The sequence below is a fragment of the Carya illinoinensis genome, chromosome 2, assembly GCF_018687715.1.
Source record: "Carya illinoinensis cultivar Pawnee chromosome 2, C.illinoinensisPawnee_v1, whole genome shotgun sequence".
Lineage (NCBI taxonomy): Eukaryota > Viridiplantae > Streptophyta > Magnoliopsida > Fagales > Juglandaceae > Carya > Carya illinoinensis.
The window spans coordinates 33,098,845-33,241,284 of NC_056753.1; the positions used below are offsets into that span (position 1 = coordinate 33,098,845).

The 142,440-nt window shown below is 35.0% G+C and overlaps 12 protein-coding genes and 2 long non-coding RNA genes across 18 annotated transcripts; 6 read left to right on the forward strand and 8 right to left on the reverse strand.

The window, feature by feature from the left end:
* Positions 1-5,373: 5,373 nt before the first annotated feature.
* LOC122301086 (aromatic aminotransferase ISS1) lies at positions 5,374-12,626 on the forward strand. Of its 2 annotated transcripts, XM_043112170.1 has the most exons (10): positions 5,376-5,584; positions 5,673-5,802; positions 5,971-6,018; positions 7,073-7,201; positions 7,460-7,519; positions 8,266-8,422; positions 9,465-9,571; positions 9,797-9,855; positions 11,088-11,196; positions 11,931-12,626. In XM_043112170.1, exons 2-10 carry the CDS (start codon positions 5,740-5,742, stop codon positions 12,381-12,383), a joined length of 1,185 nt encoding a protein of 394 aa, XP_042968104.1. In that variant the 5' UTR covers positions 5,376-5,584; positions 5,673-5,739; the 3' UTR covers positions 12,384-12,626. The 2 variants fall into 2 exon arrangements, with proteins under 2 accessions (XP_042968105.1, XP_042968104.1); XM_043112171.1 differs by lacking the exon at positions 7,073-7,201 and having other exon boundaries at positions 5,374-5,584.
* Positions 12,627-13,241: 615 nt separating this feature from the next.
* Positions 13,242-18,332, forward strand: LOC122301085 (katanin p60 ATPase-containing subunit A1). Its single transcript, XM_043112169.1, has 7 exons — positions 13,242-13,592; positions 13,900-14,368; positions 15,444-15,641; positions 16,099-16,343; positions 17,012-17,170; positions 17,314-17,401; positions 17,805-18,332. The coding sequence occupies exons 1-7, from the start codon at positions 13,471-13,473 to the stop codon at positions 18,084-18,086; spliced, it is 1,563 nt and encodes a 520-aa protein (XP_042968103.1). The 5' UTR covers positions 13,242-13,470; the 3' UTR covers positions 18,087-18,332.
* Positions 18,333-31,056: 12,724 nt separating this feature from the next.
* On the forward strand, positions 31,057-32,791 carry LOC122301087 (gibberellin 3-beta-dioxygenase 1-like). Its single transcript, XM_043112173.1, has 2 exons — positions 31,057-31,734; positions 32,037-32,791. The coding sequence occupies exons 1-2, from the start codon at positions 31,241-31,243 to the stop codon at positions 32,680-32,682; spliced, it is 1,140 nt and encodes a 379-aa protein (XP_042968107.1). The 5' UTR covers positions 31,057-31,240; the 3' UTR covers positions 32,683-32,791.
* A 4,366-nt stretch (positions 32,792-37,157) lies between these two features.
* Positions 37,158-38,471, reverse strand: LOC122295402 (probable 2-oxoglutarate-dependent dioxygenase AOP1). Its single transcript, XM_043104412.1, has 3 exons — positions 38,049-38,471; positions 37,648-37,972; positions 37,158-37,551 (listed from the first exon to the last, which is right to left on the reverse strand). The coding sequence occupies exons 1-3, from the start codon at positions 38,420-38,422 to the stop codon at positions 37,309-37,311; spliced, it is 942 nt and encodes a 313-aa protein (XP_042960346.1). The 5' UTR covers positions 38,423-38,471; the 3' UTR covers positions 37,158-37,308.
* Positions 38,472-42,046: 3,575 nt separating this feature from the next.
* Positions 42,047-50,377, reverse strand: LOC122301091 (pleiotropic drug resistance protein 1-like). The gene is made up of 24 exons (XM_043112179.1): positions 49,354-50,377; positions 49,135-49,255; positions 48,964-49,052; positions 48,773-48,857; positions 48,494-48,653; positions 48,327-48,403; positions 47,986-48,039; positions 47,813-47,903; positions 47,409-47,710; positions 46,975-47,253; positions 46,572-46,888; positions 46,338-46,498; positions 46,111-46,214; positions 45,868-46,024; positions 45,690-45,788; positions 45,467-45,615; positions 44,872-45,204; positions 43,988-44,278; positions 43,816-43,899; positions 43,582-43,715; positions 43,261-43,488; positions 42,983-43,154; positions 42,637-42,891; positions 42,047-42,515 (listed from the first exon to the last, which is right to left on the reverse strand). The coding sequence occupies exons 1-24, from the start codon at positions 49,677-49,679 to the stop codon at positions 42,258-42,260; spliced, it is 4,326 nt and encodes a 1,441-aa protein (XP_042968113.1). The 5' UTR covers positions 49,680-50,377; the 3' UTR covers positions 42,047-42,257.
* A 1,678-nt stretch (positions 50,378-52,055) lies between these two features.
* On the reverse strand, positions 52,056-60,374 carry LOC122301088 (pleiotropic drug resistance protein 1-like). 2 transcript variants are annotated; one of them, XM_043112175.1, is made up of 23 exons: positions 59,798-60,373; positions 59,527-59,647; positions 59,338-59,426; positions 59,158-59,242; positions 58,291-58,450; positions 58,100-58,176; positions 57,739-57,792; positions 57,524-57,614; positions 57,141-57,442; positions 56,683-56,964; positions 56,268-56,584; positions 56,023-56,183; positions 55,813-55,916; positions 55,571-55,727; positions 55,263-55,492; positions 54,824-55,156; positions 54,013-54,303; positions 53,841-53,924; positions 53,605-53,738; positions 53,226-53,453; positions 52,942-53,113; positions 52,587-52,841; positions 52,056-52,471 (listed from the first exon to the last, which is right to left on the reverse strand). In XM_043112175.1, exons 1-23 carry the CDS (start codon positions 60,136-60,138, stop codon positions 52,199-52,201), a joined length of 4,341 nt encoding a protein of 1,446 aa, XP_042968109.1. In that variant the 5' UTR covers positions 60,139-60,373; the 3' UTR covers positions 52,056-52,198. The 2 variants fall into 2 exon arrangements, with proteins under 2 accessions (XP_042968109.1, XP_042968108.1); XM_043112174.1 differs by having other exon boundaries at positions 57,141-57,614; positions 59,798-60,374.
* Positions 60,375-65,010: 4,636 nt separating this feature from the next.
* Positions 65,011-71,597, forward strand: LOC122301909 (aspartic proteinase-like protein 1). Its single transcript, XM_043113264.1, has 4 exons — positions 65,011-65,273; positions 65,432-65,583; positions 65,917-65,995; positions 71,447-71,597. Exons 1-4 carry the CDS (start codon positions 65,200-65,202, stop codon positions 71,595-71,597), a joined length of 456 nt encoding a protein of 151 aa, XP_042969198.1. The 5' UTR covers positions 65,011-65,199.
* An 11,830-nt stretch (positions 71,598-83,427) lies between these two features.
* Positions 83,428-85,868, reverse strand: LOC122301095. Its single transcript, XR_006240136.1, has 5 exons — positions 84,951-85,868; positions 84,732-84,852; positions 84,561-84,649; positions 84,370-84,454; positions 83,428-84,250 (listed from the first exon to the last, which is right to left on the reverse strand). It is a non-coding gene; the product is annotated as an uncharacterized LOC122301095 (long non-coding RNA).
* Positions 85,869-86,528: 660 nt separating this feature from the next.
* LOC122301094 (monodehydroascorbate reductase, seedling isozyme-like) lies at positions 86,529-87,002 on the forward strand. Of its 2 annotated transcripts, none has more exons than XM_043112182.1 (2): positions 86,529-86,793; positions 86,916-87,002. In XM_043112182.1, exons 1-2 carry the CDS (start codon positions 86,562-86,564, stop codon positions 86,951-86,953), a joined length of 270 nt encoding a protein of 89 aa, XP_042968116.1. In that variant the 5' UTR covers positions 86,529-86,561; the 3' UTR covers positions 86,954-87,002. The 2 variants fall into 2 exon arrangements, with proteins under 2 accessions (XP_042968116.1, XP_042968115.1); XM_043112181.1 differs by having other exon boundaries at positions 86,529-86,802; positions 86,916-86,992.
* A 5,080-nt stretch (positions 87,003-92,082) lies between these two features.
* On the reverse strand, positions 92,083-99,952 carry LOC122301089 (pleiotropic drug resistance protein 1-like). Of its 2 annotated transcripts, XM_043112177.1 has the most exons (23): positions 99,388-99,952; positions 99,089-99,209; positions 98,900-98,988; positions 98,720-98,804; positions 98,336-98,495; positions 98,145-98,221; positions 97,784-97,837; positions 97,578-97,668; positions 97,195-97,496; positions 96,736-97,017; positions 96,329-96,645; positions 96,084-96,244; positions 95,875-95,978; positions 95,633-95,789; positions 95,325-95,554; positions 94,886-95,218; positions 94,061-94,351; positions 93,889-93,972; positions 93,653-93,786; positions 93,273-93,500; positions 92,990-93,161; positions 92,625-92,879; positions 92,083-92,509 (listed from the first exon to the last, which is right to left on the reverse strand). In XM_043112177.1, the coding sequence occupies exons 1-23, from the start codon at positions 99,726-99,728 to the stop codon at positions 92,243-92,245; spliced, it is 4,335 nt and encodes a 1,444-aa protein (XP_042968111.1). In that variant the 5' UTR covers positions 99,729-99,952; the 3' UTR covers positions 92,083-92,242. The 2 variants fall into 2 exon arrangements, with proteins under 2 accessions (XP_042968111.1, XP_042968110.1); XM_043112176.1 differs by having other exon boundaries at positions 97,195-97,668.
* A 3,462-nt stretch (positions 99,953-103,414) lies between these two features.
* On the reverse strand, positions 103,415-106,273 carry LOC122301092 (root phototropism protein 3-like). Its single transcript, XM_043112180.1, has 2 exons — positions 105,366-106,273; positions 103,415-104,106 (listed from the first exon to the last, which is right to left on the reverse strand). Exons 1-2 carry the CDS (start codon positions 106,200-106,202, stop codon positions 103,573-103,575), a joined length of 1,371 nt encoding a protein of 456 aa, XP_042968114.1. The 5' UTR covers positions 106,203-106,273; the 3' UTR covers positions 103,415-103,572.
* Positions 106,274-106,346: 73 nt separating this feature from the next.
* LOC122301096 lies at positions 106,347-108,222 on the forward strand. The gene is made up of 2 exons (XR_006240137.1): positions 106,347-107,490; positions 107,592-108,222. It is a non-coding gene; the product is annotated as an uncharacterized LOC122301096 (long non-coding RNA).
* An 8,953-nt stretch (positions 108,223-117,175) lies between these two features.
* LOC122301090 (pleiotropic drug resistance protein 1-like) lies at positions 117,176-125,044 on the reverse strand. Its single transcript, XM_043112178.1, has 23 exons — positions 124,365-125,044; positions 124,084-124,204; positions 123,895-123,983; positions 123,715-123,799; positions 123,328-123,487; positions 123,137-123,213; positions 122,775-122,828; positions 122,563-122,653; positions 122,179-122,480; positions 121,724-122,005; positions 121,321-121,637; positions 121,084-121,244; positions 120,874-120,977; positions 120,634-120,790; positions 120,326-120,555; positions 119,886-120,218; positions 119,054-119,344; positions 118,882-118,965; positions 118,648-118,781; positions 118,262-118,489; positions 117,980-118,151; positions 117,630-117,884; positions 117,176-117,518 (listed from the first exon to the last, which is right to left on the reverse strand). The coding sequence occupies exons 1-23, from the start codon at positions 124,715-124,717 to the stop codon at positions 117,249-117,251; spliced, it is 4,350 nt and encodes a 1,449-aa protein (XP_042968112.1). The 5' UTR covers positions 124,718-125,044; the 3' UTR covers positions 117,176-117,248.
* Positions 125,045-131,832: 6,788 nt separating this feature from the next.
* On the reverse strand, positions 131,833-136,715 carry LOC122301097 (plastidic ATP/ADP-transporter-like). The gene is made up of 5 exons (XM_043112184.1): positions 135,735-136,715; positions 133,858-134,112; positions 133,273-133,416; positions 132,844-133,191; positions 131,833-132,554 (listed from the first exon to the last, which is right to left on the reverse strand). The coding sequence occupies exons 1-5, from the start codon at positions 136,497-136,499 to the stop codon at positions 132,189-132,191; spliced, it is 1,878 nt and encodes a 625-aa protein (XP_042968118.1). The 5' UTR covers positions 136,500-136,715; the 3' UTR covers positions 131,833-132,188.
* Positions 136,716-142,440: the final 5,725 nt, after the last annotated feature.

The following is a 142,440-nucleotide window of genomic DNA, read 5'->3' on the forward strand; positions in this document are numbered from 1 at the left end:
TCAAAAATATATATATATAATACTTAGGCCTGTTCATCCGGGTTCCGACCCGGGAATCCGGGTCAACCCAAACCGGAACCCGGATTTCAAATCCGGGCCGGAACCCGGACCGGGTTAGTCCGGGTCATAAACGGGCCGGAACCCGGATGAATCCGGATTTTTCAAAACCCGGATTCCGGGTTCCGGATTAAACCCGGTTTTTTTTTTTTTTTTTTTTTTTTTTTAATAACTCCATACAAAAGCCTAAATGTATCCAATATTTTCACATATAACTCAGATTTTTTTTTATAAAAAATAAATAAATTTGATTGTGCACTTTAGAGATTGAAAAATATCACTCCTACATAAAAATTCCACTTAATTTGCCTCCCAATAAAAATGCATGTCAAACCAAAAAAAATTCCAATATCTATCTATGCAAATATGCATGCATTACAATACAATCCACTACATATTATATTATTTGTTATTTATACAATATATTACGAAATACTAAATTACAATATATGAATTACAAAATCAGTGATTTAATTTCCACAACAAATAGCAACTTCAAAGAGATTGGCCTCAAAGTGATCCTGCAAAATATAAAATAGAATGAAAATGGCATTTTAGTCTTCCCAGTTTGTAACTACTCAAACATTCTCATCAAAACAATAAAACAGAGAGTTTCTATCATTGATTACCAGTAATGGAGTGGACAGTGGTCATGGACTCATGAGGCCCTCAACAATACCGAATCTATCGTTGATTACCTGTCATGAGATATATTTCGGAATCAAAATATCTTCATGTTTTATTTATCTCGTTTGTCGATGGTTAATTTCCTTTTTCATAATGGTACAGCAACAACCAAGTACAAAAACTACCTTTGCCACTGGAGCAAGACAGTTGGTGGTGCAGCTAACATTGGAGACAATGTCAAGTTCTGGCTTGTAATCCTTCTCATTGACACCCACAACGAACATGGGAGCATCCTTACTAGGGGCAGAAATGATTACCTTCTATGCACCACCCTAAACTAACGTAGAATTAAACGCAAGTTAGTAGACAAAACATGGGCACAATTTTGAGCAACAGATTAATGAAAGTAAAAAGTATTTATACACAAAATTGTTTAGTGCTCATTAATTTCAATTCCAAAACAGAAATCAAGAACTGATTAGCATCCTAAGTTCCATTTTTCTTCAACACAGAGAACCAAAACTTCATTTTCCACAACAATAAGAGAATAAGAGAGAAGAACTTCAACAAAAAAATAACGAGTAGACAATTAAACAAAAATATAACCACAGATCCAAAGAGCAGTGTATAGTTCAAAATGATGATGCGTGGACTTAAAAGAAGATAACTATTCATCTATATTCAGCTTACCAGTTTATCTCTAATGGAAAAAGTAAAATTGCCCTGAAAGTACAAGACTTTTGGTACTTCAAACTAGTTCTGGTTTTTTACAGGAAAATATATGCAATATGTGATTGATAAAGGTGGTGATCTATGGCCTCCTTCCTCAGAGTCAGACCTGGTTTAGGCTTAGCTAATCTAGAAGCAGCAAAGCTTAGACACCACCCCACTACTCGGGTTTGTTGTGGAGTATGCTATCTTTGAGCAGGGCAGCAGAAAGCCAAAAACGATACCCACGGCTCTAGCATTTTGCAACTAAACAGATCTAAACATCTACATAGCAACAAACCCAATCTTCTAGTGCTTAGAAAAATGTTTATTTTTCGTTTGTTCAACTAAACAGATCTAACCCATAAAAATACTCCTCAAACCTTGAAAAAATTTTCATCGAAACAAACCAAAAATCAACAAAGAGAGAAGAAAGAAAACATACCCAAACCCGATAGCAGAGAGGGAGATAGAGCAGATGAGAGAGATTTCGGTAGGGGTTAGGGCATAGCAGAGCAGAGCAGAGAGAGAGAGAGAGAGAGAGAGAGAGAGAGAGAGAGAGAGAGAGAGAGAGAGAGAGAGAGAGAGAGAGAGAGAGAGAGAGAGAGAGAGCAGATGAGAGAAGGTGAATCGGGCTCCATAGGGCATCGCCGCATCGTAGAGATCGAGAGAGCAGAGAAGATAGGGCATCGCCGCGCGGCCTGGGGGGGGTGCTAGGGCATCACGCGTTAAGGGTTGCTTTTATATTAAACCCGGGTACCGGTTTTAAATCCGGTACCCGGGTTTCAAAACCGTATCCGGGCCGGATAGACCCGGATTTAAAGATGCGGATACCGGCCCAGATTTATTCCGGGCCGAAACCCGTAACCGGAATCCGGTTTTCCCGGGTTCCGGACTGGGCCGGATAAAATCCGGCCCATATGAACAGCCCTAATACTAGTATATATATTAATGTATTAACATATTATAAAAGTTATAGAATAAATTATAATCTATCATATATTTGTAAATTTATAATAGTATTAGTATAGTTAGCTTAATATATAATATGTTAGTATTAAATCACTATAACTACATAGAGTATTAGTAATAAGAGCATTACTATTATTTAATATAGTATTACATATAGTATTACTATCATTACATATAGTTATTAGTTATAGTATTAGTACTAGTATAGTTATTAATACTAGTATAGTTATTAATACTAGTATAGTTATTAGTACTAATAGACTAATAGTATTAGTTATTAGTATTACATATAGTTACATATATAGTTATCACTATTACTATTATTATATATAGTTATTAGTTATAGTATAGTTATTATTACATATATTTATTAGTTATAGTATTATTACTAATAGACTAATAGTATTAGCATATTACTAATATATATATAATAGTATACTATATGTATATATATTAAATATATTACAATATAATTACATAAATATTAAAAAAAATGTCATTGAATATTAGCATATTAAATAAATATATAGTTATCACTATTACTATTATTACATATAGTTATTAGTTATAGTATAGTTATTATTACATATATTTATTAGTTATAGTATTATTACTAATAGACTAATAGTATTAGCATATTACTAATATATATATAATACTATATGTATATATTAAATATATTACAATATAATTACATAAATATTAACAAAAATGTCATTAGATAAAAAAAAAAGTCAACATTGGACCGAATGGACCGACCAGACCGAATAGGACCGGACTGGACCGGACCAATCCTGATGGAGTTCGGTCCGGTCCAGGGTGGGAAAACCTTGGACCGAATAGGTCCGGTCCGGTTCACAAAACCTCCCCAGACCGAATCGGACCGGACCGAACTCACCCCTATTTGAGATCGTTGATCTAAAAAATGTCGCGCAGCAACAAGCACTCCTAGATGCATGAATCGCGCAGCAACAAGCACTCCTAGATGCATGAATCTTACATGCGGTTTGAGATGTGTATGTGACACATGTGTTGCTCCACTTGACATTCTGCTTCAATTGTATGAAAGATCGACAATTGGGAAGTCATGTGGTGAGGATGCATAGGGGGCCAGAAAAACAGTAGATCGACACTTCTCCTTACTATGGGTGGGAAAAAAATGGACTGGACAATTCCTTGACAAGCCAGACGAGAAGAGGCTAGCCCTTCTAAGTTGGGAGCTCTGTTTAAAATGAATTTGATAACGTGTGTTTCAGTACAATATTAAAAAATAATATTGGCTTTTTTAAGCTTTATAAATAGCTCATTTTAAAAAAGAATTTTTTGTGACATTTCAATTTCAATTTTTTGAAAATTGAAAATTAAAACTAAATTATTCACTGCTAATTTACTTCTATACTAATATCTAACTTATTTTTATACTAAACTTGCTATAATGTCTAATTACATATTATCATATTATAGTATTACATATTATTTTTAGTGACTAATTACATGTTATTATACATTAGTATTACATGTTATTATACTAATGTTTAACTTATTTCTAACTTAATTATATACTAAAATTTCGAGTGTCCAATTACATGTTATTATATTTTAATAAATTAGTATATGTGTTATTAATTTATTATACTAGACTTTTAAATATTAGCATCTAATTTAAATCTATACTCGATTATGTATGGTAGTAATATTATGATGTTTACATATACTAAATTATCACTAGCCTATTTATATTATAGTATAAATATATTATTTTATATATTATTTATATATCTATGATAAATACATAGATAAATAAATATTTTTATAACATATGTAAAATATCGGAATTGGATTTACAGTCAGAGTTGAAATCGAAGTCAGATTGATTTGGAATCAAAATTTGACTTCGACTTTGACTAAAAAATTAAAAAAAAAATAAAATCCAACTCCAACTTTGTTTTATCGAAGTCGAATTTTTAAATTTTTGTTCAGCTCTAACCACACACAACATATATTTTTAATTTTTTTCCTTACAAATGTGTGATATATGGATGATGAGTAGAATAATTCACTTAGTTTAAGAGAAATAAAATTTTTTAAAAAATATAATATAATGTGCAGATGATGAATAATAAAATTCTTTCTCAAAATTTCATAAAAATATCTCAATTTAAATTATTTTACTATTATTTATATAACTCATTTTATGTACGAAGCAAAACGAAATATAAAAGATTATTCTCCCCCATGTGATTCCGGGTTTTTTGGTTCTCTCTCTTACGGACTTTCCGATTGAAATTCCTAGAACTTGCCGATCCTGTAAAAATGTCAGAAGTCTTCTTCCACTTTGCGAGGAGAAGGTAAGTCAAACAGCCGCACCAAGAAACGGTACTAGAATTGTTTAGGGACGAATATCTAGCAAAAGAAATGTATTTTAACGAATTTTAAATAGATAAATTTTATATAAATTTTTATAAAAGAATGAATCTCATATTAAAAAAATTAAAAAAAATTCTATTTTACTAGTGAGACTATTTTTTTTATAAAAAATTTATCTAAAATTTATTTATTTACAACTTGTACTTAATATTATTCATCTAATAATATTTGTGAATATTTATTAAATAATTTATAAATAATAATAAAACAGTTTAAATCAAGATATTTTATTAAATTTGAGAAAAGTAGATAGAAAAAATTGAATAAAAATATTATAAAATTAAAAATTATTTAAATATAATTTTTTTTTAAAATTAAAAAATTGTATTATTTTTAATATTTTATTCAAAAATTTAAAAATATTTTTTTAATTTTTTATTTGATTAATGATTAAATAATAATTAAATAAAAAATTTAAAAACTTAAAAATAATATTTTGTATTTAAATAAAATTTGAGAATGAAATATTTAAAAATATACAATAATACCCGGCGTCCGAACGAAAAAAGGCAACTGAAAAAAGGAAAAAAAAAAAAAAAAAAAAGCAAAAGCAAATTGCTTCGTGTTGTTTGGCTTATCTTTTAAAACATTGCGAGTGTAGAGTGTTGTGAAAGTGACGCGTTTATCATTTTTGTTTACGGAGCCACATCGTAATGGATAACCGTGGGTGTTGATGTGTTGTTGAAAGCGTGCCAAACTTGATCTTTGTAGCTAAGAAAGCCGACGAGCTATCCTCTTGCTCCATTAATTTCTCTGAAAGGCACACAAGTTGGATGCTTGTGCTTTTGATCAGGTGGATCTTGATCTTTTAACTCAGATAATTTGTATATTTATTACTTATTTTCCGGGCAAGCTTTAGCATTTTGCTTTGGCACTTTTAGGTAGGCGGGTTGTATAAAAACTTGGCATTTGAAGGATTGTGGCTGGTTGATTTGAGAAAAGGGTAAGATGGGTTCATATGGAAAGCTTGCAAGGAGGGCTTTGGAGACTGATATGCCGGTCATGGTTCAGGTATTCAGGCTAGAATTCCAAATGGTCTTGACTTCTTGTTTTTCTCCTCTTCTTTGAAATTATTTGTATTCAGCTTCAATTTGTATTTGGATTTATGTATCATTTCGGGTGCGGAACAAAGTTTTTGTTTATGGTGGTGATCGAGGTGGGAGTTTTTGGTTTTCGCAGATACAGGAACTGATCCGAGGAGCCAAAAATGCGGTGTCTTTGGCTCAGGTTTGTTTTTCTAATTCCAATGCTATGTTATGTTATTAAGGCGTTACTGTTATCATGAAAGTTTTGAGAATTGAGATGAAGCACAGTATTTTAGTGTTCCAACTTCCAATGTCTACTTGTTACTATATTGGTTTGGTGTTGATTTTGATGACCATGGAGGTACCGAGATCATTTTTGTTTATTCTCGGAAAATTAGGGCGTGTCTGATGCTGGTTTTGAAAGGACTTTCTTTGTTTAGTAAAGTGGAGCCTACGAAAGGGCAAGAACAATTTTCTTGACATTATATATGTAGAAACTGTTTTTCCAAATTGATCTAGAAAATTGGCTCTTTCAGTGACTTCACTTTTGTTTTGGGTTTTCCTCACTAAAGTTTGTTGGATAACCTCGAAGAAAATGGCCTTATTAAGAACGGTTTTTTTTTTTTAACATTTAGTTTTACTTACAAAAAAGAAAATTTATTTTTTTATTTACTTCCCAAATTAGTTTTTATCACGTAAAAAGCAGTCTGTAGAGAATGATAAGAAAAATTGGGAACCTTTTAATTTTTCCTAAACTGAAAACATAAAACAGTAGAAGTGACGTTACCTAAAAACAGGTTGTTTCAAACAAGTTGAAAATTTGAAAAAAGGGTTTCCAAAAACTATTTATAGAATGTATTTCATACGTCCTCTTCTATTATTTAAGGAGAAGAATACCTAACAGGCTCTAACAATGCATATCCCAGTGTGAAACCCCTTCAGAGAACCAAACAACAGAATTCTTTTTTGAACTTGAGAGACAACAGCTGCAAAATCATGTGTGGTGTTTTAAGCCACTCTGTCTCACACAAAAACTTGAGCCACTTCTTGGAACTTTCATATTTAAGGTTCCGATTATGTATGCATATTTGTTCATTAGTTGTGGAGTGTTGTATTTGTTTTTATTTTTTATACATTTAGTTTATTTTATTTTCAGAGTGTATAAAATCTTTTGAGAGCTGTAATTTTCGGTCGATTTTGTCCCTCAGTTGCATCTTTATGTAACTCCTTATGATTTTGGTTAAAATATGCTCTAGGGTGTAGTTTTTTGGCAACCACCCAAAAGGGCATTGGATAAGGTCAAAGAACTTGTATGGGAGCCATCAATTAGTCGATATGGTGCTGATGAAGGTATCCCTGAACTCAGGGAAGCATTAATAAAAAAGGTATCTATCTTCAAGAGTTATATGTGACTTAACCTTTCAGCTAACTCTCCCTTCTTGTCGCAAATGATGCTCCCCGACTTCTTGGAAATGAAATAATTTGAATTCTGTAGCTACTGCCATCTCAAGCAACCCTTCCAACGTTTCAACTTATGGCATTTCTCCCATCTTAAATTTGTTGTCAGAAATGGAAATTGATAAACGGCCAATATGACTGTCCAATTGAAAGTTGTAAGTTAATTCTTTATCTCTGTTTTGCAGTTGCACGATGAAAATAAACTGTACAGATCTTCGGTGATGGTTACTGCTGGTGCAAATCAGGTAGCCACAAATGGTTTCTATTATTTTATTTTCTCTTATTTAAAATTCTATCAGAAAAAACAAAATTATCTGAGTTTTGGAAGATACCAACGTTAAGTTGAGAGTCAATTGTTTCCTTTATTTGTTATTTTATTACTCAGCCAATGGGATGAGGGGTAGTGTCCATTTCATGGAACCCAATTCTTGGTTCCACATAAATGGAAGCCTTCTATTGGTTCCTTGTGGTTACTAGTCTCGGTCGCTTTATTCTTTAGTGTATTAGGTGCTTTGTTTGCTTTCTTTTTACAACCTCATAATCAATGTTGCAATATTTGCTTGTAATTCTCACGTCATTGACTACATCCTGCTTTTGGATATAATTTCGTTGGATTAGTTAACGAAAAAACTTCTTCACATGATGGAAGATGGAAATAGACTAATTAATTCGTCCCTCCAAAGAAACGAGTCAAGAAATTTTCCTCAACAAAAGGTGTGTGCATCTGTGGTTGTGTTTTCCCCTTGATTGGTATATCTGCAGTTTTTTTTTTTTATATCCAATACTGAAGTTCATATGTGTTGAAAGTTATGATCTTTACTCGTTTAACACAGTTTTTCTTTCTAGTATGTTCAGGTGTCAGAAATAGTGTATTGGTATCATTTTTTGTGTTACTCATTCCATTGGCTTAAAACAAAACGATGTGATTTCCAACAGTCCCTTAGTACTCATTTCATGAATCTGAAGCAATTTTCTACCTATTGCAATGCAGGCATTTGTAAATCTTGTTCTTACATTGTGTGATGCTGGAGATTCTGTAGTTATGTTTGCACCATACTATTTCAATGCCTACATGTCCTTCCAGATGACTGGCATCACTAATATACTGGTGGGTCCTGGTAGCCCCCAGACACTTTATCCAGATGTAGGTGAGAAGCTTATGACCTGCTCATGTTAGATTAGATGTGCAACTGTCTACATGATTGGACTTCCTCTTACATGATTGGACTTCCTATTAGATGTGCAACGATTAATGATTGTGCTGCTCATTGTATGAGATTGGATACCATTGATGTTCAGGACTTAATCAGAAAGGGCAATATGGGTATGCAAGTTCTCAAAGAATTATAAGTAGTATAATGGAATCAAGTCTAGACATGTTATTCTCCATTGCCATTACATAACAGACAAGAACCGTTTTCAGGCTCTCAATGCTTTGTTCTAACGTCTCTTGACACACCTTGAGGTTTACTAGGGGTTTAGTTATTTGTTTTACTAATTAGGTTTAGTCGTTGAAAGGGTTGTGGTTTTGCCGTGGAGGATGAGTTTAGGCATTGTTCTTGAAGTAGTGACTATATTTTAGGGGTAGATATTAAATTTCTTAATCGTGACCCAAAACCGAACTTCTAGAAGGGTGGAATGTTGAACTGCCCCATATTAATCTCCATCTTTTCAGTAGTTCCAAGAATTTCCAAATTTCTCAAAAATATACCCTTGAAGTGGCTAGTGGCCAGTGGCTCTTATATGGTGCTTTTATGGTCTCTACTTTATTTATGTGTTTTTTAATTTGCATTTGAGATTAAAATATTTAAAGGAAAATAATTCTGGTAAACTTTCGTTGGCAGGATATATTTGCATGAGATTAAAAAAAAGCATGAGTTGAGCTTAAAGTATTTTTTGGAAAACTACTCCAGTGAAGTTTCATTGGCAGTATCATTATCTTCTTAGAAATGTTGGTTTAAATTTTTATTATTTTCGATTTTATTTTATTTATCTACCACAATGCTTATTAAAGAAATATATAATTCAATGCTTTCTGTGAATTATATCTAGATAAAAAATAGTTTGTTCTTTTAAAAGAAGAATATTGGAGGATTGATGTTTATTTAACTTAAGGCATGCGACAGTTCAGTTTTTTCCCCAATATTATAACTTTGTCTGGACCATTTATCTGACTATATTGATCCTCAGACTGGTTACAAAGAACCTTGCTGGAAACTAAACCAGCTCCAAAGCTTGTTACTGTTGTTAATCCTGGCAACCCAAGTGGGACTTACATTCCGGAGCCTCTTCTTAAGGTCTCTCTCTCTCTCTCTCTCTCTCTCTCTATATATATATATATGTACATAGACACACACGGACTCACACGAGTGGTCATGTATGTTTATGCCTGTATCCTTTTCAGACGTATGTTGCAATGAATACAGTTGATCAAGCCTAAAAAACTTTTTGAAAACAAAATGTTTTCTTGCATTTCATTTGTCCTGAATATTCTTACAATGTGCTTTCTCTTCTTTATGTAGAGGATTTCTGATCTCTGCAGAGATGCTGGATCTTGGCTTGTGGTAGATAATACATACGAGTAAGTTTCTTCATATGTTTTCCCAGTAAATGTATTAGGTATTATGATTATTTCTCAAATCATTATCTCTTTCTGTTTCATATTTTTCTCTTTATTGGGAAGGTGAGAGTTTTTTTTTTGGGGGGGGGGGGGGGGGGGGGTGTGAAATCCTAAAAATTGTCATAGGGGACAAAAATATTGTTGTGACATGAATTATTTGGTTCTCATCTAGAAATGGATCTATAAAAGCAGGCTTCGAGCTATGATATTGTGTGTGTATATATACATATTTATAAATGTGTGTGTATGACAATGGCTATTTTCTTGTATTTCGACAACAAAGAATAAAAACCAGAATTTTATGGAATAGAAAACGTTGAACTTTGAAAGGAATAACTTGCAATGCTTATCATTAAAGAGAAGCATCATACTTTCAGTAGGAACAATGGTATCAATGATACCAAGCTAGTAGTTTTCCTATACTTGTCTGCAGTTCAGCTGATATGGAGCTTTGCCCAAAGGAAGGAAGTTATTTCTAATAAATTGGTTCCCAGGTGTGAGATAATTAAGATATTTGGCTTTTATGGTTAGTTAACGTGTAGAAATTAAAACAAGTTATTACTCCGTTGGCGATAAATGAATTTACCTATGGAGATATAGAAAAAATTGGGATGTACTTTCCTAAAATTTATGCCCTTATGTATATAAACTTAAATATGTAAAGCTCTTTATTGGCTTGGCTTTTGTAGCTGCCATTATGCTTTCTTTAAATATTTTTTCAGTTGTTAGATAATTAGGCCTGTAAACCCATAAATGTTGTCTCAATTCATCATATTTAATTAGATGCAGGATTTGATATGTTTCATAGAATGATCTGGATATGGATGGTTCCAATATAATTTCAATCTTGGACAAAAAAGCCACCTTTTTAACAAAAAAAAAAATATCTAATTCGTTTATTTTGTTACCGGGACAGGGGAATATGCACTATATAGTTTTTCCTATACATATATGTTATATTTCATGTGCACCTATCTTAGACTACCGCATTGATCATTCAACTTGTGCCCCTACATGACGTAAGGTAGGCAATGATGTAGTCGCTTGATATGTTGTTTAGTCTGGGAAATCTTATTGTTTCCTTTTCATAAATTCTTCTCCAATTGTATCTGATCATATCGATTTGTCATTTGAGTATGTTTCAATTTTTTTGGAGTAAACTTACTCATGGTTTGTCTGGATTTTATTCTCAGATACTTCATGTATGATGGTCTAAAACACTCTTGTGTGGAGGGAGATCACATAGTCAACATATTTTCCTTCTCAAAAGCATATGGGATGATGGGATGGCGGGTGGGATATGTAAGTAATGCTATGGTCTCTCCTTTTGCCAAACTTAGAATGGAGCATTAGCATGCCTATCAAAAAAAAAAAAAAAAAAAAAAAAAAAAAAGAAAAAAGAAAGAAAGAAAGAAAGAAAGAAAGAATGGAGCATTAGCTTGTGCAGAACAAATTGTGCATTTACTATAACTATAAAGGGTGAGCAGTTGATGTATCTTTCACTTGATCGGTAGTAGTTACTTTATTTCCTAGTGTCAATTAATTGTCTTTCAAAAAACATTCATCTCAATTTACTTATCATCCTCTCTGGCAACATCTTCTTCCTGTTTAGACAAAAAGCCTTCAAAACTGGGGCTAGTACATTACCTTCATTTTTCTTCATGTGTTATGATTATACTCTTTTAAGCACAGATTAAGCTTGAAACCGTTGAGAGAGAAGCAATATGATATTCCAAAATGAAATCATAATCATTTTATTTTGGCAACTAAACAGTTATGAGACACCAAGCTAACCTCCTTTCATAGGTTTATGCTGGATGTTTTGTTATAAATAAAGATTTTATTAATATCAATAGAGGAATAGGCAAAGTCCAAGTACACGGATGCTATACAAGAGAAAAGACCTAGTTTAGACGAAGAAATAGATACAAGCCAATCATGAACATTGAGCCCATTTATGCTGGATTTTAATTTGTTTTGGTCGATGAATAATGTCTTCCATCTGCTAGTCCGGGCTAATGATTGAATGCATACAGATAGCATACCCATCAGAAGTAGAGGGCTTTGCAGCTCAACTCCTCAAAGTTCAAGACAACATTCCCATCTGTGCTTCAATAATTTCGCAACACCTTGCCCTTTACTCCTTAGAATCGGGACCTGAATGGGTCACTGATCAAGTAAAAGATCTTCTCAAGAACAGAGAGATTGTTTTAGAAGCGTTGTCTCCCCTTGGAAAAGATGCTGTTAAAGGAGGAGAAGGTGCTATTTACCTGTGGGCAAAGCTTCCAGAGAATCATGTCGATGACTTCAAAGTTGTTCGGTGGCTCGCTCATAGGCATGGGGTGGTGGTGATCCCAGGAAGTGCTTGTGGGTGTCCAGGGAATCTTAGGATCTCCTTTGGAGGCTTGATAGAGAGCGATTGTAAAGCTGCAGCAGAGAGGCTGAGGAAAGGGTTAGAAGAATTAAACAGAGATGGAATGGTGGAGTAACCCAAAAATTACAAGGTTAATTAAAAACCTTGAAATTGGAAGTACATTTGCTTTTGAACAATGAGCAATTGAAACCTTCATGATATAAGAGCAGCAGTGCTTCTGGTTACGTATATTCAGAACTGTAATTTCCAAGAAATACATTCCCGTACTTTTCTACAATGATGTCTGATACATGCAAAATGTTTCTTGGTTTAACAAGGTTCCCATCATAGAAATGTATCCGTGAACCATTTTTTCGTATTTGCCCAGAAATTTGAAGTTCTGATGTTGGAATTGAGAAGTATCATCACAATCAAAACCCTCAAAGATGAGAGAGATGAAGGTAGAACATATACGGCCAGCTCTGGTTATGCCAGATGATACATCTTGGTTGTCTCATAAACGATGAATGATGAATCTTAACATGAGTTTCAACCAACTCACTCGATGCCTTTTCACATAGAGTTGATTATGTTTTTTGGTAGGGTGCGGCATCTGTCAAAACTCCAAAAGTTTGATGCATTGGCACTTTATCTTTCTTGCTCCCCATGGTCCACCATCACCGCTGCTGTAATAAGTTTCAGCCCAAAAGGAGCTTCTGCAATTTTTCACAATAAAAGAAAAAGAAAAAGAAAAAGAGAAGGAAATGACTTTAGGCTGAAATGGGTCCACTTATTTTGGGCCAGACTTTAATTGTCAAAATTCAATCTGCAAAATGGGCCCTACATTTCCAACGGCCGCCGACAATCCATCCGAGACACAATCAAAACACCTTAAACGGCCAGACCCGAAAAGAAGCCCACACATAAAAAGCACCCACTTTTGCGGAAAATTAAAATCTTAAAGAGGCAACCCAAGGACAATCTCGTCAATTCGTAACCTCTCTATCCTCTCCGTCCCTCGCCGTTTAAACGTCGCCATCAGGCCCACTGCTCCATCAAGCGACAGAGTCACTGAGTGAGAAACTAGTGAAGAGGGAAAGTTCTAAAGAGTGAAGCTTTCGGACATTCTGAGCTTGCTTCTTCTTCTTCCTCGAAAGGAAACCGTAAGCTCTTCGGATTTGGTTTCTCTGCGGAAACCTAGAGAGAGGGATAGTGAGAGGGAAATGGGAGGGTCTTCACTGTCGGGTTTGCAGGAACACCTGAAACTGGCGAGGGAGTACGCCCTGGAAGGAGTCTATGACACCTCCATTATCTTCTTCGACGGCGCCATTGCTCAGATCAACAAGTGAGTTTTCACTTTTCGAAATTCTGTCATTTTCTAGGGTTTCGGTTTGGCAATCTTTGAGATTTCTGGACCAGTGTTACGAAATCTTGTGCTTATTGGGTTCTGCTGCACTCTCGTTGCTTTTGGGTTATCTTTTTCTTACTCATGGTTTAGTTTGATGCATTTCGATTCGATTTTAGGAATTTTCTTTCTTTTTTTATTTCCTCGAAGGAAAACGTTTTGATAAAAAATTTCCCTTTTTCTTTCTGGTTTGTGTCTGAGTCCACTTTAAAGCTATTGAGTTTTCTATTCTGATTCAAATTTCCAGGCACCTAAACACTCTTGATGACCCTTTAGTTCGTGCAAAATGGATGAATGTCAAAAAAGCCCTTTCCGAGGAAACGGAAGTTGTTAAGCAATTAGATGCAGAGAGGAAGGCATTCAAGGAAAGTCCCGCGGGCCGACGCACTTCTTCACCGCCAATAAATGCTAAATCTTCATTTGTTTTTCAACCGTTGGATGAGTACCCAACTTCCTCAGGCGGTGCTATGGATGATCCTGATGTATGGCAGCCACCTAATCGGGATCCTACGAGTAGAAGACCAGCAAGGGCTGGTCAAGTGGGCATGAGGAAGTCGCCACAAGATGGGACTTGGGCTCGCGGTTCTACTAAAACTAATACAACTGGCCGAGCTCCAAAGGCTGGTGGTTCAAGCAGGGTTAATTCAGGTGTTCGAGCATCAACTACTGGAAAGAAAGGCCCTGGTTCTGGTAAATCTAGTAAGGGAGATGCGGCGGTAAGTTGCGATTGGCAAAATACTTTAGGCAATACTTTTGGTTAACTACGGTTTAGAATTACTATAACTCAGCATATTTTTAGAGGACCCATTGGTTGTTATAAATAGGCGGGTGGAGTTTTATTTTCTGAGCAAGTTTACAATCATATAATTGGTTTTTACAGTCCTTGCATGAAGAAATGCTGATCCCGAGTTATAATACGTCTTACATTTTGTGTGGTACTTTACTCTGTGATTGTTGGTACCAAACTTCGAATTTTAGGTTTTGTATCTGAGTATCCTGGTTTCAAATAAAGTTGAATTCCAAGTATCAAGATTTTACTTGGAAGTTTACCTCTGATGTGGATGTTTTATGGAAGCTTTAGATTCCAAGGCTGGAATTATTGACATTGAAATATGTAACTGTCAAGGTTTTTCTTTGAGATGTGACCATATCAACTTATGAGGTGTTTTGGATCAAAAGTTTGGTTCTGTTTTTCTAAGGAAGCGATTAGCTGGTTTCAATTTGTAATCAGGTTAAAGTGGACAAGGCCATGATTACCAAATTTTACCTTAACAAAGGTTTACTTTCCCATCTAAGTGCATTAAATTGGTTTTACTGTAGTCCAACACTCAGACTATGGTGTTCCTCTGAGATTCTAATCGTTATCTTATCCTTGAGGTTTGTGAAGATATTTGCAAGCCTCATTGTGAGAATAGGTTGTATTCAGGATTTTACTTACCGTATAGGCAAGTTAATGGTGTATGCAGGTATTGTCTTTTTCATTTGTTTTCATATATGATATTAAAACTATGAATGGGATTGATGAATTGACCTATATGTTATTGATATTTTTCCTGTACCTTTTTACTCTTATCATGTGAATTCTTTGGGAATAAAAAAGTCTGTAGATTTCAGAAATTTTTGGCTATATGAGGAAACTGCAGTCCCTACCCTACTCTACTTCAGTTTTTGGTCATAATTAAATTATGCAGTCCCTACTCTACTTCTGACTTGCTTTCCGAACTATGATTAATTAAATAAGACTCAGGTTGTCTATATCATGTTAAATGATGTGTGTCTGTGTGTTATTAGAATGGTGATGCTGAAGATGGAAAGTCAAAGAAGGGACAATATGAGGGGCCTGATCCTGACTTGGCTGCAATGCTTGAAAGGGACGTGTTGGAAACCAGTCCCGGAGTAAGATGGGATGATGTTGCTGGGCTTAGTGAAGCAAAAAGACTGCTAGAAGAAGCTGTTGTGCTTCCTCTATGGATGCCTGAGTATTTCCAGGTACTCTTGGTTGGTTAAAGCTTAGCTAGCATAAAAGTACATCACATCTTCTTTTTAATGAAATTCAGTAGTTCTTACAATCAGAGGTAATTATGGTGTTGAGACATGATATCAGTTCATCTCTCACTTTGAATTATACATAGGCCTATTAAGCCCATAGTATGTGCTGAGAAGCAAATTTCTTTATGCTCTATCACTGTTTTAGCCTTTAACATTTTACATGCTGGGTTAATTTTGAGTCCATTTGAATGAAGGACATCTCAACATAACAGTTGTATTGGATGTGACCACTCAAATTCAATCCTCACACTTCAATTGGGGTGGGAGGCTTATAGTATTTCTCTATCCCACATTGCTGCATCTCCATGAGTTGAGCGATTTTCTCTCATGCAATTATATGTAGTTTTTGCAGGCATAGATCATTGGTTGGGTTAAGCTTTTGCTTCTTTTCTTGTAGGGAATTAGAAGACCCTGGAAAGGTGTCCTCATGTTTGGTCCTCCAGGAACTGGGAAGACACTACTAGCTAAGGCGGTGGCTACAGAGTGTGGCACCACATTTTTCAATGTTTCCTCAGCTACATTAGCTTCTAAGTGGCGTGGGGAGAGTGAGCGCATGGTGCGGTGCTTGTTTGATCTTGCTAGAGCATATGCGCCTAGTACTATTTTCATTGATGAGATTGATTCTCTCTGCAATGCTCGAGGGTAACTCTTTCACCATTACTTGTGGATATTTGAAAAGCCTATTGATTTTTACTTCTTCTTCCACCGTAAGATCTAAGTAAATCTTTTTTATTTTTTATTTTATTTATTTTAATCTCAGAATCATTAGTCTCATGTGTTATCCCATCTTTTATTGTGTTGCTGGTCATATAGTTTTGATCATTTGTAGACATATACTTGGCGCATATATCCTGTTGTTTTTAACCTATTTTTGAAAGGTAAGCAAGAACTTTTATTGATAGCAATATGAATAGCCCATGCATGGTCGTATACAAGAGAAACACCTAGGCATGATTAACAATTGATACAAGAAAGTTATGATGCTCAGCCATTGAATTCTATTACAATTGTCCATTGGAATAAGGTATTGAAAAAGAAAGTTCTAAGCTCATCCATGGTCCACTCGCGATCTTCAGAACTTCAATCATTTATTTTCCTCCAAAACCATGTTGTTTTTAACCTTTCAGTTGAATATTTAAATATGCATCTCTGATTATTGTATGAATTTCTTTTCACTGTACATGTGCAAACTAGAACCAGATTCATGAATATGTTCGTTCTGCTTTAAAATTTATATCAGTTGAAATATTCTTATTGACCATGTTTTGTATTTTTATTGATCCCAAATTCAAATAATTTATTTTCTTCAGGGCATCAGGGGAGCATGAATCATCCAGAAGAGTAAAGTCTGAACTCCTAGTTCAGGTGGATGGCGTAAACAATAGTTCCACAGGAGAAGATGGTGCCCGTAAAATAGTGATGGTTTTGGCAGCTACTAACTTTCCATGGGACATAGATGAGGCGTTGAGGTTGGTCTTCTGTTTGTTGCTTTTTTCTGTTGGTGTTGTTTTCCGGATGAGTTGTCAACTATAATTACTCTCTTTTATATGTAGACGTATTTCAAATATTACCATTTGTAGTTTCTTATCTAATTTGGTGTAATCTAATGCAGGAGGCGGCTGGAAAAGCGTATTTACATTCCTCTTCCAAATTTTGAGAGCCGGAAGGAGCTTATTCGGATCAATTTGAAAACTGTTGAGGTAAATTAGTTTACACCTGTATTTTTGCCATGTACTGGATTACAATGTTATGAAGAATTGAAGATCTTATGTGTTTTTTGTACCATGTTTGATTTTGAATTTGTGTAGTAGTATTACTTATAAAAAAAATTGTGGTGTTATATGAATTTCTTGGCTTATTTCGAACTTCCTGGATTGATAACATCAATGTAACTTGATTGGCATATAATCGTATATGCATGTTTACTAAAGAAGCCAACACTTTTCAATAAGTCTGTCTTCTTGCTTGTGCGTTCACTCTGCATTTATGCTACTGTTATTGGCTGGATAAAGTAGTTCTGTGATGGAAGATAATTATATTTTGAAGCATCAATATATTTTACGGTTTATGTTTTTTCATTGAATCATATTTATCATATACCAGGTCGCTCCTGATGTAAATATTGATGAAGTGGCTCACCGAACAGATGGTTACAGTGGAGATGATCTAACAAATGTTTGTCGGGATGCTTCCTTGAATGGCATGAGGCGAAAAATAGCTGGAAAAACACGTGATGAGATTAAGAACATGCCGAAGGACGAGATTTCAAATGACCCTGTTGCCATGTGCGACTTTGAAGAAGCCTTAGGGAAGGTCCAACGAAGTGTTTCTGCGGCTGACATAGAAAAGCATGAGAAATGGTTTACAGAATTTGGGTCAGCATAAACAGGATCATGCCATACTGAAGGTAATAGATCGTCTTCCTAACCAGTCAGTTTACTTAACTGGCGATTGTCTTCTGAGTGTTCCATGTTGTGTTTCTCCGGCAGCTGATCAATTGTAGTCCCAAGTGTTGGAAATGTATCCAAAATGTATCCAATTGTTGTGTTAATTTTGTGTCTGTAATCTCTCAACCTAATGTAGCGTGAACATTATCGCAGAAGCCTTGTTTATTCACTTGACTTGCGGCAATCTCGAATTCCATCAAATCAGGTTCTGAATCATGTAGCAATCCGTGTGGATGGAATGAATTATTATATTAAAAAGAAATGTCACCCACCAAGATCTCGTTGTTTCCATGGCAATAGGGCCAGATAATTTAACATCTCTCATAAGAGTTCTTCAACATTTTTGTTGTTGATGGTATTCTATTGAGTAGGCCTGCACAGTGACCCGGTCCGATCAGATTTGGGCCTGATCCGATTCGACCCGCAGGCGAGACAGAAACATCTCGACCCGACCCGACCCGTGAACTTGCGGATCGGGTCGAGCCCGTTCTTCTTGCTTTCAATCATTTCACATTCATATTTTGATTTGCAGAAACACGCTTTGCAAACTCTCATCGTCCGTCCCTCATTTTACTCTTCCTCCTACTCCTCCCCTCCCAAACTCACCCTCCCTTTGCAGGTACACCTTGAGGGGCTCCACATAGTCCTCGAACTCGAGGGTGGTCATGGCCCACTGCAGATCGTCACCGTTTATCGTCGTTTCTCCCTCTAGCACTTGTCGGATGCCTCACCTCAGGAGATCTTCGATGACCTTCACCTCAGGAGGAAGTAGAGGCTTTGGGTGGAACCTCGTATCGGTCTTTGAGACATTGAAGGAGATACCCATATCGGAAGGTTTCGAGAAAACAGTTCAAGGTAGCATTTCGGTCATGGGAAGTTCTCTGAGTTAGATTTGACCGGATCTTTTTTCTCTCTGCTTCTGATTTCTGAGAAGGACCCATTTGTTGGATTTTGTAGGCCTCTTCGATCTGTTTCTAGCATCTAGAATATTTTTTGGTTTTACTTTATTATCATTTTGCAGAGCTTGATTTTGTCTATTTAGCTGAATTCCCCTTTAGATCAAAGTAATCAGCTCTGTTATTGGTTTAATTTGTATTTTTTAACACGGTTTTCCCTTGGATCAAGCTTAATTGGAAGCTGCCTCGGTTTTTACTAGAATTTCAAGTGCTTAATTCTTTGCATCCGAACTCGCTGCCTGCTACTGGTACTGCATGAATCCACTTCCTTAGTTTCTCAAGAAAATGGTTCAAGGTGGTGAACGGCGACGATGAACGGCTGTTAGGGTTTGAGGATAAGTTCTCTGAGAGTGGGATTGATCGGGTCATCGGTTTCGACCGATAATTATTTGTAATTAACCGTGATTGGGATTGATCCGATGAACCCGACTTTAGTCGGGTGGGCCCATGACGGGTATGTCGGATGGATCGGGTCCAAGCTTTTTATGCACAGCCCTACTATTGAGCTAAGAGAAGTCTCTAAAATGTCCAATTTTGGCTAATTTATTTAATTTTATTTCATATAATCGAATAGAAGATTACAATATAGACTACCAAGTTCCATGATCTTTATCACCGTCTACATGATCGTTTGTTCTGGATTAACTCTTGACATAATTTTTGTGACATTATCACTGATCACGTGCTCATATACTTAAATCCCACTTAGGTTAATGTCTATTCATTATACGCTTTTGATATGCTTGGCCAAGTCATTATGTTGCTGCGACATGATCTTGTGAAGGACCAAATTGCAGATTGCTTGAGGAGTCTCCACGCACTAACAATGATAATGTGGCAGTGATCTCTGTCACTTTGGATTAAAGCGGGTGGGAGCACAGGAGGTCAAGACGACGATCCAACCCAATAAATTGTGATAACAATTATTTGATTCTTAGAACCATTAACGAACACACTTTTTACTCAATAATTATAACACAATTCGAGCATGTTCTACTCCATATATTTATTTTTGCTTATTTTTTATATAGTTTATTGATGTGATTGGTTAAAATAATTATTTTATATTAATAAAAATGATGTAATTCATAACATTAATGAAGTATATAAGGAGTTAGAGAATTTTTATATACAAAATATTTTCGTCTGTCTTAAAGATGTTTTGGAATTGCACCTACTTCTCCACCCAAGTTAGAAAAGTGATCACCCTTGGTTTTTTCCTGTATTATTAATTATCTTGTCAGAACTTTCCAATCTTTTGGTTAAGGCCAGACGGCTATTTTAATATGATCAATTCAGCACGAATGATTGATTGATTAAAGGGTTAGAAACTATAATTTAGTCTTATATAAGTTAAAAAAAAGTCGGCCTAACAGATTAGACATGCTTGGTAAAGGACTCATGAGTTACATCTCAACACGCACGCATGATTCATACCAAGTAAAACATTTATTAATTTAATTATGCAGATGATACAGAATAACCTGTATCTTTGAGCCGGCCCCATTGCAGTTATCTGTCTTCCACTCGGAGCTTCCCGTTCTCGTGCTTTTCACGGATTCCACAGTAAGACTACTATTTTTAACTCAAAGGGACATGTACTTTTCAGTTCACAGTTCATACTGTCATGAATGCTGATAAAATAGGTTGGAGTTTTGCATGATTCCTATATTCAAACTGACAAGGAAAAGATAGTAAAACTGAGAGCAAAAGTACAGCTAGGAATAGTAACAGATTGAATCATTCATGTACATTTTGTTGTTATGTTATCTTGGGACGAGTTTTCAAGTGTCTTACCCTGCGTAGTTTTTCGTTTTTGTTCTTTCTATGTTGTCTCATTCTCTGCTTCCTTCACTCTGCAGCTAGACCTCTTCTCTGTGCTCTATGAATATGATATTGCTACTTTCTCATATATATATATATATATAATATTGAAGGGCCACAATTATTTTATTTTGGTGTTTTTTCGTTGCCTTCTTTTCACGAACGTCGTCTCGTGCATGATTCATTTTCTTTTTACGTACGTTGGGATGTATCGATAACTCCAACTGAAGCATCCTAACAAATCAATATAGGTATTGAAGTACGCACATAATATTTCTATATATAAATAATCGGTATGTGTGTGTGTGTTTTGTTTTTAGTGTGTCTTGATCAATTGCCCATTAACGTTCGAAATACAGTAAAATAAACCCTAGCGCTCACATCCCATTTTTCAAATTGGTTTTTTCTTCAAATTTTGACAAACTAGTACTACTCCCTCAAACTTGGTATCTCTAGGTCCCATTTCTTTAGGTTCTTCGCTTTGGGAAGAATCATGCTACGGTACAAGTACCATTCAGATCTCGATTCCTACCCCAAACTCACAAGTACTACTGTATTTAAAAAGACTGGCCATTGTTTTATTCGCTGAGCATTTTTACATATGCATGCCTCGTACTGTATACTTTTGAGTATTCCTTGAGCTGCCAAAACAAATATTTTTATAGATTTGTGTGTACTTCAGCCACTTTGCTTTGTCCGACATGACTCAACCATGGCTAGCTGATAGCTTTGCCTTCCATTAAAGAGGAAGTGTGGGGGCTTTGAACAAATTATGAAAAAGATGATAAATTGGAAGAAAAAGTACAAGATCAGTGCTGTAACCAATGTCATGGGTGTTCCTTCTCGAGCAAATAAAGGACAAGCATATGTCGCCCACATTTTTCTCGTTGATGGATCGAAGTAGTTTAAATTAATTAATAACGTGCTTTCTGCAATTATTGTTCTTCCTATTGTCCTTAATTACCATGGTTCCAAGAACTTTTCTCTCATCTATGACCTGGAATTTATGATGAATAGTACTACAACCCATCCAGCTGCATGGTTGATAAGGTTGTCGATCGGAAAAGATATTAAAGAACCAAATTAAGTATATGCTATTTGGTTGATCTCTTGGCATCCTACTAAGGATTTGGGACTGAATCTGTTATTCTTGTTTGGAGGGTTAATAATTTGACTTCTCGTACTAACAACGCAGTTCACTTTGACTTCTCGTACAAAGAAGTTACAATTGGATGTGTAACGGCGGGAAACGCAAGAGGTGATGCAGACAATGACAAAAACAAGAAAGAAAGACCAACAAAGAGTTTACCATATCGTTCAAAAAGGATATCTTGTGGAAGAAAGTTGCTGTGAAAAGTAATAGGCCTAGTGAGTATAAATGATCTTATATTGTGTTAAAGGGTCGTATTCGTATTGTGTCAAGGATTCGTATTATGTCAAGGCATGTATATTAACTATATGGGTCAATCCGAACACAACATGTTCAACTTATCGTGTCAAAATTTTAAATTCTAATACGGTCTATTAACATAACGGGTTGACACAATACAACTCGTTAACGAATACTATGAAATAAGTTAACCTGACCCAACCTGTTTCAATCTGTTTATGTAAATTGATTGAACAAATCTAAAATTAACCCGTTGTTTGATTACCTTATTAAGTTTAGCATAATTTTATATAAATGATAAAATCACAATATTTATAAAAAATATAAAATTAATTATAAGCCAAAATTACAATCCAAATAATAAAAATATCGAAATTAAAATCTCAACAATTTTATTTTTAGGTAAAAAAGTATAATTGTAACTTTAATTTTTTTAACAGGTCATAATGGGTTGACTTGTTATCAACCCATTAAGTAATCATGTCTTAATGGGTCAACCTGTTTTGACCAAAACCCGCTATTATCGTGTCGTATTCATGTTGGATTAACAGATTGTGTTACATATTGCTCTTGATGAGAAAGTATGATAATTGGACTAGTTTATTTGAAGAGAAATGATATTTGAAGTTTTAAGGTATGTAATTTTTGTATTTTTTTTTTTGAAAAAGTAAATAAATCTATCACCTACATGAAAAAATTAGTTTTTTATGGTGGATTAATCCAATTTTTTTTTCCAATTGGAGTATACGTTATTTATGACGCATTATAATTATATTTAGTATTACTTTTGCCTAAATAATAGTCCTTAAATTTGATAATCCACAATGTATTTTAAAATAAATGTATCATTTATTCGTATATATAACTAAAATTTGTGCATTTTTGGGTTCAATTAGTCTTCTAACAATATCAATTTTTTGCATTTTTTTACTAATATTGTTTAGAAAAGAAAAATTTTATTTTCAAATTGGTGTGTAGAGTTCACTATTTATATCACTTAAATATTGGTAATATTTGATTTATCATACTCAAATTTTAAAATTTCTCTTTTAAATTAAATTATACCATGGTAACTAGTAATGTAGCCCGACAAATTACCAATTGTCGATATACCATAAGAATAGAATAACTATTGTGATTGACCGATTGCCGATATTAGCAACGTAGAAATTACTCCATTGCCAAAATTATGAAACAAAGATCACAAGAAACATCAATTTAAAAAGAGTCGTGCTACACCCATCGACAATGTCGCCTGACAAATTCTCCCGATGAGGCCATTTGGCCTTTTTTTTTTCACCCTTAAACATTTAAAAAAAAATTACAACATCATTCAAAAAAACACTTCCTTTACCAATAAATAAAAAAAATTTATATTGGGACCCATTTTCAATAGGGATCCTTGGGACAACTAGCTAGCATAACTGATTTAAAAAAATTCCATCCCACCATGTCTTCATTCTTCATAATGCTAGCAGTGGTTATTTTCTCGAATAGTTTTATTTGAAAGTCTTTAAACAACATTTTGTTTACATAATATAATTTAATTTAAAAAATAATTTTAAAATACACATATATGATATGTAGTGTAAATACCTTGAATAACACTATTTCTCCATTCATTTCAAACCGGGCTCCCGTGTAAAAAAACATAAAGGAAGAACTGGAAAAAACAAAAAGGGAATTAAGGCAAATAATAAAGTAATAATATATGGTGGGGAAGACTGAAGAAGATAATGTCTGATGTGTTGGAACACTGTAATTATAGTAATAAAGTATATGATCGATCGAGCAATACCTTTGTCTTTATATCTTTTATCCTTCCCTTAAGTTGTAGGAACTCATGCAACCGAAGAATAAACGCAGAGCTACATTTATATATAATCATGATCATTTGAAGTGCCTTCAACAGTACTACTGGAGATGGATTAATGTTAGGTCTCTCGCAATATCCCTTCTATCATATATTAATATATATAGCCACCCTAGCTCTTGAACATTTTTTTCATTGGCGTGAATGGTTTGTGTACTGCCACAGGCTCCACGCATTTAGGAGATGTTTAGAAAATGAGATGAGATGAGAAATCTATAAATAGTAATGAAATGGTTCATGAATAATAATAAAATAGTTTGAGTTATGATATCTTGTAGACTTTTGGGAAATGAGAGAGAAAAAATTAAATAAAAAATATTACAAAGTTAAAATATTGTTAAAATATAATTTCTATTTTGAGATTTAAAAATGTTGAATTGTTTTTTGTGTTTTGTTTAGAAATTCAAGAAAATTATAATGATTATGTAATAATTAGATGAAAAAATTGAAAATTTGAAATTAAAAAGTGTATGCTTGAAATTTTGAATGGTGTTTGAATATTGAGATGTGATGATAAGATGAAATGAAATGATACCATCTGTAACATCCAAACAAACCCTAAGAGCTCCATGCGACACTCATTTTGATTAAGTTTGACCTTCATAATGTCCATTTTCTTTGAATAAACTTGAATTCATCTTAGCTGTATCTTAGTTATATATATGACATTAATGCTAGAGTGATTATCAAATATGCCAACCAAATGTGCACACTATAATATATAAATGATTTATTATTATTATTATTTATCTTTAATTATTTTTTAAAAATCCTTAAATATTAAGAAAAAAATAAATAAATTCACTAATGGTCACTTTTTTAACCTTAAAAAAAAATAAAAAATAAAAAAATATTAATGGACAAGTACATTTGGTGGACATAGTATGATTTTCCATAAGCTTTTATATATCATCTTCTTAATCATAATCTTTTGATGCAATATCAAACGATTATAAGTGAAAAATAATTACAATAATTATGTGATTAAAAAATATTAAATAATTTAGCAGTAGCTAGCTAGTGTGGAATGTGGCATGATTGTTATGTATCTAGATGTGTCTGATTATCTGTTGCATGTTGGAGTACTGTGGACTTTTCCATTGGTTCGCTGCTACACATCATGTATATAAAAAAAAGATAAAAGGAAATTCTTAAGTGCACTAAACTACATATTCACAACAATAATGATCAGTCCAAAAGGTCTCAAACTTTAAGCTATTTTTTAATATTTATTTTTCGCCTTTGTGGACCCCTGCCAACAAAAAATGAAAAGATACACCTCTCTCTCTCTCTCTCTCTATATATATATCTATATATATCACGCACAGCTGTTAATGTCCGTACGTATTAGTGCTTCGATCAATCAGTTGGATCGATATTCATCAGAAAAGGTCGAAACATCCTACGCGTACGCCATTTTCGTGTGTATATATATATATATATAAATATGATATATCATTTTCTAAAAATGATAACCTTATAATTATTTTATAACTTTTCTTGAAATGGAAAGTAATTTTGTAATATTAAAATATATTTTTAATTAATAGATCGGGTATCATGATAATTTCATTAGTTGCTTAAAAATAAATTATAAATTAATTGTGAAAGAATTATAAGTGTATTATTACTCATCATCACCTTAATATTTCGAAAACTGCATGATCAATCGATGCGAGTAATTTATAAAATATTCTCAGAAAACAAGGATTTATAATGTCTTTTTATATTTTCGAGTTTTTAGCCTATTTTGACATGAAAAATTCTATTAATTATCTTCATATATCACATTTTTTTCTCATATTGAATGTATGATATATAGATGATGACTAGAAGAATTCAATTAGTTTAAGAAGAATAAAAAAAAAAAAATGTGGTGCATGTGTGAAAATGATGAGTAGCAAAACTCCTTTGACATTAGGCTAGGTTTGGATGTACAAACTATCTCATCTGAGCTGTATTTCATCTGCCTATCAAAACAGTTAGAAACAAAATCTTATCTCATCTCTGATTTTTCAACTAATGCTACAGTAAAGATATCTACCATTTTTAATATATATAATTATCTATTAGAATTATTTATTTTATTGTAATATATAATTAGAAAAATATATTTCAGATTTTATAAAATACAGTATAATAAATAGGTCACAATATAATAATATAAAAATATATTTTGGGAAACTAAAAATATTTATGAGTTTTTAAATTAATAATATATATTAATTATTTTTAATATATTCATAATATTTTTCCACCCAATAATTAAAAATACTTTTCAATGATTGGTGAGACCCAATGCACTATTTTATCAAATCTCCAAAAAGTTAAAATCACCCCATCTCAATATCTTAACTCAAAAATCTCACTATCCAAACACATATATATATTATTTTTACAAACAATTTCATCTCATCTTAACTAAAAATTTTTACTACTATTTCAATTAAATATCCTATCTTATCTTATCTAATGCGTAACAAGTCCACTTGATAGAACAAGGATAGATCTATCATTGTACGTACTAGCCGGCCACTTGATAGAAGCTGCCAAAGTACGAACTAGCCAGCCACTTGATAGAACAAATGATCAGGGCTTTGTATATAGCAAATTAATACATATATGTATGTATGTATGTATAAGCATCATCATAACTTAATTGCCTGATTGATTACTGAAGGACGGCCAATTCCTTTGGTTGATTTAAGCCTCTAGCTGGTGAAATGAACCGATGAGTTTAAGGAAGAAAATTAAAGGTTATAAATAAATGCCATTTTTCTGATGAATTATCATGCCATGCCTGCATATATGGTCACTCATCCCTCTCACACCCCTCGGATCACTGCCTCCAAGCTGAAAATTACAATCTCATGATGAATATGTTTGCAACTTTGCTAGAGCAAAATGATCGAGGCAGGCCTATAGCATGAGAAAAAACATCTTTGCTAAATACGTAATTAATGTCCTTAATGTTAAAGGTATATGGCCTGATTGGTATAATCCCAGCATCTAAAATGGATGTCTCTAATTCGAAACCTCCCCCAAATGTATCAAAAAAATTTAACGTCCTTAATTAATTCAAATTTATTGCCTGAAATTAATAATAATCCTACGTGGGCATGCACCTTGTGAATATTCTCGAAACTATGACATGTTCTGTACGGTTAACTTATAAAAGCTGATCAGGAATTCCACCATTTTAAACCAAAATGCACGATGAGAATACAAAGTATATATGCATGATTACCATGGCTTGCTTTTTTCGATCTTCTTTTTTTTTGTCCCCATTTTTCAAGCAACTGTGGTCTTAATTATATATATATATATATTAATGTCTATATATCTTGCAGCTGTTTGATGATTTCCACTTAAACCTTATCTCGTGTCATTTTTTTAATACCAAAACTTTTGAATAATTTGATCACCATAAAAGCTTTTTAATTATTAAAAGCAATTAAATGTCTTCATCCAATTAAGATGCTAAAGAATAGCATACACATTTTATGAACGAAAATGATCATGCCATCCAATAAGGTTGAAACCCAAAGATCAATCTTTCTTTTCTCATGCAAATATTCATTGTTTCTCCAACTAGAAAATTAAAAGAAAAGTTAAACTAAGTGGGATTTTCCAAATTTAGTATAAAAGAGTTGAAAATTATGAACAAAGTGGGATGTTCCAAATTTAGTTATGTCTACCACATTCAATATTTTATATACTTATGTTATATTTATTATTGCTTCTTTTGTACACACCTATCTAAATCAAACACGGAAGCGCATCTAGATAGACTGAAATCCAAATTCCAAACGACACTTAGTGCATATATTTATGTGGAGCTAGCGTGAATCTATTTTCCCACGCAAACCACACATGATTTAGAACAATGGATTCAAGAAATGATCTGATCATGGATTAATGTATCTAACAAATAATGTTATGGACTCCCCCCCACCCCCCCCCCCCCCCTTTCCTTCCTCTCTCTCTCTCTCTCTCTCTCTCTCTCTCTCTCTCTCTCTCTCTCTCTCTCTCTCTCTCTCATCAATATAGAATAAAAGGATGCATGTGGCTGTGATCCATGTACATGATTGAGAGCGAGTGATCTCTTTTAAGGACTTGGGTTTTGAGATCATTTGCCATGATCATCGCATATATGTGTATATATAGACATGCATGCCTAATGTTGGACACTTGCAACATCAATAATGCATGCATGCATACACCACGCCAACGCGCGCTATGCATGATAGGTAAGTGAAAACAAAACAAATTAAAGCAGCCTGCAGCCCTTTGCCGTACTTCTGGCCAGTACTAGTGCCAAAACAAAAGCTTTTTAATATAGTCATGGGGTATGGCCTTCACGAAAAATTAACTTTCTATTAATTTCTTCGAGGAAATGAGAATGTTTTTGCTAGATCTTTAAAAAATCATGATTTTTATAGTATTTCTTTTATACTTCAATAAACTAATTTGCACATAATATCATGAAGAAACAATATCTCAAGCTGGGCTCATGAGGTATTCCATATATATAGAGAGAGAATAATATTCAGCATGCATATGTGGCAAAGAAATAAAAGAAAGCTGAAAATGAATGCAGCATACTGAGCAGCTGACAAAAACTTCACCCCAAAATCATTGTTTCTGCTACAGCTAGGTAACTGGCAACCGTCTTTAACTGCCCGACCTCCCCATGTGTCGTGCCACGTGAATTGCATATGCATGTACGTAGATTGATATTATTAGGCATGTATGTGCATGCGCTCGTGCTCACAGGCCAATGTCTCATGTATGTGGGTCATCTAGTCGTGGAAGGGGCAGCCCATGTCTCATCATGGTGTGTGTGTGATGGTCATGTATCCTATATATATATGATCGATGATGTATTGGAGGCGAATGATCAGTAAATTAAGATCATATCCTATTATTGGTGTGTGACATTGGCAACCATACACACATGAAAGAAAATTTGAACATTCTAATTACTTATTGTCCAAGGATAAAAAGGAGAAATTGTAGGGGACGGTGGAAGGATCGATATGCGTTGAGTTAATAAAAAGAACAACAAAATGACGCATTGAGCAGTGTTTTTCTCTTTATAACACATCTGAAAATGATGAGTAACGAAAGGTCGATCGGTGGCTTTTGGGACCCCACTTGTGTTCATATGGGACAACTAATGATCAAAACAAATCTAACCGCAAAATACCAAAATAAACTTTACTACTTTTTTTCCTTGGAAATGACCAAATGTTTTGAGTGAAAAGCGTAGGATCATGAGTTCTCATCCCACTTATATTCTTGTGCTGTTGGACAAAAACACCCTTCAACATGATCGATCTTCATGATCTACTCCCATTGATCACAAAAACATCTCCTAACAAGTTGCCATGACAGCTCCCCCCAAGCTAGCGAGGCACCAAAATACATTCAAGAGGAGATATCTGCCGCCAATTTAGAGAGATCAAGCAACTTGTATTGGGAAGTCGATTTTCGTTAATTTACTTTACATGAAGGCAGGCCAGCATTGTCCATATTTGAGAAAAAGATTAGGATTCAAATTAGTAAAGGGGGATATTGTCCTATAGCTCAGAAAGATCAAAGGAATTGAGGGGGAGCTTTTGGGGGGGGGGGGGGGGGGGGGGGGGGGAGGGGTTGGAGGGGAGGGGGGTGGTCGGGGATGGGTGGGGGGTGTGACTGATTTAGGTGTTTTTCTACTTGAGGACAAGACAGAGGCACATGGAGAGAGCGAGGGCCCTTCCCTTTCGTGTAATACCTCTTGGGGTTTTTGAGAGTTTGAGATAGATGCCTCTCTTTGGTTCAGTTATGTTGTCTGTAAAGGACAGGATAGTCCTTTCTTGTTTTGTTCTTTTCCCTATCCAATACAAAAACACTTGCTCCCCTTTCATATCTTGTCCCCTTCTGTCAACACCACTCAACCCTCTTTTAAGAAACTACCAATCCGTCCAACACACTAATAATCTCATCCCACCTTTGAAAAAATCCACCCTAGCTTCCCCCGTCTTCAAAGAAATATAAAATATAACAGACATTTAAATGAAAACAAATTAAGAATGAGAAAGGGAAAGAAAATTCGGTATATATCTTCAATTATGACTGGATAATTATTTATAAGAAAATTATATAAAAATAAAGTAAAATAATATTTACAATTCTAAAATGTGTAAGCCGGCCTTTGCATTCCATTTGAAAAAAGTGAATAAATATGAAATTTATATAAAAAATTAATTTTTAATAATGAATCTTACTCTAAGATCTTTTATAAAGAGAATGTGCAGAACTTGTATACTCTAAAATTGTATATAGCATTACTAAAAAATAAATATAATAAATATCTTGATCATTATAAAAATCAAAAGATATTAGTTAGATTCTATATTTATGAAAATTAAATCAGTAAAGGAATTAAATTAAATTCATGATTCGATAATATCCGCCAAAAAAGGCATGAGTAATACTAGTCTTGCTGCTTTCTATATAAACTCAATTTCGTAGTTATCATCTCATCATTATGAAAATCAAATAATACCACATAGATTCTATATTTATGAAAATTAAATCAATAGAGGAATTAAATTAAATTCATGATTTGATAATATCCGCCTAAAAAGGCATGAGTAATAGTCTTGCTGCTTTTTATATAAACTCAGCTTCGTAGTTATCATCTCATCATTATGAAAATCAAATGATATTAGTTAAATTTGATATTTATGAAAATTAAATCAGTAGAGGAATTAAATTAAATTCATGATCTGATAAGATCCGCCAAAAAGGCAGCATTAGTCTTGCTGCTTTCTATATAAACTCAGCTTCGTAGTTATCAATATCTCAAGCTTCATTCGTGTTATCCCGTGTGTTCTCGACCACAGCTCATGAAGTACTTCTGCCACTGTACGTTCCCCACTACTTCCAACTTCTTTCAAACTAGTTTCTATAGTTGATTGCGACACCCATTTCTTCTGCACACAAACATCTCTCTCTCTCTCTCTCTCACTTGTTGTCTTCCTCGATCTGGCACAACTTTCACGATGCCTTCAAGACTATCAGATGCCTTTAGAGCCCATCCTGTCCACCTATACCCCAAACACCCGGACTTCAACTCTCTACAAGAATTACCTGACTCCTACGCATGGGGACTGCTGGATCACGAGCTTCCTAATTCCAGCAGTGCTCAGTCATTTGGCTCCTCAGATAATTCCGTGCCAGTTATCGATCTTACTGACCCGAATGCCCTCGCCCTTATCGGCCATGCATGCAAAACTTGGGGTGTCTTCCAAGTTACAAACCATGGCATCTCCAACAACTTGCTTGATGACGTTGAGAGCACTGCTCGGAGCCTTTTCTCTCTTCCCGTCCATCAAAAGCTCAAAGCAGCTCGTTCCCCCGATGGTGTCTCCGGCTATGGCCACGCTCGGATCTCTTCCTTCTTCCCAAAGCTCATGTGGTCCGAGGGTTATACTATCGTAGGCTCGCCATTCGAGCAATTCCGCCAACTTTGGCCCCAAGATCACGGCAAATTCTGGTACTATCTTACATGCTCATGCACGCGTAAAAGCGCATTAATCTTGTTTGCTTTTTTCATGGTCGTATTCTTCTTTCTTTCTTCTGTTTTTGGGTGTGTATGTGGGGAAGTACTAAAAGCTAATTAAATACAAAACCCATTTCTTCTCTTAATGCAATTAATTACCAAAGCTTCTAACAATTATAAGACCCATAATTGCTACTGTGTGCCTAGTTTCATATCCATAATGTTTGTTAGGATCTTAATTAATTTCCTATCATAAATGGTATTTCTGATTATATTTACTTTTTCTTTCATTTCAGCGACATAATTGAAGAGTACGAGAGAGAGATGAAGAAGCTTGCAGTGAGGCTTATGTGGCTAATGCTAGGCTCGTTGGGCATCTCTAAGGAAGACGTCAAATGGGCTGGCCCAAAAGCCGACTTCAAAGACGCATCAGGTGCCTTGCAATTGAATTCATATCCGGCTTGTCCGGACCCAAACCGAGCCATGGGTCTAGCAGCGCACACCGATTCAACCCTGCTCACCATTCTCCACCAGAACAACACAAGTGGATTGCAGGTACACCGGGAAGGGACCGGGTGGGTCACGGTTCCACCACTTCCCAGTGCACTGATCATCAACGTCGGCGACCTCCTACACATACTATCAAACGGTTCGTACCCGAGCGTGCTCCACCGGGCAGTAGTGAACCGGACCCAGCATCGTCTCTCGGTTGCTTACCTGTACGGCCCACCGGCCAGTGAGGAAATCTCACCATTTTCGAAGCTTTTAGGACCCAGTCAACCACCACTTTATAGGCCAGTCACTTGGAGCGAGTACCTTGGTACCAAGGCCAAGCATTTCAACATGGCACTTTCCTCTGTCCGGCTTTGTTCCCCTCAAAATGGAGGAATACTGGTTGCCGCAAATGATCATAAGAGACTACAAGCATGGCCAGAAAATTAATTTGCTTTGATTTTTTTTTAATATATTTTTCATGTCTACCCTTTTGTTTTTCATGCTGTTTTTATTTGACCATGTTATCATTGGTAAGCAATCTCATTTTGTCAAGGAACATTGGTTGATTATCAAAAAAGACCCATAGAGGATAAAGTTAATTAGACCAGATTACATACAAAAGATGCAAACAAAACAACGTTTGATATCTTTTGCATGCGTTTGTAATGGAAAAGATAGAGAAAAAAAGTTGTTGAATTTGAATATTCAAGCCGACAGAATTTGATTGTGATGAATAAATAAATAGATCATAATCGTTAATTTTCTATGAAAACAAAATTAAATTAATGAAAGACCATCTTTTCAAGGTTTTGGTGAATCCGGCCGTCATCTCCCTTGACCCTTCAACGATTTTTGCCTTTTTATATAGTTTTTCCCCAACACGACAACTGAACAATATCAAGCAAATTAACCAATATTACAATACGAGACTGTAAACTATGTATGATTGTTTCATTGATTTGACTTCCAAACTTGGATTGATTCGGCGTCATTGTAAAGGGCCAAAGGCACAAATGTCAGTCATTTCAATGCTTTTTAACAATTACATGCCCTGTAATCTGAAGATGATGTTGGCTTCTGCAACCACGTGCACCTAATTGACATTGGCCGGCCGGCCTAAGTTCCAACATTCAGTCTATGTTAAAAGATGATTTTAAAGGATAATGTATAATTTTCTTTTTGATCATTGAGTAGAAAGATGCCCCTTTATCTGCTGTAGAGAGACTTGGATAGATTCCTAATCTGTGGGGTTCTCAGAAAATTTATAAAGAGCTCATCTATGACGTAGCCAATGGATTAGTTAACCGGAATGGATGCCTATTACAGCTTTCACATTCATTTGGCCTTATTATGGCTTACATGATTGATCGAGTAGGACAAAATCTTTCTGGATTTAGAATCCTCATTTTTGTCCTCGACAATAATTACTAGAGAAATATGTAATAATAAAAAAGATTCTATAAAAATAAATATATAAAATAATATAATTATGTTAAATTTATTTTATAATAAAAATAATTTTATAATTTAATGTACCATATCAAATCACATCAATCTATAAATTTTTTTTATAATTAAAATATTTCTCTTAAAGTATTATTATTAGTATGGACTTCAGAATTCGAAAGAGTCACACCACAACCCTATTTTCAGCTGTTATAAATGTATCGTTAGAAGCTGATCATAAGTTGTTCTAGTAATATGATAAAACTTAGTGTTGTACTGATCCACTATATGCCGAAGTTTGCAGCTCTAAAATTACGTTTAGATATTGAGTTGAATTAACATGAGTTGAGTTCTTTATAAATAATAATGAATTAAGATGATGAAATAATTTTTATAAAATCTATTTAAAATGAATTTAAATATATTTATATATTAAAATAAGTTTAAATTTAATTCAGGCAATATTAGAATCAATCCCAATCATATCATTAGAAACTAGATTTTTTATTTTTTTCTTAAGTGTCTGATCTAATTTTAGCAAGTCTATTCAGCTAATGGCCTGCATGCCCTAGCTAAAAAATTCTGAACACCCAAAAGAAATTTCAAGACGGTGGATTTCTAAAGTCAATGTCTTTTCAAATTATTCAGGTACCTTTTGTCCTTTTCAATGCCCTAGTTCCTTCCACGTAGTGCCAACTCCTAAGCATATATAATCAAGGACCAAGGGCCTCCCTCTTTTACTTGCAAATCTAGATCTCCTATAATTATTAAGTATATCACTTAGATTGTGATTGAAACTTTGGACAATCAAATAATTTCAGATATTTTATGAATAATAATATAAAATAAGTAAATAATAATAATAAAATAATAAATAATATTAAAATATTTTCATAATATTTTAGTATCCAAACTAACCCTTAATTGCATGTCAATTTCGCCTCAAAATAGAAAAATTGCTAATATATATATATATACTTATAGAAATATAAATTTCTTCTTGCATAATCTATAATTACGTTAAATGGGTCACACCCATCAATATTATTAGAAGCATTCTGATCATGACCCCACATCGCATAATAGATCCAAAGCTCATTTACTACCCCACTCTGTTTGGTCTTATAAATCCTCAACATATATCCATGAAGCTTCTTTTGACACATCAAAAGTTGTCGAGAGTACGTAATAAAATCATCATACATTTTATTTTTCTTATCTTAACTCACTCGCACTGTTTTTTGTGATATATTCTAAGTGAAACTTTACCGATGATGATGATTTCAACTCTTGTATACTCCTTAACAATGCTTTTAATTGCCAGAGTCCAAAGTACATATTTTGCTACTCAACTTATAACATTCTTTTATGCAATGCATATCTTTATACTATATACTATCCACATGTCATAATTTTTTGATAATTCTCCTTTTAATTTATGATAAAATATTTAAAAAATTACCACACGAGATTCTAAAGCTTAAGATGTTAATGGAATCTTGATTGTTGAAGAACTTGACCTCGTGTATGATATATGCATGAAATAATATTATTAATTATACATGGAGTAACGACCCTTTAATTTACAAGATCATATATATAGTACTAAGTCGTACTTGGAATTTGAAAGCATATATGCATGCTCGATCCACAAGTTTACAACTTTTTTTTTTTTTTTTTTTTTTTAAATTTCTGTGGAAATATCTATGCTAACTCTTTGCATTAAATTGCCCTTTTATCATCTTTATATTATCTGACTTGACTTGATGCAAATTCTTGGCCGTATTAAATTAGAAGGAGTTGGCCATTGATCAAGATAACGATCAAGTCCATCCTATCATCCTATCATTGCTCTGTTTTGAGACATTTTGATTGTCCTTCACGGGCATGCCTTTTTCTAATTCAAATATTGTACAGTCGATTGTTTTTACGTATTTTTTTTTTATTTATTAATGTAATCGATTAGTTATTTTTTAATATAAAATAAGATACTGCACTAAACGACAAGGGAAATTGCAAGTTGATACATGATAACAAACCAAAAAGTGTGTCGTCTAAGACTCTAATGATGTGATGTAACCCGTCAATAATTTCTACACCAATTTCAATGAAGTTACTACAGATCTCAGTAATAAGGAATTTGAATCAAGATTAGGCACCCTAGAGTCTAAAAATGAATATATTGTTCTACAAAACAAAAATCGCCGCAATTGGTGATTTTTCTTCGTAGTGATTTAACCGATCTTACAAGGAAGAGTACATATTAATTAAAGAAAAATATAATTATAAATATAATTATATATTAATTTATGTATTAATATGATGTGATTGATTAAAAAATAAATTTTATTAAAAATAGTGTTAATTTAAATTTTAAATATGAATAAATCAATATTGATATATAGATTAATGTGCAACTGTACTTATATGTAGTAAAACTCATCAATTGAAGACAATATTACAAAAAATTCAAAAGACGAAAAAATAAATAAATTTAATTGTATTAAAAATACCGCAAAATTTAATTGGATGATTAATTAACGTTGACGCATGGAATTATGATTATTGATGAAGTCCTTAAAAAATCTTTAAAATATATGCTATTTTTTTGAAAACCAAAAATACATTTGATTATTTCCCAAAAAACTTGATGAACATGATCTAGACACAGCATAAATTAGCGTATTTGTAATCAAGTTAGCGAGTAAATTAGGATATCATTTAAACGGTATAATTTGATTTGTAAAGATTAATTTTTTTTAAAATTAAATTATATCATGTAAATAATTACTAGGAAAGTTATCGGCCACACGGACTTATAAACATGTTAATTTTTCAATCTAAATATATATGATAGAAAAGTTTATCCACTTTCATCATATATATATATACGAGTACATTATATATATATTTGAAAAATTCAACATTTTCACTACTATTCATTAATTTATTATTAATTTTTACCTACTTTTACTACTATTTATTACTTTTTACCTATTTTTTATTACTATTTATTACTTTATTATTACTTTTCACCTACTTTTTATTACTATTCACAACTCTCCTCAACACTTCTTAACACCCAAACCCATCCTAATCTCTCTCTCTCTCTCTCTCTCTCTCTCTCTCTCTCTCTCTCTCTATATATATATATATATACATATATAATAGCAGTGTACATGCACGATGACGCCCTTGATCTATCTAAGGACGCAATATTAATACTTGATTAGTAATATGACAAATCAACACAACCTTAATTTCATGGGTAGTACTACTTATAAATCCTTGTCTCTTACGTACGTACCCATAATTTAATATTAATTAAATATTTTATCATATATGCATGCATGGGTCACCTCGTTTATTAGTCTATTAATATATATAATAGGTCGTCATGTTACTTACATTGTTTTTTTGTTCCTAATTTAATTTAATATGTTTCTTACTTTATTATTTTCCTAACAAACAATACATGATATATATATATATTGATATTATTAGCCATGTAAGTACATGGCAACATGAAAGTACCATATATATTACAAACAGCAAATTAAACTGCAACGTACACAAATTAAACTTGAGGGATCGAGTTGATGATCATGATCAACATGAAAATAAATTTCAAACACCACAGTAAACTTTGAGAGGACTCTCGGCATTCCGGCCTTCCTCCGTCTCAAAGAAACGAAGGAACTTTTGATGATGAAAGGACTTGAAACTTAGTGGATGTTGCTCATCGACAAGCTCCTCAGGAACTTGTATCATTCCTTCACTGAACGAAAAGAGCCCCGTTGAGTATCTCACTTCTTTTGTGTCGAGAACCACTCTATGTCTAGCTGAACGTATTCTGCCATTGCTCCATCCCTGCATGCTCCCGTACATCAAACACATTAATGCTCTTCTCCGGTCTAAGTTATACATATACTATATATATATTGAAAGAGCTAGGATGGCGCATACCATGAGTACATCTCCAGCCAAGAAAACAAAGGAATGTGGCAATAAATCACAAGTAATCCACTTGCCGTCCTTTGTTTCTATCTCCAATCCGTCAATATAAAGTTGCTGGATTATTGCTGCGAAGCTTTTGTCCGTATGAGCACGAAAACCCATATTACTCTCATTCGTCTCAGGTACTTTATATTTCATGAGCCGCAGAAGGTAATATGTGGACTCTTGGTGAGATTCAAAGTGCTTATCAAGTACCCCATAACTTTCGAAAATCATTGTCTGTATCATTTGATCTAATTCTGCTACCAGCTTTGAGTATGTAAACACGGTTTCACTGGCAAAGAAATATCATTAATATATACATGATAATCCTAGTTAAATATATATGACTAGAAAACCTGAGATTTTACCTGAAATGCTCATTCCCATTAGGCCACATGAGATTTGTAAATTTCTGGGTCCCTTCTAGGGTTGTTGCGTTATCGATTCCTGTGCTTTCATGCAAAGGGATGACGGGGATATCGCCTACATAGCCATGGTAAGTCCTCTCCGGAGTGTTTTTCACTTTGGTTTCTATTGGGAGATCGAAGAACTCTTTTCCTGCATCGTGAATCGCTTTTTCTAACACTTTTGTAACTTTATTGTACACTGCTATGAAACTGCCATACTCTTCTATTGCACGCCTAACATCCTTGCATGTCGAGGACCAAAAATTAGTTCCAGGCTTCAATTTGTCGTTGGAAAAGTCAATAATAGGAACCTTTGGAAGTGTTTCAGAGCTCATGATGTAGTCCTACTTTTTTTTTTCCTTCTAAGGTTTCCCTGAAAGTCGGATCTATATGGGATTGAGATATTTGTTAGTTTCATGCTACGTATATATATAGAGGAGATCAGGTCGACTCGATCTGCTTTTGAGTTTCAGATGAAAGTACGACGAACGAGTAAGAGGCTATATAATAATCATTAATCAAGATGGAAAATGCTAGTATTGCCTACGTTTGCCGGCTTCATTTTGATTCTTTATGTATTTAATTTTTTCAAATTTTTTTATTTAATAATTAAAGAAGACACTTTTATGATATTGGTATATATATATATATTTTTTAAAAAAAAATATTTAAATATATTAAAAAAAAAGATAAAAAACTTATACTAATGGACATGCCAACTGTCAAAGTTGGGCGGCGCTAGCTCACACTAGCATTGCTAGCTCAATCAATATATCATCAATCGTTTGTGTATGCGTGCATGTAATTTTACTCTACGATATATTTATCGGAATAAATATTTGAGCAGCATTAAATAATTAATAAATATTATAGAGTTTATTTTATATGTATATGTCTCTCCCTTAAGACATAGGCCTTGTTTGTTTAATTAAAATAAAAAATTTTATTTTATCTCATCATTACAATTTTTTTAAATTTCTATATAAAATATAATAAACAATCTAATTTTTTCAAATCTCAATACAAAATTAATATTCAAAATTAATATTATAATAATATTTTATTAATTACTATTTAAAACATCTCATCTCATCTATATAATCAAACGGGACCTTAGTTCGAATAAAAATTTAGAGATCTTAATACATATATATATATATATATATGCGCCCACTATCTAGCAAAGCCTTATTATAAATGGAAAAATGATACTTACAGTTGTGAGTACGCAAACGTCGTGCAATTATTTTTAAAAAAATAAATAAATATAAGAACTACATGAAAAAAATTAATTTTTTAATAGTAAACTCTCACTATTTTTCAAAGCGACTATACAGTGATTGTACACTCTACTACTGTATGTAACATTAGTCAAATAAATGATCACCATAGAAAGGGTACAAGATAGCAAATACTCTATGTGTAGTTATTTTTGCATACTCATTATGCATTGATCTGCTGATATGATTGGTTGCGTCACTTTATTTTTAATATCTAAAAAGTGTTGAATTCCGCTCCATTAGTGGAGTGTGTAAAAATTATGTAAAAGTGAATATATATAGTAGAATTAAAAAGATAAATTAAGGACCAAGAATATATTCTATCAATTCCAAGTAAAATTGATGATATTCATTTAAAAAAATATGGAGCATTTTAGTTATTTGGCTCGTCGGTTGTCAAGATACGGTGAGATGAGAAAAACAATTAATATCCTCCCGAATTAATTACCTTAATTAAATGGTTCATCTCTATTTCTAGTTACGATTAATATCTAATTTCCTCATTTAATTCTCATCTGATCAGTTGTTCCTATCGAAGTTTGTAATTAAAAAACAAAGTAATAAAATATATAATACTGTACAAATAGTTTTTTATGAAGATTTGGGTTCTAATTTTTTATACGACAAGTCTCGTATAAATCTTTTGTAAAAAAGTGAATCTCACTAATAAATAATAATTTTTTTTATACTTTTTTTAAATGGTTTCTACTTTTTTACAATGACTTACATAAAGCTTGTTTCTTGTTTGAAAAAAGATACACAACCTCCACACGTTACACTTTTTTTAATTTTTTTCTTTTATCAAATATTTAATATATGGATAATGAATAGAAAAATTTAATTAGTTTAAAAAGAATAAACTCAAGAAAAAAAAATCTTAAAAAATATTAAAAAAAATATGGTGTGAAGAGGTTAGGAGGTTGTGTAGCATTGCTTTTTTTTTTTTTTACAAGTCAGGGTGGAAGGTTTCAAATCTAAATTTTTCATTTAAAAAATCAGATCATATGTCATCAAACCATTAGATTTTTGGCCCTGCGATATGCACGTCAAATATATATATATATAAAATATGGATAGATATGTTTTTTAATTAGGCATGCAGTACCACGCATGAATAATTTAATTTCTCTATAAATTAAATTGTAAAGAATAAGATGTTTGTCCTAGCTAGCAAATTAATTAAATGTCCTTGATCTCCTCCATCGGATATATATACACGTCTGGTACGTACTACAAAACAACGTTAATTGTCAATTTTTCATATAATATTGTTGTGTCGTCGTTACTAAAGCTAGCATGACATTGAGAGGTTCATTGAATATATTTTATATTTTGCTTCAATTGTCATCCATGATATCATGGTAGTTGTACGGCCATTAAAAAAAACAAGAAAAAGATCGAGTATGCATGATAATTATTTAGATCATTCATATTATATATATATATATATATAAATACCCTCAAGATCATCAGTCAGGATGGATGTAGCTGTGGATGAATATTCAAGATCGATCCTCTGTAATTTTCTGTCAGGATTGACGCAATTTCGTACAGCTGATTGTAAAATATTTGTATTAAGCTAGCTAGGACCACTGCTTAAGTATTTAAAAAGAACATAAATATCTTAAAATATATGTAAATAGTAATTAGTTAAATTATTTGAGTTGAGATGTTTGATTAAGTTTTGAGAAATGTGAAAAAAAAAAGAATATTATAAAGTTAAAACATTATTTGAATATAATTTTTTTTAAAATTTTTTTGAAAATGTTGTATTATTTTTTGTGTTTTGTTTGAGAATTTAGAAAAATTAAAATGATTAGGTAATTGATTAAATGAAGAAAATTAAAAATTAAAAATTAAAAAGTATTTAGGTTTGAGCGATATTTGAAAATGAAATATCTAAAAATATCTGAAAACACTTGAGAATAATTTTGTTGCCAAACGAGTCTTATGATTGAACACAAAAGATAGGTTGGAATCCCAATTGTAGATATCTAATTAATTTATTATAATAATTTTAAAAAAGGTTGGAAAATACAATTTTGGGATTTAGATCACGTAAAAAAGAGATCATAAAACATGTAAAACGGATCAAATAACATGATATAGAATTTGGACAAAAAATACTGAGGAGATCTTGGGCACCAAATTAATTAGATCATTTCAAACTCCACACTTTTTAAGACATGATGTTATATATATATACACACATATAGGAACATACTTTAACTACAAAAGAATTCTACAAATATAAATCTACAAACTGATGTGATTTGATGTATTATATATATAAGTAATACATTGAGTATTCACGAGATTCAGGGGTGGTCTGAGGCCAGGCCACCAACCAGGACCACAAGTTTCATAAACAGCCACTACCGAATCTTTTGAGATCTTCTATTATGTGTGTTAATGTTTATATATACTTTGTTTACTTGGCATTTTATGTCAATTTAGAAGACTTTGTGCCCTTCTAAATCATCATAAAATAATACATCACATGACCAACCCAATTTTGTATATCGTGATTGTATGCTTGCATTTTAGAGAAGTAGTAATATCATTTCTTATTAAGACACTTGCATATCTTAAAACTGTAAATATCATTTATCTATTTACGTTGATACCCAAACTTAAAAAAAAAAAAAAAAAAAAAAAAAAAAAAACCAACATGGCATATTCAAAAGAAAATGAAAGTGTATAATTGATAATGTGGGCTGGTCCGGTTTAGTCTAAAATCATTGACCCTTACTTTAAAATTCATTACAATTATATTTGGTACGTCAAGCTTGCAACTAAATTTTTTTCTTGGAGAAATTTAATTTCTTGCAGGAAGGGAAACGCATACATTCCCCACAAATCATCAGTCTAGTTAAACGCATCATGTTGATCAGCGCTTTTGGAAGTTCAAAATCTTTATAGAAATGGCGAAGATGAACGCAAAGAGCACAGGAAACCCAACGATTGCAACTGCAACCACTCCTACAAAATCATGTTCGAAACCGAAATAATCTCTTAAAAACTCTTGGACTGTTTCACCTGTATCAAGTGTGTCTTTCACATCACCATACTGTGTCTCAGCCAATCCATACAAGGTCCATGATAATGGACAAGCCCAGTAGTACCATCTCCACCACACAGGAATCCTCTGTGTATTGAGCAGGGTGAATTTAAAAAAAAAAAACCATCAAAGAAGAAGTTAGTTGTCGGGGATATCTTCAAAGAGATCGGGTATTCAGGACGCAAATTATGGAAAAGCCAAAACTTACAGTTCTTGGGACCACAAATCCACAAAAGAGGCTCCAAATTCCATAAAAAAAGGTGGAAACAATGGAAGCAATGAGGTAATTGGGTGTCAAGCCCACAAGCATCATCCCATAGAAGGTGCAATACAATAAGGTGAAGTACATGAAGAAAAGATACCAAAAGAACTTAGCAGCACTCCTTTCAAATCCCATACATGCATAAACTATGACACCATAGACCACAGCTTGTGAAAAGATATATGGGAGTTCAACCAAGACCTGTGATGAAATACAGAAAGCTTATGAAGGAGCCATTGTTAAATGAATTGCATCAATGGTAAAAAGTTTGTAGCATAAGAAAACTAGTTACCTGTGCTAAGGCATATGGCAAGGCTGAATACATTCCTGCAGCTCTTTCTCTGTAGTAGACTGTTCTTTCAATGGAAACTACCGGCTGCACACCCCCAGAATTTTGGACCCCAAGGAAGAGAGCGGCAGTGAACATTGAACCCAACGAATTAAGCAGATCTTGTTGGTTTGTCCTGCAAGTAAAATGTCTAGAACTTGAACATATGCAGATAAAATAGTGTAACATGTATATATAGCTGTTTTTGTTCTGTAAACTGTTTTCGTAATCTAATGACTCACTTTTTGGAGCCAAGGTCCCAAAACATTGTTCCAAACATTAAGGCTATGACGGCTGTGGAAAGAAATCTTATGGCAGTATATTGTGGATTGCGCCAGTACGACCAACGTTGTTTCCATAAGCATGCAACGCATTGGGTGAAGAATGGTTGTGAGAATTTAGTCGAAAAATGGAGGTCAGTGGAACCAGGAGCAGGTTTGCTCATTTCTTGAACGAGTACTTTGGTTCTCCTGAAACACATGCCACAAAGTCATATTATTCTTTACCAGTCTTTAATTATTTGAGTCTCCTAATGCTATCATGTGTTTTGAAATTAAAACAACCTGTAGAGTTCTGAATTTTTGTACAATTCGGCAAAATCAACTCCCAAAGCACTTTCTTGGGCTGGCGTGGTTACTTCCAACATCCAAGTTGCTGGATTATAACCTTCTTTGATTTTACTCACTCCTTCGATTCCCTGGATCAAATTTCAATGATAAATGTTCTTAAAGGTATAATACATATATATATTAACAGCTCAGATTTAAATGTTCAATAGATTGTCCATCACATCGTACCTCAAAATACTCGATAAGACAAGAAGAGTGCCAACCAAGGGGTCCCACATATATTTCTTCTCCTCCTCTCTTCAACAGAAATAGCTGCAATCCATGTTCATTGAGTTATACTAGTACATAAAGAAAACTGAAGCAAATTGCTATCTGTTTTGAACGAATGAATAATTATCACCTCATCAAAAGCTTCAAAAATGTCCATGCTAGGCTGATGGATGGTACAGACAACTGTTCTTCCAGTGTCAACAGTGTTCCTAACTGTTCTCATAACAATTGCAGCAGCTCTTGCATCTAGCCCTGAAGTTGGCTCATCCATGAATATTACAGAAGGGTTTGCTACTAGCTCCACCGCAATGGTTAACCTCTTGCGCTGCTCAATGGAAAGACCGTTCACACCTGGCAACCCAACAAGTGCTTGCTTCAATGTGTTCAATTCCACCAGCTCCATGACTTCATCAATGAAGATCTGCAAAAATAAATTTCCCGGCTGATAAGATGTTTTAAGTAGTTGTGTTTGATTCAACCTCTGTTCAGTATCAGACTGTTAAGTACTTACACAAGCTGAGCTCAGCTTTAGTATTATCATACATGGGTACCAAGAATCAGATCTCTCATAACATTTATGGAGATAGTATATTTTACTCCCTACCATCACAGTTTTTGAAGTTTAACCATAAATTTGCATCTCAAGCTACCACTTAAAGCAATTTGCAGTCTCAATCAAGATCTTTCCATCTAGATTGTAACAGCATGTCCTATTCAGTGCAAATTATAAAAAAGCAATGCTTTGGAGGGCAAAAGGCAAAATGTGCTTTCTCCGACAATTCAAGAGCTTTAGTAAACAAATGCAAAAGGCTTCACTGAGCTCGAAAGTACTCGTTAACTTGTCAAGTTGTCAGCTTGGCTTGAACTCTGTGTAGCAGCCAAGCCAAGAGAAGACAAGTGCAAGTACAACATAATGCAATTTAGCCCAACAACTATTATCACAAAGGAGGTTTCCCAACCAATTCTGTAATCATCTTAGTTTTCTGCTTGCATGAATTGGGTTTACGAAGCAACCTTTCTGGTTTCAGTGTCAATTTCACTGGATAGACGGAGCCAAGCCGAGTAGATCAAGGACTCATAGACAGTAACATGAGGAGAGTGAATATCATTTTGCTCGCAATACCCTGAAATTCGAGCAAATGTTTCTTGCTTTTTTGGGTAACCGGAAATCTTTATGTTCCCTTCAATATAGCCACCAGTTTTCCTTCCGGCTAGCACATCCATCAAAGTGGTTTTACCAGCACCACTGACACCCATGAGAGCTGTGAGAATTCCAGGCCTAAAACCACCACTAACTCCATTCAGAAGCACCAATCTATCCTCATTGACACCCTGATTCTTCATTTCCTGCACGTTTAATTTAACAAATTTGGTCCTTTAAGTTGAAAGTCGAAACGGAGGCTTTGAATTACAAAAACTTAATCATATCTTTAATGAGAAGTACTACAGTCAAAAAGAGATTTTACAAATTGAATTGGTTCTATGTGGTGCATTAGATCTACTTTATAATAAAAATAATTTTATAATCTAATGTGTCACATCAAATCACGTCAATCTGTGTTTACTTTTGTGAAATTCTTTTGTGGCCAAAGCATTTTTCATATGTTACCTGTGGCATGTCAACAGAGTAGACAATGTTATCAAAGGTGAGGTAGTATGGTTCAAATGGAAGAGCCATTCCCTTTTTCTTATCATGAGTGGCATTCGCAGCAGCATCTCTTTTTGCAGATGAACCTCTCCTAAATTCATCTTCCTCACCTACATGTCGGTTAAATTTAATTGAATTGGCTTATCCAAAAAATAGTGAGAGAGAGTTGGTTGAGATTTATCACCAGCATTGGCGCTTAGGCTGGAGCTGTTCCGAGTTCCACCATCATCTTCACTGCTCTGCTCAGGATCTTCATAGGTGACAGCCTGAGGCTTGTCAACAGCTGCACAATTTTTTCATAAAATGTTAACAGAAAGCTCACTTTAAAGGTCTTTATTGAAGTGAAGGTAACAGTTACCCACGGTTGAGATAAGTAAGAGACAGAGTATAGAGGAAGTTGAATAGCAATGTGAATCCAGTCAGTGCCCCAACTGATATCCAATACCAGTATGCGTGAGGAAAGAACTCTCGAGTTTTCAAAATCACAAGCCCTAGTGGTTCCTTTAGTGAGGGGACATCCTGCAACATCAAAGTAAAACTAGAATTGACTTCTCTCATTACAGGACAAATGCACAAATGCTAACAGGGTGAATTCAAGAATTTACATGTCTCCAACTCTTCCCAAGGAATTCGTTCACTGCTATTGCATTCTGACCGTACATTAATGGTGATATCCAGTAACCCCATTTCCACCATTTTTTAATACTTTCTGCAGCGAAGAACCAAGACAAAGACGATCAATTGGACCGAGAATCGAACATATCCACGATTCTTATAGGTTTGGTCATTAGAAAGTCCCGACGTTTAAGAAAAACATGCGTACTTCTCGTACCTCGTGACAGGACATAGCCACCATTTGCAAAAAGCAGCAGCAGCACAAATGACCCAAGTGTGGCACTAACAATCAAGTTCCTACCTACAGCCGCAATAAATCGGAATAATGCAGAAGCCACTAGGTTAAGAAGAACAAGTACGAGGTATTGTTTGAACAACCTGCAGCAAGTAGATCTATTCAGATATCGTTTAAAGCTGAAAAAAGTATGCGGGAGAATGTTTCGAATCCTACCTTTTGACGTCTGGGTCATATCCAATGACATAGTAGCTCATAAAAACCCAAATGGCAACTTCGATCAATGTAATAGGGATCTTGATGATAGATGTAGGAAGAGCATATGCCCATGCAGGAAAGAACTGGAAGTCCCTTTGCTTGTAAAAGACAGGAAGCTTGAAAATGGTCAGGCCAAGCTCTGACATTCCATTGAACATGACAATAAACAGTGTGTAAAACAGAGAACCCGCGAAAATTGCCCCATCAATTGCTGTGTCCCGGTGCATTTCCGTCCGAAAAAAGAGTGTTATTGAAAGAAGAGCCATTACGGAAAGCTAATAGGAGAAAGAAAGACATATGTAAGAAACTATAACTGAAAAACTCAATACCTAAATAAAATTAGTACAAGTTGGTTACCCACTTGGACGAGCTTGAATATGTAGACGAATGAGTTCCTTTTCATTAGCAAGAATTCTCTTGAGAAGCAGGCCTTCCATAGTTCTTTCTTTGTAACACCATATTTTTTGGTTGGTAAAATAGACGGGTTGCTGCCCTTGTCGAATGGAGTTGCAAGTTCTTCTTCAAGTTGACTACCCAGATGGAATGAGCGGAATGCAACAGTGAATTCCTTTACCGTGATAAACCTGTAAGGCTGATCTTTACGTGCCCAATATTGCCTCTGATCTTTTCTTGATGTTACCTTCATGTTTACAGAAATTAAGCATTAGACAATGAGTATCATGTTTCAAAAGTTCAATTTTCATTTATGACATAATTGATTAATTAGACGAAAAGTTACAACGGGCTAAATCATCCATTGTCTCGAAAGTTCGGATGGAAGTACACTGTTCTTACCTCTTGCAAAAAATCAGCTACACATTTTCTTTCAGGACATTTGAAGCCCATGGATTCGAAAAACTCGAGTACTTGCTCACGGGGACCCTGGTACACAATCTGGCCATCAGAGAGGAGAATGATGTCGTCAAAAAGTTCAAAAGTCTCTGGTGCTGGCTGGAGGAGCGAGATGGCAGCAGTTCCATTTAGAATGTGAATGTATTGCCTGAGGGAGTTCACAATTTGAAAAGTTGTCGAGCTGTCCAACCCATTAGATATCTCATCCATGAGCAGCACTTTTGCTGGTCCAACCAGCATTTCGCCTATGATATAAAATATAGATATTTCTTACAATATTTCTAAGAAAAATATTATTCAGATAGAGTGAAAAAATATGTTGATATCAAAATTTGTTTTTGTTTTACCTGTTGTGACACGCTTCTTTTGTCCTCCAGAGATGCCTCTTAACATCTCATCCCCTACCAAGGTATCTGCGCAAACTTCTAGTCCCAAAATCTTCAAGTAAAAAGGCAATTATTTGATTAATGGATTACAACTGAGAAAATTAAAAAACCGATTGCTACATTAGTGATGATACCTTTATAATATAATCTGTGACCACATTTGTCTTCTGACCTTCTATTGATGCTGCCTGAATTAAATAGCAAGGACTAATTCAGATATTTGTGTACTGAGAAATCCCTATCGTTTCTCATAACGGATTTCGGTGAATACTCAAGCATAATTCACAGCTGCAATGACATTGATATGCATGCATAGAAGGATCAGTGTAAGAAACTCTATCTTGATCCAGCCAAATGACAATATTGAAATCATCTACACCAGAATGACTACTTTTTTTCATGTTCTCGGAAAATAGCTAAAAGTTTCAATGCTTCTCATCCCTAAAGTTTTCTTATTTTACAATACTTTGCTCACCTTCATGAAGACATCAATATCAGGATCAGGCTTGATATGGGCTTCTTTCTCTCTCCTTGACAAATCTGCTAACCACTCTGGAGATTGTCAAAATAATATACTGTGTCAAACTTGAAAATCTATATGTGCTGGAAAACAAAAGGAGAAAAGCAATATATTTAGCCAACCATGACGAGATCCGACTCCTTGGCATCTTGCAGAAAAGGCCAAGGTCTCTCTTACAGTCATTTCTGGCATATGGAGATCGTGTTGACTAATATAGGCTGCCGTCCTCTGGGGCACAAACTCATGCATGCCATATCCGTTGTAAGTCACCCTCCCAGAGAACTTGAAGAAAAATAAACGTTTGCCTTTTAGTTTACGGATAAAGTTGGGATCTAAAATACAGATTTTGAATGCAGATTAACTCATGGAAGAGAACTAAAGCTGCATTGAAATTTCTTCACCTTGAGATCCGGATCAAGCTTCCCAGCCAAAGCCAATAGAAGAGTAGTCTTTCCAGAACTTGGAGGACCTAAAATCAATGTTAGTCTGCCAAATTCAAATCAAATCAGGACGGCTGAGACAAAAATAAATATAAAAATAATTCAATAATATGAATCCAATTCAAGATTAGAACAGAGCCCCGCCATCTAACCTGCAAGGCCTAATGATTCCGCTAACATCACGAAGGATCGACAGATGTTTCTTTCTACTTGGAAGTAGATGAAGATAAGTCAAGAAACCCTTCAAAAACAAAGGATAAAGCAAATTGTAAGCATACGATCTTAGCAAAGCATTAAATAAAACAGATGTCGCAGGTTATTACCTCCACCAAATTGATAGGATAGTTGAAAAATGAAGGCAATGCTCTGCTTCCTACATAAACATCTGCTTCGACTTTTAAATGCTCGAATCTAACTTCAAGTGTGGGAATCTGAATTCCAACTCTGAGAAATATCAAACAATGAGAATACTCATTATAATCAAGAAGAACAAACATGAAAAACAAGAACGTGAAAAGGCCAGAAAAATTGTCTTCTTTTACTTGTCAATGCGTTCCTTGAGCTTGAACAGAAACTTCTCATTATCCACCTCGGCGTCTCTGACTAATCTCTCAACAAGATCCTTTCTTTCTTGAAGCCCAAGCTTTTTAACATCGATTTCAGAGGGCTGACCACTGGACATAGTCAGTAAACCTTTCCTCAAACGTGTGTAAGTGGGAAGTCTCTCGAGTGCAGCCCATTTCAGAGCTTCCTCGTCGTCTTCTCGTCGAAATGATGTGGAGAAAACTTGCACACCCTTGTCCCTCCATATGGAAGAACTGTCTACCCGGAAACTGTTTCTTACTTCGTAAAGATCACTTCCCTCCATTACGTAACACCCAGCACCCCCCAGAAAATAAAGAAACAGAAAAGGTTTCGAACAACAATAATAATCACGGAAGTTTCACTAGGTAGATAATTCATTAGTGGGCTTTAATATTAAAATCTTGACCCAAAAGTAAACCCACATTAATTAAAGGAATTTTGTCAATTTGTTACCAAACTCCTCCTCTTCAAGTTGTGCAGTAATCGTACGTTTTCTACTTCTTGTACTTCCATTGTAATGAATTAAGCATACTTAATTAATTTGGCACAATTAAAGTCCCTATTCTATTAATCTATACGTGTGATTTTCCGCTACATTTTCTTTATTTTTTCTTAATTTCTTTAGATTGAATAGTCATTAGAATTAGTTGGCCCATGTTTTAAGGTTTAAATGAAAGGTAATATTAACTATTTTCCTCTCAAACTAACATTTTATTGTCAGTTATTTCCCAAAGCTTTACTCAATACAATTCGTCTCCTAATTTTAAATTTTTTATTTTTATTTTTTGTAAAAAGTAAAATTATTGCAACTGAATAACTAATGAGGGTGGGCCTGAACTACCCCTCATAAGGGGCCTGCCATGCCCACGTGGGGTAGATTTGGGTCTAAGGCTCGCATACAGGTGGATCTGCTCTCGAGAGTTTTACTTGTTAAAAAAAACAAAAACAAAAACAAAAAAAAGACTGAATTTTATTCATAATACACGTTACAAAAGGAATGTTGAAGAAATAGAGACGCAACGCACGAGTTATCCTTTTTATTGCTTGTATTTATAATTATGGGTGAGCACCAACTTGTCTCCAGACCCTCCCTCCACTTCGTGCATTTGCGTAGTAGAGAGGGAACCTCTAGGTACGTCTATAACGCCTCAAAATGCCGGTAGAACTAGTCTTCAAAGGTAGCGAGCCTAAAATGCTAAGAAAGTTGGCATCCATTAGTTTTTATTTGAACTTTGTAGGTAGGTCGGCACCATCGGCCTGCAACCCAGCTGAGTAAATGGTTTCGAAAGTCAAAACTTTACAACTTTCTGTAGCTCATTTTCTTAGCTTAATTGCTGCTATTAAATACATCCAAGCCATTTTGGCGGCCCTGCCCTCCACAGCGGGACATCTAAGATTATGTTTGATTGTTGAATTAAATTTAACTCATATCAATTTAAAAAAGTTAAAAACATTTTAATAGGATCTACAACTCATCTCAATATCTAAACGCATCTTTAAAAAGTAGATGATTACCTAGTTGAAAACGATGGTTACACACCAAAAAAGACATAATTTTCATAGTTTAATATCTGACCCAAGATGAAGTGTTTGTTTCTCGTCAAAAGCTGCACAAGTTTTCATCCAAATATACCATATGCACGCATGCCATTGAGCCGATCCTCGTTGACACTGCCAAAATTTGTTTGCACAAGAAGTGGAGGCCGTAAACTTGTTTATTTACATATATTTTGGTTTTTTAATGGACAATTAGATTGCATTACTTAAGCTATAAGATCATATATGCCAGAGGTAGTGGAAAAGTCGACAATCATTTCAAAACGGGAAATACAACGTAACTATTTAAAACAATTACACAAATGATACAAAATAATTAGTCTAGAATAATAATTGGCTTACTTGTATATATCATTTCTCTAACTACAATCTCCCGCTAATTGCATTACCCTTGGGTAAGAGTAGAAGAAAAATTAGTTAAGAGTAAACTTGATTTCAAATAGACTTTATATACATGGGAGCTAATAAAAATATTGACTTTTCTTTCTTTGCTCAAAAAAGTAAATGGTAAAGTTTAAGGCTGGGAGAGGGGAGACAGTGAACAAATAACAGAGATCATAGCAAAGATTTACTCCAAAAATATACGATCGGAATCGGAGTTCAAAGCTCGAAGCTGATATGAAGTTTAACTCTGACTCCGATTAATTTTTTCGAAGTAAATCTGATTCTGACTCCAAACTTCGAAATTTTCAATTCTGTCAAAGTTAGAATCGGAATGGATATCGGCCAAAATAAGAGCCTACGGAAGTTTTGCCTAGCCCTAATTTCCATTTATTAATTAGAATAAAATAAACTATTGCCTTGGGAAATTTAACATCAAAACCCGCGCGGCATAGATGAAGGCGCATCACAAACCTCACTGACCAAAATGCGCAAAACCGGCACTAGCACAACTGCGACCGACAACGCCAAAACTCTGGAAAGGACAACAATATAGAAGATCGAAACAAACATGGCGCATTCCCTGTTATTGTCCTCAATGTTGTTCACACTTCACACCAACAGTACAGAAAAAAGACTACATTGGAGGCCGCTCAGATTATTAACCCCAACCCAAAACAAAAAACGCCAAAAAAAGAAGAAAAGAAGGGACATCATCAGATGAGTGGTCAAAATTGCATCCACCAAATACAATAAGTTTTGCTTATTAATACATATATATTGCAGCTATCTCTCTCTCTCAAAAGAAACTGTTACTTGTTATAAATTTAACATGATATGATACAAATAATCAATACAATCTGTCTACCGCCTTTGGAAATTAAAGACCTTGATCGAAAACGCAAAAATAACTGCAAAGAGCACGGCGAACCCAGCAACCACACCTGCCACAACTCCCACAAGTTCATGCTTGAATCCAAAATACCTTCTGATGTAATCTTCTACGGATTCTTTAGGAATTTGATCACTGTCCAAAAGTTCATCCTTAATATCTCCAAATTGTGAAACCAGAAGTCCATACAATGTCCAGGCAACAGGGCATGCCCAGCTGTACCATCTCCACCAAATGGGAATCCTCTATTGTTGACCAAGTAGATAAATGAAAGGAAAGGAAAGGAGAAAAGAGAGTCAGCAAATGTTATGTATACATGTACAATTAAAAACCTGCAAATCTAAAGTGGAAAATACTTACTGGTCGAGGGATTATGTATCCTGAAAACAGGTTCCAGATACTATAAAATGCGGCGGATATGATGGAAGCAATATGGTGGTTTGGTGTAGCAGCCACACTCATCATGCCGTAGAAGGTGAAGTACAACAATGTGAAAAACATGAAAAATAGGTACCAAAAGAATTTGGCTGCAGTCCATTCAAATCCAATCATTGCGTAAACTATAAGGCCATATGCTGAAGCTTGCACGAAAATGTATGGGATCTCAATTGCAACCTGATACAAAAGATGAAAATTGCATTAACTTATTTAGTTATTGAACTATATATTATACATAAATATATATATTAAATGTGCAATATGTGGACCTAGTTACCTGTCCAAATGCATATGGCAAAGCAGAATACATTCCAGCAGATCTTTCTCTGTAGAAGACTGTTCGTTCAACAGCCACAATAGGTTGCACAGCAGAAGCATTTTGGACGCCAAGGAAGAGAACAGCAGCATACATGGAACCCATGGCATTAGTTAAATCTCGCATCCTCTTCCTGCAATAGAAAATTAAAGGAAAAATTAAATGTAGTTGTAAACCATGAAAGTCTATATATATATAATATCCATAAATATACACATGATTTGAGTTTTCTGGTAGTTACTTACGTCTTGGTGCCAAGGTCCCAAAACATTGTCCCAAATGCCAAGGCTATGAATACAGTGAAGAGAAATCTGACAGCAGTATAATATACGTTGCGCCAATAGGACAAGCGTTGTTTCCATAGGCAAGCCATGCACTGAGTCCAAAAAGACTGCGAATATTGTGTTGGGAAATAGAGATCCTTCGAACCAGGAGCAGGTTTGCTCAACTCCTTAATCAATGCTTTGTTCCTCCTGATGCACATGTTACACGGTAGTAGAAAATTCAGCCATAAAAAAATCGAAGTTCTTAACAATGACAGAGATCTATACGTACATCATCAAGATTGTAAATTTTCCTTTTTTCCAATCATGTGATGTAGTCAGTCATTTAACATGAACATACCTGTATAGTTCTGAGTTTTTATACACATCAGTAAAATCTACACCCAAAGCAATTTCTTCCCCTTGACTTGTAACTTCCAACATCCAAGTTGCTGGATTATAACCATCTGTAATTTTTTTGACTCCTTCAGTGCTCTAGAAACCAGGGAAAAGATAAAGGTATTAGGAAATTTTCAACATAGAAAATAATTTATTGATGTTTGGAAGTCGATATTTCTGATTTCTATAGCATCCTACCTCAAAATACTGGATAAGATGGCAGGAGTGGTGTCCCAATGGTCCAACATATATCTCTTGTCCTCCACGCTTCATTAGAAAAAGCTGAAATACATGTTTTATATGTCATGTTCAAATCTACAAGAGAACCAACAAATTTTCACCTCGTATGTAGATAATTAAGAGTTCTCACCTCATCAAAAGCTTCAAATATGTCAATGCTTGGCTGATGGATTGTGCACACAACCGTTCTTCCAGTGTCCACGGTATTCCTAACTGTTCTCATGACAATTGCAGCAGCTCTTGCATCTAGACCTGAAGTTGGTTCATCCATGAATATTATGGAGGGGTTTGCCACAAGCTCGACTGCAATAGTGAGCCTCTTGCGCTGCTCAGTAGAGAGACCATCTACACCAGGCAACCCAACAATCGCATTCCTCAATGGGTTCAGCTCCACAAGCTCCATGACTTCCTCAATGAACATCTGCAACAATTAGATAGACTCATGAATCAGGATTTCTGCTAGTGGTATTCAAACTCATCATGGCAATTCAACCATCTTTCATCATCATATCATGCTTGAGTATTGAGAACATGCTTTGTAAACTCAATCTGAAGAACGACAAATTACAGCTTGTAAGTGGATTTATCGAGATTATTTTTCATGGTTCAGGGTTACAAAAACCCAAAAGCATTAATCACAATTAGGCTCCTTGTAATCACTTAAATAGCCCAAATAACCCAGGTACAGCCTAGATTTGACAATGCCATGCAGTTTTGTAATCAAAGTACACACACACATGGCAGTGTATAAAATTCATTGCAGTTTTGTTGTCATAGTCCGCTTCCATGCCAAGTGAAGGCAACCTCATATTTGACAACATTCAAGTAAGCTAAATTTGGGCAAGAATTTCTAGACTTAAGGCGAGAGCACAAGCCAGATTGCCAATTCAATAGGAGAAATAGGAACAGCAAAGTGAAAGAGTTGTGTTTTAAATACCGACCTTTCTTGTTTTGAAATCAACCCCAGAGGATAAGCGGAGCCATGCTGAATAGACCAAGGACTCGTACACGGTAACATGAGGAGAATGAATGTCATTTTGCTCACAGTACCCAGAAATTCGAGCAAATGTTTCTTGCTTCTTTGGGTAACCCGAAATTGTGATGTTCCCCTCTATATATCCTCCAGTTTTCCTACCAGCCAGCACATCCATCAATGTTGTTTTACCAGCACCACTAACACCCATCAGAGCAGTGAGAACACCGGGCCTGAAAGCACCACTCACACCCTTCAGAAGCACCAGTTTATCCTCAAGGACACCCTGCTCCTTCATTTCCTGCAAGTTCAATTGAAAGAATTCAGGTCCGAGTTTGTAGGCAATACTTATTTTCAAAAACAGTACAACGAGATTCTTCTATTCCAGAATCTTTTGTTTAAGTTACCTGTGGCATGTCAACAGAATATATAATCTCATCAAAAGTGATGGAATGTTGTTCAAATGGAAGGACCATTCCTCTTTTCCCATTACGACTGGCCTCAATTGCTGATGAGGTACTTCCCCTCGGACTCGAGTTGTTTTCTCTCTGTGTTAACTGTATGCCTCCCCCTGTCTGCTTGCCCTGTTCATTGCTTTCTGGTTCGTCTGATTTTGTAGACTGTGACTTCCCAAATGCTGCACAAAATTTTCATTATTTTAAACAAATATGATTTGCTTAGAACGATTAAAGTGAGAAAAGGAGGAGATACCCACGATTAAGATAAGTGAGAGCGATGGGGAAACTGATGTTGAAAAGGAAGATGAATCCAACAGTTGCACCTAAACCAATCCAATACCAATAGGCGTGGGTGGCGAAATCACGACTCTTCAGCACTGTAACTCCCAGTGTTTCGTTTGTGTTTGGGAGAACCTTTATTGTTAAATATAATCATGCGTTAGCTTTTTAATAAGAGGCAGACATCATAAATTTTCAAAAGTATAGTTCAAGAAATTACTTTTTTCCAATTGTTTCCGAGGAATTCATTAACTACTAGTGCATTTTGCCCATACATCAAAGGTGATATCCAGTAACCCCATATCCACCATTTCTTTATATCCTCTGTAGAAGCAAGCGAACAGAGCAAAGGAACGTTAATTAATATATATTGTAGTTAATGGGGAAAGAAAAATGAGTAAACCAATTTCTCAGTTTAAAGTGTTGTTACCTTTGGCGAGGATAAAGCCACCCAAGGCAAAAAGCAAGAGGAATCCAAATGTCCCAAAGGTATTTGCAACAATCATGCTCCTTCCCATTGCTGCAATAAATCGGAATAGTCCAGAGGCCATTTGGTTTACAAGTACTAGCAGCAGGTATTGCTTAAACAACCTGTAATATGGACATTGGCAAAATATTAGGAAGCACACACGGCTAAAACATTGGTTAAATGTGCAGCAAATTCATTGTAAGCACCTTCCGACATTCGGATCAAATCCAATGACATAGTAGGTCATGAATACCCAAACAGCAACTTCTAAAAATGTTATCGGGATCTTGAGGATCCATTGAGGAATAGCATACACCCATGGGGGATAGAAGAGGAGGTCCCTTTGCTTGTAAAAGACCGGAAGCTTTATAATGGTCATAGAAATCTCTGCCATTCCATTAAACATAATCATAATCACAGTGTAGAACAAAGCACCGGTGTAAATTCCTCCATCAGTTGAATCATCACGTGGCATTTTCGTCCGTAGGAAAATTGTCATTGCAATCAGTGCCATAAAGAAAAGCTAAAAGCAGAGAAGAAAACCTAGTCAAGATCCTGTTTGCAGAAAATGAAAGTAACAAGAAAAAAAAAAAAAAAATAACACTTTAACTTTAAACTTACTTGTGATAACTTGAAGACATAAACAAACGAATTCCTTTTCATCAGCAAGTACTCTCTTGAAAAGGAAGCTTTTAATAGCTCCTTCTTACTAACACCATACTTTTTGGTGGTTAATGCAGCTGGGTGACTTTTTGTCTTGTCATAGGGAGTTGCAAGTTCATCTCCTATTCTTCTTCCCACATGGAATGATTGGAATGCCTCGGCGAATTCCTTGGTCGTGACAAAACTGTAAGGCTCATCTTTGCGTGCCCAATACTGCTCTTGATCTTTCCTTGACGTCACCTGCGACCAGTTTATCATAAAGTAAATAATAAACGTGAGACTCCACATTTAAGGCTCATCTCCTTTATCTACATGTCGAGCCTATTCTGCCAGCACCGCACCTTTTGGCTTGCCAAAATATTTGCAAGGCCATTATTAGTATGAATGAGGTCAACGAAGTCTAGATTTACACTAACCTCTTGCAGAAAGTCAGCCACGCCTTTCCTGTCAGGACATTTAAAGCCCATGGATTCAAAAAACTCGAGAACGGTTTCACGGGGTCCCTGGTACACAATGTAGCCATCTGAGAGGAGAATGATATCATCAAAAAGATTGTATGTCTCTGGTGCAGGCTGCAGTAGAGAAATGACTGCTGTTCCATCGAGGATATGAACATATTGCTTGAGCGAATTCACAATTTGGAAAGTTGTCGAGCTGTCCAATCCTGTAGATATTTCGTCCATAAACAATGCCTTTGCTGGTCCGACCATCATTTCCCCTGTAATTTGGGTTACATAGATTATCGGATAGGAAACTCGTATCAGGAAAAGTGAGTTTATTTTCCATGTAACTCGTGTACCTGTTGTGACACGCTTTCTTTGTCCTCCAGAAATACCCCTCAACATTTCATCTCCCACCATGGTATCAGCACACACTTCTAAACCCAAAACCTGTGAGTTCAGGGAGAAGCAAATTAAAAAAAATAAAAAATAAAAATTAAGGATGTGATGCAAATGCTTCCAAAATCCTAATGGTCATCCACATGCAGAACTCTATTGGAAATAAGAAAATTACCTTCAATATATAATCTGTCACCACATCAGCCTCTTGGCCTTCAGTTGTTGCTGCCTGATATATCAGAAGCCAATAAAGAGAAGAAAGCCATCATCACAAACTGTAAAACTATATCATGTTTAAAAAATACCAAGATTAATGACTCTATTAAATCCAACTTTGACCGTAATTTTTGCTCATACTATGAATCATGCTAAAGATTATAGTTGCAAGCATTGTTAGTCTTAATAGTACTGGAATCTTAATTTTCTTGTGAGGTCCAGAACAAGTTAAAAACTAGTTAATAAAAATCTCTCACACTAAGTTAAATGATAGAGACCTCCCAATGATGATAATTACTGGCCAATAATTTCTGTCTCACCTTCATGTAGATATCAACATCTTGATCAGGTTTGATATTTGCCTCTTTTTCTCTTCTAGACAACTCTGCTAGCATATCTGCACATTTTAAAAATATTAGTCATTCTTTCGATTACAGACTACTTCTTGGAAAAGTTTAATTGAAGGAAAGGAGAAAATGGACACAGTGATGCCAAAAAGTAATAATCTAACCATAGCGTGACCCGATCCCTTGGCACCTTGCTGAGAAGGCCAAGGTTTCCCTTACAGTCATTTCTCCAATATGGAGATCATATTGACTGATATAGGCTGCAGTTCTTTGAGGCACAAACTCATTCATGTCATGGCCATTATAAGTTACCCTCCCAGAGAACTGAAATTAGAAGTTACAGTTTCCGAATTAGATATGATATTAAAAATCAAAAACAGAGTATAATGATTTAATTATTATTATTATTATGTTATTAGATGATATTAATTTTTAACAAAGAATAAATTTTTGAGTCTATATTTTTCAAATATTGATTAGAATAAAATGATAATAGTTAATGAATAATAGAGAAAATAAAGGATTGTAGCTGAAATGAATTTAGAGCATTAGCATTGGACTCATCAAATTCATCTTTAAAATTTGATGAAAAGTACACATTTTTCATAAATTCAAAACTTTCATATCTATAATTCAACATTGGATTAGCCATTAGATTCATCAAAATAATAATATAATATTATTTTCTTAATAATAATATTTTTAATTTTTTTTCTTCATATTTTGTAATTATACTAACTATATGGACATTAATAGTTTAATTTAGTACTTAAATAATTGATTCCCAACTAATTTAGAATAAAATAAAATAAAACCATTGCCTATTAAAATTAGAATAAAATATTAGTTTGAATGTGGAATAGTAGACCTTCAAATTTGAAGGAAGAGCAACAATTATTATAGCTCAAAGTTTTCCAAATATCTCTTTGATAAATCCAATGTAGGTTCATTTTAATAAATTCATCAAAATTTAAATATGCATTAGCTTTTGATGAAGCCAAATTAGCCAATGCTAATGCTCTTATATTCACCTTCAGATCTGGGTCAAGCTTTCCAGCCAAAGCCAATAACAGTGTTGTCTTCCCAGAACTTGGAGGGCCCAATAGCAAAGTCATTCTGTCAAATAGATAGGCACAACATGAAACGTGGGTTCCCAGAAGTTCATTCCAAATATCGGAATCTCATGATTATAGATAAGCCTGTTATCTCACCTCTTTGGCTTGATCACTCCACTGGCATCTTTAAGGATAGACAAGTGTTTCTTCTTATTTGGTAGAATATGGGCAAAACTCAACAACCCCTGCGATGTGTAAATTCGAGAACGACTTAACAAAACACTCATAAAGAACAAAACTTTTTAAACTAAACTTATGGTGTATATGATGCAGATATATAGTTACCTCTACGAGACTGACACAGAAGTTAAAGCATGAAGGCAAAGCTCTGCTTCCTACAAAAACTTCTGCATCGATATTAACGTGCTCAAATCGGACTTCGATTGCTGGAAGATCGATCCCAACTCTGAGAAAATTCCAAGAAACGAAGAAATTCTTTTAAATGATATACGAAAAACTAAGAACATATATTCAAGGAAAGGAAACAAGTTAACTCCAGTTCGCTCCCAAGAAAACTTGGGAAAAAGAACAAGACGTCAATTGGCTGAGCTCTTACCTATCTATCCGATTCCTGACCTTCAACAAAAAACTTTCATTATCCTCTTCGGCCAATTTTACCAACCTCTCCAGCAATTTCTTCCTTTCTTCAAATCCAAGATTCTGTATATTAACTTCACTGGCCTCACCTTTCGAAGTAGTTAGTATACCTTTTCTTAGGCGATCAAACGTTGGAAGTTTTTCGAGGGCAGCCCATTTAAGAGCTTCTTCGTCGTCTTCTTCTCGTGAAGACTTCGAGAAAACATCCATAGCATTATTCCTCCATCCCGACGAATTGCGTAATCGTAAACTACCTCGTAAACTAGCAGTGGCCTTGTAGATATCAGTGGAGGCGTCCATTATTAGACTCCCAAAAAATGATTAATGCTGCTGCCAAAACCCAGAAATATTTGTATTTTTTTCAGAAATTTACTATATGTACGATTTGTAATCCTTGTGGACAGAAGTACCAACGAACGATGCTGCAACAACTGCAAAAACCCACCAAAACCCAGACGTGTTGTGTTTTTCTGCAGGGTTGGTTCAGCTTTAGAGAAAAAAAAAAAAATGTTATAGTTGTAGCAATGTCGAAAATGTGGAAAGATAATCACACTTATATAGAGGAGAAGGGGTGGAAGGGAGAGAATCGGAGAACGGTTAAGAAAAGTTGACAACGGTCTATTCTGATGAACAAGTTAAGCGCACCGTTTCGTCCCATGCCGCCTCTATCCATATTCCATCCACCAAGCTGTTGAAAAGTAATTAAAGCATGGATTGACAAATGTGGTGACTAAAATAGTAAATACATCTGATTCTAGAAGAAATATAAACAAATTGCTTAATAATGTTTATTTAATATCCAATATATTAACTGCAACCACATTTTTATCCGAATTTTGCCAATGCGTCCGTACATGATCCAAATTTTACTACATATAATTATTTTTATATATTTTTTTACATATTTTATTAATTTGATTGGTCAAATTAATTATTTATATTAAAAAAATGATATAATCAATTACTTTAAAAAAACATACAAAGAATACGTAAAATTGAGTGCACATAAAATTTTTTGTATCCAATTAATTAACCATGTAGATTAATAAAATTTAAAATCTATCTTTTAAATTAAATTCTTTAATGTAAATTATGGATGTAAAAACTTTTAAATAGAATTATTTTATATAATTTATAAATTTTATAATATTAAAATATTGTTAGTAAATAATGTATTTTCAATTTTATCCAATTATTATTATTTTTGTTTATTTTAATTTTTAGATTAAAAAATTCAAACTTTTTAAAAAACTGAAAATAGTTTAAGCTTGCGTTCCAATTATTGTTGGTTCGGTCGGGAAGTGGAATTTCCGACCAACATGATTTTGACAATTTACTATTGACAATTTCCGGCGGCGCCTCGCGTTCCAGTCAAACGACCTAGGAGCCATTGACGAAAAAGTTTTCAACCTTTTTTTAATTTTATAACAAGAATAATATTAGATAATTTTTTAAAAATAAGACAAGGAGCTTATATGACTATAAATATTATTTTTTTATTTTTTTATTTTTTAAAAAAGATATCTAATTATTTATCTTTTTTTTAAGGGAAAAACAAAAAACAAAAAACGCACGTTATCGATTTTGAGTCATAAACGACAAGTAATTTGGTATGACTTTGACATAAACACAAACTGTACCGTATTTTAAAAGAATCATATCGGCAGTATTCATAAAAATAAAAAACAAAAGAGACATCAATGATGGTATCAGCAGTGACGACAGGCGCAAATGGCTGGTTTGGATGATAATATTAAAAAATTATTTTATTATTTTATTTTATTTTATTTTTTCTCTCTAGCTCATATCTTAAAATCTCATAAATAATTTAACTTAAACTTTTTATTACTATTGACAAATAAACTTATCTCACATGATTATCCAATTTTTAAAAATGGAAATTACATTTACTTGCAAATTTTAAAAAGTGCAGAGAAAAATAAATAAAAATGAAGAGAGAGAGGTACGTATGTGAATTGTCTGATGGGGGCTTCCAGATAGAAAAAAAAAAAAGATGCGTATGTGAACTGTCTGATGGGCTTCCAGATAGGAAAAAAAAAATAGTAGTTGAAATGACTAACGTGGTCAAGAAGTTCGTGCTAATTTCAACATGCATCCTGTGAGGTGGGAGTCACGAAATTTCGTGACGAAAATATATAAGTTGGGGGAGGGGGAGTTGTCAAAGTACCCTCTTCGAAAGAAATTTCCTCGTGGCCTATAGATTAATTCAATTTATAATTATTTTGGAGATACGTGGCTTATAAACATTGGGGGTGAAGGTAGGGGTGGGCAGCAGGACTCCGCATCTCGTTATCCTGTCCCGAGGGGGTAACACAGTCCCGCATGGGAGGGGCGGGGGACGGAGAGAGCCCAACCCTGCCCTGCTCTCGCCTATATATATATATATATATATTATATAAAAATATAAAAATTTATATATATACAAAAACATATATTATATATAAATATAAATATATATTTATGTTTTACAAATTATGTATATATAAATATATATATTACAATTTGTTAGACTTGTTTACAAAATATGTATTAGTAAATTTAAAATTTATATAGTTTAAAACTACTATACTACAACTTACACAACATATGCACTAACAAATTTTAAAACTTTTTAATTTTTAAATTATAGTCATATTTACAAATTTTAAATTTATAATTTGGATCTAAAAATATATTTTTGATCACTTTTAAATCTAGAAATAATTTTTAAATATAGTAAAATGTAGTTCATATTTAAAGTAGAAATGAGACGGACAGGGCAGGGTACCCCACCCCTGGGATGCGGGGGCGAAGGGGAAAATCTCACACCATATGATACAGGTAGTACCCTAGGTGGGGGGATATGGATATGGATGTTGTTTACCCTCGTTTACATCATGTTTGTAGTCCACGCTCTGTGTGACGAGAACATATGGGGCTCTAGTTTGTCTCGAGATTGATTTATCTAAGGCGCCAATATCATTTTTCTGGATAGGCAAACTTGGGATTCCACGTAGTAGGCGGCAAGAGGTTGTGTTTGAGACCTTGCCTGCTTATTGTTTTTTCTGTAAGTGCCAGGGTCATAACTCTAGAACATGCCATAAGGTGGGAGATCCGAAGAAGATGATGAAGTGCGAGAAGTAGTGGGTAAAACAGGTAAGGAAGTCTGCGGATGGTGTGGTGAAACATGCAGAAAATCAAAATCTGGAGTCTTTAAAGGAATCGAATAATTTAGAGAAGGGAGTGGTGCAGCAAGAGGGGACCCAAGACGGAGCGGTGGTGGTTACATCAAGTGAAGAGAGGCCTAACTTGGTTGATAGTGTTGGGAAAAAGCATATGGAGGTTGACGGCCGACCCTGTCCAGCTGATAGTTTGGACGGGATGCGGGTCTCAGATGATCGCTCGAAGAGGGTCCCTTCCTCGATTCCAACTTTAGTTGAGGTAGGGGAGCCGAGTTCTCCTCATGGACCTACAGGTTCTAGGCAATTGTGTGGTCAGGACAATTTTACTGAGCCATGTGTGGCACAGGGTAAGGCACTGGAATTGGGCCATGAGGGTATAGTTGCATGGTGTGTGGGACAGGGTAAGGCACTGTAATTGGGCCATGAGGGTATAGTTGCATGTTCGTGTGTAGAGAGGAATGATGATTTTCAGCTCTGTGAGGTCACGGATTTAGCGGAAGATGGGTCTAGCTTGAATGAAGAGTTGTTACTCGAGGTTGAGGATGGAGCCACTGCAGAAACTATGAATAATCTGCTTTTTCATTAGTACCGAAACTATGAATAATGTTTACAAATTTTAAATAGATAAGTCTCATATAATTTTTTTATAAAAAAAAACCAACTTAAAAAAGTATAAATAAAACTTATACTCTTTTAATGGAATCTATTTTATACGAAATTTATCTATTTAAAATTTGTACCGAATATTATATGAACATGTAATATTGTTGGAAACTTTTTGTTTTTTATATATAATATTTCTCGTAGCATTCTCTTATGTATTATATAAAAAATATAAATTATTTAAAGAATTACTCAAAAAAAGAATTCCACAAGATTATATAAAAGAAAATGTAAAATACAATTAACTACAGTAACCCACTATATGTAGTGGGTACTGTTCATCCAGTAAACATTTTTTTATTATTTATATTACACTTACTCCCTCATTTTCTTTTACTTTAGTTTTTATCATATAAGCAAATTCTTTTTATTGTTAAACACATCTATTTTAAAATATGTTTATATTTTTATATTTTGATTTTATTTTATATTTTTATTTAGCTTATATATTTTTGTTTTGTGTGTATAAGACTAAATTATATTATATTGTATATAAAAATATATTGTAAATATAAAAAAATATATAGATATTATAAATTTATTTGGTAGAAAGGAAATATTTAAAAAGAATAAAAAAATATTATTTAAATGATATATAGAAAAAAAATAAATAAGTTGATTTATAATATATTGTAAAATTATTATTAAAAAAAAAAAGAAAAAGAAAAGAAAGGAGTAAAATTTGGTGATATATTTTATTCCTCGCTCTTATTAAACGAGTTCTCCCGACAAGTACATACAACTGATTTTGGGGTTTGGGGTTTTATGTCGTGCATGCTTGTTGAAAATTTAAGGGGAGTAGTGCTTGTGAAGTCCATAACTTTTACTGTTGTGGAGGAAGTTTTCGCTTGCATAAATTTTAAATTTACTTCATGACCCATATCGTTTTAGATTACCACATTATGCAGTGATTTTGATGTTATATTCTTTTTTATTTTCTATTTCAGGACCATGAAAGTGTTATAAGAGCAATTTACACTGGTTCCCAGTTTTTGCAAAGTGTTGTTTCTGGCAGTGAAGTTGGTATAGTTCTTGATTTTACAAGTATTGGGATCATAGTTATACCTAATCGTATAGTGTTTTGTAATGAATATAAGTACCTAGATCAGTTTGATAGAGGGATCATAGTTGGTCATTCAGGGAGGTGATCAAGGCAAGTCCTTCATCCTAATCCTAACTGGAATTGCTGGGTAAATATGCACGTGTTAAATAAACGATACTGACGCATGCGAATTAGGACTGCATTGAGGTTGGATTTGGAGTTTTGTTTCTGATTGGATATAGGAAGCAGCAGCAGCAGCAGCATAGTTGCTCTGGTGGTGGTAGCCAATGGCCATATAGGTAGCCTCCAGTCTGGTAAGGTATGCACCACTTCCAAAGGGTGCTCTTCTAACTCTTCTGTACAAGTCTATTAAGCTAATATATAATTTTCATAGTTTCCTGGACATATACTCAAGTAGCTTTTGTTTTCTGTGGTATCCACCCCTGATTTAATCAATACCTTGAAATTTTTCTCATGCCGTTATATGTTGGGGATCTGGGACCATCCACACAAAAGTTTACTTCATTCTTACCTTTAGATGGAATATAGTAGGGACCATCTTTCTGTTTTTTAATGTTTTCATGTTTTGTACAATACCAATTAATATATACATATATAGATATATACACATTATTGAATCATGTACTCATATTCTGACTCCTTGATTGTGATAATCATGATTAATTAACTCAATGTTTTCATTCAGTAAAACCGACATTGTTGGGGTGGAGGCTTGTTGTATTGGAAACTCTTGCCTTAAGCAGACAAACTTCAGGGCACTGATTGATGGTGGAACATCATTTACATTTCTTCCAGATGAAGTCTATGAAAAAATAACAAAAGGAGGTGGTTATGCATGTAAGTATGCAACTCGGTCGTTTTATTTATTTATGTAACATCCCACAACACAAATTTTCCTCGTTTTGTCTTCATGTAAAAGGAAAATCTTTCTAATGCAAAGAACTTCATGAAGAGATACCGGATGATATTTGATAGGGAAAGTTTGAAGTCAGTTTGATCACGCTCAAAACTTGCCTTTCGATATATTTTAAGACTGCTCCATCCTTTCCAAGTTGAATGCCGCTTTGAGTGGATGCCCTTACCCAATGTGTTGAAACCAGGAAATGAAACTGCAACTCTGCTGTGTTGCTTTGTCTCTGTTGATGAGAACTAGCCAATTCGCATGTGTAGGTCAAGATCTCAGTGATGGTAAGAGAATGCCCCTTGCTTCTCCAACTGGCATGCCATCGAATCCATTGTTGTGCCTCTGGTCTGTCCGAAAATCACACAAAACAATTTTAAAGTGGTTCAGCAAATTGCTTACGTCCACTGGAGCCTCTTTTATAGAATTTGTACGAGATTTACAAAACACTCTACAAAATTCTATTTCTCTCTCTCTCACGTTCCTCTTCCTCTCTTTTACCCACTGCATTTTATCTTCAGAGCTCTCTTCTATTTATAGGAGAAGAGCAGCCCACCTGTTGCAGCTTCTTCTGACTTGGGAGAGGGTGGGTGGCCTAACTATGGTAGGTGGTGGTGGGTGGTGGTGGGTGAGCATGAGTTGGTGGCTGCAAACCCAAACTCATTTCACACTCACACTTACACTTGGGTTGATTTCAACAATCACCCCCTCCACCCAAGTGTGCCATACCAGGATGCTTACAAACTGATTCATTCTTCAAATGAATGCACCACATTCTTTGACATGAGAGACTTCTGCTATCGAATACGCTCCAATGCACCCGAGGGTGCTCAGCAGTGTTCAATACTGATCAAGTCCAAACAGTGTTGGAACTTGATCCCTGTGACGACCTTCGTCAACATATCTGCTGGATTATCTTCAGTGCCAATCTTCTGAAGTTTGATGTCATCTTCTTCCAATATTTCACGTACAAAGTGAAATCTGACATCTATATGTTTTGTTCGAGAGTGATATACTTGATTCTTGGCCAAATGAATTGCACTCTGACTGTCACAGTAAACGGTAACCTCTTGCTGCTCAAAGCCCAAATCTGTTACCAATCCCTGTAACCAAATAGCTTCTTTCACGGCTTCTGTTACAGCCATGTATTCAGCCTCAGTTGATGATAGTGCAATTGTTGACTGCAAAGTTGATCGCCAACTAACTGGTCCTCCAGCCATAGTGAACACATAACCAGTTGTCGATCGACGTTTGTCAAGATCACCTGCATAGTCTGAGTCAACATATCCAGTTACTAGACTATCTTCACTCTTCTCAAACCTCAAACCAACATCTACGGTCCCCGCAATATACCGTAGAATCCACTTAGCCGCATGCCAATGAACCTTTCCAGGATTATGCATATAGCGACTAACCAAGCTAACGGCCTGGGAGATATCAGGTCGTGTACACACCATGGCATACATTAAGCTTCCAACAACACTTGCATATGGTACATTCTTCATGTAGTCTCGCTCTTCATCAGTTTTAGGAGACTGCAATGCACTGAGCTTGAAATATGGGGCCATAGGAGTACTCACCGGCTTCGTCTTTGAGTCGATGTTGAATCGTTGCAGTATTCTTTTCAGATACTGTTTCTGAGTAAGGTGAACTATACCTTTCACCCTATCTCTGCTGATCTCCATTCCCAGTATTCTTCGTGCTTCTCCTAGATCTTTCATTTCAAACTCATTACTTAACTGAGTTTTTAAGCGATCTATCTCCCCCTTGCTTTTACATGCAATTAACATATCATCTACATATAAAAGTAAATAAATGAAAGATCCATTTGCAAGTTTTCTGAAATATACACAATGATCGTATTGGCAACGAGTGTATTTCAGATCCAACATAAAGCGGTCGAAACGCTTGTACCATTGTCGAGGTGACTGCTTCAAGCCATAGAGAGACTTCTTCAGACTGCATACCCAATTCTCTTTGCCAGCTTCTTTGAATCCTTCTGGTTGAGACAGATAAATCTCCTCTTCCAGATCACCATGTAAGAAAGCTGTCTTTACATCAAGCTGTGCTAACTCAAGATCATATTGTGCAACCAAAGCTAACAATATCCGAATGGATGAATGTTTCACAACAGGAGAGAATACTTCACTGTAGTCAATTCCCTCTGTCTGAGCGTAGCCCTTGGCTACCAACCTAGCTTTGTATCTCACTCCATTTTTAGCAGCTTGATCATCTTTCTGATTGAAGATCCACTTACAGCCAATTATCTTCTTTCCTTTTGGAAGCGGCACAAGCTCCCAAGTCTGGTTCTGGTGAAGAGACTGCATCTCTTCATTCATCGCCTTTGTCCATTCAACTTGTTCACTGGACTGTACGGCTTCTCTGTAAGTGGTTGGGATCTCACCCCCTTCAGCTGGTAATGCATATGTCACATAGTCTGAATAACGTATCGGTACACGTTTCTCTCGTCTCGGTCTGTTGGTTGCTATTGACTCAGGTTGACTTGGAGGTACTATGACTGGATTATCAACCTCATCTTGTCCATGCTTTCCCAACTTCTTTGAAGTAATAAACTCCACACTCTGCGAATCATCTAATGTTTCGCCATCACTGCTGCCTTCACTGGAATCTTTATGCTTATGTGACTTAAGCATCTCAGATTCGTTGAATGTAACATCTCTACTGATGATTACCTTTTTTGGACTCTACACACCAGAGTCTATACCCTTTTACACCGATACTAAAGCCCAAGAATTTTGCTTTCTTGGCTCTAGGATCAAGCTTACTTTCTTTAGCATGATAGTAAGCAGGACATCCGAAAATGTGTAAAAAGTCATAATCAGTAGCATGTTTACCTCTCCACATTTCAATGGGCGTCTTCCCATTATTGGCAGCTGCTGGTAGTCGGTTAATGAGGTGACAGGCATAGGTCACAGCTTCAGCCCAAAATTGTTTACTGAATCCAGCATTCAGCAACATACATCGCACTTTCTCTAATAAAGTACGATTCATTCGTTCTGCCACACCGTTCTGCTGCGGTGTACCTCGTACCGTGAAATGTCTAACAATTCCCTCTCTCCGGCATACTTCCATGAAGGGGTCTGAAGTGTACTCACCTCCATTATCAGATCTGAGCCGCTTGATCTTCCTGCCGGTCTGAGTCTCAACCATTTTCTTCCAATCAAGGAAGATTTTCAGCACTTCATCTTTGTTCTTCATCGTATACACCCACACACGACGAGAATAATCATCAACAAAAGTTACAAACCAATGTTTACCTCCCAAAGATGCATTTTGGGTAGGTCCCCAAACATCGGAATGCACATAGTCAAGAATTCCCTGTGTATTGTGTACTGCGGTTCCAAACTTGATCCGCCTCTGCTTCCCCAATACACAGTGCTCACAGAAAGACAGTTTACATGTCTTGGCACCTTTGAGTAAGCCTTGCTTCACCAGTGTTTGCAAAGCTTTTTCTCCTGCGTGTCCCATACGCATATGCCAAAGACTGGTGGTGTCGGCATCAGTCTCATCTAGCTTCTCACAGCCTGTGGAAGCTCTTCCATCAACAGTACTTCCTTGCAAGAAGTACAAGTTTCCTCGCCTCAAACCCTTCATTGCCACCCGAACTCCCATTAGTACTTTGAGAGTTCCATCTTCAATGGCGATTCTGAATCCCTTTGAATCCAGAGATCCCAGTGAGATGAGATTCTTCCGTAAGTCCGGAACGTACCGAACTTCTGTCAGAGTCTTGACGCTGCCATCGTGCAGCTTTAACCGAATGCTACCTACTCCTTGAGTCTTACAGGCACTATCATTGCCCATAAGTACTGCTCCACCATCAATCTTTGTGAAATCAGTAAACCAGTCCCGATTGGGACACATATGATAGGTACATCCGGAATCCATAATCCATTCATCGGAATGACAAATGGATGATGAACTTGCCAAGGCAAAATCTGACTCGTCATCTCTGTCCACGACATTGGCTGTGTTGGGTTGATTCTGCTGTTGTCCCTTCCGGTTGGGACAATCCTTCTTCCAGTGTCCTTTGTTGTGACAAAAGGAACACTCATCTCTGGCGAGTTTTCTGCCGACTGATGAACCACGCGATGTGGCTCGGGTTTTCGAATGAAAACCTTTCCTCCTTCCGGGATACCTTGACTGTGGTCTCCCCCTTGCTGTTAGCGCTTCACTTGATGTATCTTGATGTACCTGTTTATCTTTTCTCCTGTACTCATTGCTAATTAAAGAGCTAGATACATCTTCAAAACTAATCTTTTCCTTCCCATACAATAGAGTAGTAATTAAGTGCTCATATGTATCAGGCAAGGAATTCAACAGTAGTAAAGCCTTATCTTCATCTTCGATTTTAACATCCAAGTTTAACAAATCAGCAAGAATTTGATTATAATTATTCAGATGTTCAGACATTGAAATACCTTCACGAAATTGGAATCTGAAAAGCTTCTTCTTCAAGTGCAAACGGCTCTCAATGCTCTTCTTCATGAATTTATCCTCCAATTTCTGCCAAAGTACCCTAGCATCTGTCTCTCTCATGACAAAATACTTTTGTTCTTTGGTAAGGCATAATCGGATTGTACTACAAGCTTGAGTACTAAGCTTCTTCCAACCCTGATCAGTCATATCATCTGGCTTTCCTCCCAACGCAATATCCAACTCTTGTTGGATCAACACGTCCATGACTTCACATTGCCACATGCCGAAGTTGCTTGTTCCATCGAACTTTTCAACTTCAAACTTGGCATTTGACACAGTGGACCGACATCCCGAGCTACTGGAATGTTCAGAGCTCCTGTCTCTTCCAGATCCTTCCATTTGAATTTTAAAAAATTTAGACTCAAAATTTCAAAATTCTAACCGTACGGATGAGTCCGGAACGATCCAAATAGTAAGAAAGCACTATTTGATTGTTGAAATCGGACTCCGAATGGCTTAGATCAAGCCGAAATTGGATCTGAAAAACGGACGGTTGTGATCTGTCTGGAGCGTGGGATGCACGCGCTGAACAGTGCGCGTGGGCGGCGAGTAGGCGCGTGTATTACACGCGCTACAGTACTGTCTGCGCGTGGGGAGCGCGTGAGGCGCGTGTATGTCACGCGCTGACCTTTGTAGGGCGCGTGGGAGCGCGTGAGGCGCGTGTCTGCCACGCGTCTTCAACCTCTGGAGCGCGTGAGGGCGCGTGGGAGCGTGTAGTTCAGTCGTCTTCTTCCTCCGACGCGCGTGGGGGCGCGTGGATGACAGCAGTGCACGCGCGGACCTTCTAGGGGCGCGTGTGAGCTACTCCGACCTCCGTTTTCGATTCCGTTTGCGGCAACGGATTCGTCTCAACGCGAGGAACACCCTGGAGTTGTCAAAAATTGATTTTGAGCAACTTGAATTTTCGAACAGCTCGAACCAGAGCTCTGATACCAATTGTTGTGCCTCTGGTCTGTCCGAAAATCACACAAAACAATTTTAAAGTGGTTCAGCAAATTGCTTACGTCCACTGGAGCCTCTTTTATAGAATTTGTACGAGATTTACAAAACACTCTACAAAATTCTATTTCTCTCTCTCTCACGTTCCTCTTCCTCTCTTTTACCCACTGCATTTTATCTTCAGAGCTCTCTTCTATTTATAGGAGAAGAGCAGCCCACCTGTTGCAGCTTCTTCTGACTTGGGAGAGGGTGGGTGGCCTAACTATGGTAGGTGGTGGTGGGTGGTGGTGGGTGAGCATGAGTTGGTGGCTGCAAACCCAAACTCATTTCACACTCACACTTACACTTGGGTTGATTTCAACATCCATTGCCAACAAATGAGCAGCAGAGCACCCCTGGCGGGCATGCAGTCGCTCCTGCTGTTGCCGGAAGAGCTCCCTCCAAACCAGTCGGCTCATTGTCTCTAGGTTCTGTTGCTAAGATTGTTTTTCGAGCTTATTCATCATGTTTCTAATTATTTCCAAAGCATATATGGCGTATTGCACCATATTTAATTTAGAAAAATCTAATTACAAGTACGAATGCTTACTAATATATGCACTAATATATTGTGATTAGTCAAAATGTAATTTTTATTAAAAAGGTACTAATTTAAATTTTGAATATAAAGGAATTAGTATTAGTACGCAGATTAGTACGTAATTTTATTTATACGTAGCAAAACTCATTTAATTTACCGTTTATTTGGTGTTGAGCCCACTTTTTATTTTAGAATAAGAATTGTTTGTACCAATTATTTATAAAAAAAAAAAAAAAAAATGCTAGGCTTACCGAGATATCGGTTCCGATAAAGTTTTTTATTTTTTTACTTAATGATTAATAAAGTATTTTTTAATGATGTTATGTTTTGTTTTTTAAATATTTAAGAATATAAAAAAATTAAAAACAAATTGTTCTTCTCAATACCGAGCTCGTGCTGTAGCACTGCTCGGAATATAGATGAAGAATTTTAGATGAAGTTAGAAGAAATTCTCATATTTTTGAAAGTTTTCAAATTTTTTGGAACCAATATTATTTTTTACCAAATTTTATTTGAATTTGAATAAGAATTGTTAATTCAAGACTATACGTAGTTCCGCAGATGGGTGGAGGGGTTTTCTTTTGTACTTGGTATAAATTCTAATATAAAATAAAATAAATAATTCAATTTTATCAAATATCAAAATAAAAATAATATTAAAAATATATATTTTAATAATATTTTATTTAATTTTTAACTTTCATTTCATCTCGATAAAACTAGAAAACGTGCATTAACAGCCGACAAAAAATAGTGTGACACTCTATTTTAGCTATATATCATGATATAGGTATATTAATTTAACAGCTTACCCTCAGTTATTCCTAGTTTTAATACTAAAACCTGATGATAGCAGACCACAATCCTGGGCTTGAAATCCATATTTGTTGTAATGGGTTGGGTTGTCACCTTGAAGAAAAACTTGTTTCTTAAAAGTGTGTTTTTTTGGACAGAAGATGTTCTCTTATGAAGTCTATACGTAACATTTCAAACATTTGCTTATAATATTATATTATGTTTTGCACTATGAACCAGTTTATAGTGATGAACAAGCAAGGTTGTTTTATCCATTTGTTAAGAATCATAAGAAAAATCTCTACTAATCTGTCTTATATGAATAGTTTCATATAATTCATAAGCATCAGGGATGATGTTTTGTTCATGAAACATGTAACTTAATAACTTTTGTACTTCAGTAATTACAATGCTAGAGCTTTGTTAGTGAAATAAACAATGATGTAATAAAGATTACAGCAAAAATAATATTCAAATGATATCAGTTTAGCTGATGCACGGAAATCTCGCTTTCTTTAAGGAAATTCAACCCATCTGCAATATACAAAGTCTCAAATTAATCGGTACAACAGAACTTCTCTTGACTTGACTCCTCCACGATATAATAACCCAACTAATCGTCGTATAGCCCTAACCAACTCTTCACAAGTGGTTAAACCCAAATCTTCACTCAAATAACACATCTCTATTGTCTAGAAAAACTCTAAAAAATATACATACAATTTTCCTTTCTCTTTTTCTCAAAATAAACAACACACTGTTTTCATCAAAAAGAGAAATAACATCACTCTTAATTTAAAAAACCCTCATCTAGACGCCAACCTCAATTTTTCAAGGTATATCTTTTATCACTCGTACAATACGAATAAACAAACATATATGTAATCTATTGCACAAAGAACCGATCCTGAATATAAACGAGAAAATCAATATAAGAGAAACAAGTGAGACAACGTAAACAACCCCATATAGCCAACATTAACAACTTAAGGAGCTAAACGGCTACTTTTTTATGCCCATTAAAACACAACGGTTGAAGATACTAACTTAGCACTTGAAGGCTGGCACTAAAAGACCTAAACTCTCTCCAACGGTAAAAGAAAAGATACTATAATTAATAAAAAATACCAACAAACTTAAACTTATCTCAGCATGAGATGTATCTCCAACTCTCTTTGTAATTGAATCATGCCGTGACTTCAATTGTTAAATTGTTTTGGAACTTCCTCACTGGCATGCATGCATGCTGATTCCGATTGTCTTGGTAGATCCATTTCCACCTTGCTCTCGGGTCTTTGATGTATTGGATTTCGACATACATATTAAGATTGAGAAAATAGACTACTCCACATGAGAAAATATAGATATTTCTTACAATATTTCCAAGAGAAATATTATTCAGATAGAGTGAAAAAGAATGTTGACATCAAAATTTGTTTTTGTTTTACCTGTTGTGACACGCTTCTTTTTGTTGGGAGCTTTTCTGACACAGAGACGATTCTAAATAAAGGAGGGACGAAATTTAACGTGGTTCGGCAATTGCCTACGTCCACAGATGCTGTAATTTCACTATGAAAATAATTTTTACAGAAATATCTCTCTGCTCACCCACTCTGTTTCTCTCTTCTTTCTCTCTCACACTCTGTCTGCACACACACGCAGCATGTAACAACCCGCTAGAAATTCAATTGTGGAATTTCTTTTGACCTTAAGAACCTCGTGAAAACTACGTAAGTTTACACGAATCGACTAATCGCATAGGTTTTAGCCTGTCAACATAGTTAGTGTTATCACTCACTATGGTGCCAGAAATGCGATTTTAATTATTTGAGATAGTTAGAAGTGTCAGAATACATTATAGTCTACACCACTAGGCTTAATTGAATATTTAGGATTTTTCAATACTAAGTTTATTACGTTTATTTTTGGAGTGAATAGTAATCTCGGTAAACGTACTAAACGCAGTGTTTTCAAAATCACAGTATGAAATGTCCAAATTAGGTTAGCGAAATTTTATTTGGATACTTGGCAAGATCTTAACCACACATAATGAATAGTATTAGATACTTAGCACAAAGAGAAACCATTAGATATAATTGTGAAGGAAATCAAGGTGTGAGATCATGACACCTAAGCAAAATACACATTTGGAAAATATCTTAAGAACATAGATTTAAAATACACATGGAAAGATTTTAACCACCTTACTCTTCCAAGTCTACTCCACATTTAGAAAATATTTTAAGCTAATTTCCTGGATATTATTGGGTAAAAATATCTTGAGTTGATTTTTGTAGATATTATTAGGTAAGAGAGTCCTACACTCCACTCTCACTCCGGTAAGAGAGTCCTACACTTAACTCTCACTTTGGGTAAGAGAGTCCTACACTTAACTCTAACTCCAGCCTCATCTCTTCCATATCTTATCCACAAGTATCTCCAGCCACCCCTCCCCACGAAATTATCTTCATTTATGCTTTCCATTGAAAGAATACCAAACACTCTCTCTCGGACAGCTTTTAGGAGTTCTTTTGCACACCCATTTCGAAGCTTTTGTAAGTGTTTTATCATAAAGTCTCCTTCATATAAGTTGTTCCTCTTTGAGTCTAGTTTCTGTAGATGTATTTTTCGTATCATTCCATGGTCATTTGGTCGGTCAAAAGTATTTTTAACCATGGAAAGGTCATTCTGGGCGTGAATCTGGAGAGTATGTTATAGTTTGGAGTTTTTGACCAAGCTAATGGATAGATATTGATCCGAAATTTTTATGGAGTATTGTTAACATGTATATATGACTATTGGTTGAGGATTTTGCATGATTAAAGGTTTTGATGAAAGATTTTCTTAGATTTAGAAACTTAGAAACTGGAAGAGGAAAAAACAGTTTCTGTTTTGAGAAAGTTTAACTCTTTGGTGGTCTAAACCTATTCTAATGACTTTAATAATTTTATTGGAGGATCCTAAGTATCTTATATACATGTTATATTATTATTTTGAAGATATTTGATGTTAGTTTCAAAGATATGAAATTTTATGCAAAGAGATGTTCAAATAAGCCAAAGTGTGGATATTCTTGACTAAATTTATGTTTTGGTTAATTTCTAACCATGTGATCTTGAATTAGAAGCTTATATATGTTTTAGGACATCTTTTTAAACCATGTGATGGTTTGGTTTGAAGATCATATAATTATAAGTCATAGATCAAGAGATTTATCAAAACTAGTTGAGGAAAAAGTTTCTGTTTTTGGACTAAGTGTAAAACCAAAAACTCCAAATGTTATTTTGTGATTTTGGTGACTTTAGATTGATGATTTAAAGCATGGTTGATGTTAGGATGATATTATGAATATGTTAGAAGTAAGATTTGATTTTTGAAATTCTTGGAGATATTTTGATTTAAGGTCAAAATTTATGATTCAAGTGCTTAGATCTTTTTATAAAAAAGTTTGGTGTTAATTATTAGCTTTTTCTAAATGGATGTTTTAAGTATGGTTTTGAACTTAGAATTGGAAGATATTTGTTGCAAAATTTTGGTTTAAGTATGAGTTTTGAAGTTGGAAGGAATTGCAACAAAAATCAAGGGAAATGACCTATGGATGTTTCAGCCATAGTGTGTTTTCTATAGTTGTGTTTTGTTTTAAATTTTTCTGAGTTGATATTTAAGTTTAGGACAAAATTTATATGAGGAATGTAAATTTTGGAAACTTTTGGAGTTAGTATGCAAAATCCTTAAGTTATGGGTAAAACGGTCATTTTCCCACATGTAGAGAGTAAAATGAAAATTTTACTTTTTAAGTTATTATTTTCCATATTTCAAATTATTAGTGATTTAGTTCTAACTTTTAGAATCACTAATTACAGTTCCTCGTGATCGCACTTGAAGTTTTATAAGAAACGCGGAGATCGAGGTAAGTTAGCTTTTAACTTACTAGCAGTCTACTGTGTATGTGTGCTAAGTAAAAGAACTACAGTGTATGTATGTATGTTATCATATGTGTCATGCCATGTCAAGTTATCATGTAATTGTCTATTATACAGAATTTATTCTGTCATCAATTTTTATCTGTTACATAATATATTCTGTTATGTATTACTGTACATTACAAGTACGTCATGCTAAGTATGTCATCTATTACATGTAAGTCAAGTCATGTAATATTCACTGTTGCAAGTATGTCATGTTAAATATGTTGTCTATTATATGTTATGCCATGTTACGAAATGTTTCTATCTCAAGTTGGTCATGTATTCTAAGTTATGTTCAAGTCACGTTATGTTACGTCAGGACTTCATTCCTTTTGTATTCCAGTCACATTTCATCTTGAGTACATTATGATGCGTAAAATACATGGGGCCACAACAACTGTGGAGTATGTATTTTTCATGTTAAGTCAAGTTTGTGTAAAATACATGGGGCCACAACAACTGTGGAGTATGTATTTTTAAATGTTAAGTCAAGTTTGTGTAAAATACATGAGGCCACAACAACTGTGGAGTATGTATTTTTAAATGTTAAGTCAAGTTTGTGTAGAATACATGGGGCCACAACAACTGTGGAGTATGTATTTAACTACAAATGTGATGCGTAAAATACATGGGGCCACAACAACTGTGGAGTATGTATTTTTCATGTTAAGTCAAGTTTGTGTAGAATACATAGGGCCACAACAACTGTGGAGTATGTATTTACACGTAGAATACATGGGGCCACAACAACTGTGGAGTATGTATTTTTAATGTGAAGTCAAGTTTGTGAAGAATACATGGGGCCACAACAACTGTGGAGTATGTATTTACACGTAGAATACATGGGGCCACAACAACTGTGGAGTATGTATTTTTCATGTTAATTCAAGTTTCAGAGCAAGTTCATGTTAAGTCAAGTTCACTTCATGATTCAATTTAAGCTATGTCAATTATGCTATGTTGTACACTAAGTTATGCTTTAATTACTTATGAATTTGATTATGCATTTATGCTTTTACTGTCATCCATGCATCATTAGTCTGTATGGAAGTTTTTTGTTAACTTGCTGAGATTTGTAATCAAATCTCACTGTGGTAGTCCCAACTACCATTCCCCCCGAATGGTAGATCTTGTTACAGGACCTGAAGGGGGATCAGGAGCTGACCAACTAGACACAGTCGACTGAACGACGGTGTGTCGTTAATGTTAATATAGTAGTTAAATTACTACTTGTACGATGGAGTTGCATCTCCAGTACTATTGGATCATAACTATTTTAGAATAGTGCTGTGATCTTAGTTATTCAATGGATCTTTATGTATGAAGTATGTTTTAAGTATTGGGATATTTTCAGTTTGGTGCATAGTATTGCTAAAGAAAAAAATTATCCGCTGCGAATATTGCATAATGTTAGATGCATGTTAGGATTATTGCATCTTATATGTCATGAACGGGGGCAGGTAACCTTGTGTTGCATGTCTCGACGCTTCAAATGTCCGTCCGATCCCAAACGGAATTTGGGGGCGTCACACAGCACACACTCTATTTTCTCTCTGCTGCACTTCTCTATATCCTCACTTCTCTGAGCTCTCTCCTATTTATAGGAGAAAGCCGCCTACAATCTTTTTTTTTTTTTCGGTGCAGTGATTTATGCAAGAGTTGAGGCGTCACTTGCTGCAGACACTGTGTGTGTCTGCCAGTGGCGCCTAACATGTTAAGGAAGGAAACGGTGCATGATTCACTGTTCACCGTTTTTGTCTCCACTCATAACAATCTCCCACTTGGAGACAAATGAGTCTACATATCTTCATAGCAACTATCATAGCAACTTCAAGTCATGCCTTTAAGTACGGAGGCCAACTGAAGCTACACACAGCTTCAGTTTGTCAACAGTAACTACTTTTGTGAACATGTCTGCTGGGTTCTCTGTTCCTCGAATCTTCTCAAGTATCAGCTGTCCACTATCAAGAAGAGATCGGATAAAATGGTATCGCAATTGTATGTGTTTTGTTCTGGAATGAAAGGCTGGATTCTCTGTTCCTCGAATCTTCTCAAGTATCAGCTGTCCACTATCGAGAAGAGATCGGATAAAATGGTATCGCAATTGTATGTGTTTTGTTCTGGAATGAAAGGCTGGATTCTTTGCAAGAAAAATAGCACTCTGACTATCACTGTGCAGAATGCCTTTTTCATTCTTCTTTCCCAATTCCTCCAAGAATGACTGCAACCAAACCATTTCCTTCCCTGTTTCAGTTATAGCAACGTATTCCGCTTCTGTAGTTGAGAGAGCAACAATCTTCTGTAATTTAGAAGCCCACGATACAGTTGTACCACCCAGCGTATACACAAATCCAGTAGTACTTTTTCTGCTGTCAACGTCACCTGCTAAATCAGCATCTACATATCCCTGTAGTTTTAAACCTGCTTTTGTAAAGCATAGTGACGTATCTGAAGAGCCTTGTAGATATCTTAAAGTCCACTTGACTGCTTTCCAATGCTGCTTTCCTGGATTACTCATGTACTTGCTCACAGCTCCCACTGCTTGTGCAATATCTGGCCTAGTACAAACCATGGTGTACATAAGACTACCAATAGCAGATGCATAGGGTATTCTGTTCATGCATTCTTGCTCTTCCTCCATCTTTGGCGACTGATCCTTAGTTAGTTGAAAGTGACTAGCTAAGGGTGTGCTTACTGGTTTCGCCTTGTCCATGTTAAACCTTCTGAGCACCTTCTTCACATACTCCTCCTGCGAGAGCTTGAGAGTATCATTAGACTTGTCTCTAATAATTCTCATACCAAGGATTTGTTTTGCAACACCCAAATCCTTCATCTCAAACTGTTTTGACAACTGCTTCTTCAGTTCATTGATCTCCTCGATGCTTGACCCTGCAATGAGCATATCATCCACATACAACAGTAGGATAATATAAGAGTTGTCAAAGTTCTTCATATAGCAACAATGGTCAGCCTGTAGTCTTGTAAATCCATTACTGCACATGAAGTTGTCAAACTTCCGGTACCATTGTCGTGGAGCTTGTTTTAGGCTATACAAGCTCTTCTTCAGTTTGCAAAGTAGATTCTCTTTTCCCTTCACTGAGAATCCTTGTGGCTGGTGCATATAGATGTTTTCCTCCAAATCACTATGAAGGAATGCAGTCTTCACATCTAACTGCTCAAGATGTAGATTCTCTGCAGCCACAATTGCCAACACTAGCCTGATCGTTGTCAATTTTACAACTGAAGAGAAAATGTTTGTGTAGTCGACACCTTCCTTTTGTTGAAACCCCTTCACGACCATTCTGGCTTTGTAGCGCTTGCTACCATTGTGTTCTTCTTTAATTCTGTACACCCATTTATTGTGCAAAGTCTTCTTGCCTTTTGGAAGCTTAGTTAGCTCCCATGTCTGATTTGACATCAATGACTCCATCTCATCTTGCATGGCTTTCTCCCACTTGATCAAATCTTCAATTCGTAGAACTTCATCATAACTTTCTGGTTCACCACTATCTGTTAGTAAGATGTAGTATAGAGATGGTGAGAACCGCTGTGGTGGCCTAATTGTTCTTGAAGATCTTCGAATAACAGTGAGTGGTGTACGTTGTTCGATCTGTGTATCATCATTTTCTTGATCCTCGTTCTGATCAGTGTTGACTCGAGTAACATCAAAGTCAACAACCTCAAGTTTCTTTGGCTGTTCCTCAGATTCAGCTTGTGACTTAGCTTTGTACAGAATCTGCTCATTAAATATCACATTTCTACTTCTGATGATTTTGCGATTTTTATCATCTCAAAATCGATAGCCAAATTCTTCATCACCATAACCGATGAAAAAATATTTTCTAGATTTGGCTTCTAACTTGTTACGATCAGTAGAATCTATGTGAACATATGATAAACAGCCAAAAACTTTCAAATGGGAAAGATTTACCTTCTTTCCGCTCCAGACTTCCTCTGGTAGATCGAACTTTAAGGGAACTGAAGGTCCCCGATTAATCAAATAGGCTGTAGTGTTAACTGCATCAGTCCAAAAACATTCAGGCAATCCTGAATTCAGCCTCATGCTTCTGGCACGTTCGTTGAGAGTTCTGTTCATGCGTTCAGCTACGCCATTCTGCTGCGGTGTCCCGGGAATAGTCTTCTGAAATCTAATCCCATTTGCAACACAGAATTCTTTGAACCCTCCGTCGATGTACTCTCCTCCATTGTCTGACCTCAGACATTTTAACTTCAAGTCTGTTTCATTTTCAACCATGGCTCTCTACTTCTTGAAAGTATCAAATGTGTCAGATTTATTTTTCAAAAAATAAACTCATACTTTCCTGCTTGAGTCATCAATAAATGAAACATAGTACCGCGATCCTCCAAGAGAAGCGACTGGGGATGGCCCCCATAAATCTGTGTGCACCAACTCCAACTTTGTAGATTTTGGAGTTCTACCATTTTTCAGAAAACTAACTTTTTTCTGTTTCCCAAAAATGCAACCTTCACACATATCGAAATCAGTTGATTACAACTTTGGTAACTTCCCCTTGGATAATAGTACTTTCATTCCTTTCTCACTCATGTGACCAAGCCTTTGATGCCATAGATTGGCATTTGCATAAGCAATTGCAATAGTATCTCTAATACTTGAAGTCATGTATAGAGTACCTGTTTTTGTGCCTCGAGTTACTACCATAGCTCCTCTTGTTATCTTCCACGTGCCACCGATAAATAGTACCGAATGCCCATCAGCATCAAGTTGCCCTACAGAAATCAGGTTCCTCATGAGCTTAGGAACATGTCGCACCTTCTGTAGTAACCATGCACTTCCATTGGGCAGATTGATTGGTACATCTCCTATGCCTTCGATTTCCAACGCTTCACCATCTGCTAAGTACACCTTCCCGAAATCACCAGTGACATAATTCTGTATGATTTCTCGGTGTGCCGTAGTGTGGAACGAGGCTCCTGAATCTAACACCCAAGATTCAATTTGGTTGTCGACTGAAAAAAGTAAGGCATCTTGGAGATCTTCTGTTGTGGCATTAACAGAGTCATGCTCATTCTTCTTCTTTGCTTCCTTGCAATTATTTTTGAAGTGACTAATCTTGCCACAATTCCAGCACTGTATTTGTTTTTCAGACCTAGATTTACTTCTGCCTCTTCGGGACTTCGATCTGCCCCGATTTGAACTTCTACTAGCTCCTCTACCTCTCGTCTCGAGGTTTAAGGCAGAACTGGAAGTTGATGCTTCTCTTGTATCTCTTCTGCGAACTTCCTCGCTAAGAATATGGTCCCGGATATCTTGATACTTCATCTTTGTTTTGCCATAAGAATTGCTAACAGCTGTTCTCATGGCCTCCCAGCTCTTTGGCAATTGAGCTAGAGCAATCAGTGCACGTACTTCATCATCAAATTCAATCCCCACTGAAACTAATTGATTGATGATGGTGTTGAACTCATTCAGATGCTGAATAACTGGAGTTCCTTCTGCCATTCTCAAGTAGAATAGCTTGTACATCAAATGCACTTTGTTATTGGCTAATGGCTGCTCGTATATGTCTGATAGAGCTTTCATCAAGTCCGCTGTGGTCTTTTCCTTTCCCACATTGTGTGCAACTAATCTTGACAGTGTTAGTCGAATGACTCCCAACACTTGTCTATCAAGGAAATTCTAATCTTCATTGCTCATGTCATCTGGTTTTCTTCCTAGGAGTGGAAGATGTAGTTTCTTCCCATAGAGATAATCCTCTATCTGCATTCTCCAGTAGGCAAAGTCTATACCGTCAAATTTCTCGATACCAACACCTTTAGCTTCTTCTCCAGCCATAACTTTACAAATGAGTTCAAATTCAAACAAACAAAGATCACTGTTGCGTCCGAAACACTCGAATTAGCTGGAAACGAGTCCGGAATGATCCAAATATTTTGTCAGCACTATTTGATCGTCGCGATGGAACTCAAACTGGCGTGATCTAGCCCAAAATGATCTGCAACAGGTGGATGGTTCATATCCAATGTACTGAGCCGAATCTCAAACTTTCGACCTTACGGATGAGTCCGGAATCATCCAAATAGTTGGAAAGCACTATTTGATCGTCGAAATCGGACTCCGAATGGCTTAGATCTAGTCGAAAACAGATCTGAAAAATGGACGGTCCTGATCTGTCTGGCGCGTGAGATACACGCGCTGCACAGTGCGCGTGGGCAAACGCGGGGCGCGTGTAATACACGCGCTACAGTACTGTGTGCGCGTGGGGGAGAGTGAGGCGCATGTGACACACGCGCCGAACCTCTGTAGGCGCGTGTCCTTCACGCGTCTTCAACCTCTGGAGTGCGTGAGGGCGCGTGGGCGCGTGTGGTGCACGCGTCTTCAACCTCCGGAGCGCGTGGGGGAGCGTGGGTTGTAGCAGATGCACGCGCCGATCTTCTAGGGGCGCGTGTAGGCTCGTCTGACCTCCGTTTTCGATTCTGTTTACGGCAACGGATTCGTCTAGACGCGAGGAACACCGTGGAGTTGTCAAAAATTGATTTTGAACAACTTAAATTTTCAGACAGCTCGAACCAGTGCTCTGATACCAGTTGTTGGGAGCTTTTCTGACACAGACGATTCTAAATAAAGGAGGGACGAAATTTAACATGGTTTGGCAATTGCCTACGTCCACAGATGCTGTAATTTCACTATGAAAATAATTTTTACAGAAATCTCTCTCTGCTCACCCACTCTGTTTCTCTCTTCTTTCTCTCTCATACTCTGTCTGCACACACACGCAGCACACACTCTATTTTCTCTCTGCTGCACTTCTCTATATCCTCACTTCTCTGAGCTCTCTCCTATTTATAGGAGAAAGCCGCCTACAATCTTTTTTTTTTTTTGTGCAGTGATTTATGCAAGAGTTGAGGCGTCACTTGCTGCAGACACTTTGCGTGTCTGCCAGTGGCGCTTAACATGTTAAGGAAGGAAACGGTGCATGATTCACTGTTCACCATTTTTGTCTCCACTCATAACACTTTTGTCCTCCAGAGATGCCTCTTAACATCTCATCCCCTACCAAGGTGTCTGCGCAAACTTCTAGTCCCAAAATCTTCAAGTAAAAAGGCAATTATTTGATTAATGGATTACATGAACTGAGAAAATTAAAAAACCGATTGCTACATTAGTGATGATACATTTATAATATAATCTGTGACCACATTTGTCTTCTGACCTTCTATTGATGTTGCATGAATTAAATAGCAAGGACTAATTCAGATATTTGTGTACTGAGAAATCCCTATCGTTTCTCAGAACGGATTTCGGTGAATACTCAAGCATAATTCACAGCTGCAATTACATTGATATGCATGCATAGAAGGATCAGTGTAAGAAACTCTATCTTGATCCAGCCAAATGACAATATTGAAATCATCTACACCAGAGTGACTACTTTTTTTCATGTTCTCGGAAAATAGCTAAAAGTTTCAATGCTTCTCAACCCTAAAGTTTTCTTATTTTACAATACTTTGCTCACCTTCATGAAGACATCAATATCAGGATCAGGCTTGATATGGGCTTCTTTCTCTCTCCTTGACAAATTTGCTAGCCACTCTGTAGATTGTCAAAATAATATACTGTGTCAAACTTGAAAATCTAAATGTGCTGGAAAACAAAAGGAGAAAAAGCAATATATTTAGCCAACCATGACGAGATCCGACTCCTTGGCATCTTGCAAAAAAGGCCAAGTTCTCTCTTACAGTCATTTCTGGCATATGAAGATCGTGGGGACTAATATAGGCTGCCGTCCTCTGGGGCACAAACTCATGCATGCCATATCCGTTGTAAGTCACCCTCCCAGAGAACTTGAAGAAAAATAAACGTTTGCCTTTCAGTTTACGGATAAAGTTGGGATCTAAAATACAGATTTTGAATGCAGATTAACTCATGGAAGAGAACTAAAACTGCATTGAAATTTCTTCACCTTGAGATTTGGATCAAGCTTCCCAGCCAAAGCCAACAGAAGAGTGGTCTTTCCAGAACTTGGAGGACCTAAAATAAATGTTAGTCTGCCAAATTCAAATCAAATCAGAACGGCTGAGACAAAAGTAAATATAGAAATAATTCAATAATATGAATCCAATTCAAGATTAGAACAGAGCCCCGCCATCTAACCTGCAAGGCCTAATGATTCCGCTAACATCACAAAGGATAGACAGATGTTTCTTTGTACTTGGAAGTAGATGAAGATAAGTCAAGAAACCCTTCAAAAACAAAGGATAAAGCAAATTGTAAGCATACGATCTTAGCAAAGCATTAAAGAAAACAGATGTCGCAGGTTATTACCTCCACCAAATTGATAGAGTAGTTGAAAAATGAAGGCAATGCTCTGCTTCCTACATAAACATCTGCTTCGACTTTAAAATGCTTGAATCTAATTTCAAGTGTGGGAATCTAAATTCCAACTCTGAGAAATATCAAACAAGGAGAATACTCATTATAATCAAGAAGAACAAACATGAAAAACAGGAACGTGAAAAGGCCAGAAAAATTGTCTTCTTTTACTTGTCAATGCGTTCCTTGAGCTTGAACAGAAACTTCTCATCATCCACCTCGGCGTCTCTGATTAATCTTTCAACAAGATCCTTTCTTTCTTGAAGCCCAAGCTTTTTAACATCGATTTCAGAGGGCTGACCACTGGACATAGTAAACCTTTCCTCAAACGTGTGTAAGTGGGAAGTCTCTCGAGTGCAGCCCATTTCAGAGCTTCCTCGTCATCTTCTCGACGAAATGATGTTGAGAAAACTTGCACACCCTTGTCCCTCCATATGGAAGAACTGTCTACCTGAAAACTGTTTCTCACTTCGTAAAGATCTCTTCCCTCCATTACATAACACCCCACCCCCCAAAAAAAATAAAGAAACAGAAAAAAGTTCAAAAAACAATAATAATCACGGAAGTTTTCACCGATACAAGTGAAGAAGCTTATGGGCGTTTCTTTTCCTCAACAAGAGACGTTATCCTAAGCTCTTTCTGTCTCCCCTTCACTTTGTCTCACATATACATGAACAAGTAGAGATTGCCACTGACTTTTCATCAATTGCCTTTAAGTTTGGCACAGACGAGTTTCTTCACTCGTGGCTTGAAGAACGCGCGTTATACAGTTGGTGAAGATAACAATATAAATTCGTTGAATTTTATATTTTCTATTTGCAGTTCTTTTTCTCGAACATTGTGACCGTCCCACACTGAGCACAAGTAGTCCACACTAAGTACCAGTAGTCAATTAGGCAATGTCAAATTTTAGTTAAGATTTAGCTATTTTGTTTAAAAGACGTATACATCAAACTATTCAAATATAAGTATCAGTTTATAGATTTATTTTTATATAATTTTTGTATTTATAATAGTTCTTTAATTTTATTCATCACGATTTTAACTGGCTAAATCTAATTAGCCCAAATTACTGGTCATATTATTTTTTTTCAAGCCTTCGTCCCCACATCCAATTGTTCTCTTGCAATTACTTTTGAACGACGTGGTCGAAATCCTTCTCACCTTAGTGTTGTTTTGATACTTTCATCTTATTATGTATCCTAGTAATTAAAAAATTGCTTTATTTATTTATTTATTTTTAATTTCTTGCAGTTCAAAAGAAAAAAAAAAAAAAAAAAAACCCTTCAACTAGGGCTGAGCAACTGGGTACCGGACCGGGTATTCGGGTATACCCGGCCCGGAACCCATATTCCAAATCCGGGCCGGAGTCCGGCCCGGATGCACCCGGGTTATGACCCGGGCTGGAACCCGGATTGATCCGGATTTTTACACACCCGGAAATCCGGGTTCCGGCCTATACCCGGGTTTTTTTTTTTTTAAATTTAACAAAGCCTGATTATTAAATTTTTTTTAGCAAAAAAATATTGTGAATTTGATCCCATTGTCATGCACCATGCGTATGTATATATAATATGCTGGTCAATTACATTTGTTATAATATCAAAAAATTAGTTACTTCTGAGATTTCACCGTGATCATAATTTATACATGATTACAATTAATCCCGCTGCTTAATTTCTAGCTACATGCGTTAGTACTGCATGCAAGCATGTCATGCACCATGCTCCTCACGTTTCCTGAGAACCCCTCTTTTGCTTGCCTTCTCTACCTGCTAGAGTAATGGTTTTTGCTTCTTTGCAGGTTGTCAGGCTGACAGATTTTCGCGTACCAGGAGCTGATGCCAAAAATATCTTCTACTTGAGAGAAATTGATGATGCCGATAAGCTTGTAGAAGTTATTAAAGCAAAGAAGAATGCAAAGGTCGTGGTTGTTGGAGGAGGGTACATTGGCATTGAGCTTAGTGCAGCTTTGAGAATCAACAATTTTGATGTCAGCATGCTTGTTCCTGAAAGTTGGTGCAGTATGTAGTGTTTAAAGCACTATGGTGTATAATTAATTGGACAATTCAATTGATTCATTGTTGGAATTCTTTTGCAGAGCATGTTTTCCTAATTCAAGCTGTGTTTTTTGCAGTGTTTCGACTTTTCACTTCTGACATAGCTGGTTTCTAGGAGAGTTATTATGAAAAGAAAGGAGTCAAAATTATTATACACATTTCTGACATTTTGTGATTGGAATTTACCCTTGATCACAATTTTTCAATACCATACACACTTGACAGATATATAAAACTTGACTATCTTGGTCAGTAAAGGGGGCAATGTTGATGGATACCACTGCTAAACATACTACAATAGTCCAAAATGTGCACACTTGCGTGTATGGTTTTTTGCAAAACATTTGATGCACATATACGAGGCAAGAACACCCATCACAATACCAAGACAAAGTTGAAAATAATTACCGTTCTCCATTAGCAAACATTATATCGAATACAAACACGCAAATGTCAACCTGGTGTTTAAAAGAAACCATCAGAATCATATCTAGAAGTTTAAACAAAAAGCATATTACCTTAAAGGTTCCATTTAAGGAAAAGCTCCATAGCTTTCATATTTAAGCATTAAAGTATTGGACTATATCATGAAGTAAAATAGGTACACATCAAACCTTTATGCTATTCACTGTGATAAAGGTATCTTTGCTCCCTCTCCCTCGTGAAAATAGTTCTTGGAAGGACATGAGTCTGCAGCCATTCTTTCTATCAACTGCAACAACCTGAAACCAGGAAGGAACACATCCAGAATGATTAATGCTTATTTTATGATCTTTCATGTACCAGCTCAAAAATAAACCATCTAACCTTAAAATAGGATTAAAGAAAAACCACTTCATAGTCAAATGATCACATCTTTTAATAATATTTCAAGCATGGTAATATGCTAGATGCATCATTTCTTTGGAGAAGTTTGCATTGATCTTTAGATCTGGTATTTTTAATAGAGAAGAGGCTCAAGTTATATGTATTAGTCCCCTAAACAGACTGGGAACTAGAGATAAACTGATTTGGGGTCCCTCAAATAATGGAAAATTGTATAAAAAGTGTTTATCACATTTTAAATTGATAAATTGATGCAAATGCACCATCTATGCCAACAAACATCTTATATAATAGACCAACAAGTACTATTGATCCTAACTTACACGCAAATCATGCTTGGCCTCATTGAAAACTTGAGATCCAACTGGATCATTCATCACATATAGACCAAAATATTGTTATATATACATGCTTTTTCTAGAGAAAGCCGGCCATGTAATATATATATGCTTTTTCTAGAGAAAGCAGGCCATGTAAAAGAGTAAAAGATCAGTACAGATTGAATAGTCGAAATCTGATGGCATCAAAGGATTTTCTATTTCTATTTACAAGTTCGCAGCCATCTTAGAAACTTAAGACTCCATTTACTTTGGATTAGTCAGGAATGAAGTCTCTGTCTAACAAATCACACCCAAAAATAAATCACACCCAAAAACAAATCACACCCAAACAAATCACACCCACTAAAAAAACCACACAATAAACTAAAGAACCGAAATGGAAGAGTTAATCAAAAACTAACCTGATTTGTAGTGTTTCTGAGGATGACCAGATGCAAGCGACGACGGGATGACGGCGACGACTGGATGACGGCGACAACGGGATGGCGGCGACGACAGGATGAGGCTAAGGTTTCTGGAAGATTCGTTGAGAGAGAGAGAGAGAGAGAGAGAGAGAGAGAGAGAGAGAGAGAGAGAGAGAGAGAGAGAGAGAGAGAATCAGATTGGGGGGGGGGGGGATCGGGAAAGACAGGGTAATAACCCAGTGCCAAAACGGCATCGTTTGGATCGGGAAGACCCGGTTTTTAGAAACCGGGTACCGGCCCGTGTGTTTTCCGGGCCGGTGCCCGTAACCAGAACCCAGTTATCCGGGTTCCGGACCGGGCTGGAAAAAAATCCGGCCCGGTTGCCCAGCCCTACCTTCAACATGAGTCGATTTCACTAGGTAGATAATTCATTAGTGGGTTTTAATATTAAAATCTTGACCCACATACATTAAAGGAATTTTGTCAATTTGTTACCAAACTCATCCTCTTCAAGTTGTGCAGTAATAGTACGTTTTCTTCTTCTTGTACTTCCACTGTAATGAATTAAGCATACTTAATTAATTTGGTACAATTAAAGTCCTTATTCTATAATCTATAGGTGTGATTTTCCGCTACATTTTCTTTATTTTTTCTTAATTTCTTTAGATTGAATAGTCATTAGAATTAGTTGGTCCATGTTTTAAGGTTTAAATGAAAGGTAATATTAACTATTTTCCTCTCAAACTAACATTTTATTGTCAGTTATTTCCCAAAGCTTTACTAGTTTACTCAATACAATTCGTTTCCTAATTTTAAATTTTTTATTTTTATTTTTTGTAAAAAGTAAAATTATTACAACTGAATGCCTAATGAGGGTGGGCCTCAATTACCCCTCATAAGGGGCCTGCCAGGCCCACGTGGGGTGGATTTGGGCCTAAGGCTCGCATACATGTGGATCTGCTCTCGAGAGTTTAAAGAACTATAGGTACATGTTAAAAAAAATAAAACACAAAAGACTGAATTTTATTCATAATACACGTTACACGTTATCCTTTTTATTGCTTGTATTTATAATTATGGGTGAGCACCGACTTGTCTCCAGACCCTTCCTCCACTTCGTGCATTTGCGTAGTATAGAGGGAACCTCTAGGTACGTCTGTAACGCCTCAAGATGCCAGTAGAACTAGTCTTCAAAGGTAGCGAGCCTAAAATGCTAAGAAAGTTGGTATCCATTAGTTTTCATCTGGACCTTACAACTATTTGAACTTTGTAGGTAGGTCGGCACCATCGGCCTGCAACGCAACTGAGTAAATGGTTTTGAAAGTCAAAACTTCACAACTTTCTGTTGCTCATTTTCTCACCTTAATTGCTGCTATTAAATTCATCCAAGCCACTTTGCCAGCCCGTAGAGCATCTTTCTCTCTCTCTCTTTTTTTTTTTTTTTTAAGAGCCAGTATCCATACACATAATAGTTTCATTTCAATTTTATTAATAAATCTTCACTTATAATGGATAAATACTGTAATAACATCATAACACTTGAAAGTTTACATGATAAACCCTATAAGCTAACTCAAAACCAAGTGTCAAAACCAGCCAATAAAATCATAAAAACTACTTCTAACAAGCCTAAAACAACTAACCAATAATACGCAAAAGGCAAAAACAGGACAAGACCAAGGAAACAAAAAGCCACTAAGCACCTGCAAAGAGAACATGCAAACATAATAAGATCAAATTCAGTTACAGCGAAAAAAGTACCAGGGACTACGAGATGCGCAAATAAAGAAAACCAATTATGTCCATACGAAGAAGACCTTGGAGCTGGCCAGGTAAATTATCATTAAAAGACCAATCCATACTTAACCAGCTCCCATTTTGGCTAGAAAATTAGCCACCACATTACTTTTACGAAAAACGTGGGTCAAGCGATACTCCAGACAACCTAAAAGACCCTGTAAGTCCTCCTAAAAATCCTCTAAGTATCAAATATTACACTCACCCTTTGTAATCTAGCGGACAATTAGTTGAGAGTAAATCTCAATCTCAACCTGTCGAAAACCAAACTGGTGGCACCTCCTAACCCCTTCCAACAAACTTCTCAACTCAGCAAAATTATTAGACTCCGGACCCAAGAACACCGAATAAGCAAAGTGCAACTTACCAAGATTATCACGAATAACCCCCTAGCACCAACCTGCCCAGGATTCCCTAAGCTACTACCATCAGAATTAAGCTTCATCCAATCCTGTGGAGACCAACTACCTAACCACACGAACTTGCCTAGGCTTAGGAAGTAAAATTGAAATATCCAACCTTTGCAGAATAACAGTATCATGGGAAGAGAGATCCACAGTGGGGCATCTAAGATTATGTTTGTTTGTTGAACTAAATTTAACTCATCTCAACTTAAAAAAGTTACAACCATCTCAATAGGATCCACAACTCATCTCAATATCTAAACACATCTTTAAAATGTGGATGATTACCTAGTTGAAAAAGATGGTTACACACCAAAAAAGATATCTTTTCACAGTTCAAGATCTGACCCAAGATGAAGGCATTTGTTTCTCGTCAAAAGCTGCGCAAGTTTTCATCCAAATATACCATATGCATGCATGCCATTGAGCCGATCCTCGTTGACACTGCTAAAATTTGTTTGCACAACAAGTGGAGGCCGTATACTTGTTTGTTTAAGTAGTTTTTGGTTTTTTAACGGGCAATTAGATTGCATTGCTTAAGCTATAAGATCATATATGCTAGAGGTAGTGGACAAGTCAACAATCATTTCAAAACGGGAAATACAACGTAACTATTTAAAACAATTACACAAATTGTACAAAATAATTAGTCTAGTAAAATAGTTGGCGTACTTGTATATATCTTTTCTCTAACTACAATCTCCCGCTCATTGCATTATTCTTGGTTAAGGGTAGAAGAAAAATTGGTCAAAGTAAACTTGATTTTAAATAGACTTTATATACATGGGAGCTAATAAACATATTGACTATTCTTTCTTTGCTCGAAAAAGTAAATGGAAAAGTTTGAGGCTAGATGTGGGGGGGGGGGGGGGGGGGGGGGGGAGACAATGAACAAATGACAGAGATCATAGCAAATATTTGCTCCAAAAAAATATGATCAAAATCGAAGTTCAGAGCTCGAAGCTGATATGAAGTCCAACTCTGACTCCGATTAATTTTTACAAAGTAACTCTGATTCCAACTCCAAACTTTGAAATTTCTAATTCCTTCAAAATCAAAATCAAAATGGATATCGATTAAAATAAGAGCCCGCAGAAGTTTTGCCTAGCCCTAATTTCCATTTAGTAGTTAGGATAAAATAAACTATTCCCTTTGGAAATTTAACATTAAAACGGGCGCGGCATAGATGAAGGCACGTCACAAACCTCACTGACCAAAATGCGCAGAATCGACGCTAGCACAACTGTGACCGACAACGCCAAAACTCTGAAAAGGACAACAACATCGAAAGTCGGAACAAACATGGCGTATTCCCCGTTATCGTCCTCAATGTTGTTCAAACTTCACACCAACAATACAGAAAAACGACTACATCGGAGGCCGCTCGGATTATTAACCCCAACCCAAAACCAAAAATGCAAAAAAAAAAAAAAAAAAAAAAAAAAAAAAAAGGAATAGGTGGACAGCATCAGATGAGCGATCGATCAAAATTGCATCCACCAAATACAATAAGTTTTGCTTATTAAGAGCGTCTAGAATACATGCATATTGCAGTTATCTCTCTCTCTCAAAAGAAATTCTTACTTGTTATAAATTTAACATGATCTGATACAAAATAATCAATACAATCTGTCTACCGCCTTTGGAAATTAAAGACCTTGATCGAAAACGCAAAGATAAATGCAAAGAGCACGGCAAACCCAGCAACCACACCTGCCACAACTCCCACAAGTTCATGCTTGAATCCAAAATAACTTCTCACGTAATCTTCTACGGATTCTGTAGGATCACTGTCCTCAAGTAAATCCTTAATATCTCCAAATTGTGAAACCACAAGTCCATACAATGTCCAGGCAACAGGGCATGCCCAGCTGTACCATCTCCACCAAATGGGAATCCTCTGTTGTTGACCAAGTAGATAAATGAAAGGAAAAGAAGGGAGAAAAGAGAGTTAGCAAATGTTATGTATACATGTACAATTAAAAACCTACAAATCTAAAGTGGCAAATACTTACAGGTCGGGGGATTATGAATCCTGAAAACAAGTTCCAGATACCATAAAACGAGGCGGATATGATGGAAGCAATATGGTGGTTTGGTGTAGCAGCCACACTCATCATGCCGTAGAAGGTGAAGTACAACAATGTGAAAAACATGAAAAATAGGTACCAAAAGAATTTGGCTGCAGTCCATTCAAATCCTATCATTGCGTAAACTATAAGGCCATATACTGTAGATTGCACGAAAATGTATGGGATCTCAATTGCAACCTGATACAAAAGATGAAAATTGCATTAACATACCCAGTTATTGAACTATATATTATATATAAATATATATATATATATATATTAAGTGTGCAATATGTGAACCTAGTTACCTGTCCAAATGCATATGGCAAAGCAGAATACATTCCAGCAGATCTTTCTCTATAGAAGACTGTTCGTTCAACAGCCACAACAGGTTGCACAGTAGAAGCATTTTGGACGCCAAGGAAGAGAACAGCAGCATACATGGAACCCATGGCATTAGTTAAATCTCGCATCCTCTTCCTACAATAGAAAATTAAAGGAAAAATTAAAATGTAGTTGTAAACCATGAAAGTCTATATATATAATATGCATAAATACACACATGATGTGAGTGTTCTGGTAGTTACTTACGTCTTGGTGCCAAGGTCCCAGAACATTGTCCCAAATGCCAAGGCTATGAATACAGTGAAGAGAAATCTAACAGCAGTATAATATACGTTGCGCCAATAGGACAAGCGTTGTTTCCATAGGCAAGCCATGCACTGAGTCCAAAAAGACTGCGAATATTGTGTTGGGAAATAGAGATCCTTCGAACCAGGAGCAGGTTTGCTCAACTCCTTAATCAATGCTTTGTTCCTCCTGATGCACATGCCACACGATAGTAGAAAACTCAGCCATAAAAAAAATCAAAGTTCTTAACAATGACAAGGATGTCTACGTACATCGTCAAGATTGTAGATTTTCCTTTTTTTCAATAATGTGATGTAGTCAGTCATTTAACATGAACATACCTGTATAGTTCTGAGTTTTTATACACATCAGTAAAATCTACACCCAAAGCAATTTCTTCCCCTTGACTTGTAACTTCCAACATCCAAGTTGCTGGATTATAACCATCTGTAATTTTTTTTACTCCTTCGGTGCTCTAGAAGCCAGGGAAAAGGTAAAGGTATTAGGACATTTTCAACATAGAAAATAATTTATTGATCTTTGGCAGTCGGTGTTTCTGATTTCTATAGCATCCTACCTCAAAATACTGGATAAGATGGCAAGAGTGGTGACCCAATGGCCCAACATATATCTCTTGTCCTCCACGCTTCATTAGAAAAAGCTGCAATACATGTTTTATATGTCATGTTCAAATCTACAAGAGAATCGACAAATTTTCACCTGGTTTGTAGATAATTAAGAGTTCTCACCTCATCAAAAGCTTCAAATATGTCAATGCTTGGCTGATGGATTGTGCACACAACCGTTCTTCCAGTGTCCACTGTGTTCCTAACTGTTCTCATGACAATTGCGGCAGCTCTTGCATCTAGACCTGAAGTTGGTTCATCCATGAATATTATGGAGGGGTTTGCCACAAGCTCGACTGCAATAGTGAGCCTCTTGCGTTGCTCGGTAGAAAGACCATCTACACCAGGCAACCCAACAAGCGCATTCCTCAATGGGTTCAGCTCCACAAGCTCCATGACTTCCTCAATGAACATCTGCAACAATTAGATAGACTCATGAATCAGGATTTCTGCTAGTGGTATTCAAACTCATCATGGCAATTCAACCATCTTTCATCATCATATCATGCTTGAGTATTGAGAACATGCTTTGTAAACTCAATCTGAAGAACGAACAAATTACAGCTTGTAAGTGGAATTATTGAGATTAATTTTCATGGTTCAGGTTTGCAAAAACCCAAAAGCATTAATCACAATTAGGCTCCTTGTAATCACTTAAATAGCCCAGATAACCCAGGTACAGCCTAACGTGGGACTCAATGCTTGACAATGCCATGCAGTTTTGTAATCAAAGTACACACACACATGACAGTGTATAAAATTCATTGCAGTTTTGTTGTCATAGTCCGCTTCCATGCCGAGTGAAGACAAGCTCATATTTGACAACATTCAAGCAAGCTAAACTTGGGCAAGAATTTCCAGACTCCAGGCGTCAGCTCAAGCCAGATTGCCAATTCAATAAGAGAAATAGGAACAGCAAAGTGAAGGAATTGTGTTTTAAATACCGACCTTTCTTGTTTCGGAATCAACCCCAGAGGATAAGCGGAGCCATGCTGAATAGACCAAGGACTCGTACACGGTAACATGAGGAGAATGAATGTCATTTTGCTCACAGTACCCAGAAATTCGAGCAAATGTTTCTTGCTTCTTTGGGTAACCCGAAATTGTGATGTTCCCCTCTATATATCCGCCAGTTTTCCTACCAGCCAGCACATCCATCAGTGTTGTTTTACCAGCACCACTAACACCCATCAAAGCAGTGAGAACACCGGGCCTGAAAGCACCGCTCACACCCTTCAGAAGCACAAGTTTATCCTCAAGGACACCCTGCTCCTTCATTTCCTACAAGTTCAATTGAAAAAATTCAGGTCCGAGTTTCTGGGCAATACTTATTTTAAAAATCAATACAAGGAAATTCTTCTGTTCTAGAATCTTTTGTTTAAGTTACCTGTGGCATGTCAACAGAATATATAATCTCATCAAAAGTGATGGAATGTTGTTCAAATGGAAGGACCATTCCTCTTTTGCCATTACGACTGGACTCAATTGCTGATGAGGTACTTCCCCTATGACTCGAGCTGTTTTCTCTCTGTGTTAACTGTATGCCTCCCCCTGTCTGCTTGCCCTGTTCATTGCTTTCTGGTTCGTCTGATTTTGTAGACTGTGACTTCCCAAATGCTGCACAAAATTTTCATTATTTTAAACAAATATGATTTGCTTAGAACGATTAAAGTGAAAAAAGGAGGAGATACCCACGATTAAGATAAGTGAGAGCGATGGGGAAACCAATGTTGAAAAGGAAGACGAATCCAACAGTTGCACCTAAACCAATCCAATACCAATAGGCGTGGGTGGCGAAATCACTATTCTTCAGCACTGTAACTCCCAGTGTTTCGTTTGTGTTTGGGAGAACCTTTATTGTTAAATATAATCATGCGTTAGCTTTTTAATAAGAGGCAGACATCATAAATTTTCAAAAGTATAGTTCAAGAAATTACTTTTTTCCAATTGTTTCCAAGGAACTCGTTAACTACTAGTGCATTTTGCCCATACATCAAAGGTGATATCCAGTAACCCCATATCCACCATTTCTTTATATCCTCTGTAGAAGCAAGCGAACAGACCAAAGGAGCGTTATTTAATGTATATTGTAGTTAATGGGGAAAGAAAAATGGTAAACCAATTTCTCAGTTTAAAGTGTTGTTACCTTTGGCGAGGATAAAGCCACCCAAGGCAAAAAGCAAGAGGAATCCAAATGTCCCAAAGGTATTTGCAACAATCATGCTCCTTCCCAATCCTGCAATAAATCGGAATAGTCCAGAGGCCATTTGGTTCACAAGGACTAGCAACAGGTATTGCTTAAACAACCTGTAAGATGGACATTGGCAAAATATTAGGAAGCACACACGGCTAAAACATTGGCTAAATGTGCAGCAAATTCATTGTAAGTACCTTCCGACATTCGGATCAAATCCAATGACATAGTAGGTCATGAATACCCAAACAGCAACTTCTAAAAATGTTATCGGGATTTTGAGGATCCATTGAGGAATAGCATACACCCATGGGGGATAGAATAGGAGGTCCCTTTGCTTGTAAAAGACCGGAAGCTTTATAATGGTCATAGAAATCTCTGCCATTCCATTAAACATAATCATAATAATACTGAAGAACAAAGCACTGGTGTAAATTGCTCCATCAGTTGTATCATCACGTGGCATTTTCGTCCGTAGGAAGATGGTCATTGCAATCAGTGCCATAAAGAAAAGCTAAAAGCAGAGAAGAAAACCTAGTCAAGATCCCGTTTGTAGAAAATGAAAGTAACAGGAAAAAAAAAATAACACAAACTTTAAACTTACTTGTGATAACTTGAAGACATAAACAAACGAATTCCTTTTCATCAGCAAGTACTCTCTTGAAAAGGAAGCTTTTAATAGCTCCTTCTTACTAACACCATACTTTTCGGTGGTCAATGCAGCTGGGTGACTTTTTGTCTTGTCATAGGGAGTTGCAAGTTCATCTCCTATTCTTCTTCCCACATGGAATGACTGGAATGCCTCGGCGAATTCCTTAGCCGTGACAAAACTGTAAGGTTCATCTTTGCGGGCCCAATACTGCTCTTGATCTTTCCTTGACGTCACCTGTGACCAGTTTATCACAAAGAAAATAATAAACGTGAGACTCCACATTTAAGGTTCATCTCCTTTATCTACATGTCGAGCCAATTCTGCCAGCACCGCACTTTTTGGCTTGCCAAAATATTTGCAAAGCCATTAATTAGTATGAATGAGGTCAACGAAGTCTAGATTTACACTAACCTCTTGCAGAAAGTCAGCCACGCCTTTCCTGTCAGGACATTTAAAGCCCATGGATTCAAAAAACTCGAGAACGTTTTCACGGGGTCCCTGGTACACAATGTAGCCATCTGAGAGGAGAATGATATCATCGAAAAGATTGTATGTCTCTGGTGCAGGCTGCAGTAGAGAAATGACTGCTGTTCCATCGAGAATATGAACATATTGCTTGAGCGAATTCACAATTTGGAAAGTTGTAGAGCTGTCCAATCCTGTAGATATTTCGTCCATAAACAATGCCTTTGCTGGTCCGACCATCATTTCCCCTGTAATTTGGGTTACATAGATTATCAGATAGGAAACTCGTATCAGGAAAGGTGAGTTTATTTTCCATGTAACTCGTGTACCTGTTGTGACACGCTTTCTTTGTCCTCCAGAAATACCCCTCAACATTTCATCTCCAACCATGGTATCAGCACACACTTCTAAACCCAAAACCTGTAAGTTCAGGGAGAAGCAAATTAAAAAAAAAAACTTAAGGATATGATGCAAATGCTTCCAAAATCCTAATGGTCATCCACGTGCAGAACTCTATTGGAAATAAGAAAATTACCTTCAATATATAATCTGTCACCACATCAGCCTCTTGGCCTTCAGTTGTTGCTGCCTAATATATCAGAAGCCAATAAACAGAAGAAAGCCATCATCACAAACTGTAAAACTATATCATGTTTAAAAAATACCAAGATTAATGACTCTATTCAATCCAACTGTGACCGTAATTTTTGCTCATACTATGAATCATGCTAAAGATTATAGTTGCAACCATTGTTAGTCTTAATAGTACTGGAATCTTAATTTTCTTGTGAGGTCCAGAACAAGTTAAAAACTAGTTAATAAAAATCCCTCACACTAAGTTAAATGATAGAGACCTCCCAATGATGATAATTACTGGCCAATAATTTCTGTCTCACCTTCATGTAGATATCAACATCTTGATCAGGTTTGATATTTGCCTCTTTTTCTCTTCTAGACAACTCTGCTAGCATATCTGCACGTTTTAAAAATATTAGTCATTCTTTCGATTACAGATTACTCCTTGGAAAAGTTCAATTGAAGGAAAGGAGAAAATGGCCAGAGTGATGCCAAAAAGTAATAATCTAACCATAGCGTGACCCGATCCCTTGGCACCTTGCTGAGAAGGCCAAGGTTTCCCTTACAGTCATTTCTCCAATATGGAGATCATATTGACTGATATAGGCTGCAGTTCTTTGAGGCACAAACTCATTCATGTCATGGCCATTATAAGTTACCCTCCCAGAGAACTGAAATTAGAAGTTACAGTTTCCGAATTAGATATGATATTAAAAATCAAAAATAGAGTATAATAGATTTAATTATTATTATTATGTTATTAGATGATATTAATTTTTAACAAAGAATAAATTTTTGAATCTATATTTTTCAAATATTGGTTAGAATAAAATGATAATAGTTAATGAATAATAGAGAAAAGAAAGGATTGTAACTGAAATGAATTTATATTCACCTTCAGATCTGGGTCAAGCTTTCCAGCCAAAGCCAATAACAGTGTTGTCTTCCCAGAACTTGGAGGGCCCAATAGCAAAGTCATTCTGTCAAATAGATAGGCACAACATGAAACGTGGGTTCCCAGAAGTTCATTCCAAATATCGGAATCTCATGATTATAGATAAGCCTGTTATCTCACCTCTTTGGCTTGATCACTCCACTGGCATCTTTAAGGATAGACAAGTGTTTCTTCTTATTTGGTAGAATATGGGCAAAACTCAACAACCCCTGCGATGTGTAAATTCGAGAACGACTTAACAAAACACTCATAAAGAACAAAACTTTTTTAACTAAACTTATGGTGTATATGATGCAGATATATAGTTACCTCTACGATACCGACACAGAAGTTAAAGCATGAAGGCAAAGCTCTGCTTCCTACAAAAACTTCTGCATCGATATTAACGTGCTCAAATCGGACTTCGATTGCTGGAAGATCGATCCCAACTCTGAGAAAATTCCAAGAAACGAAGAAATTCTTTTAAATGATATGCGAAAAAATAAGAACATATATTCAAGGAAAGGAAAATAAGTACATATATTCAAGGAAAGGAAACAAGTTAACTCCAGTTCTCTCCCAAGAAAACTTGGGAAAAAGAATAAAACGTCAATTGGCTGAGCTCTTACCTATCTATCCGATTCCTGACCTTCAACAAAAACCTTTCATTATCCTCTTCGGCCAATTTTATCAACCTCTCGAGCAATTTCTTCCTTTCTTCAAATCCAAAATTCTGTATATTAACTTCACTGGCCTCACCTTTCGAAGTAGTTAGTATACCTTTTCTTAGGCGATCAAACGTTGGAAGTTTTTCGAGGGCAGCCCATTTAAGAGCTTCTTCGTCGTCTTCTTCTCGTGAAGACTTCGAGAAAACATCCATAGCATTATTCCTCCATCCCGACGAATTGCGTAATCGTAAACTACCTCGTAAACTAGCAGTGGCCTTGTAGATATCAGTGGAGGCATCCATTATTAGACCCCCAACAAAAGATTAATGCTGTGCCAAAACCCAGAAATATTTGTATTTTTTTCAGAAATTTACTATATGTACGATTTGCAATCCTTGTGGACAGAAGTACCAAAGAACGATGCTGCAACAACTGCAAAAACCCGCCAAAACCCAACGTGTTGTGTCTTTCTGTAGGGTTGGTTCAGCTTTATGTTCTCGTTCTAGCAATGTCGAAAATGAGAAAAGATCATCACACCTATATAGGAGTAGGGGTGGAAGGGAGAGAATCAGAGAACGGTCAAGAAAAGTTGACAACGGTCTATTTTGATGAACCGGTTAAGCGCACCGTTTCGTCCTATGCCGCCTTCGTCGGTTCCGCCATTGCTCTTTGTAATGTCACCGCGGTCACGTGACAGCAAATAGAGTTTTCTTTATATTAACGCTGATGTGGCGGGTGCCACGTCATTTTAACCCCCCACAACTGCTCGTACACGACTGCAGCAGAATTAGAAAAGTAATTAATTTTGTTTATTTATTTATATATATATACATATATATTGTCAGTCTCTATACATATTCCATCCACCAAACTGTTGAAAAGTAATTAGAGCATGGATTGACAAATGCGGTGACTATAATATAAAATAGTAAATACATCTGATTCTAGAAGAAATATAAACAAATTGCTTAATAATATTTATTTAATATCCAATAAATTAACTGTAACCACATTTTTCCAATGCGTCCGTATATTGTCTAAATTTTATTACCTAAAATTATTTTTACGTATTTTTTATATATTTTATAAATTTAATTAATCAAATTAATTATTAATATCAAAGATAATAATATATAATTAATCATATCAGATAAATATATAAAGAATATATAAAAGTTAATATATATAAAATTTTAATATATGATATTTACAGTCATAGTTATGTAAGCATCGCGTAGTCTCTTTAAAAAAAATGAATTAATACAGAATCCACATAAAAAAAAAATTAACTTTTTAATCGTGGTTCTCACTCTTTTTCAAAACGATTGCGCGATATTTACACACTCTACGATTGTATGTAATATTACTCTAAAATTTTTTGTATTCAATTAATCAACCATGCATCCCCTCCCCTCTCCTGTGCTCTTTCTATTAGCAGTATTATTTGAAAATTTTTACATTACACATCATATAAATAATATAATTTGATTTATAAAATTTAAAATCTATCTTTTAAATTAAATTATGTAATGTAAATTATGGCTGTAAAAATTTTTAAATAGAATTATTCAATATAATTTATAAATTTTATAATATTAAAATATTGTTAGTAAATAATGCATTTCCAATTTTATCAGATTATTATTATTTTTGTTTAATTTAATTTTTCGATTGAAAAAATTCAAACTTTTGAAAAACTGAAAATAGTTCAAGCTTGGGTGCCGAGATTAAAATAGTTTAAACTTTTGGTTCGGTCGTTGGTGCGGTCGGGAAGTGGAATTGCCGAAAAACATGATTTTGACTATTGACGCAAATGTGGGAAATCATGTCTTGTCTAGGGCCGGCGGCGTCTTGAGTTCCAGTCAAACGACCGAGCAGCCAATGACGAACAACGTTTCAACCTTTTTTTAATTTTATTTTTTGTTCCATTTAATTTATTTTCCGAATCAGTTTTCACAAACAAGAATAATATTAGATAATTTTTAAAAAATAAGATAAGGCGCTTATATGACAAAAAATACTTTTTTTTTTTTAAATATCTAATTATTTATCTTTTTTTAAGGGAAAAACAAAAAACGCACGTTCTCGATTTCGAGTCATAAACAAAAAGTAATATGGTCTGACTTTGACATAAACCCAAAATGTACGTATTTGAAAAGAATCAAGCGTTTCAATGGGGAGAAAAACAATACTGCTGAAATTTTCCTTGAATCATATCGGCAGTATTCATAAAAGCAAAAGACAAAAGAGAGATCAATGATGGCATCCAGCAGTGACGAAATGCGCAAATGGCTGGTGTCGATAATAAGATAATTTCCATTTATCTTATTTTAATATTTTTTTTAAATTTAAATCTTTAATATTTTTATCTCATTATTAGTTAATTATTATAATTTTTTTAAATTTAAAAAAAATATATAAAAATAATTCAATTTTTTTAAATTTTAAAACAAGAATAATATTAAAAAATTATATTATAATAATATTTTAATTTTATAATATTTTATTTAACTTTTTCTCTTTTATTTTTCAAAATTTCATAAACAATTTAACTCAAATTATTATATTACTATTGAAAAATAAACTCATTAATCTCAATTTTTAAAAATGGAAATTACATTAATTTAGTACTTGCAATTTTTAAAAGAATGCTGAAAAAAAAAAAAAAAAAGGAAAGGAGATATAGAGAGACACGGTTGTTAATTGTCTGATGGGCTTCCAGATGGAGAAAATAATAATAATAATAATAATAAAAATAGTAGTTCAATTAACGTGGTCAAGATGTTCATGCTAATTTCAGCATCCCGTGAGGTAGGAGTCACGAAAATATCCACGTTGGGGGGGCCGGGAGGGGCCGTGCGTTGTCAAACTCTCTACGAAAGAACTTTCCTCCTGACCTCTAGGATCTGAGAATCTGCACCAACTTCTTGGACTATCGTGCTTCTGGAAGGACGGACCGACGGTATTATTATATTAATAATAAAATTATCAACGTTAATAATGTGATCTACCTCTGTAGATTAATTCAATTTATAATTATTTTGGAGTAGGTGGCTTATAAACATTGGGGGTGGGGGGTATGGATATGGATGCTGATTACACTCGTTTACATCATGTTTGTAGTCCACAAGATATCCTCTTGGCAATAAGAGAAGTAGTACGGTCTATTCCAAAGGGCCACTTCATCAATGCCAGTGAATACTAATTGGGACGAAATTAGATTTTTATGAGATTTATTTATTTAAAATTTATATCTAACATTAATATTTGTATATATACTGGACGGTCCAGAATCTTTATGCTTTTGATATAGTAAACTTCTTTCCATATCTTGTCAACCATACAATAATATAAAAGAAATTAAAATATGTTATTAATGATATAGTAATGTTAGGATACAGTTTTAAAGTGTGTATAAAATTCTACACGCTTCTATTAAAAAAAATAATGTTTATTATTAAAGAAATATTTTTTTATGTAGATCTCACATTTATCTATTTTTTTCAAATAGAGGATATGAGACTTACTCATCACATAACTATATATATTATTTCTATTAATAATTTCTATAATTAGATATATTATTTTATTTTAAGTTTAAAAATCAATAGATGATTAAAAAAAATAGATTATCATATCAGCTGACTTTTTTTTATAGAGCCCTTCTAACTTCTACTCATTATCCCTATTATACCATATTTAATGTAAAATAAATGCAAATTTCTAAACATAAACCCATATACCACACACCATCTATTTTTTTTTATTTTTTTATTTTATCAAATATTTGGTATATGAATAATAAATAGGAAAATTGAATTAGTTTAAAAAGAATAAATCTAAAAAAAATTAAAAAAATTTTAAAAAATGAAAGAAGTGAGTTGTGTGGTGTATGGGGCTTATAAGTAGAAATTTTCAAAATAAATATGATGTACTAATCAATATGTAAAACACTTTTTGGACCAAGTTTTTCTGTTACTACAAGAAAAAACAATAAAAATAGACTTATTTTGACAATAAATAATCATTTTGACATGAAATAATTGATATAACTAAACAGTTTTTTGTAGTGTGTAGACATAACAAACAACATCATCAATACAAGAACATAATTAAAGCTTGTTGGTTCCTAACCCGCCTTCAAGTTCAAGACATAGATTTCCTCCGCCTGGGAGGAGTCCGACCTCTCATCAACTTGGTTTTCATGTCCAATGGTGTTTCCCGCCCTAAACTCTCCTCCACTTCAACTTGTTCGAGTTTTTCGATTACATTAACACTCTTGAGTGAAGGCATTCCAAATTTCTTCCAATTGAAAAACCCCTTCTTCTCTGTAAGCCTCTCAATTTGAGCTTGCATGGACTTGCATTGGCTTTGAAGCCAAAATACATCCTCCTTCAACTTCCTTATCTCCATTTGTTGAGTTGTCATTTCACGCTTTGAGTAGCACCGAGCCGAAGGTTCAAACCCTGGGTTCGGGCTCCAGGTGCTAGTACTGAAGGAGCCACTCCAATCAATATAGCGATTGAGCTTGTTTTGCTCAGAGAAGAGTACTTGGATAACAGCTCGGACGGGCAAACGTTCGTTTTGGGCAGCATGGAGAGATGCTTCTGGTGACAATTTTCGACTATCAATTAGTCTGCAAAGACTCTTTCTTTCTTCCTTTGATGTCGCGGGATGTGCCTGCCAGAAAACGGGCCATGCATGCACCATGCAATTTAGGATTCCACAATGCATATATAGGCATGCATGGAAGCGATGAAGTAACAATGGATGAATAAGAATAACACAAAATGAGTATTTACATTTGTATGCAAATCAATTATATAACTATATGCAGATCACAAACTATATATTACTAATTCGTGGGCACAAAAACATTCTAATTATATAATTTATTCTTGTCTTTTCCCAAAATATTGATTTGTGTAAAGATAAGTGCTATACACATAAAGAAATTACAATAAAGTAAATCTACAAAGTGGCATAGCTTCATGTGATAATTTATTATATATACTTTATGATAAAAAAGAATTTTACAATTTGACATATTATATCAAGCAATATGATTTTATGAATTTACTTTTATATAACATATTTATGACTAAAATATTTCTGTTATCTAAATGAAGAATAAGGCACCCACACCTTACATGACCAGCTTTTACATTCTGATCTATGAGATCATGAAGACAATGTAAAGAGTTTTGCTACATACAAGCAAAATTGTGTACTAATCTGTATAACAATATTGATTCCTTTATATTTAAAATTTAAATTAGTATTTTTTTAATAAAATATACTTTTTGACCAATCAAATTAAATTAGTGCACATATTAGTACATAGTTATGCTTATAACTAGATTTTTTTCCAATCCAAAAGCCAAATTTAGAAAAATCTAGGCTACTTTAATCACTAATAGACAAGGGCATTGATGTCAATTAAATTTCTGCATGCCCTGCAAGCTGCTAGAACCCGGCCACCTAACCAATCCTTCAGGCATCCTCAGATGAAGAATCTCGTGCTGGTGACAACACAAGAACTAACCCCTTGGGACATTTTTTTTTTCCTTCCGAGGGGAGGAAAAAAACACTCAAAACTTTAATAAATCCCAGATGAGGTTCTTGTATTCTTTTTTTAACCTTTTTTTTTTTGTATAAATATTTCTTACTACGTATCTTTTCTACTTCTGGATTAGAACTTGTCATTTACTTATTACTGAAGCATCATTAGAGAATCATACTAGCTGGATTAGGCAATACTCTTATAAATGAAATCGTTTCGCCCAAGTAAAGCATAAATTGTTCATTTCTGAACCCAAAAAGAGTAATCTGAAACTAAATTAACGAGAAAATTATATACTTGATCATCTACCAGCAGAGGGATATTCTTACAAAAAAAAACTGAAAATCAGAATGATTAATCATAAAATGCAACCTACTTTGAGATAAGTATCAATGGCTCGGTATAACCCATCATCTGAGGCACGAGCATGGCCAGGGAGAGCTCCTGCTAGCGCAACCAACTCCGACAAGCTCATATTTGAATCAAGGGCAGCCTCAGCGAGATAACAATCCACGAGCTTTGCTACCTTAATCAAAGAAGCCCCCGTCTTAGCAGTTTCATCCAAATTCACAAACCTCTTCACCAGCCGAATAACGAGCTCCACATCCAGCAAAGTCCCACAAGTATGGCTGAACGATGGTATCATTAGCTCTTTCAGTGAAGCATGGTCAAGCTGCCATGAAATCCGTCTCTCAAGCTCGGCTATATACGTGGGCTCGACCCCAACCATATTGGCTGTCCGGAGAAGGCAAAGAAGGAAGTTGCATGGGATGGAGTCCTTTTCAGGAGGGAGAACTCCTACTATGGTTTCCACGAAGAACCTTTTCTTCATCCATGAGGCCGTGACGCTTCCCGGAGATTCTTCCAAGTAATTTGTTTGGCCCTTTTGAGTGACGTCCCCGCAGGAGAGGTCTGGTAGCCACTTGGAGGCGTAGTGGGTGATTATGGAACCGATGAGGTCATGCCGGACACCCTTGGCCTTGATGCCGGAGAGGGTTTTGACAAAGTAGTCCATGTCAAGGATACATGCATCGTCGAACCAGCATTCAGCCGCGAACTGAGATGGTTTGGCAGGGGAAGTGACAGTTTCCGGCAAGGATAGCTTCTCCATTCTTGGTGCAAAACTTGTGGCCGGTGGCTTTTTGCGGGAGTTCGTGTTAGATAGACGACCTGCTGGGTAAACACAGGATAAGAGTATATTTCGTATCTTCATTACGCGGGCTTACAGACGTATGGGAAAAAGGAAAACATGTCATTTTTGTTCTCAGTGACCGTTTGGAACCGAAGAATCTAGGACAAATATATTAAATAGAAAAATGTCCCATCCCCTGACATTCAGTACAAGATTAACCTATTATACAGCCCAACACAGAAAGGGACCTAACAACTCTATCTCTAGATTTTTTCCCAAGGGCCAAGATACCTTACGAGAGGATCGTTTTAGATTACCACATTTTGCATTCATGTTATATTCTTTTTTATTTTCTATTTCAGGACCATGAAAGTGTTATAAGAGCAATTTACATTGGTTCCCAGTTTTTGCAAAGTGTTGTTTCTGGCAGTGAATTAAGTTGTTATAGCTCTTGATTTTACAAGTTTCTATGCTGAGGAAGGTGCGGTCAAGTATTGTATACCTTAACATTAATATTGGGATCATAGTTATATCTAATCGTATGGTGTTTTGTAATGAATATAAGTACCTAGATCAGTTGATAGAGGGATCATAGTTGGTCATTCAGGGAGGTTAAGGTAAGTCCTTCATCCTAATCCTAACTGGAAGGGCTGGGTAAATATGCACATGTTTAATATATGATACTGACGCATGCGAATTAGGATTGCATTGAGGTTGGATTTTGAGTTTTGTTCCTGATTGGATATAGGAAGCAGCAGCAGCAGCATAGTTGCTCTGGTGGTGGTAGCCATGTAGGTAGCCTCCAGTCTGGTAAGGTATGCACCACTTCCACAGGGTGCTCTTCTAACTCTTCTGTTAACTCTTCTGTACAAGCCTATTAAGCTAATATGTAATTTTCATAGTTTCCTGGACATATACTCAAGTAGCTTTGTTTTATGTGGTATCCACCATTGATTTAATCAATACCTTGAAGTTTTTCTCATGCCGTTATATATTAGGGATCTGGGACCAGCCACACAAAAGTTTACTTCGTTCTTACCTTTAGATGGAATATGGTAGGGACCATCGTTCTGTTTTTTAATGTTTTCATGTTTTGTACAATAGCAATTAATATATACATATATATATATAGATATATACACATTAGTGAATCTATGTATTCATATTCTGACTCCTTTATTGTAATAATCATGATTAACTCAATGTTTTCATTCAGTAAAACCTACATTGTTTGGGTGGAGGCTTGTTGTATTGGAAACTCTTGCCTTAAGCAGACAAAACTTCAGTGCACTGATTGATAGTGGAACAACGTTTACATTTCTTCCAGAGGAAGTCTATGAAAAAATAAACGAAGGAGGTGGTTATGCATGTAAGTATGCAACTGTGTCGTTTTATTTATTTATGCAACATCCCACAACACAAATTTTCCTCGTTTTGTCTTCATGTAAAAGGAAAATCTTTCTAATGCAGAGAACTTCATGACGGGGTACCGGATAATATTTGATGGGGAAAGTTTGAAGTCAGTTTGATCACGCTCAAAACTTGTCTTTCGATATATTTTAAGACTGCTCCATCCTTTCCAAGTTGAATGTCGCTTGTGAGTGGATGCCCTTATCCAATGTGTTGAAACCAGGAAATGAAACTGCAACTCTGCCGTGTTGCTTTGTCTCTGTTGATGAGAACTAACCCAATTTGCATGATGGTATAGAATGCCCCTTGCTTCTCCAAGTGGCATGCCATCGAATCCATTGCCAACAAATGAGCAGCAGAGCACCCCCGGTGGGCATGCAGTTGCTCCTGCTGTTGCCGGAAGAGCTCCCTCCAAACCAGTCGGCTCATTGTCTCTAGGTTCTGTTTGCTAAGATTGTTGTTCGAGCTGATTCATCATGTTTCTAATTATTTCCTGAGCATACATGGCGTATTGCACCATATTTAATTCACCCTGTTTCTTTGGTGTTGAGCCCACTTTTTATTTTAGAATAAGAATTGTTTGTACCAATTATTTGTAGAAAAATGCTAGGCTTACCGAGATATGGGTTTCGATAAATTTTTTATTTTATTTTATTTTTACCTAGTGATTAATGAAGTGTTTTTTTAATGATGTTGTGTTTTTTTTAAATATTTAAGAATATAAAAAATGAATAAAAAAATTAAAAAATTTGTTCTTCTCGGGACTGAGCTCATGCTCATGTAGCACTGCTGGAACATAGATGACGAAAATTCTCATATTTTTGAAAGTTTTCGATGTGTCATGAACGTTTCCCTCTTTTTAATTTTATAATTTAAATCTCAGAACTGGCATCTCAAACTCTCCAATTAGTTCTTTCCACAAGTAATTTATTTTCTAGGACTTGAAATTGTTGGGAATTTGTACCTCCAAATTCACCCCCCCTAGGATCTACCATTTGCAGGAATAACAAGAAAAATAGAGAAATAATAACAACACAAGAAATTAACGTGGAAACTCCAAAACAGGAGAAAAAACCACTAGACCCAGAGAAGAAAATTCACTATGTGAAAAATTGTTACAATCACACAATTTTTCTTCTCACCACACCTATAAAGCTACCCCACTAGTAAAACTTTAACTTTACACCTCTTTCCTTTTTACAAAAAGTTAATAGAGAAATTTAACTAAAGTCAAAAATTACTAGATAAGCTTTCAACTGATGCACTTAAACTAAGAGACTAAGCTCCTTATTTATAATCTTAAAAACCTGCCCTTTCCTTTAACGCAACCGATGTGGGATTAATAAAGGAGCACAATTCAACAGAAATCACCTTGAACTTCGTAATTTGTTTGTTAAAGGCTTCATGTGTGTCTGAGCTAGAAAGCCGTATCCAAGAAACGTTTTCCTTGATATTCTGTGGTTCACATGTTGAATATGTGTTAAAGGCTTGTGTCTTTGTGTGGTTCACATGTTGATACTGTTGTGCTCTTCTTCGTCACGAGTCTCCACCATTAATCCTTATATTTTCCTTAATTTTAAAGAAAATACATTACAACAGAATTAATTTTTGTCGCCAAATATTTATATATATATATATATATATATATATATATTTATACAACAAAAATAACTTTTTGGCTACACAAAACTTGTATCAATATCTTTTGGATTCATAAGTTACGAGCTTCCCCGTTTGTTTTCACAAAATTTTTTAACTTATTTAATCATTATAATTATTTTAAATTTTTACATAAAATAAAATAAACAATTTAATTTTTTCAAATCTCAAAATAAAAATAATATTAAAAATATATATTTTAAATATATTTTATCTAATTTTTAACCTTCATCTCATCTCATCTGTAAAAACAAACGATAAATCTAGAAAGAAAAAATATAATTGCAAGTATAATTGTGTACTAATCTGTGCACTAATGTGATGTGATTGGTCAAAAAGTAAATTTTATTGAAAATAGTATTAATTTAAATTTTAAGTATGAATGAATCAGTATTAATACACAGATTAGTACGCGACCATGCTTATATATAACAAAACTCATATTAATTTAACAGCTTACCCCCAGTTATTCCTAGTTTTAATACTAAAACGTGATGATAGCAACCACAATCCATGGCTTGAAATCCATATTTGTTGTAATGGGATGGGTGTCAACTTGAAGAAGAACTTGTTTTCTTAAAAGTGCGTTTTTTTGGGAAGATGTTCTCTTATGAAGTCAACATGTATCATATCAAACATTTGCTTATAATATTATATTTTGTTTTGCACAGGATAAGACCTGTGTTTCCAATGAACCAGTTTATAGTGATGAACAAACAAGGTGGTTTTTCCGAGTTTTGCTATATATAAGTTGAAATTACATATTAATCTGCGTATTAATACTGATTTTTTCATATTTAAAATTTAAATTAACACTATTTTCAATAAGAGTTTTGCTACGTACAAGTAAAGTTGCGTACTAATCTGCATACCAATACTGATTCATTCATATTTAAAATTTAAATTAACATTATTTTCAATAAAATCGACTTTTTGACCAATCACATTAGATTGGTACACATATTAATGCGCAGTTGTGCTTGCAACTAGATTTTTAGATAATTTACTTTTTGACCAATCACATTATATTAGTACACATATTAGTGTACAATTATACTTGCAACTAAATTTTCTCGATTTTTCCTAACTGTAGTGTCTATATGATTTGAACTTTTAGTATTGGAAATTAGTTTGATTGCCGGTCTCTGAATTGCTTTGTCTTTATCCATTAGTTAAGAATCATGAGAAAAATCTCAACTAATCTGCCTTATATGAGTAGTTTCATATGGTTGCATAGCATACGTATCATTCTTATGAAACCATTTTACTCAACGTTACACATATTACATTTTTACCCTTTTCCTCTCAACGTGAGCGTGTAGGGTTTCTTCATGCATGGCTGCCGCCGATGGCCTCTAGGCCAATTCGGCCATTGTTACACGCCTCAGAACTTTTGCAGATATGGTTTTAAAATCTCCTCAGCCCATTCCTGAGGTTGTGGTTCCCTTTAGATCTCATAAAACGGTTGACGGTGAGGTATGTGTGTTATTTTCAAAGGATAAACTGGATAGATCTACTATTCCTTTTCAATTCTCTCTGGTTTTAAAGTTTATACGACAAATACCATCCCTGGACTCCATCAGATCATTCATCAAAGCCAGATGGGGATTGTCGAACCAACCGATCGTCTCATCGATGCGGAAGCCACGGAATGTTTTCGTACATCTATAGCTGGAGGATGATTTTGTGAAGGCCTTTGCACGTGAAAACTGTGAGATTAATGGAGTCCCATATAGAATTTTTCACTGGCCCACCGATTTTCATGAAGATCAAGAACCTGTTCGCGTCCCGGTGTGGATTACTCTGCCGGGTCTTCCTCCAAACTTCTACCACGAGTCTTTTTTGTGCAACATTATGGCTCCGATTGGCAAATTTCTTAAGAGGGATAATCCTACTAGATGCGCTACCCGCATGGATGGAGCCAGACTATGTGTAGAGATGGATGTTACAAAAGAACCGATCAAAGCCTTGTGGATAGGTACACCTAGAATTCCTCAAAGTTTTTATCAGACCATAGAATTCGAGACTCTTCCTGCTTATTGTCTAAGATGTCACATCCAAGGCCATTATGATAAAATTTGCAAATGGCAAGGAAAAAAACAGAATGTTAAGTTGAAGGAAAACTATGAGAATGAAAAACCGAATCTGACTTGGGTGATTAAGGAAAAGAAAGATGAGCAACCTACCATTATAGTGCAAAAAGGCGAGTCTAGTAAGATGGGAGAAAAAGTCGTGCAAGAGATTGGAACCCAGTCTAATGAGCTTCATCTAGAAAACTCGGAAAGGGAGGGTCATACGAAACAGGTTGAAGATGGAGAGGTTGAAGATACAACTGTAGAGGCAAACAAAGTTTCAGATGTAAAACAGATCAATCCTGAAAATTCTACAGTTGATGCTGCAGCAATTAACGAGATGGTCTCTCATATGGAGGGGTTACATGATGCTCCGATCATTGAAGGCTCACGGCAGATAGCTATCCATGAAGAGTTGGAAACGGGAATCAACTCGCATATGGGCGATACTAATACGGATGTAACTCTTGTGGAGGAAGCACTCACGTTGAACCAAGAAATACCGAACATAGATGGGATTAGTGCCCAAGACGGAAGTGACCCAGCCTATGTAGATATGGAACAAGACCATGATGTTTCTGATGGGCACGTTTATTCAAATACGGATTCAGAAGAGGTTACAGAACATATTGCTAAGAAAAAACTTGCGACATTAGACTCAGATATTCAATCAAAAAAAGAACGTCACAGGAAAGGTATTAAATTAAGGGGCTCATCTAGGGTTGTAAGCAAACCCTCTCGCCTTAATTTATGAAGATATCTTACTTGTATTGGAATGCTCGGGGTGTTGGTACGTCGAGGAAGCGGCTTAAAAATTGGTAATGAAACTACATCCTAAACTCCTTGCTATTGCTGAGCCTATGGTTAGTAATTCTCGTTTAGATATGTGGCGTGATAGATTGGGTTTTGATAGATGTTGCTCTAATTTTGAAGATGGCGGTAAGCTATGGTTGTTTTGGTCTCAGGATTTAAATTTAGTTGTTGATTCTATGGGAGACCAATTTTTGACTGTTCGTATCAATAGTTGGAATGACCTTCGCATTACTTTTGTTTATGCGAAATGCTCCTACTTGGAGCGAAGGCGTTTGTGGGGTTCTTTGATGGATGCTAATACTCATAATTTACCTTGGATGGTGCTGGGAGATTTTAATATTATCATAAATGACTCGGAAAGAAGAGGCGGTAGGCCACGGCTGGCTTTGGCCATGGAGGAGTTTAATGGTTGGGTGGATTCTTGTGGGATCCTTGATATGCCTTTCCATGGCAATTCTCTTTCTTGGTGTAACAGTCATTCAGGAATTTCTAGACATTGGGCTCGTCTTGATCAGTGTTTCCTTAATACAGTTGCTTTAGCTGTTTTTCCCAATGTTAATATGGAATACTTGGCGCGCACCTCCTCTGATCATGCACCTATGGCGGTTGCGCTTGAATCTCAGCCTGTCAAGTATGGATATCCTTCTTTTAAATTTCAACAAATGTGGGTTTCTCATGCTAATTTTTTTGATTGTGTCTTGAATTCCTGGAATGGCGATGTTGTTGAGGGGTCTCATTTATATACTCTTGTCACTAAACTTAAAAGACTTAAAATTGTTTTGAGAGCTTGGAACAAGCATATTTTTTGTAGAACTGATATTCATATAGCGGACCTTGAGGATCGGATAAAGGGCTTGGAAGTTAGATTACAATCTGATTATTCGAACGCGGTGGAGGATGATCTGGTTGCTACACAGTTGGATCTCTCAGCATGGTTGGACAGGGAAGAAAAGCGCTTAGCCCAAATTGCTAAACAAGGTTGGATTCAGAAGGGTGAAGCTAATTCTATTTTTTTCCGTGCTATTAGTCGTCGGAATCATAAAGAGGTTTTAGAGATGAAACTAGAGGATGGTACTATTCTCTCCTCTCCAGAGCAGATTCACGAAAGGGCCATATCCTATTTTTCTCAATTCTTGCATGCTGGTAACGGTTGTCAAGAGCCTAACCTGGGGGATTTTGTCCAACCTATTATATCTCAGAGTGATAATGATATTATTACTTGTGTTCCGTCTTCTCAGGAAGTATATGATGCTCTTTGCTCCATTCCGGAAGATAGTAGCCCGGGGCCTGACGGGTTTGGGTCGGGTTTCTATCGTTCTTGTTGGCATATTGTAGGTGCCGATTTAGTTGATGCGGTGGCAGAATTTTTTCGTGGTAAGGCTCTTCCTCGGTTTTTTAATGCAACTTTCTTGGTTTTAATACCGAAGGTGGATAATCCGACGAGTTTTGATAAGTTTAGACTGATCAGCTTGTGCAATGTGTTCTATAAAATTTGCACCAAAATCATGGTTAATCGTCTTTCTTCCTTGCTTGAAAAAATTATTTCTCCTAAACAAGAAGCCTTCCTTTTCGGCTGTAGCATTTTTGAAAATATCAGTTTGACTCAAGAGATGATTCACGCTATTAATAAACCAGCTCATGGTGGGAATGTTGCTTTGAAGATTGACATGGCTAAGGCTAATGATACGGTGGACTGGTCTTTTCTTATGCATGTTCTTAAAGCTTTTGGTTTCTCTGATTTTTTTTGCCTGATGATTCATCACTGTATCACTAATCCTTGGTTCTCTGTAGTCATGAACGGGGTTCCCAAAGGTTTTTTCAAAGGTGGTCGTGGGTTGCAACAAGGTGACCCCATTTCTCCTTATTTATTCATTCTTGTGGAGGAAATCCTCTCGAGGATGATAAAAAATCATATACATATGGGTAAGATTGTTCCGTTTTATCATCCAAGGGGTACTCCTATTATTTCTCACCTTCTTTATGCAGATGATATAATTCTTTTCTGTAATGGGGGCAAGGCATCCTTGAAAGCTATTACTGATGTGTTGAGGAAGTACGAACAGTGGTCGGGGCAAGCAGTTAGCAAAAACAAATCTTTTATTTATTTCTCTTCTCAGATTTCTGCTTCCAGACGTCGGGCTCTTCTTCGGTTCAGTGGTTTTACTGAAGGAATTTTTCCTTTTAAATATTTGGGAGTTCCTATTATTTCTGGAAGATTGAAGATTGCTCACTTTGATGATTTGATTGCTAAAGTTCAGACCAGATTGGAGGGTTGGCAAACCAGATTGTTATCTAGCGGGGCGCTGTTGATTCTTATTAAACATGTTCTCCAAAGCATACCCGTACACAGTCTTTCTATCTTAAGGACTCCTAAAGCCGTGATTGAGAAACTGCAAAGAATCATTAGCACCTTTTTCAGGGGTGTCAGAGATGGAAAAGCTAAGAAAAAATGGCGTTCTTGGATGGACATTTGTAAGCCTGTCTCGGAAGGAGGGTTGGGCATTCATAGTCTCCAAGATGTGCAATATTCTCTCCACATGAAGTTAGCTTGGAACTTTTTGTAAGGTACTTCTCTTTGGTCCAATTTTTTTCATGCTAAATATGTTGGTGACAAACATATCTCTATGGTGGACTCTACGAAAGGTTCTATTTTTTGGAAGATGATTTCGCAGAATATTCCTTTAGTGCAAGCTAACTCTAAATGGAAAGTGCGGGAGGGTAAAATCCATTTTTGGCTTGATAAGTGGGCTGATGATGGCCCTCTTTGTACTAATATTCGGATTTCAGATATGCCGAACCTTAAATTGAAAGATTGCAAATCTGGGTTGGGCTGAAATATGGAACTGTTTACTCGGTTGGTTGGTCATCAAAAAGCTGAGGATCTTGTTTTGCAATTGGGTCGGGTTAATAATGAGAAGGATGTTCTGATTTGGCTCCTTAATGCTGATGGGCTTTTCTTTACCAAAAGTGTTTGGAATTGTATTCGAACAAGGGGCCCAGATTTCCCTTGGGCAAAATGGGTCTGGCAGCCTGCCCTTCCCAAGAAGATGTCTATTACTATGTGGAAAGCCATTCATAACTGTCTCCCGGTGGATGACAGAATCCGCAGAATAGGTATTCCTATTGTCTCCCATTGCGATTGTTGTTCAGAATCTGAGTATGAAGATCTTAATCATAGTCTTGCGAGAGGTGATTTTGTGGAAAAAATTTGGCGTATTTGTTCGGTGGTTATTAGTATTCCTTGGAGGGAAGGTTGGAGTTGGAGACAGCGGGTGGAGTGTTGGTATAGGCGGGCAAAAAATTCTACTTGATTTGGTCAATTGTTGGGTCTTCTTCCAGCCATCATAACTTGGCGTTTATGGGGTCAGCGTTGTAAGGCCAGGATGGAAGGTTTGATGGAATCGGTTCAACAGGTATAGTGTTCTATCAAATATTGGGTATCCTGGATTGCATTAAAGATTAAGGATGTTAATTCGCTCACTAAGCAAGATGAAGGAGTTCTACATTGGTTCAATATGCCTATTAATATGATGAGACATGAGATAGTTATTCCGGTTAAATGGAAATCTCCTAAGCAGGGTTGGGTTAAATTGAATGTGGATGGGTGTTCTCTTGGTAATCCAGGTCCTTCAGGTACAGGTGGCATTATTCGGAATGATAAAGGAAACATGCTTTGTGGGTTTGCAGTTGAAACAGGGCATAACTCTAATAATCGTGCAGAGTTGATGGGTTTACTTCATGGACTTCGTCACATTGGTTTAATGGGTTTTGTATTAGTGGAGATTGAACTTGATTCCATGTTAGTCTTTAACTGGTTGAAGAACAAACGTTGTGGCCTTTGGTACATGGAAGATTATTGGGATGAAATTTAAAGTCGTCTAGCTGGGCTTCATGTCTCTCTTGATCACTGCTTTAGAGAATGTAATTCGGTCGCGAATGGCTTTGCCAAACTAGGTGCCAATGGTCAAACCGTGTTCTGGTCTTCCTTATCAGAGCTGCCTGCTCACATTAGAGGTAATATCCGGCTGGATAAAGGAGGTTTCCCTTACTTTCGAAAAATTCGAAGATGTTGCTAGATATTACTGGCTTTGTCTTTATCTCCAGGTATGTCCCTCTTTGCACCCCGCTATTTTCTTTCTTAATCTTTGTTTGTGCAAGTTTGTCTTTTGCAGGTTCAGTTTTGAGGTTTTTGTTTTGTTTTCCTATGTCTTGTATTTGAGTTTTTTATTGGTTTTTAGGTCTGGGTTTTGGTGTTTTTTGTAGCCTCCAGGCTTTGGATTGTAACCACAGTTTTCCTCCACCATAAGTGAGGGTTTTTTTAATAAATTTGGGACGGGGCTACTATGTGTGTGGCTTCCGGCTCTTCTTAAAAAAAAAAAAAAAAAAAAAAAAGAGTAGTTTCATATAATTCATAAGCATCAGGGATGTCGTTTTGTTCATGAAACATGTAACTTAATAACTTTTGTAATGCAATAATTACAATGGTAGAACTTAAACTTATCCCAGCATGAGATGTATCTCCAAATCTCTTTGTAATTGAATCATGCCTCGACTTCTATTGTTAAATTGTTTTGGAACTTCCTCACTGGCATGCATGCATGCTGATTCCGATTGTCTTGGTAGATCCATTTCCACCTTGCTCTTGGGTCTTTGATGTATTGGATTTCGACATACATAATAAGATTGAGAAAATAAACTACTCCACGTGACACACACAGCTCATTCCCCGTTAATGTCGTCAATGGCTGGGAGGGAATGGGGGGCCAGTTTACCTTTGTCTTGTTTTGCCAATAATGAGACGTCATTTTCTTTTTTATTCAACTTTGGCCTGCTTGTCTCCTTACCCACCACTCTCACTTAAATGTAAGTCTATCCATTGCTTTTACTTTTAGTATTCTATTAGTTAGCGGATGGAGCTAAGAAGAAGCACAACCACATGTAGTGGTAGTAAAAGTTAAGAATGCCACCAACTCTTTCTTTATATCAAATCAATTACATTATGCTCAGAAGATAATATTAATAATAATAATGACAATAATGCAGGGGCTCATGTACCATATGTAGGTCGTCAAAGAGGAAAAAAATATATGAAAAAAAGAATTTGGACAATGCTAGTTGTTGGCATTAATCCTGAAACATGATCCGATACAAAATAATAATACATACAATCTGTCTACCGCCTTTGGAAATTAAAGACCTTGATCGAAAACGCAAAGATAAATGCAAAGAGCACGGCAAACCCAGCAACTACAACTGCCACAACTCCCAGAAAATCATGCTTGAATCCAAAGTACCTTTTCAAGTATTGTTCCACGGTTTCACCAAGAATCTCACTGTCCACAAGTTCATCCTTAATATCTCCAAATTGTGAAACCACTAGTCCATACAATGTCCAGGCAACAGGGCATGCCCAGTAGTACCATCTCCACCAAATGGGAATCCTCTGTTGTCGACCAAGTAGATAAATGAAAGGAAAGGAAAACAAGAGAGTTAGCTAATGTTATGAGTACCTATACAATTAAAAACCTGCACGTCTAAATTGGCAAATACTTACAGTTCGAGGGACTATGAATCCTGAAAACAAGTTCCAGATACCATAAAACGAGGCGGATACGATGGAAGCAATATGGTGGTTTGGTGTAAAAGCCACACTCATCATGCCGTAGAAGGTGAAGTACAGCAATGTGAAAAACATGAAAAATAGGTACCAAAAGAATTTGGCTGCAGTCCATTCAAATCCAATCATTGCGTAAACTATAATGCCATAGACTGCAGATTGCATGAAAACGTATGGGATCTCAATCGCAACCTGATACAATAGACAAAAATTGCATTAGCATACCCAGCTATTGAACTATATATATATATATATATATTAAATGTACAATATGTGAACCTAGTTACCTGTCCAAATGCATATGGCAAAGCAGAATACATTCCAGCAGCTCTTTCTCTGTAGAAGACTGTTCGTTCAATAGCCACAACAGGTTGCACAGACGAAGAATTTTGAACACCAAGGAAGAGAACAGCAGCATACATCGAACCCATGGCATTAGATAAATCTTGCATCCTCTTCCTGCAATAGAAAATTTAAGGAATAATTAAAATGTAGCAGTAAACCATGAAAGTCTATATACATATGCATATATACACACATATGTTGTGAGTTTTCTGGTAGTTACTTACGTCTTGGAGCCAAGGTCCCAGAACATTGTCCCAAATGTCAAGGCTATGAACACCGTGAAGAGAAATCTGACAGCAGTATATGGTGGGTTGCGCCAATAGGACCAGCGTTGTTTCCATAGGCAAGCCATGCACTGAGTCCAAAATGACTGCGAAAATTGTGTCGGGAAATAGAGATCCTTTGAACCAGGAGCAGGTTTGCTCAACTCCTTAATCAATGCTTTGTTCCTCCTGATGCGCATGCCAATAGGGAGTGGAAATTTCAGCATTTCAGCCAAAAAAAATTGAAGTTCTTAATAATGTCAAGGATCTATAAGTACATCATAGATATTCTAGATTTTCCTTTTTTCCAATCATGTGATAAAGTGAGTCATTTAACATGAACAAACCTGTATAGTTCTGAGTTTTTATACACATCAGTAAAATCTACACCCAAAGCAATTTCTTCCCCTTGACTTGTAACTTCCAACATCCAAGTTGCTGGATTATAACCATCTGTAATTTTTTTTACTCCTTCGGTGCTCTAGAAGCCAGGAAAATGTATAGGTATTAGAAATTTTCAACAGAGAAAATGATTTATTGATGATTGGAAGACAGTATTTCTGATTTCTATAGCATCCTACCTCAAAATACTCAATAAGATGGCAAGAGTGGTGACCCAATGGCCCAACATATATCTCTTGTCCTCCACGCTTCATTAGGAAAAGCTGCAATACATGTTTTATATGTCATGTTCAAATCTACAAGAGAACCAACAAATTTTCACCTGGTATGTAGATAATTAAGAGTTCTCACCTCATCAAAAGCTTCAAATATGTCAATGCTTGGCTGATGGATTGTGCACACAACCGTTCTTCCAGTGTCCACTGTGTTCCTAACTGTTCTCATGACAATTGCAGCAGCTCTTGCATCTAGACCTGAAGTTGGTTCATCCATGAATATTATGGAGGGGTTTGCCACAAGCTCGACTGCAATAGTGAGCCTCTTGCGCTGCTCGGTAGAGAGACCATTTACACCAGGCAACCCAACAAGTGCATTCCTCAATGGGTTCAGCTCCACAAGCTCCATGACTTCCTCAATGAACATCTGCAACAATTAGATAGAATCATGAATCAGGATTTCTGGTAGTGGTATTCAAACTCATCATGGCAATTCAACCATCTTTCATCATCATATCATGCTTGAGTATTGAGAACATGCTCTGTAAACTCAGTAAACTCAATCTGAAGAACGACAAATTACAGCATATAAGTGGATTTATTGAGATTATTTTTCACGACCCAGGGTTGCAAAAACCCAAAAGCATTAATCACAGTTAGGCTCCTTGTAATCGCTTAAATAGCCAGATAACCCAGGTACAGCCTAATGTGGGACTCATTACTTGACAATGCCATGCAGTTTTGTAATCAAAGTACACACACACATGGCAGTGTATAAAATTCATTGCAGTTTTGTTGTCATAGTCCGCTGCCACACCAAGAGAAGACAAGCTCAGATTTCACAACATTCAAGTAAGCTAAACATAAGCAAGATTTTCCAGACTCCAGGCGTGAGCACAAGCTAGATTGCCAATTCAATATGAGAAATAGGAACATAAAAGTGAGAGAGTTGTCTTTTAAATACTGACCTTTCTTGTTTCGGAATCAACCCCAGAGGATAAGCGGAGCCATGCTGAATAGAGCAAGGACTCGTACACAGTAACATGAGGAGAATGAATGTCATTTTGCTCACAGTACCCAGAAATTCGAGCAAATGTTTCTTGCTTCTTTGGGTAACCCGAAATTGTGATGTTCCCCTCTATATATCCACCAGTTTTCCTACCAGCCAGCACATCCATCAGTGTTGTTTTACCAGCACCACTAACACCCATCAAAGCTGTGAGAACACCGGGCCTGAAAGCACCGCTCACACCCTTTAGAAGCACCAGTTTATCCTCAAGGACACCCTGCTCCTTCATTTCCTGCAAGTTCAATTGAAAAAATTCAGGTCCGAAGATTCTAGGCAATCCTTATTTTGAAAATCAATATAGAAAAATTCGTTTATTCCAGAATCTATCGTTTAAGTTACCTGTGGCATGTCAACAGAATATATAATCTCATCAAAAGTGATGGAATGTTGCTCAAATGGAAGAACCATTCCTCTTTTCCCATTACGACTAGCCTCAATTGCTGATGAGGTACTTCCCCTCTGACTTGAGCTGTTTTCTCTCTGTGTTAACTGTATGCCTCCCCCTGTCCTCTTGCCTTGTTCATTGCTTTCCGGTTCGTCTGATTTTGTAGACTGTGACTTCCCAAATGCTGCACAAAATTTCCATTATTTTCAACAAATCTGATTTGTTTAGAACAATTAAAGTGAAAAAAGGAGGAGATACCCACGGTTAAGATAAGAGAGAGCGATGGTGAAACCAATGTTGAAAAGGAAGATGAATCCAACACTTGCACCTACACCAATCCAATACCAATAGGCGTGGGTGAAGAACCCACGACTCTTCAGCACTGTAACTCCCAGTGGTTCAGATTTGTTTGGGAGAACCTTTATTGTTAAATATAATCATGCATTAGCTTTTTAATAAGAGGCAAACATCATAAATTCAAAAGTATAGTTCGAGAAATTACCTTTTTCCAATTGTTTCCCAGGAACTCGTTAACTACTATTGCATTTTGCCCATACATCAAAGGTGATATCCAGTAACCCCATATCCACCATTTCTTTATATCCTCTGTAGAAGCAAGCAAACAGAGCAAAGGAGCATTATTTAATGTATATTGTAGTTAATGGGGAAAGAAAAATGAGTAAACCAGTTTCTCAGTTTAATGCGTTGTTACCTCTGGCGAGGATAAAGCCACCCAAGGCAAAAAGCAAGAGCAATGCAAATGACCCAAAGGTATTAGCAACAATCATGTTCCTCCCCATTGCTGCAATGAATCGGAATAGTGCAGAGGCCATTTGGTTCACAAGTACTAGCAACAGGTATTGCTTAAACAACCTGTAATATGGACATTAGCAAAATATTAGGAAGCACACACGGCTGATAAATTAGCTAAATGTGCAGCAAATAGTACCTTCCGACGTTTGGATCGTATCCAATGACATAGTAGGTCATGAATACCCAAACAGAAACTTCTAAAAGTGTTATCGGGATTTTGAGGATCCATTGAGGAATAGCATACACCCATGAGGGATAGAAGAAGAGGTCCCTTTGCTTGTAAAAGACAGGAAGCTTTATAATGGTCATAGAAATCTCTGCCATTCCATTAAACAAAATCATAATCACAGTGAAGAACAAAGCACCAGTGTAAATTCCTCCATCAGTTGCATCATCACGTGGCATTTTCGTCCGTAGGAAAATTGTCATTGCAATCAGTCCCATAATGAAAAGCTAAAAGCAGAGAAGAAAACCTAGTCAAGATCTTGTTTGCAGAAAATGAAAGCAATTTGGAAAAAAAAACACAAACTTAATCTTACTTGTGTTAACTTGAAGACATAAACAAACGAATTCCTTTTCATCAGCAAGTACTCTCTTGAAAAGGAAGCTTTTAATAGCTCCTTCTTACTCACACCGTACTTTTGGGTGGTCAATGCAGCTGGGTGACTTTTTGTCTTGTCATATGGTGTTGAAAGTTCATCTCCTATTCTTCTTCCCACATGGAATGATTGGAATGCCTCGGCAAATTCCTTGGTCGTGACAAAACTGTAAGGCTCATCTTTGCGTGCCCAATACTGCTCTTGATCTTTCCTTGACGTCACCTGTGACCAGTTTATCATAAAGAAAATAATTAACGTGAGACTCCACATTTAAGGCCCATCTCCTTTATCTACATGTCGAGGCTATTCTGCCAGCACCGCACTTTTTGGCTTGCCAAAATATTTGCATGGCCATTATTAGTATGAAGGTCAACGAAGTCTAGATTTACACTAACCTCTTGCAGAAAGTCAGCCACGCCTTTCCTGTCAGGACATTTAAAGCCCATGGATTCAAAAAACTCAAGAACTTTTTCACGGGGTCCCTGGTACACGATGTAGCCATCTGAGAGGAGAATGATATCATCGAAAAGATTGTATGTCTCTGGTGCAGGCTGCAGTAGAGAAATGACTGCTGTTCCATCGAGAATATGAACATATTGCCTGAGCGAATTCACAATTTGGAAAGTTGTCGAGCTGTCCAATCCTGTAGATATTTCGTCCATAAACAATGCCTTTGCAGGTCCGACCATCATTTCCCCTGTAATTTGGGTTACATAGATTATCAGATAGGAAACTCGTATCACGAAAAGTGAGTTTATTTTCCATGTAACTCGTGTTACCTGTTGTGACACGCTTTCTTTGTCCTCCAGAAATACCCCTCAACATTTCATCTCCAACCATGGTATCAGCACACACTTCTAAACCCAAAACCTGTGAGTTCAGGGAGAAGCAAATTAAAAAAAAAAAAAAAAACTTAAGGATATGATGCAAATGCTTCCAAAATCCTAATGGTCATCCACATGCAGAACTCTATTGGAAATAAGAAAATTACCTTCAATATATAATCTGTCACCACATCAGCCTCTTGGCCTTCAGTTGTTGCTGCCTAATATATCAGAAGCCAATAAGGAGAAGAAAGCCATCATCACAAACTGTAAAACTATATCATGTTTAAAAAATACCAAGATTAATGACTCTATTAAATCCAACTTTGACCGTAATTTTTGCTCATACTATGAATCATGCTAAAGATTATAGTTGCAAGGATTGTTAGTCTTAATAGTACTGGAATCTTAATTTTCTTGTGAGGTCCAGAACAAGTTAAAAACTAGTTACATAAAAATCCCTCACACTAAGTTAAATGATAGAGACCTCCCAATGATGATAATTACTGGCCAATAATTTCTGTCTCACCTTCATGTAGATATCAACATCTTGATCAGGTTTGATATTTGCCTCTTTTTCTCTTCTAGACAACTCTGCTAGCATATCTGCACATTTTAAAAATAGTAGTCATTCTTTCGATTACAGATTACTCCTCGGAAAAGTTTAATTGAAGGAAAGAAGAAAATGGACAGAGTGATGCCAAAAAGTAATAATCTAACCATAGCGTGACCCGATCCCTTGGCACCTTGCTGAGAAGGCCAAGGTTTCCCTTACAGTCATTTCTCCAATATGGAGATCATATTGACTGATATAGGCTGCAGTTCTTTGAGGCACAAACTCCTTCATGTCATGGCCATTATAAGTCACCCTCCCAGAGAACTGAAATTAGAAGTTACAGTTTCCGAATTAAATATGATATTAAAAATCCAAAATAGAGAATAATAGAGTTAATTATTATTATTATTATGTTATTAGATGATATTAATTTTTTAACAAAAAATAAATTTTGAAGCTATATTATTCAAATATTGATTAGAATAAAATGATAATAGTTTACGAATAATAGAAAAAATAAAGGATTGAAGCTGAAATGAATTTATGTTCACCTTCAGATCTGGGTCAAGCTTTCCAGCCAAAGCCAATAACAGTGTGGTCTTCCCGGAACTTGGAGGACCCAATAGCAAAGTCATTCTGTCAAATAGATATGCACAACATGAAACGTGGGTTCCCAGAAGTTCATTCCAAATATCAGAATCTCATGATTATGGATAAGCCTGTTCTCTCACCTCCTTGGCTTGATCACTCCACTAGCATCTTTAAGGATAGACAAGTGTTTCTTCTGATTTGATAGAATATGGGCAAAATTCAAAAACCCCTGCAAGTGTAAATTCGAGAACAAATTAAAAAAAACACTCATTAGGAATAAAACTTTTTTAACTTAGATTATGGTATATATGAAGAAAATATATAGTTACCTCTACGATACTGATGCAGAAGTTAAAGAATGAAGGCAAAGCTCTGCTTCCTACATAAACTTCTGCATCGATATTAACGTGCTCAAATCGGACTTCGATTGCTGGAAGATCGATCCCAACTCTGAAAAATTTCCAAGAAACAAAGAAATTCCTTTAAATGATATACGAAAAAGTAAGTACATATATTCAAGGAAACAAGTTAACTCCAGTTGAGTAAAGAAAAAAAAACCCAGTTCGCTTCCAAGAAAACTTGGGAAAAAAGAAATTGGCAGAGCTCTTACCTATCTATCCGATTCCTGATCTTCAACAGGAACTTTTCATTATCCTCTTGGGCCAAATTCACCAACCTCTCGAGCAATTTCTTCCTTTCTTCAAATCCAAGATTCTGTATATTAACTTCAGTGGCCTCACCTTTCGAAGTAGTTAGTATACCTTTTCTTAGGCGATCAAACGTTGGAAGTTTTTCGAGGGCAGCCCATTTAAGAGCTTCTTCGTCGTCTTCTTCTCGTGAAGACTTCGAGAAAACATCCATAGCATTATTCCTCCATCCCGACGAACTGTGCAATCGTAAACTACCTCGTAAACTACCACGTAAACTACCAGTGGCCTTGTAGATATCACCGGAGGCGTCCATTATAAGACCCCCAACAAAAGATTAATGCTGCTGCCAAAACCCAGAAATATTTGTATCTTTTGCGGAAATTTACTATATGTACGATTTGTGGACAGAAGTACCAAAGAACGATTCTGCAACAAATGCAAAAACCCACCAAAACCCAGAAGTGTTGTCTTTCTATAGGGTTGGTTCAGCCCTGTGTTCTCGTTCTGGCTATGTGGGAAATGAGTAAAGATCATCACACCTATATATGCATAGATAGGACACAGGATGGTAGCAAAGACGGTGTAATAAAAGGGCGGCTGCATGATGCATCCATCCTCTTCGTGAAACCCGACTGACGCGGAAAATATATTAAATGTAACAAAAACTAAAATTAAAAAAGGTGGCTGTTCGTCGATGGTTCCTCTGCTCCGTGTTCAGACCCACATCTCCCACATTAATTATTTTCATTTCATAACGATAAGTAGACAACTTATATACAAATTTAATAATTTAAAATTGGATAAAAATCATGCAGTCTCACAGTTCGCAAATTCCACTTCCCGAGAGAACCAGCGTTCGTCTTGGCACCCAAGTTTAAAAACTAATCATAAACGAGTAAAACTGGAAATACAGTATGTAAATTCGTTATATTTAGTATTTAATATCAATAACTTTATGTACTTTTACGTATCCTCACTCTATTAATATAATTAAAAAAATTTAATATAAAATAATTATTTTAATCAATCACATCAATAAAATATATAAATAATACATAAAAATAACTGTATATAACAGAATTTATTTAATATTAAACTCTACATTATTCACTAGCAATATTTTCATCAAATTTACAAAAGTTAAAATTATAAATAATTTTTTTTAAAAATATATTAACCATAAAGTGTTTACATAAAAATAAATGATATGATTTGATATGGTACGTCAAATTATATTTAAAAAGAATCAGCCGTTTCAACTGAGAAAATCAGTGCTGAAATTTTCTTGAATTGAATATATGCAAATGCAGGGGGGATCGGATTTCCCATATCCATTCCTACGTCATATTATTTATGAAGGAATCATATGAATGATATCGGCAATAATTCAGAAAAACAAAAGAGATCATCAACCCATGATATCAGCACTGACCAAATGCAAATTTCCATTACCAAAAAAACTAAATGGAAACTAAATTTACTTGCAATTTAAAATAAAAATATGGAGAAAATAAAAAAAGAGAAAAGGTTGCGTAAAGTTGGTTGTCTTATGGGCTTCTAGAGAGACAGAGGACATAGTACTTGAATTTTAATGTGGTCAAGAAATTCATCCTTTCAAAAGCCCAAAATATTTAATTTAATTTAAACACTGTAGCTTTCCTTCCGGCTCCTGGGATGTCTTTTTCTCTTGATTTGCGCGCCCCCCCGGCCCTAAATTGTTGGACTTTTGTGCTTCTAGAAGGACGGTATTCAATTTCGTGGACGAAAATTCCATCACGATATTACAGCTAATAAAATGTTTACTTTCTTTTGGGAAATTTTCAAGAACTAGTGCACTTAAAATAGGAAATTTCCAAGATCGGATTGCCAATTTGCCACGAATATTGTCTTGGCTGTACGTAAGTATATTTGGTGTGTAAAATGGAGAAATGGACCCGTCAGAGATTTCGGTAAGGAAAACGATTTGCACACAATATTTTATAAAAATAATATTATTTTATACAGATATCCTCATCTTATAATATTGATATGAAATGTATTATGGGTATCATTCTTCACCGGTATTATTCGTTGAATATTTCAATTAATTATTTTCTTTTTTGTTATATTATTGTGTGGTTGACAAAAAAAAGATTGTCAAACGGACAGAAATTTGGTATAAAATTAGTTGTGTTCGCTGCGACATAAATGTTTTCACTAGACTTTTGGGTCATATAAATGTCATTGTCGATCTTCGTAGCAAATGAGTCATTTTCGACCAAACTGACTTTTTTATAACATAAATTTGGTCAATTAAAAGCTTTTTTGTTGCAGTGAATCTAATTATCGTAAAAGAGATTCTCCATACAAAGAAGTTCAGAACCTTTGATTGAAATAGGCAAATTATAACTTATAAATAATACCATATTGTAAAGACTTTTAACCTTAAAATGTGATCAAAATCTTTTAGCTTCATTGTGGTAGTTAGCACGTTATCCACCCGTGATAATCTGATGCGATGCCTTCATGCATGGTGGCTCTATTGTCGTTGTCGACAACTATTTTTGAAGTGAAGACGTCCTCTTGGTAAGTGATCTCCATTCCAAGCGACATCAACTTTAACGTGACGATATCACAAACAAAATCCTATTCAAAATAGTATTAAAAATTAGAATAATACTACATATAGTCGTAAAATATGGAAACGTCATATTGTCATTTTAAAAATGAGTTTGGTTTACCATTAACGGACTAATTTCTTTTTCACATAAATAGCGTATTTATTTATTTTTTTCAAAATAATTATACAGTATTTACACATTAACGATTATAAGTATCATTTCTCAAAAAATTAATATAAGTACTTTGGACAAAATTAGAAATTGACAGTGACCTAAAAAAATGTTCCAATAATAATTATCAACACACAATACTTTTCATAATATTTTACGCAATTATATTCACAAAGTTTATGGGTGTAAAAATTTCATAAAATGTATTTTTTTATTTTTTTGACCTTTTTATGGTGCCTTTTTTTATATATATTTTAGACTCTCTATACATTAATTTTCTCCTAAAAAGTTTTAGTATTAGAACTTTGCCATCCAAATTAAAGTTTCTGATTCTGTCCCCATACAGGATTATTGTAATGTTTCAAACGTTCTATAATAATCGTGTGCGTAATCTCTCCGAAAAAAGAGGCAGGAAAAAAAGGCCCGCACACTGTTCATAGTATGGAGTGGTTTCTCAATCTTTCTGTGTATATTATATATCTGTATATATTGTGTATATATAATTGGTACGGTAACGTTCTTAGCTTAACATGGTAGATCTTGTCAACCACGCAATAATATAAAAAAAATAAAAATATTTTATTAATGATAATAATATGTTTTAAGAAATGCAAATTTTACACACTCCTTTTGAAAAAAGTGAGACCTCTTATTAAAAAAAAAAATTCATATAAATATCATATATATTTTTTTAAGTGGTGTACAAAACTTCCACGTTCTAAATTTAGGAGGTAACCTGTCCAGTTCTGTTTAATTTTAAATATATTTTAGAATCAAATCGATATATATCAGTTTTGAGATTCGAACAACCGATACCATACCAGTTACAACCCTAAACCAATACTTTTAATTTTACCCATTCCAATCTATTTTTTCCATTATATTATATATAGCATATTATATATGCTATATATATTATAATATATACTATAGTGATATATTATAATATATATATAGATATTGTATTAGTATAACTATTAATATTATAGACGATAGTGATAATATATAGTTATTTATATAAGATTTTAAATTTTAATATTATTTTAATCAGTAATTTAGTATATACGAGATTATTTATATATATATTAGATATACAAATTATATATAATATAAAAAATCATATAAAAAGTATTTTATATAATATTAAAAATTAAAATATATATTTATATGAACTAGTGTTAGAAAAGGGAAAATTGATACCAGATCAATTTTGACCAATTTTGGAAAAAATTGAAACTGATATTGAATCAAATCCATTTAGATCCGGACCAAAACTCATTAGGTTGGTTTTTAGTGTTTTTAGTACCCCTATTTAAAACTGTAACATTCCAATAAAACGCTCAAATCACATGATGTATTCTACTATCTTCCAAAAAACCCAGTTAATGATACAATAGGATCCAAAATTATGATACTCTATATAATAAAGATAATGGTAGTTAATATATGAGATATTACATTATTTGAAAATGAGAAGTTCTTACTCTTTATCAAATTTTAATTAGACTTCAATCACATCTTTGATTAATCCTTTTAAAATATCTGTCATGTGATTTAGATATTTTATTAGAGCATTGCAAAAATTACAATATAATTTCTCTTAATAATATGTCTCATCGGATATATTATGTTATTATTATTTACTATATTTTGTTATTTGGTTTCAGGACAGCATTGGCAGTAATTAGGACAAGATAATTTCATAACAGCATATTTTCCAAGCATCATCGCGTCCACGTATATAGCTTAACAGAATGCTACTCGCTCGTGAGATAAGGAGGAATTAACTTCCTTCCACCCCTTCCTTTCTGATCTGCTTGTCCCATATGATTCAATTCGTTTTTCTTTTTTAATTTCTGTTCATAGATTTTCAAGCAAAGTGATGATGAAATACCATCTAGATCTACGGAGCCTGGCTAGCTAGATCATCTTCAATTTGAACGTGGACGTCTGCTCAAAAAAATAAAAAATAAAAATTATTTCATATGTAAAAAAACAATGACATAAAAATAAATTTATAAATTAATGTAACTTTACTCGATTTGTTAGATATATTTTAAAATAAAAATAATTTTGTAATATAATATAGTGATGTTAATTTTTAAATTTATTTTTATATAATTTTTTTATATTTTTCAATAAAAAATCATAAATAAGGCATGATAAATTGTGTCAAAATAGGCTAGTTAAGTATCCACGTGTTCTTCGAGTTACACGTGAATCTGACACGTACGTCGCGCGTTTCCAATAACTGCAATGTGGACATGCATCGCTAGCTCACATTCACAAGGTTGAATATAGATTTAACCGTCCGTAGTTCAACGCTACATTTGCCCACTGATTTATTTATTTATTTATTTTTAATTTTAATGATTAAAAAAATAATTTTAGTGTGTTGATGTATATCTTTTTAAATATTTAAAAATAAAAAAAATGTGAATAAAAAAATGAGATAAAAATAAAAGAAAAATGTTAGACTAACGATCACTTGCAGCTTTGATCGGTAAGCAGCAAGCAGAACATTAGCTCGATCTTAGATTTAAAAGAATTACATGTTATTCGATCAATTAGGTGTTTAAAATGAATTGAGTTGAATTGTAAATAATAGTATTTCGTAAATCTTATGAGTTTAAATTTTTAAAATCGAAATATGTTTTAACTTTTGAAAAATAATCTAGTAATAAAGTGATTATAAAAAATTAATATTGTAAATTTACACGATTTTATGCGATATATCAGATCTGATTTAGAATAAAAATAATTTTTATTTTAGAATAAAAATAATTTTATAATATAATATAAATCAATTTTTAAATTGTTTTTATGTAATTTTTTTATATATTAAAATATTTTTCAATAAAAAATCACCAATATACAAGGCATGACAAATTGTGTCAAAATAGGCGAGTTAAGTACACACGTGTTCTTCAAGTTACTCGTGAATCTGACACGTACGTCGCGTGTTTCCAATAACTGCAATGTGGACATGCATTGCTAGCTCACATTCACAAGGTTGAATATAGAATTTAAGAGAGAAACTAGTATGCCGTCCGTAGTTCAACGCTCCATTTGCCCACTGAATATATATATATATATATATATTTTAATTTAATAATAAAAAAAGTGATTTTAGTGTGTTGATTAATATTTTATATTTTTTAAAAATATTTAAAAATAAGAAATAAATGTGAATAATAAAATGAGATAAAAATAATAGAGAAATTTTGGACTAACGGTTACTTATAGCGATAAGCTATAAGCACACTAGCCTAACCTTAGATTTAAATGAATTACCTGTTATTCGATTAACTAGATGTTTGAAATGAGTTAGAGTTTAGTTAAATTATAAATAATAATATTTCGTAAACAAAGAGTTTAAATTTTTAACATTGAAATGTGTTTAACTTTTGAGAAATACTCTAGTAATAAAGTGATTACATAAATTAATGTGGTTTGATATGGTTTGTCAGATTATAAAGTTACTTTTATTGTAAATTAGATATGATTGATCACATGAATCCATGTCAATTTGTAATATTAATTTTGTGTAATTACTTTGTAGTTGTAGCACTCCTCTTAATTTTTTTTATGTATAAAGTAAATTGATATGAATTTAACTTTTTATAATAAGTTAAAAAAATAGTAAATCTTATCAATAATTAATTTGAAATAAGTAATTCAACAACTAAACACAATCTTATATAAGAGTATTTCACTCTAATATTTGTGATTCTCATCTAAATAAAACTTCTCTTTTTACCCTTTCTTGTTTTTTCAAATGGTATTACTCATGGAGGAGATATATGGATGATGATATATTCACTACTTTCTTATCACCTTTTTATTACTTTAGTGTATTTAAATTTTTTATTTTTTATATTATTTTCTTTTAAGTTTTTTTTTTTAACATCTTTAATTATTAAAAAAATTAAAAAAATATATAATTTTATTAATAGTTACTTTTTTAATTATTAAATAAATAAAAAAAAATTTAAAAAATAATAAAATATTAATAGGAGGGTAAAAAGTCTGTCATTATTCGATATATATATATATTTTTTATATGATGGGACATGCATACGCGGACGGTTCGCCCATTAATTTGCAAGCTACAACTACCACGTAAACTTTGATTCGTCGGTTTTTGTAGTCTGCGTGGACGTGGCCCACCCTTATTAAAATCCTGTCCTAATCGGGACCGGTTGATACCACCGATATATAGCGCACACATTTATGCAATTAATCAGGAATAATATGACATACAATTATAGAATGTATAAAATTCACAAAAAAAAAAATATAAATTCTATATTAATTTACTTTTTTTTAAAAAGTCTATACGACACTTAGTAACCATAACTAAAAATATTATTTCTCATTAATTAAAACCGACTTTTGTTGGAGAGAACTCCAAAACCAGCACATATTTATGCAAAGTCGGAAAGATTTCCTGTATGGAACTGTAGTGTTGTGGAGGGGTAGGTGAGGTTTCACGCTTCAACCCATGGGATAAGAAGCTCATGATATGAAAGGATTGAGAATTTTAGAGCCTAGCAACCAGACTGAATTCGTGGAGCAGAAGATGATTCAGTTGACAACGAACTCATTGTAAGTAGCCTTCAGTTTGTCAGCCAGAATGATGAGTGAATGAAAACTCTTTACGAATCAAAAGATGGAAGATCAATAACATCGTAAGATCAAGCAGTAGTTCCTATCGAATGAAAGTAAACTCGGTGCAAGCTATCATACATGCAATATTTGCACCAAGAAATTATTGTAGAAGTACAAAAGTAAAAAGAAAGGAACCCTCATCAGTATGGTTCCAAAGAAACTACAGAAACTTAAAGACTAAACAGAATGTAAGCTAATTATATATCGAAAACTGGACTTCGAAAACAGCAAGTAGCATACTTATTTTAAAGGTAGATAAAATTCTATAACCAAATATCTCACCCACTACTGCTCATCTGCTCCACTATTCTTCCTATTAAGCAACATGACGGCAGAAAATTATTAAATATTTTGGGGAGTTGAGGTTTCAGATGAGCTGTTTGTGGTGTCACCGGCAATTGGATTCAGCGCTGAGCCACTAGCAAGAGAGCCATTCCCAGTTGCATTTTCAGCCACAACTGGAATCTTGACAGCTGCTCTCTCCATCTCCTTCTCAAGCTCTTCCTCCCTTCGCAATGCAGTAAACTGGGTATCCAGAGATTTGGCTGCTGCTAACCACGTAAGAACAATCACCAAGAGTATTCCTCCAAGGTAAGGAGTTGAATTTGCAAGTGACCCAAAGGACAAGATCATAAACTGCTGAATCAGAGCACCGCCAGACTTCCCCAATGGGTTGCAGACAACATCAATGGCTGCCTTCCCTTTAACCTAAAGCAAGCAATAAAGAGGCAAAGTGAGCAGAAGGGCACACACAGTGACACACACACATATATAAATATAGAACTTGTTAGTTTCTAATAAAATCTCTGGAGTGTGGCGTCTCCTTAATTTTAGGCTTTAGGCCATGAAGATTCCCAGAGTTTTACTCTTTTACAAAATTCATAGACCTAAATTATTAAGACAACTTCAACTTCCAGATTAATTTTGGTTTTGAACATTACTGAAACAAATCTACGCCAATACTAAGAAACCTGGATAGTAATGTCAGTGTTCAGACCTTAGTTTCCTCATCCAAGGGAATATAGGCCATCTCCTTGCAAGGGTCAAATAAGCTGTACTTGGCACTCTTGCTGAATATGTTTTGCATGGCACCAACATATACAGCTGCAAGAAGAGGAGTAATCCCGAACTTTGCAAGAGAAGGTCCAAGAGGATCCCCAAATAATATCAGAGAAAAGAAACCAACTCCTGTCAGAAGCAGGACCGTGGGTGTGATCTTGGCAGCAGCCCCCCAACCGTATTTGTCAAATATGAATTGGCTCAGCAGCATCATCGTGAAAGTTGCTATTCCAGTGGCAGTTGAGAAGTCACCCATAAAGGAAGAATACTCATTTGGGCTTGGAAACTGCACATTTTAGAGTGTCAAAACCCTTTATGCAATAAGGCAATTCAGAAACACAATTGGAAAAATCCATCATAAGTTCACCTGAGCTTTGAGCTTAGATTTCCATGTAACCTCAACAAGATTGATGCTAATACCATATGCAACCACCAAAGTGGCAAGATCCCTAATGTATCTTGAAGAAACCAAGAATTTCAAGCTCTCCATTGTCCCCATCTTGGGCTTCTCCTGCAACAGCGAAAAACTACATATCAACAAATTTTTAACAACTACATCAATGATGGGGGGGGATCTGTCAAGTCTACAAAAGCCTTATTTTTAGCTGTGTGCGTGCATCTAGACAAGACATTCACATGCAGGAGAGTTGTGGTCAATGAAAATGAAACAACAACTATGGCTTCATCTTAATTGATATAATATGCAATGTTGAACAAACTATGAGGCATTGAATTAGCAGACCCAGCTAGCTATAAGAAACAACCTCGATTTAACCTACAAGATGGTAATCCATCATATCTCAGTAGCTTTCTAGCCAGTTTCTCAGGAAAGAGTGCCATATTAAGCAAAGGTAAAGGAACAAATGAAAATTCTAGCCAATTTTAATGTCTAACATCAACTAAACAAATTTAGACAGATTAGGGATCAACATGTTACTTTGCATTAGATTACCTTCTTCTTCTTACTACGGGTAGGAAGAGGAACATAATTATTCACCCACCAATACAGGAAACAAATGGCAAGCCCCATCAACACCACAATGCTCATCATTCCTTTAAGGGAAATGGCCCAACCATCAACACCAGGACCCAAGTTTTTCCTCAAATTTGAGAAGTACTTCACTGTTCGACCTGAGAATATAAGGGCAACGTTTGCCCCAAGACCAAACAGGGGATAAAATCTTTTGGCTTCGTCAACAGTAGTTATCTGCACAAAGAGCCTACAGTAGATTAGAGGATGACTAGAGGAAGACAGAAACAGTTATAACCAATGCTTTTTTGACAAGTGTTATAACCAATGTAAAGAAACAAATATGTAAAATGCTGTGAATTCACATAAAATTTTCAAAGACCAATTATATCAGCAGCAACCAAAATAATAAGATTTATTATAACTGAACATAGTTATAAGATTGAACCTTTCTTCCTGTTTCAGCCTTGGTGGGATTTTTAACTTTAATATGATTTCACTGTAATAAGATTGAACATAAACCCCAAGGGGTTGGCCCAAGTGATGAAGGCCTTGGTTTTAGGGTCTCACTCCCTTCAAGGTCCAAGGTTCAACACCTCATAAGTGCAAACAATCCTTTGGGGCCACACCCCCAGTGAAAAACCAGTAATTTAATCAGTTCCGTGTAGGGAAACTTCTAAGGGTGCGGTGCACGGGACTGAGGTTTACTTTGTAGGAGTGGATCCAAAGCGCTCTGCCTTGGAGAGGTTCCCCGACATTAAGAGAGAGAGAGAGAGAGAGAGAGAGAGAGAGAGAGAACATATTTATTTTAATTTTTAACTTTTATTTGGATTTTTCAATAATAGAAAAGCTGCCTATCAGCAGCCACCCTATCACTAACTGTAAGAGTACTATCGAATATTTGAGTCAACATCCAAAGTTTCCAATGTCCATCAGCTAGTTAATATTATGTTTAAAACCACGCATATTAATATTGGGAAAGGAAAACACAGTTGAAGAAGGAAGACTGTGATTTAAATAATCGAGAAAATAAGAATATCTAGAAAAGGCATTTACAGTGAGAAATAAATGCTAATCATTTACTGAATGAAGTAGCAGGTCCCTTTACACCATAGGGAGATAGCCTATCCCTCAGATGCCTATTAACTGTAGTTAACAGGAATTAATCAAATCACTGACGCAGACCAGAAAAAGTAAGTTCATATCCAGTTCAGCTACAATCTGTACTAGAGGACACCATAACATAAGGAACGCATAATTATACCACACTAATCTTAAAGGCAGAATCAGGCACTACTCAAAATGGATCAAATTAACCTGTTTATGAAGTAACATGTAAACTAGACATCTCTAAAAAAAAAAGACCCATCCAGGGCCAAGGCAAAATAAAAGAGTGAATGGGACTTTTTGCTTTGTTTTGTTTTTTAAAAGCCGGAAGAATAACAAGGTTTGACTATGACCATAAACCGACCTTCACTTTCAACCTCTGAGCATAATCTGTGATGAAAACTAAAGTATTCTACCAGGAAAATCCCTAATTTGTAACACATCCATGTAACGACACTGATATCCGCAGACCCACAAACTAGCGCCCATGGGAGCAGGTAAGAAGAACATAGGTAACCAATATAAAAGTCCACGTCACGCTAGAAGCAGATCTGCTCTATTATTTGAAACTTTGATCAGCCATAGGAAAGAATTAAATGGGGGAATTGTAACACCGTAAAACTTCATTGTCAATAAAATAAATATATGCTATACCAAAAAGAGTTGACATGAATATCTAAAAGCATAATATCCAAACAATCAAGCAGACAGATTATCTACACAAGTATGCTTCACGAGATAATCTTAAGTACCTGATTGGCAAACCCCCAAAACAAAACTGAAATCACCACACTACCCCAAAGTTCAGCCATGACATAGAACAAACAGAAGCTCCAGATCCTCATTATGGCAAGGGGGCCAAGGAACCTGGGGCCAAGTGTGTTGAGAAGCTTGTCCGCAAACGCCTCAGGGTGGATATAATTGCTAAGAGGATACATGAAAAATCCGAATGCCCCGAAGAAGCCTATGAAAGGCAAAATAACGGTATAGAAGAGAGCCTGCTTAGACAACACATTAGCCAGTTTGGTGTACAACAACATGAACCCAATAGCCATAGGCAAGTTCACCCAAGTTTTTAGAAAGGGAATAATCTCCGCACTACTCCCTTTGGCTGTCACAACCAATACATCCTTTGTGTCTCTGAGTATCGTATAGTTGAAAAGAATACAAAAGAACATCAACCCGAGTGGTATAATCTTCTTTATCGTCGTAACCTCCATACCCAAAATCTTTGGCTTCTCAATTTCGGCTTCACCAAATAGTGGCTGCCCATCAGCTGCTGCTGCAGCCTCAGCCCTACAGATAAACAAGTTTCTCTCTTTTTGACCAAACCCATGAGTTTTTGAGACAAAACCATTGAATTTCTGGAACCCATTTGAAGATAGACAAAACCCACTAAAAGATTTAGGATTTGGGGTGAAAAATCTATGCTTTAAGCCCTGTGACGGGGGTAAAACCCTGGCTTTTGGGTTCGGGGTAAGAGAAAGAAGTCCTTTGGTCTTTAGAACAGCCTCCATGTCTCCCTTAGGCCCCTTCAGAAAAACCAAGAACTTGGTTTTTTCAAGAGGAGAACATAAAGAGAGACACAGATAAGAGGATGGGGGAAGGAGGGATAAGGTGGCTGGAAGAAGATTATTTCTTCTCGGGAATGTGTTGGGGTAGACACAAAGATCATTTTATAGCAGTGAAGAAACAAAACCACCAAAACCCTCAGGCGTCAAGAAGGACAAAACTCAAAAGGAAAACCATAACAAAAAAATCCAAAAATTAAAGCAATAAAAGATTCTTATAACTCTTGAGAATAGTTGGGTGGTTTTTTTTTTTTTTTTTTTTAAATCTTATCTTATCAGTTTCAGCGGAATGACATTATGGTGCCAGTCTGCCAGAGCAGTTGGTTTATTTTCCAAGCTGTTTTTGAAAAAGGACATTTTGTTTTTCAGTTTCAGTAGAAGGAGATTAATGCCAGACCAGTTGGTTTGATTTCTAATCTCATACTCAAAAAGACAATACTCTCCTATTTTCATTTCAATATAGACTAATAATATTTTCAATATAAATTGTCATTTTTAATTATATCTGATTATTTGTCATATTTTTAATAATTTTACTTGTGAATCAGGCAAATAATATCCGCTTGAAATATTTAGATAATAGATATGATAAAAATGATAAAATTTAAAATTTAAAACATCATTTATTCTCAATATATACAAATGCGAAACATCAAACAAAAAATAAATAAAAACTAGATTTATAAGAAAATGTTACTCTTACTAATAGTTTATACGCTCGCTTTGACTCTTTTATTATTATTATTATTATTTTATTTAATGATTAAGTAAGTATTTTTTAATAATATTATAAATTTTTTAATTTTTTTAAAAAATATTTAAATATATTAAAAAATATATATAAAAAATAAAGAAAAAATCTCAAAAATATATTAGCGGGAGCCCCTACTGGAACTCCGAGTTGGAGTAGCACTGCCCAATTATAAAATAAAATTACAAAAAGCATTTCATAAGTTTAAATAAAAGACAAAATAATTTATAAATTTTTAATTTGCAAGTTGTCATGTCTATATTTTAAAAATATAAAAGGGATGTTCACAAGTGGGCAAAAGTATCACAAGTGGAATGTCCAAAATTACCAAAAGTACCGTTAAGATATTTCGACACTTTTTTTATCCAATGGGGTATGCTTCACTTTAGTAGGCATGTGACCCGTGAGACTCATATCAGTGAAAGTTACAATTGAGGACTGAGATGCAATCATACAACATCTCTAATGTGAGCTCATTAACTTCCTACCTCCCTACCATGGCTTTTTCAAGTTGTGTGTGTTTATTTATTTTTTCTAAAGAAATATATAAGGAAGATAAATGATATAACTATATACAGAAATTTCATAAAAGTAAAATTAATAATTAATAATAAATTTATAAATTGACGTAATTCGTTAAATTATAAAATTATTTTTATTATAAAATATATTTAACATATCATATTATGAATTTATTTTTATAAAATATTTTTTGAAATGTGTTACTTTTTTAATTATAATTTATTTAAAAATATATGGTTTGAATTTGATTAAGAAAAACTAAATAGAAAACAGTATTTGCCTGTTAAATATAAGAGATGGTATCTGCCTTCTCTTTTGATAATGACCAAATCTTTATCTGCTATTGACTAGAGTATGTCGAATGATTGGTAAATAATAATAAGTTAATTTATAAATAATAATTAATAGTTTAATAATGATAAAAAAAATTATTTGTAAATAATAATAAAATAATATAAAAACATTTAAAAAAGTTAGGTTGCAATTAGATGGTGAGTTGAGTTGTAAATAGTAATATTTTATAAATTTCATTTAAATGAGTTTAATTTTGTAAATTGAAATATATGAGGGATAATGCTATATTTAATCATTTTTTTGTATTTCTATTTACTCTATTAATATGATTAACAGCAATAATTTTTTTTAATACGAAACCAATCGTATCAAGAGAATGTGTAAAAAAATACGTAAAAATGACTGCATATATAATTTTTGATATATGAAATAGATTAAGATATGTTAAACTATTTTTTTTTTGTAAAAAACTAAACAAAATAATAAGTTTCATTAATAATTAATTTAAAATAAATTAAAATGGATATAACAACCAAACACAGTCCTAATATTTTCAAACAGCTTCAAGGCATACAAGTCCAACGAGAGTGGCTTTGGTAACTGTGGGCGTGGCAGTGTAGAAATCGTACACATTGGCGCCCATTTGTCAAAGTTGCAATTCTTTACTCCTGTTTGGGCAATTCTTGGGGTCTCAAGACTTGCTGTGCCATTGCAACGAAGTTTGCACAATGCACGGCTCTGTGCTCCCTCTCCTCTAAGAAGGAATCCCTCACCGGACACTTGTTTTTTTTTTTTTTTTTTTTTCACCGGACACTTGTCACGAAGCTTCAGTTTTTATAGACAAATATTTTAACTATAAAAAAAAATTATATAAAAGTACTTTTATAAGAATTTGATATAATTGATTAAATTATTATAATTATAAAGTAAATAGTAATATTTTTATGAAACACTCCTCGTCTTTATATGGATTCAAAATTTTTCAGATTTATTTATGCACGTGTCATTGTTTCTAACCATTAAATTCAATTAAAAAACTCAATTATTAATAGACAAAATCACATCAATACATAAAATTATAGAGTATAGAATTGTAATATATAATATAGTTATATATTATTGATATTTTTTTATTATGATGTGATTATATTATTTTTAATTTTTATTTAAAAAATAATAATAATATATCATCTAATAATAATTTAGAGTGATATTTATAAAAATCATTATATTTGTAAGTCTTGTGGAAAAGCATCATCTATATAATTTGTATAAAAATATTTAATTTACAAAATTCAAATTTGTAGGCCTATTATCAAAGAGTAATATTACATACAATTATAAAGTATGCAAACGCTGCACAATTATTTTGAAAAATAGTAGACCACAATTAAAAAAGTTAGTTTTTTTTTTTTTACGTGGGTCTGTATTAATTTATTTTTTTCAAAAAGACTACATGACGCTTATACAACCACGATTGCAAATATCATTTCTCATTATCAAAATACCTATTTATTCCACTTCATAATCCCAAACAATTCGAATCGGAGCTCATAGCCACGTGCTCTAATTCTTTGAGCTACAGGCTAGAAACAAAAAATATCTATTTTAGTTCTATCATCAACTATGAATAGTTTATTTACCCAAACTTAAAATATCTCATATTGTCTTATCTCATAATTATAATTTTTTAAAATTTATACACAAAATATAATAAATAAATCAATTTTTTCAAATCTTAAAATAAAATTAATATTAAAAATTATATCATAATAATATTTTATTTAATTTTTAATAAAACATCTCATCTTACCTCATTTCATTTGATATATGTAACTAAACGAGGTCTTAAAAATCAATTATATCTTGTCAATGATATGAAATATGCATTATCTACCCTGATTTGTACATATAATTTATTTCTATAAGGTATAAAAAAAATATGATAGTAGTGTTCTATATACTATTAAATCATACTAGATCTTAAATTTATATATAATATTTGAATAAAAATATTCTATTTTCTGATCAGAAAATGAAGATATAGAAAATAAAAAACGAGATTGAGAGATAAAAATAAATAAAATAATACTATTTATCATCTTAATTTTTATAATTATTTTATAATTTTATGATGTGATATTAAATAATTAAAAATTATTTATTATATTTTATTTATAAATTTATAATTTAATATTGAAATGATGAAAAGATGATTAAAAAATAAATGATTAATAGATTTTTTAAAATAAATTAATCAGCCCGTAATCAGTGATGCGGATGACGCCAAGAGCCTGCTGCCGAGGAAGAAGTGAAGGGTCCAAAACAAGTAAACAACTCAAAAGGCGCGATTATAGGTTGCTAATATTGTAATTAGTCCACATGGTGATCTCACCGTGGACAAAGCCATGAACGGCAGATACGTATCCAAGTGTTAAGAAGTATAAAGAATAACGTCACGTCGTCACCCACATCACCTCGAGATTTGAAAGCACGAAAGCTCAGGCAGAACCTCCCATCCCAAGTACACTTGGACGCAATCAACTTAGAGTATTAGGTAGAGTTTGACCGTAAAGAATTTTTATCTTAAATATAAAATTTTTATTTTATTATTATAATTTTTTTAAATTTTTATATAAAATATTATAAATAATTTAATTTTTTTTATTTTTTTAAATTTTAAAATAATAATAATATTAAAATATAATATTTTAATATTTAATCTTAAAATTTAAAATTCTCATATCAAAAATCTCAGTAACTTAGTAGAACCTGTAATGACTTATTTATTTTTATTTTTATTTTTAAATTTAAATTTTTTAAAAAAAAAAATTATTTATATTGACTTATCTATATTTATAATTTTGAATAATTATGAACAATCATTATTTATCTTTAAACATATTATTTTCTTTCTTCAAACATTATTTTTATTATTTTTCTTTATCTAAATTATGAATTTGTATGAAATTATACCACACATAAAGTATGTATAGATTTTTTTTATGTTGTTGAATATATATATGGTAGATTGAATTTATTAAACTTAGATATTGAATTTGACTTAAATTTATTGGACTATCCAAATTTTAGGAAAAAAATATAATAATATTTTATTATTATTTAGTAAAAAAATACATAATTCAAGATATAAAAAATTTTCTTTATTTTCAAAATCAATATTCAAAAGATGTGATTTTAAAGATGAAAATGCATAAACCATTACTAGTGCCCTCTCTCACATTGGCCTGCTTGTTAACCCCCATTTATTTCAATTTATAATCGATAAAAGGAAGAAAAAAAAAACCTCTAAAAAAGCAAATATTATCTATTTATAAATATTATTACTTGTTATTTTAAATTTTTTAATATATTTTATAGTACGTGGGCGGTGGCTCACCCTATAGTAATGCTTCCATTTACAGAGAAGAGATTATTTAAAAATAATAATAAATATGAAATTTATGTAAAAATAAAATTAATTTTTTAATAATAAATTTTACTATTTTTTAAAATAACTACTCGATACTCGTATGTTCTATAACTGAATATAACATTATTATTAACTTTATAAAATAAAACTCTTACAATTAGAAGTACTTTGCTCGAGTCAATAGGCTATGGGCCGGGATCCTCCATCAAGAATTATGGCCAACGTAATTGCTTACAAATTCAGATGAAATGACATAATCAACAATTTAGTTATAATATATCTTGCTCTAGATTTAAAGGGCAAATTTAGACTTGTATTATACATAATTAAACGCATTACGTAAAAAACACACACACATGTACATATATATATATATGTAGTTAGTTATTGACGAGAAAAATGATTAGTTTATATTAAAATGAATCAATTCTCATTACAAGTAATTATTTTTATTGTAAATAATTCGTTACAAATAATCGTTTAGATGGATGTTGAAAGTACTAGATCTTAAGCTCTTTAATATTTTATTATATAAATCAAGGGAGCTCTGGGATCAAAGTTCCGGGACACTGATTTAGCATGGTAATATTGAATTACCTACCGGAGAAAATCATGATGAAGATGATGGACAAAAGTGATGATCGGTACTCAGCTTACGTGCATTTTCGTTCATGAGTTGAGGCAATCTTTTTGTTAATCATGTACGTACGTACGCAAGGGCGGAAGGGATCAATTGGCCAAAGGTTCTGGCCTTGCTTGCTTGCATGCACTTAATTCTAGATATGATCCTTTAATTTGTAATTAATTACCTACGTACCGATCGATCGAGGAAAATTCGTGTTGGTTACATCATACGGATGGGTGGATAAAGATAATAGCCACTCGAT

Bases quoted from the DNA above. Each gene is read 5' to 3' on its own strand.
- LOC122301086 (XM_043112170.1), top strand. From the start codon at position 5,740: ATGGGTTCATATGGAAAGCTTGCAAGGAGGGCTTTGGAGACTGATATG. The intron at 8,423-9,464 runs GTGAGAAGCTTA...ATTGATCCTCAG, and splicing joins GACACTTTATCCAGATGTAG to ACTGGTTACAAAGAACCTTG. The intron at 9,856-11,087 runs GTAAGTTTCTTC...TTTTATTCTCAG, and splicing joins GTGGTAGATAATACATACGA to ATACTTCATGTATGATGGTC.
- LOC122301085 (XM_043112169.1), top strand. From the start codon at position 13,471: ATGGGAGGGTCTTCACTGTCGGGTTTGCAGGAACACCTGAAACTGGCG. The intron at 13,593-13,899 runs GTGAGTTTTCAC...TCAAATTTCCAG, and splicing joins GCCATTGCTCAGATCAACAA to GCACCTAAACACTCTTGATG. The intron at 14,369-15,443 runs GTAAGTTGCGAT...GTGTGTTATTAG, and splicing joins CTAGTAAGGGAGATGCGGCG to AATGGTGATGCTGAAGATGG.
- LOC122301087 (XM_043112173.1), top strand. From the start codon at position 31,241: ATGCCTTCAAGACTATCAGATGCCTTTAGAGCCCATCCTGTCCACCTA. The intron at 31,735-32,036 runs GTACTATCTTAC...CTTTCATTTCAG, and splicing joins CAAGATCACGGCAAATTCTG to CGACATAATTGAAGAGTACG.
- LOC122295402 (XM_043104412.1), bottom strand. From the start codon at position 38,422: ATGAGCTCTGAAACACTTCCAAAGGTTCCTATTATTGACTTTTCCAAC. The intron at 37,973-38,048 runs GTAAAATCTCAG...TTTCTTTGCCAG, and splicing joins AATGGGAATGAGCATTTCAG to TGAAACCGTGTTTACATACT. The intron at 37,552-37,647 runs GTATGCGCCATC...GGGAGCATGCAG, and splicing joins TGGCTGGAGATGTACTCATG to GGATGGAGCAATGGCAGAAT.
- LOC122301091 (XM_043112179.1), bottom strand. From the start codon at position 49,679: ATGGAGGGAAGTGATCTTTACGAAGTAAGAAACAGTTTCCGGGTAGAC. The intron at 48,404-48,493 runs GTTGGCTAAATA...GACAATCTCCAG, and splicing joins AGGAGTCGGATCTCGTCATG to AGTGGTTAGCAGATTTGTCA. The intron at 43,155-43,260 runs GTGAGTCATTAG...TTTTACTTGCAG, and splicing joins TGGGACCTTGGCTCCAAAAA to GACAAACCAACAAGATCTGC.
- LOC122301088 (XM_043112174.1), bottom strand. From the start codon at position 60,138: ATGGACGCCTCCACTGATATCTACAAGGCCACTGCTAGTTTACGAGGT. The intron at 53,454-53,604 runs GTATGTTCATGT...CATGTGCATCAG, and splicing joins AAAAACTCAGAACTATACAG to GAGGAACAAAGCATTGATTA. The intron at 52,842-52,941 runs GTAACTAGGTCC...CTTTTGTATCAG, and splicing joins TGCCATATGCATTTGGACAG to GTTGCAATTGAGATCCCATA.
- LOC122301909 (XM_043113264.1), top strand. From the start codon at position 65,200: ATGCCGTTATATGTTGGGGATCTGGGACCATCCACACAAAAGTTTACT. The intron at 65,584-65,916 runs GTAAGTATGCAA...TCGCATGTGTAG, and splicing joins AAAAGGAGGTGGTTATGCAT to GTCAAGATCTCAGTGATGGT. The intron at 65,996-71,446 runs GTCTGTCCGAAA...TTGATTTCAACA, and splicing joins AATCCATTGTTGTGCCTCTG to TCCATTGCCAACAAATGAGC.
- LOC122301094 (XM_043112181.1), top strand. From the start codon at position 86,562: ATGGTTTTTGCTTCTTTGCAGGTTGTCAGGCTGACAGATTTTCGCGTA. The intron at 86,803-86,915 runs GTATGTAGTGTT...TGTTTTTTGCAG, and splicing joins TGTTCCTGAAAGTTGGTGCA to TGTTTCGACTTTTCACTTCT.
- LOC122301089 (XM_043112176.1), bottom strand. From the start codon at position 99,728: ATGGATGCCTCCACTGATATCTACAAGGCCACTGCTAGTTTACGAGGT. The intron at 96,245-96,328 runs GTACTTACAATG...TCCATCTTACAG, and splicing joins TTTGATCCGAATGTCGGAAG to GTTGTTTAAGCAATACCTGT. The intron at 92,510-92,624 runs GTAAGTATTTGC...GGTCAACAACAG, and splicing joins GATTCATAATCCCCCGACCT to AGGATTCCCATTTGGTGGAG.
- LOC122301092 (XM_043112180.1), bottom strand. From the start codon at position 106,202: ATGAAGATACGAAATATACTCTTATCCTGTGTTTACCCAGCAGGTCGT. The intron at 104,107-105,365 runs GTAGGTTGCATT...GTTTTCTGGCAG, and splicing joins CCATTGATACTTATCTCAAA to GCACATCCCGCGACATCAAA.
- LOC122301090 (XM_043112178.1), bottom strand. From the start codon at position 124,717: ATGGACGCCTCCGGTGATATCTACAAGGCCACTGGTAGTTTACGTGGT. The intron at 124,205-124,364 runs GTAAGAGCTCTG...GAAATTTTTCAG, and splicing joins ATCAGGAATCGGATAGATAG to AGTTGGGATCGATCTTCCAG. The intron at 122,006-122,178 runs GTTAGTGTAAAT...AACTGGTCACAG, and splicing joins TGGCTGACTTTCTGCAAGAG to GTGACGTCAAGGAAAGATCA.
- LOC122301097 (XM_043112184.1), bottom strand. From the start codon at position 136,499: ATGGAGGCTGTTCTAAAGACCAAAGGACTTCTTTCTCTTACCCCGAAC. The intron at 134,113-135,734 runs GTACTTAAGATT...CTCTTTGTGCAG, and splicing joins TTTGGGGGTTTGCCAATCAG to ATAACTACTGTTGACGAAGC. The intron at 133,192-133,272 runs GTGAACTTATGA...TAAAATGTGCAG, and splicing joins AATCTAAGCTCAAAGCTCAG to TTTCCAAGCCCAAATGAGTA.